Source organism: Pinus tabuliformis, chromosome 2_1, assembly GCF_031772625.1.
Source record: "Pinus tabuliformis cultivar Carrire ecotype Pingquan chromosome 2_1, CPIR1, whole genome shotgun sequence".
NCBI classification, from domain to species: Eukaryota; Viridiplantae; Streptophyta; class Pinopsida; order Pinales; family Pinaceae; genus Pinus; species Pinus tabuliformis.
This window is the reverse complement of record NC_142299.1, coordinates 587962038-588106216: the sequence shown is the minus strand read 5'-3', so window position 1 is coordinate 588106216 and position 144179 is coordinate 587962038.

The following is a 144179-nucleotide window of genomic DNA, read 5'->3' as shown; positions in this document are numbered from 1 at the left end:
TAGTTTATGAGGTCATGAGATAGGATTTTAGTTTATTTTACTCTTAGTTGTTATGAGGTCAAAGTTAAATGGCGGTTAGGGTTGTTATGGTTCAACAGTAATAAACATCAGTTTAGGAATTGATATGTCAATTTAGGAAAGAAAAGACAAAATTATCTAAAAGTAGATCTTGTAATGACAACCGAAACTGTAGTTACCCAACCAATTGTTTCTGTTCAACTGACAAACAATTGTAGTTTCAATTTAACTGTAACCAAAATGTATAAAGGCAACAATGTAAGACAAGAGAAAGGTTCTGAAATTTCATAATAGAGAAATAAAGAAACAGAGCCAAATCTTATTTCCAAAACTATCCATCTGTATTCATTGCCTATCTACTATAATATTATATTTTCTTTTTATTTATCGAATTGTAATGAACAGTGTTGACAAACAGTGAAAGACCATGGTAAGGTCGTATTGTTTTTGTGTTCATCGAATAAACAAACTACAACAATCTCATTTAAATGTACAGCCATAGAGCGAAGGACCAACGAGTTGAAGCACAGTCCGAATAGGGAGTTACATCGAAAGGACCGAGAGCAAATAGAACTGGCAACAGAGTGCCGGAGAAGCAATCCACAGTTAAGGTAATTTCGAACGAGTCCTCATAATTTTTATAAATCAAACAGATATCACAATACCATGTTCTCATTGCTATTGACCGATACATAGATACATTACATTCACTGATAAACAAAAACAAGTGACACGTCCTGAGCGGACAAACCCTGACCTAGGCTTTGGGAACCGAAACAAAAATAATCAGTCAAACGAACGACTAACCAGAACAGGAAATTACAACCAGGCCAAAGCCTCATCTCTGCAAGGGACAATGACTATATACAATAAGCAAAGATGGAAAAACGAAATCTACAGAAAACCCAAAGATCTAACAGTCATTGATGGATTGAAGTGCCAGAGCCTACTGCCAGAGGTTCGCTACCATTGGAAGACCAACTCCGGGGGAACCCGCGTACCCAGGTTGAGCCATTGACCTACACACAGAACAGAGCACCGTTAATACAGTACAAAGCAAAGAACGGAAGCCAAAGCAACCACAAAAATAGGAGGGTATGTTACCTGAGCAAGCCGGTCCCAGGGTTCGAGGAGCAGAGCCATGACCGAATCGACAAAGCTGAGACAGAAGGAGCGTTTCTGGTTAGCATCAATACCATGAGGAGGTTGAATTGAATCAGGGAAGGAGTCAATACCTGTTTCAAAGCTGCAGGAATCTACAAATTTGTTACCTAAATCCAAGGACGATGGAAGTTAAACCATTTTGCACACAGAACAGTGACCAGAGACACCAATAATAATAGCAGAGGCGACCATACAAAAGTAGAGGCAATAGAACAATAGCAAGGAGTGGTTAACAGATGAGACACTAGGTTCTACAACCAGACCAGAGCAGAACAACAGAACGAGACTAAGAAATCTTACCGTGTGAAAAGGAGCCGAGCAAGCACACCACCAGAACCAGAACGGTTTCGAGCCACTGGAGAAAACCACTGACAAAATCAAAACCAAGATTGGGAGACTGTTACTCACCCACAGTCATACCCGGAGAAGAACCAGGGATTTCCATACTCGTCAGAGCAAAAACCACACAACAAACTCTCGCAGCAACTTCACGGGTGAACAGAACAATCTCAAATGACTGGGAAGCCTTGTTTTGGCCAAAGAACCAACGGAGGAACCAGGCCCGATGTGTGTAGGTAAGAACTGAATGCGGCATTAATTGCTCACAGTTGCCACCCGACGTTCACTGACCACCTTTGCATGCGACCGCTGGAAAAATCTAACACGTTTTAAAGTCCGGCAACTGTTGTAAAGCCGAGGACACGTGGAGTTGTGGGCCAATGTGGCTGGGCTACGTCAGAGTGGTATCAGAGCCAAGTTGTTTATGTTAGTAGGAGGAATGGAGAGAGGAAGGTGAGGTCGTGGCAGAGGTGCTTGAAGATTGGCAGAGGAAGGATTGAGAGAGGAGATCAGAATTCTTACTGCCTGTTTGGAGGCAGTAGAGGCAGGTAGACGAAGAGATCCAGAAATAGGCGATGACAGTGAAGAGGAAGTTGAAGTAGCAATAGATGGACCAGAAGGTGAATCTGCAGAAGTGAGATTGTTGAGATCTGTTTTAGTAGCAAGTAGTAAACCTAAGCCAGAACTCCCGACGTATGATGGCAGCCTGTCTATCGAAGTTTTATTAGATTGGATTAGTGAGATGGATAAGTACTTTGAGTGCGAGGAAGTCAGCGAAGACCGCAGAGTTAAATTTGTTGCGACAAAATGGAAAGGACACGCAGCCCTATGGTGGGATAGTCTCCAGAACGAGAGGAAGAGATTGAACAAGGCACCGATTAAAACTTGGGCAAGGATGGTGGCCAAGTTAAAGGGCAGATTTCTGCTGAGGGAGTATCAGATTACATTGCACAGGCAGGCACAAAATCTGAAATAGAAAGGATTAACAGTGAGGGAGTACATGGAGGAGTTCTATCAAGTGAATTTGCAAGCTGGATATACAGAGGATACAGTAGAAAGAACAACTGGGTATGTTAATGGCCTAAGGTTAGATATTTTGGATGAAATCAGTATCTTGTCTCTGAACAACACTAAGGAAGCGTATCAAAGTGTGATGAAGGCTGAGGAGAAAATTACCAGAAGGCAAAATTCCTGGAGAGGATGAGGAGCCAGCAGAGGGAAAGGCCAGTCCTATGGCAGGGGCTGAACTGCTAATGGCAACGAGAAAGGCAGCAGCTCTAAAGCTTCCGGATCAGCAGATAGAGGCGACAGCGCGAGAGGCGGTAGGTCATCCCAGCGAGGCAGGGGAAATGGCCGAGGTAGAGGGGCTGGTTATCAGTGTTATAGGTGTCATAAGTGGGGGCACCGATCGTTTGAATGTCCAGAAGCAGATCCAGCTAGATAGTGGGGTGCATATGTGGCGCAACCAAATGAAGCATCAACACCTCCCCAAGAAGCAAAGAATGCTCCAGAAATAGGGGTAGCTCTGGTGTTGCAGAAGGTGTTGTTAAAACTAGTCAAGGAGGTCACCAAACAAACGTAGCGGAAGGCTTTGTTTAGGACAATTTGTAAGTCACGAGGTAAGTGTTGTAAGTTAATTATTGACAATGATAGTACTGATAGTTTAGTGTCCACGGAGATGGTGGAAAAATTGGAGTTGAAATGCTCGAAGCATCCCAACCCTTACAAAGTTTCATGGCTGCAAAAATGCCATCAGTTGCTGGTAGATGAACAGAGCGAGTTCGAGTTTCAGATAGGCAGAGATAAGGACAATGTTGTTTGTGACATCATGCCGATGGATGTATGTCACATACTGCTTGGCAGGCCTTGGTAGTATGATAGGAAAGTGGTCCATGATGGATTGACGAACTATTATAAATTTGTGAAGGATGGAATCAAGCATACGTTTGTACCCATCAAGGAAGAAGGAACTGTAGAGACCAGTGAACCAAGAACATTGTTGGTCAGCGGCAAACAATTTTTAAAACAGGTTAAGGATAGTGAGATAGGTTATGCAGTTGTAAAGAAAGCAAGGACAATATTGTTGCATACAGAGGTATTAGATTTACCTATGGAGATCCAGCAAATGTTGTAGGAGTTTATGGACATAGTTGTAGATGACTTGCCAGACAAGTTACCCCCCAAACGAAGCATAAGTCATCATATTGACTTCATACCCAGAGCCAGTTGACCAAACAAAGCGGCACACCGAATGAGCCCCAAGGACAATGAAGAAATTAGGAAGCAGGTGCAAGAACTGTTGGACAACGGATTGATAAGGGAAAGCTTAAGCCCTTGTACTGTTCCAACGGTCCTCGCTCCCAGGAAGGGAGGAGAATGGCGGATGTACACCGACTCAAGGGCCATCAATAAAATCACCATCCGGTTCAGGTTTCCACTGCCGCGGATGGACGATATGATGGATTGTTTAAGCATGGCAGCGTATTTCTCTAAGATTGACTTGAAAAGCGGGTACCATAAGATTCGGATACGAGAGGGGGACGAATGGAAGACAACCTTCAAGACGAATGAGGGGCTGTACGAATGGTTGGTCATGCCATTTGGGCTGAGCAATGCGCCCAGTACATTCATGAGGTTAATGAATGAGATGCTGAAGGAGTACATTGGGAAGTTTGTGATTGTATACCTGGACGACATACTTATTTTCAATAGGACAAGGGAAGAACACCTTCAACATGTACGTAAGGTGCTGGAGAAATTACAACAGAATAAATCGCTAATAAACTTGAAGAAATGTACCTTTCTGCAGAAGGAATTGATCTATTTGGGGTTTGTAATAGCAGAGAATGAACTAAATATGGATCCGGAGAAGGTGGTAGCGATAGTGAATTGGCCATCTCTGAAAAATTAATTTGAGGTACGTAGCTTTCACGGATTAGCAAGTTTTTACAGGAAATTCATAAAGAATTTCAAGAAAATTTGTGCACCCATGCTAGACACCATAAAAAAGGCCAGCCAGCTTTTTCGATGGACAGAGGCAGTAGAGAGAAGCTTCCAGTTGTTAAAGAGAAAGATTACTGAGAGGCCGATCCTGAGATTACCAGATTTCAAGAAGTTATTTCAGGTTCGCTGTGATGCCAGCAGGACAGCAATTGGAGCTGTACTCAATCAGGAGGATAAGCCTGTAGCGTTCTTCGGCAAGAAGCTGAACGAGAGTAGATACAAATACTCATCGTATGATAAAGAGTTCTATGCTGTTATACAGGCATTAAAACACTGGAGGCATTATCTATTGGGAAGTGAATTTGTGTTGTTTTCACATAATTCTGCACTACAGTATGTAATGCAGCAGCACAAGCTAAACCACAAACACGCCAAATGGGTGGAGTATTTGCAGAGTTTCAATTTCGTATTAAAGCATATTAGCGGGCAAGCAAATAAGGTAGCGGATGCGTTGAGTAGGAAAGCTCTACTTCTACAAGAAAGCACTGTGCATGTGTTGGGTTTTGAGAAGTTACAAGACTTATACCAGACGGATACCGATTTTAAGGAAGCCTATGAGGTGTGTCAGAACCCTTTAGTGAGAGATAAAAGTCCTTGGTTGGACTACAATCTACAGGAAAAGTTGTTGTTTAAGGGAGGACAGTTGTGCATACCTGACTGCTCGATGAGGGAGAACATTATTCGAGAGAAGCATAGTGGAGGTTTGGCTGGACATTTCGGCATGGATAAGACCCTCGAGCAGCTTAGTCATTTTAACTTTTGGCCCAATATGTGAAGATATGTACAACGGTTTGTGGCCAAATGCAAAGTGTGCCAGTTAGCAAAGGGTCACAGTCAAAACACAGGACTGTATACACCGTTACCTATTCCAGGTAGACCATGGGACTCAGTCAGCTTGGACTTCATCTTAGGTCTATCGAAGACACAACAAGGATACGACTCGGTAATGGTAGTAGTGGACAGATTCACAAAAATGGCACATTTTATTCCTTGCAGAAAAACCAGGGATGCCACCCACGTGGCCTTCTTGCTTTTCAATGAGATTGTCAAGTTACATGGATTGCCTAAATCTATCCTTTCAGACCGGGATGTGAAGTTCACGGGACACTTTTGGCATACCTTATGGAAAAAAATGGACACACAGCTAAGCTACAGTTCTGCATATCACCCGCAAACTGATGGGCAAACAGAGGTTGTAAACAGGAGTCTGGGAAACCTGTTACGAAGCTTGGTTGGGGAGAATTAGCAGATGTGGGATCGAGTGCTAGCACAGGTAGAGTTCGCTTACAACGACTCACCTAACCGCAGCACAGGTTTCAGTCCATTTTAGATCCTGTACGACATGCATCCTCGTGGAGTGCATGAATTGCGGGACCTTGGACTGCAGGAAAGGCGTAGCGCAGATGGAGTAGATTTCGCTAACGCGATCAGAGATTTGCATGAACAGGTGAAAATTAAATTACAAGACAACAGCTTAAAGTACAAACAACAATCAGATTTGAAGAGAAGGGAAGTACAGTTTGACATGGGGGACGAAGTCCTCATGCATTTACGCAAAGAACGCTTCCCTAAAGGTACGTACAATAAATTGAAGTATAAAAATTTAGGGCCTTGCAAAGTGCTTCGGAAGATTTTAGCGAATGCCTACAAGATCCAGTTGCCACCCGAAATATGAATTTCATCTATCTTTAACGTAGCAAACCTGTTTCCTTACACGGCTGACCCAGAGGAAAAGGAGGAATATGGAACCACACGACCTACACGGAGTACCCAAGAGAAAGTAGAAGCTTGGAAGAGACAGGTGCCTTACATTCAACCTCCCGAGATTGAAAGCAATCTCAACACTCAGGTGGTTAAACGAACTCGGTGGAAGGAGTATGTACAGTACCTGGCCAAGTGGAAGAACTGTCCTATTGAGGACAGCTCGTGGCTTGATGCCAGGCAAATTAAACAAACAGGTACTTCAGTCGAGAAGCTTATGGACCGGAGCCATGATTTCATTTTGCCCTGGGAGCCTGATGTAGGAGCATCTAGCTCACCATGACTAGGTGAAGTCTCTGCCAGGTTGGAAGGTTGTTGAGTATCTGGATTGTTTTTTTAATTAGTTTATGAGGTCATGAGATAGGATTTTAGTTTATTTTACTCTTATTTGTTATGAGGTCAAAGTTAAAAATGTCAAAGTTGAATGTCAGTTAGGGTTGTTATGGTTCAACAGTAATAAACATCAGTTTAGGAATTGATCTGTGAATTTAGGAAAGAAAAGACAAAATTATCTAAAAGCAGATCTTGTAATGACAACCGAAACTGTAGTTACCCAACCAATTGTTTCTGTTCAACTGACAAACAATTGCAGTTTCAAATTAACTGTAACCAAAAGGTATAAAAGCAGCAATGTAAGACAAGAGAAAGGTTCTGCAATTTCATAACAGAGAAATAAAGAAACAGAGACAGATCTTATTTCCAAAACTGTCCATCTGTATTCATTGCCTATCTACTGTAATATTATATTTTCTTTTTATTTATCGAATTGTAATGAACAGTGTTGACAAACAGTGAAAGACCACGATAAGGTCGTATTGTTTTTGTGTTCTCGTTGAGTAAACAAACTACAACAAACCCATTTAAATGTACACCCACAGAGCGAAGGACCAACGAGTTGAAGCACAGTCCGAATGGGGAGTTACACCGAAAGGACTGAGAGCAAACAAAACTGGCAACAGAGTGCCAGAGAAGCAAACCACAGTTAAGCTAATTTCGAACGAGTCCTCATTATGTTTATAAATCAAACAGATATCACAAAACGATGTTCTCGTTGTTATTGACCAATACATAGATACATTACATTCACTAGTGAACAAAAACAAGTGCCGTGTCTAGGGTGGACAAACCCTGACCTAGGGTTTGGGAACCGAAACCCAAATAATCAGTCAAACGAACGACTAACCAGAACAGGAAATTACAACCAGGCCGAAGCCTCATCTCCACAAGGGACAATGACTCTATACAAAAAACAAAGACGGCAAAACGAAATCTATAGAAAACCCAAAGATCTAACAGTGCATTGACGGATTGAAGTGCCAGAGCCTACCGGCAGAGGTTCGCTACCATTGGAAGACCAACTCCCGGAGGAACCCACGTACCCTGGTCGAGCCATCGACCTGCACACACAACAGAGCACCGTTAATACAGTACATAGAAAAGAACTGAAGCCAAAGCAACCATAGAAACAGGAGGGTTTCATATATGTTACCTGAGCAAGCCGGTCCTAGGGTTCGAGGAGCGGAGCCGTGACCGAATCGACAAAGCTGAGACAGAAGGAGCGTTTCTGGTTAGCATCAACACCATGAGGAGGTCGAATTGAATCAGGGAAGGAGTCAATACCTATTTCAGAGCCGCAGTAATCTACAAATTTGTTACCTGAATCCAAGGACGACGGAAGTTAAACCATTTTGTGCACAGAACAGTGACCAGAGGCACCAATAATAATAGTAGAAGTGACCATACGAAAGCAAAGGCAATAGAACAATAGCAAGGAGCAGTTAACAGACAAGACGTCAGGTTCTACAACCAAACTAGAGCAAAACAACAGAATGAGACTAAGAAATCTTACTGTGTGAAAAGGAGCCGAGCGAGCACACCACCAGAACCAGAACGGTTTCGAGCCACTCGAGAAAGCCACTGACAAACTCATAACCAGGACTGGGAGACCGGTACTCACCCACAATCATATTCGGAGAAGAACCAAGGATTTCCATACTCGCCAGAGCAAAAACCACACAACAAACTCTCGCAGCAACTTCACAGGCAAACAGAACAATCTCGAATGACCGTGAAGCCAAAGTGTTTTGGCCAAAGAACCAATGGAGGAACCAGGCCCGAGGTGTGTAGGTAAGAATTGAATGCGGCATTAATTGCTCACAGTTGCCAACCCGACGTTCACTGACCACCTTTGCATGCGACCGCCGGAAAAATCTAACACGTTGTAAAGTCCAACAACTGTTGTAAAGCCGAGGACACGTGGAGTTGTGGGCCAGTGTGTCTGGGCTACATCACTAATGCTGTGAATTGCAGTAAAGTTGTTCAATGAAGAAACCAACTATAGTAGCATTGTTCAACAAATTTTTGGTGCAATTGATAATAGAAACAAACAAAGAAATTATGCGCTGCAACTAAATTTAGTTAGCACGTAATAATAAAGACTAAGAAGTATATGAAAACACTTTCATGCAAATATGAATGGAAAGGGTGTTCTTTTGAGGATGTGCAAGTCATTTAAGTTCTCAAATGGGTTTAATAAAGAAAAAAAAAACCACACAAATTAGACACTAAGTTGCGTGGAAATGTGTTGGAATTAATAGCTTATAATATACAAAGAATATGAAGCACAATACGGGGAGAAAGACCCCGTAAGAAATTCCCACGATGGAAAAAATATATTATATTATCTCATTTCCCAATGTTATGTTTGGAGTATAAATGTTGTCGGGTATAGTAATTGGTAACTTTAATGATTTAATTAGTTTAATGAATTTTATAATTAAGTTAAATGTTTATTTTTGACTTTCTTCACTAAATGTATGGTAAGTAGGATTTACTGTAAGATATTCCCTTTTAACGAGTATTTGTGATTTTAATATGCATTATTAAATTTTTTAATTGATTTCTTCTTTATTTTCATCGTTAATTTTTTTTGTTTTCACTAGTCTTGGTGTTTATTTTGTGTATTCTATGAATTTTGTACTCGCTAAATTCTTTATTCATGATCTTTTTCAATTTTCATCATCTTGTACCTACAAAAGAATAATTACACTACCCCTATAACAACATCAATCATTTCGATTATTTTTTATTAACACATAATTATTACACATATCAGTTTTTGCAATAGCTTACGCTTAACTATCACAATCCTTGGGAGGTCGAGTGCTTTCTGCTTACCACAAGCAACACGTTTGTATGGTTTCTACATATGAAAAGAAACAGATCACATTATTTTATTTATGTAGTTTCTTCCTACAACCAGCACTAGTGGTTTCAACCATTAACCTTCAAGTTTTTACAAAGTGGTTTTCAAGGTACCATGAACTTTTCAACATAATATATTTTTGCAACATATATTCTTTTATTTGACTTACAACATCAGTGATTCAATACTTACAATTAGAAACATCCATTTGGGCTAATCTAGCCTTTAAATAGACACTGGCTTAAGACAATTTCCTTGCCATAATCCAAAAAAAAAATATTTAAGTATGACCATCATGCTGCTTAGAGATGTATTTCTATGGATTCACTGCATTTACATCTACAAGATATTATTAATACTTTGTTTCTCCTTTTTCTTCTTTATTCCCTTGCATGTTAACAAAATACCTCGATGTTCACATAATCATTTCTTCTTTGTATCTTCATCATTCATTTTACCATGTCACCACATCAATTTCTCAATTATCTTCTTTCATCGTACCACTCTCTTAACTAGTACATCATTTTCTCTCTTTGTTGCTACATCATTCATTCTCTCATCATATTCTATCTTAATTCTCTTTATTGTTGCATCATTATCTTTCATAATCTTCTTTCATCATTCTCTTTGTTGCTACATTTTTCTTTTTAGAAACAACTTGTTTCATCATGCCATTGTATTTATTGCTACATAATTATCACTATCACCATATTCTTTCATCCTATTGATCTTTTTATGTCATTGTATTTTATGTTGCATATCTTTATCACCATATTCTTTCATTATCATCTTTTAATGTGATCGAGTCCCTTCTTCCTTTTTATACCTATATATTAATTTTGTCTCCTTCCTTAAAATAATTGATAACAGATGACCATATAAAAGGAAATCCATCTACTAAGATATATGAGTTCCAACAATTGTATTCTCCAATTTATTAGCAATCTCTTTTAGCTACATGATTCATCAATGTTTTAAACTCTATCTTCATTATAACTTGGTCCCAACCTTTTCATATTATTTAAACCTTCTAAGAATAATCCATCTCACTTTCCCCCCTTAATCAAAGATTCAATTTCTCAGATTTCACATCAAGCTAGCATACAAGTACCTTACACACTCACATATACCTATAATTGATGTTAATAAAATTTATTTTATTTTTACCTCCAGACATATGCTAATCAAATGTAGTTGTGTTGTTACTTCCCATGTTAGAAAATTTCCTTACAACAACCCATACATTGATTCTAATCCATTGTAGTTGCAGTTTTACTTTTCATGTCTCAATGTTACCACCATTAAGATTCTCCATATTTTACTGTATGTGTTTTTATGTTTACATTTTCAGTGTAAAAAATATCTTTATATCTAAATTTCAGAACCAAAAACACCTATGGGTTTATTCCCTCACAGTTGTCCACTTCCTAGATGAGTTGAAGAGCATTGTTTACACTATTGGTCTGCTTATGCCCTTTACTATGGAAAATTTTCTTAAACATAAATCTCTTCTACATGCTAAGAAAAAGATTATCTACCCTAAGTTCACAAATAAATGTTGTGAAATTTAGCTCACTAACTAATACGGCAGTACCATGTACAAATTTTTCCTTTGTCTGAAATTTGTCATGTAGCAACATGTGATATAGTTTTTTTCACTAATATGACGATAAATTTTAGCTCGTTGGTTTTGATCTCTTCTAATCGAGATAATACATTTATTTAAATGGTATTAGCTCAATGGTAGAGCACCTGCCTTGCAAGCAGGGGGTTGGTGTTTCGATTCGATCGTGCACTAACATGAATTAAACACTGAAGAAATAAAATGATTCACATTGTATATTTTGTTTCTAAGGAGAATTTGTTATTGTCTCTAGCGAGAAAATAACTCATATTAAAGACATAATGTCCCTATAGCAACAATAACTAGGATTTGTCTCTTGAGAGACAAAAACGAATTCTCTCTTAAGAGACAAAAATACTTGTCTTCTATAGTGTCTTTATAGAGACAATCTTTTAAGACAATAATTTTAGACACTCAATTTGTTTATTAAGAGGAAAAAATGAATTGTCTGTTAAGAGACAATAATACTTGTTTTCTATATTGTCTTTATAGAGACAATTTTTTAAGACAATAATTTGAGACACTTACTTAATGACAATATTGAAGATAATTTACAAGTTTTTTTTGTCTCAAATTAAGACAGTTTGTTAAAAAATTGTGTTAAATATTGTCTTAAAACACTCCTCGATGTATTCTCATAATATATAATCTTAGACATATTTAAAGTACTTAAATTGAGCACATTAATTATATATTCAACATATTTTTTATGGCCCCCTATCACTAAAATCCATCTTAATCTCTGATCTATCAAGCAAAAGAAAAGATCAAACCTCACCCAAAGATTTCTCAAGTTTTACATTCAAACAAAAAGATTTGCAACTTCAGACATTTGATCCGCTAGATTTTTTTATAGATAAGACTAAAATAGATCTATACTAATTTATTTTCTTAAAATATTCTCAATATATTAGAGTTAATATAAATATTTATCGATTTAATTACTATATATCTCAATCGATTATTAAACCAGCGATATATTAATGCTACTTGTTGAAGTTGTGGTTTTAACCTCTTTTTCTTTTCTTTTGACAGAATTTAATATCGAACGTTTAAAGGAACAACAAAAGTTTTAGACCTTACAGAATACACTGTTTCTTAGAATCTAGTCTTGCTTCGTGATATTCATAAACAGGTATTCTGGCTCGGAACTGTTTGCAATTCCAGCGATTTCTTACGGTGATCAAAATATATTTGTCAGTCGTACAATTAGTAGAGAATTTGATGATATGAAGCGTGAAATTGAGTAAGAGCGTTTTTTTTAATCATAGTTAACAAATTGTGTTTAATCTGTCCAAAAATAATCAGAAATTGTGTTGCCGGAACCACTCGTAAAACTAGATATATCACACGAGGATCACATTAGAGATGTAACACTGAGATAATGATGCGATGCTCGACTGTTCCTACCAGTTCAGAGTGAATATTGGTATCGTTTAACAAATTCTACAAAATTCCACAAAATTCGAATTCCAACTTGGTACCGAATTCGAGTTCCAACTTGATAACTATCACTTATCATTATCATTCCACTTAGAATAAATATGTGTTATGTTCACGGAATAATACGTTACGGCACGCGGATGCTTTTGGGATGTTCGTGTATAAAGCAAAGACCACTTGCATTCGTGACAATTTTACGACACTGCAATTTTGGGGCTTATCATTCTTATTATGTAGTATGTAACATCGAGTGAAAACGTAAGTAAAATATATGCAATCAGATAAATCAGACTCTTGTGCATTACAAGACTTCAGGGTGACGTGGATTGTGGTGCCGATACTAAAACCAATAATTTTATTGTGGTGTGCGAATCTTTTAAATTCAGAGTGACGTTGATTTTGGTCGAGATGCTAAAACCAATCATTTTAGTGTGGCGGGCGAATTTTTAATCGACGTGGACAATTATCCACTTGGCCTTATATAATATTTGGGGTGATTAATTCTCGCAAATATCAACCTTCTGAGCTTTCTGCACGGGCTGAGCATCTGAACTTGTTAGAATATTAGTCAGTAAGTTGTCTGTTTATATGACGAAGAGTCATTGGTGGTCGACGCGAGTCGTTGAATTTAGGTAAAAAATAATAATACTTATACATAAATTTCATTGTGAGTAATGCAATGGACAAGTTCTCGTGAGAGACACTTCTTTTTCTGTTGTGGTATCAGAGCTCAGAAGAGCTGTGAGGAGGCAGAGCTCAGGTCAGCTGTGAGGAGAGGCGGAGTGGTAAATAGCTATGTTAGGCCCATTGTGGCGATAAGTGTTTGAGTGTTCTCCTATGAGGTGTTGTTAGTAGGGTCTGTGGTGTGAGGAGTTGTGTGAGTTGTTGTGAGGATGCTAAAGGTGAGCCTAGGGGTGTGTGAGCTCAAAGCCAGAGTATGTTAGCTCGGTGGTGTAAATTGGAGCAGCTGCTGCGGTGGAGAGTGCACATCAGTAGAGCGCTATTGGAAGTGCACTGGTTGACCACAATTGGGAGCGCAAAGAAGTATTGGTACGAGCCATATGAGTATCCTGTGATCGATTTCTATTGATAGAGGTGAAATTCTACGCAAACAGTGAAAGGGAAAGCACGCCAAGAAGCGAGAGCGTGAAGATCTGGCGTGATTAGGTTCCATGCATCACTGAAGGAGTTGAGGGTGGTTTCAATTTCGAGATCTGCGGAGTTGAGGGATTGTCGCGTTGTTTGTTTTACTGTGTGGAGTTATGTGTCTTCAACTCTAATTTGGTTTTGCTATGTCGGAGATCTGCTCACTTTCATCAAAAGGCCTGTCTAACCTTCCGCCCAAGCACAAGACCGGTCAGGTGGTGAAGGCCATATAATATTTAAAATAATGTGACTTACATTTATTTTTTTGTTTTTTGAATTATGCTTTTCTAGTGTCAAGTTGTATCCAAGATTCATTTCTGCAGTTTTTATGCAGACTTTATTAATACATGGTGTTGCAAGTCATGCTTCAAAGAAATTTAACTCTTCTTAAAATCATTCTATATACTTGCACATTGGAAATCAATGGTAAGTGTAAATACATTTGCAAAACCACATTGGTTATGTTCCTTCTGCTTTGTAATGAGATATTTCTCTGGCTGCACTTCAAACTCTGTTTCTGCCTCTTTCTCTGTTTTCTCTTCGTGAGATTCCTTCCTTGTTTTTTCCTCTATCTTTGTCTCTGTCTTTATCCCGGTCTCTTCCACTTTTGTACTAACATGTGCTGTTGTAGATAGGTTGTCTTCCACTTGGTTTTCAGATTCAAGTGGGATTATCTCGCCAAATAGCGTCACTTCAATATGATGTTTTTGTTGCATCATCTGCAATCATTCATCATTAAGCAGCAAATCTTCATCAAATTTAAAATCAACAAATTGAATTGCTCGATTCACAAAATTTTCATTAGCAAGCTCTGTTGTTGGATTTACTAAATCTTCATCCACTTGTAGTTGTGCATAAAGCGATTCACAGAACTTTTCATCTCGATGTAGATCTACTACTATAGATCCACCTTCATCTTCAACTTCAATGCTCCCCCCTTACACCAAAACTCCTCTCAAGGGTATCTGTATCCTACTTGGCTATTTTGTATTTGAAATCAGGGAAGAATGTTGTCATCGACATATTCTTTTATGCATTTTAATGCAAAGGCGTCATTTTTAATTTTCCTTCCAAATCTAAAAATATCTCAAACATCTCTAGGTGTCGCTTTGACCTTCTCAGCCTCTTAGATTTTCTTATTTGTTGTAGCTCAACAAACAAGTTGAACTGCAAACATAAGACTTTCTCTATTGTCAATTTAGGGCTCTAAGAATAATGGTTCTAGCTATGGCACATGGTGGCAATATGCAACAATAGTCCCTCAATAGAGATTCACCTTCACCACTCAAAGGGCTCACAAATAAATTTGATCCTACAAATTTGTATTATAACCTAAGGGACACATTTATGCATACTTACCAAACTTATCCATGAATACGAATACGACGCACTAAACCTTTTTTTTACAGGTGCATAATGGCACTTTCGTCCTCTTCACATGTGCGGAATTCACACGTTTTGCTTCGTGAGACTTCTCCTTTACGAGCCCCCAAAAAAAAAATGAAGCGCTGATCTCTCTCTGGAGTTTTATGCAATTTTGTGTTCTTATAGGATGTCAGAGAAAAACGAAGTAACAAAGGATTATTTTTCTCAATATTACAAATGTGTTAAATAAGATTACATTAGAAACATTATTAATAAATGGTTAACTCGACTAAAATAGGCTAACTAAAATTGAACTGGGACACTTGGATGGACAATTTTGGCACTTAGCAGATGGTTGGAATTAGATTCTCCAACAAGGTTTTAATACAGGGGAACTATTTGTCTAGATATGTAGTTTGTTGGTTTTATTCAGCATTGAGCTTTGAGGGTAGTGGGGTGTAGGGCTACTCACATGTGACAAACATGACATTACTTATTATATATTTTATGTTTTGTTGTCGTGTTTTTGAAGTGTTAATTAACTTTAACTAGTTTTACGTGATTTGTAATAAAAATATGATTTTTTGGAGTTTGTGGGATTTTTGGTCAAAATCTAGCCAACAAAATTTGTGGCTAGATCTTGATTTGTGTTGTTTAAACAAGTTTTTTAACTCCCCTTGAGTATTATGATTGCGAAGAGTTCACTTGTAAAACTCGTGATTTCAATGAATCTCTATCAAATTCTAGACAAATTAGATCATAAAATAAACTGGAAAACTTTCCAAAAAAATCACACTTAAAGACTACTCCATTTTGAATATCTAATTGATATAAAGATATGATTTTGGATGAAAATAAAAATACTGTTGTAGGATAAATATGGATACTAAAATATCTTTATATTTATTAATGCCTATTGACAACTACATAATTTATATAGGTGTGATAGTAATAATAATATTAATAAACTTAAAAAATAGATCATTTATTAACCATTTTTTTATATAAATTTAAAATGCATATATTTTAAAGCATATTTTATGTTTTGAATGGTAATGGAGTTTTTTTTTTAGAGAAATTACAAAATATATAATGAATAGATAAATTTAATATAACTAAATTTGAAATAAAAATAATGTAATTATAATTTTAACTTTCAAAATTAATTTAATCAAAATTTTAATATATCACAAAAATAAAAAAAGTATCTACTTAATATTATTTATAATCAAAGTAAATTAAAATAAAAATACTACCCACATCATTGTTATAATATTAATCATTAAAAATAATAGATGTTAAATTAAGATAATTATATTTATTATTAATTTTTATTTGAAGTTAGTCATTTTGTATCCAGTCAAATAAAAATTATCTATACCAAAAACAAATTCTTACTAATTTGTCTAAAGGAAAATAACTAATAACATAACTTCAAATTCTTGAAATGGCACCTCTTCAAATTAGAACATCACGTAAATAAAAACATATAAAACTAGATAGTTGTCCTTCCCTGAGTTATATTGACATGAAAAAACTATATATATCCTAACACCGTGTGTACAGTCCTCGGAGCCATTTTGATTGTTGTTGGCCATTCACTTCGGGAGAAAGCAAATGACATCACTGCCGAGGATACCCAGGAAGTCCGAGATTTTCTTCACTTAGGAAGAGGAAGAGATCACAGTTTGAACATATAAAAACGAGCACTTATAATCCGCGTTATCTAACAAGTTCACACTTCGCCCAAGATTGCTACTTAGATTTTCAAAAATTTGTACGAGATTTTGCTAAAATTTGTATTTAATTTCTGCCAAATTTTTCCAGAAAAAAATACCATGTTTAAAATACCCTCTTATAATCCGCGAGATGTCAAATTGGTTGATTATATTCCATTGCGAGCTGTGTGGCACTCAGATTTGGGGTAGGCACAATTTGTCCATAAAAAGGCTTCATATGAGAAAAAAGGATGTTGAATGTTTTGTATGTTCTAGTGCTTTGGAATCTCAGCTTGCACAGTGGATATTCGAACCTAGCTCTGATACCAGTTGTTAGACCAGAGCATGCATATAACACAGCATATTTATACTCAGAGACTTAGATGGCAATAGCAAAGAATAATTTTAGAGATAGATAAATGGAGAAACAACAAGATTACTTACTCAGAGATTTAGATGGCAATAGCAAAGAATAATTTTAGAGACAGACAAATGGAGAAACAACAAGATTACTCAGTCAGAAACAACGGAATAGATAAAACAATCACCACTTTGCATTACATAACAGGCTTGGGCCTTGGAATAGATAAAACATGGCAATAGCAAAGAATAATTTTAGAGACAGAAAAATGGAGAAACAACAAGATTACTCAGTCAGAAACAGCGGAATAGATAAAACAATCACCACTTTGCATTACATAACAGGCTTGGGCCTTTGAATAGATAAAACAATCACCACTTTGCATTACATAAACAGCGGAATAAATAAAACAATCACCAATTTGCATTACACAACAGGCTTGGGCCTTGGAATAGATAAAACAACCACCACTTTGCATTACATAACAGGCTTGGGCCTTGGAATAGATAAAACAATCACCACTTTGCATTACATAACAGGCTTGGGCCTTGGAATAGATAAAAAAATCACCACTTTGCATTACATAACAGGCTTGGGCCTTGGAATAGATAAAACAATCACCACTTTGTATTACATAACAGGCTTGGGCCTTGGAATAGATAAAACAATCACTGGAGAACAGAAATCACTTTGCATTAACTGCCATTAACGAGGAGCACAACAATCTCCCCCCTCAACGTGAGCCCAGTGTGTTTCGAACTGGAGACCTCTGGTTCTGATACCACTTGCCTTGGAATAGATAAAACAATCACTGGAGAACAGAAATCACTTTGCATTAACTGCCATTAACGAGGAGCACAACAATCTCCCCCCTCAACGTGAGCCGAGTGTGTTTCGAACTGGAGACCTCTGGTTCTGATACCACTTGTTGGAGTCACGATTGCCGTTACACCAAAACCCACAGTTGTTAGTAAATAGACACATCGCTAGATTTAAGTACATGCCACAAAACCCACGGTTGGATCAACACCGCCATTAACAAGGAGCACAACAATTCATATGGAGATCTGGAATGACCTAGAAACCATTAACGGGGAGCACAACAATTCAGATGGAGATGTGGAATGACCTAGAAACCACTAGCCGTGTAAGAGGATCTAGAATCCTGCATGTGATTATAGAAACTAATGGTGGTGTAGAAAGATCTACAATCCTAGAGATCTAGAAAGATCTGATCTAGAATCCTACGTGAATTTGGCTTCACACTTAACATTTGGGAGTTCAAGAGTGGAACTCCGGAATCCAATCCAATTTGCCTCCTACAAATTTACTAGGTTTATGAGACTCTTTTGAACATGTTTCAAAAAGCTAATGAAGACTGTAAGGAGAAGAAGACAGAGACTCGTTAAGAAAGGGACTTAGAGATTTAACTCCTACTTGGCATATGCATATTGAATAAGATTCATCTTCATGACTACTAATTAGTGGATCTAAAAAATTTAATCCAACTAATATATCTCTTATTTTAATATTTGACTAATATATCTTCTATTTTAATATTTGGTTGAGATATTTTCTAAACTAATTAACTATATAATTAATATAAAATTTCTCCATTTTAAATCAATACTTATTGTATTTATATGTTACACAGCATACACCTCAGGCAGATAGCATGTAGATCCTTATTGCCTCCCTCATTTAATTCATGCCGCAAATCGGGCCTCGAAGCATCCATTTACCGCGTGTAACATTTAATTTTCTTCTATGGCCAACAATTCAATCTGTGCATGCAATTTGTTAAGCGATTTTGATAATTAAGAGATGAATTCAACCTGTACAACCTATTTTCCAAATTGGCGGTGAATCATTTCTTACACTAAAGAAGAATTCTGCTTCACCTTCACGGTTCATCATTAACTGATATTGGCGGTGAATCATTTCTTACACTAAAGAAGAATTCTGCTTCACCTTCACGGTTCATCATTAACTGATTTCTTTGTAGTCCTCGAAAATGAACTCTCTCTTTAACTATTTTGAATCCATGGTCTATGAACGTAAAAAAATGAAAAGATTGATAACCTCCGTCAGATTTTTACTTTTAACTCAGTAACGTATTTGGCCTTCATTTTATAAATTATTAATAGCTCTTTTTAGTAGCCGTGTATTATTAGTGCCTCACTGATAGGCCACGATTATAGCAATGAGTTGTTCATTGACCGTGTACCATTCGGCGTAGACATCTTATAATTTCCTTTGTCAAATGTAAAACATAATTTGTCTTACACTAAAATAAATTTTAAAAAATGCAGTTGTTGCTATCTGATGGGCTTTTAACTTCGCAGTGTTATTGAAGGGGTGATCTCTAGTTGTTGTAGATGCTCCCTAATTTGTCTTACAGTAAGATAAATTTAAAAAAATGCAGTTTTATCTATTTGATGGGCTTTTATCTTCGAAGTGTTATTGAAGGGGTGCTCTCTAGTTGTTCTAGATGCTCCCATTCAATGTCTATTCGGATGGAGTTTTTTTTATTAGGAGTTGTTTTTAAGTGTATTTTTTAGGAGTTTTTTTTTTTTGGATTTATGATCAAAATTTATTAGAAAATTTGTAGTGAAATCTTGATTTGTGTTGTTTAATTGGTTATTTGACTACATATATGATTTCAGCACTCTGGAAAATTGAAAAAAGACTAGGCACTTTAATTGTGCAGAGTTCACACATCAAACTTATAATTTCAATAAATCCCTCCAGAAAATAAACCGATATTTTTTAGAAAATAATTATTATAAAAATAATTTACTGGACTTGATATTTAGCTTTGTCGATTTCACTGCCCAATTGAATAAAAATTCACTCTTCATTTAGTACTACGTTCCCATGAATGAGTGAATGGCACTTATGACACACTGTAATTCCCACCATATTCAAGTTCCTACGATGAACAATCCAAATTGAAAGTAAAGTACACTAACAAGTAGCAGGGATGTATAAAGGGATATACGCATAGTAAAAATCCGAATGGGATCTCTAACTCAGCTCTACTCATCTCCCTCATATTGCCGTATATATCAACTCCCGCTATCTCAACTAATTTCTTCATGTGAGTGAGTGATGTTGTCTGGCTGTTATTTTGGTGTTCTGCTTAGAAGTGTTTTGATTCTCCATTGAACGACGATGGGATCTGTGAACATTGAAAGGTTATAGTCAGAGGAAACGGCTTTAATTGGTGCGTGAAGAGACAAACCAGGTGTAAGGAAAATAAGACATGTCCTAATGTTGTGAATCGTCTTTAACTTTATAAGGAGGTAATATACAATATAAATTGCGGTAACGTTCTTCAACGAAGAAACCAACTGTAGTAGCATTGTTCAAGGAAGAAACCATTATATAGAAATAGATAGACAGTTTAAGGACGTCACTGGTAATTAGGTTTGTATTTAAGTTATAATCTTAACATGTTGTTTGTGCAACTGACAATAGAACCCAACAAAGAAATTATGGGCTGCAACTATATTTAGTTAGCATGTGATAATAAAGACTAAGAAGTATATGAAAACTCTTTCATGCAAATATCAATGAAAAGGGTGTTGTGTTCTCGAATGGGTTTCATAAAGAAAACGAAATCCCATGCAAATTAAACACTAAGTTATGTGGAAATGTGTTGGAATTAATAGCTTCTAACATACACAGAAATATGAAGCAAGAATACGGGGAGTAGGAAACTCTTGAGGGAAAAAATATATTATATTATCTCATTTCCCAAGGTTATATTTTGAGTATAAATGGTCTCACGTTAATCGGTGATTTTAATGATTTAATTAGCTTAATGAATTTTATAACTAAATTAAATGTATATTTTTAACTTTATGGTAAGTAGGATTCATTGTAAGATATTCTTCTTAACCAATATTTGTGATTTAAATATGAATTATTCAACTCTTTTTCAATTGGTCTTTTTTCATCTTTATCTTCAATTTTCTTTGTTTTCACTAGTTTTGGTATTTATTTTGGGTATTGTATGATTTTTGGACTTTCTAGATTCTTTATCGATGATTTTCTTCAATTTTTATCATCTTGTACCTACAAAAAAATCAACAATCTCACAACCCCACAACAACATCAATCATCTCAGCTTTTCTTTATTAACATATAATCATTACACGTATCGGTTTTTGTAATATCTTACACTTAACTGTCACAATCCTCGAGAGGTCGAATTCTTTCTACTTACTACAGAGAACACATCACATCAACTGACTTCTATGGCTTCTACATATGAAAAGAAACACATCACATTATGTGATTTATGTAGTTTCTTCCTACAACAAGCACTAGTGGTTTCAACCATGAACCTTCAAGTTTTTACAAAGTGGTTTTCAAGGTACCATGAGCTTTTCAACATAATGGATTTTGGGATAATATATGCTTTTATTGAACTTATAACATCTATGATTCAGGTACCTACAATTACAAACTTCCATTTAGGCCAATCTAGCCTTTAAACATACATTGGCTTATGACAATTTCCTTTTTATAATAATTAAAAAAAAAAAAATTACGACCATCATGGTGCTTAGAGAGGTATTTCTATGGATTCAATGCATTTACATCTATATGATATTATTATTACTTTACTTCTCTTTTTCCTTCTTTATTCCCTTGCATGTTAACAAAATACCTCGATGTTCACATAATCATTTCTTCTTTGTATCTTCATCATTCATTTTACCAAGTCACCACATTGATTTTTCTATTGTATTATTTCATCATACCACTCTCTTAACTACCACATCATTTTCTCTTTTTGTTGCTACATCATTTTTTCTCTCATAATATTCTATCTTAATTCTCTTTATTTTTGCAATGTTTTCTCTCATCATTCTTTTTGCTGCTACAATGTTCCTTTTAGAAACAAGTTTTTTCATCATGCCACTATATTTGTTGCTACATAATTATCACTATCACCATATTCTTTCATGATATTGATCTTTTTATGTCATTCTCTTTTATGTTGCATATCTTTATCACGATCTTCTTTCATTATCAGGTAATAATGTGATGGAGTCTCCTTCTTCCTTTTTATACCTATATATTATTATTTTTCTTCTTCCTTAAAATAATTGGTAATTGATCACCATATAAAAGGAAACCCATCTACTAAGATATATGAGTTCCAACCATTGTATTCACAAATTTATTAGAAATCATTTTCAACTACTTGGTCTCAACCTTTTCATATTATTTAAACCTTCTAAGGATAATCCATCTCACTTTCCCCCCTTAATCAAGGATCCAATTTCTCATATTTCACCTACAAGTACCTGACACCCTCACATATACCCATAATTGATGTTAATCAAATGTATTAGAATTTTACTTCCGGACATATACTAATAAAATGTAGTTGTAGTGTTACTTGCCATGTCAGAAAATTTCCTTACAACAACCCATACATTGATGCTAATCAATTGTAGTTGTATTTTTACTTTTCATGTCTCAAAGTTCCTACGATTAACCTTCTCCATATTTTATTTTATTTGTTTTCATTTTACATTTCCAGTGTAAAATGTCTCTTTATATTTAAATTTCACAACAAAAAATACCTATGGGTTGATTCCCTCACAGTTGTCTACTTCCTAGATGATTTAAAGAGCATTATCTACACTATTGTTCTGCTTATGCCCTTTACTATGGAAAAATTTCTGCCTTGAACATAAATTTCTTCTATATGTTATTAAATAAGATTATCCACCTTGGGTTGACAAATAAATGTTGCGAAGTTTAGCCCAGTAATTGATAGCTGAGTACCATATACAATTTTTTCCTTTGTCTAAAATTTGTCTTGTAGCAACATGTAACATAATTTTTTTCACTAATATGACAATACGTTTTGGCTCATTGGTTTTTATATTTTCTCATAGAGATAATACATCTATTTAAAGCGTACTAGATCAATCGAAGAGCACCTGCGTTGCAAGTAGGAGGTTGGTGGTTTGATTCCATTGTACCCTAACATGAATTAATCTCTAAAGAAATAAAAAAATTTGCATTGTATATTTTGTTTCTAAAGAAAATTTTGGAATTTTTTATTGTCTCTAGAGAGAAAATAACTATGATTAAAGACATAATGTCTCTATAAAAACAATAACTAGGATTTGTCTCTTGAGAGACATAAACAAATTGTCTCTTAAGAGACAATAATACTTGTACTCTATATTGTCTTTATAGAGACAATTTTTTAAGACAATAATTTGAGACACTCAATTTGTTTTTTAAGAGGAAAATTTGAATTGTCTCGTAAGAAGCAAAAATGAATTGTCTCTTAAGAGACAATAATACTGGTCTTCTATATTGTCTTTATAGAGACAATTTTTTAAGACATTAATTTGAGACACTAGCTTAAGGACAATATTTAAGATAATTTACAATTTTATCTTCTTTTTTTTTGTCTCAAATTAAGACAATTTGTTAAAAAACAAATTGTCTTAAAACACCCATATATATTCTCATAATTTATAATCTTAGACATATTTAAAATATTTAAATTGAGCACATTGAATATTCAACATATTTTTTGTGGAAGCTATGATCGAAGTTCATCTTAATCCCAAATCTATGAAGCACAAAAAGGGATCAAATCTCTCGAAACTCAAACATTTCCTCAAATTTTAGATTAAAAAAAAAATTGCAACTCGAAACATTTTATCATTTTTTACTCTTCATAGAGCAGAGCCTTAAATAAATATAGACTGATTTATTTTATTAAAAACTTCTCAATATGTTAGGGTTCAGATAAATAATTAAACTGATTTATTTTCTTAAAGCTTCTCAATATATTAGGGTTAAGATAAATATTTGTCAATTTAATTTCGATATATCTAAATCGATCATTAAACCAACAATATATTAATGCTACTGGTTGAAGTTGTGGTTGTTTTTTTTTTTTTTTTTTTAATATTGGGACAGAATTTAATATCGAAAGTTTAAAGTACAAACACAAGTTTTAGGCCTTACAGACTCAACTGTTTCTTAGAATCCAGTCTTGCTTCGTGATATTCATAAACAAGTATTCTGGCTCGGAACCGTTTATAATTCCAGCGATTTCATACGGCGATGAAAATATATTTGTCACTCGAATAATTCGGAGAGAATTTGATCATATGAAGGGTGAAATTGAGTTCGAGCACCTTTTTTAGTCATAGTCAACAAATTCTGATTAATATGTCCAAAAGAGTTTGAAAAAAGTTTGAAGCAATCGTAAAACTAGACCTGTGATAGAGGGATCACATTAGAGATGTAACATAATATGTAGTATGTACCATCAACTGAAAATGTAAGTAAAATACATGCGTTGTCTTATTTCGAAAATTCAGGGTTACATGGATTTTAGTGTGGCAGGCGAATATTTTAAATTCACGCTGACATTGATTTTTGTTAAAACCAATCATTTTAGTGTGGCCATTATCAGGTGAATTTTGTAATAGACGTGGCCCATTATCACGTGACGTGGACGGGGAAAAGCAAATCGCAGTGAGGTCTCCAGACATGAGTATAATTGGAAAATATATCACAGCTGTGGATTAGACTGATGGGAATATACAAATGTGAGATGAATGACATTTGTTCGGATATTCTTATTTACGTCTTTTAATACAGGCGGAACTATTTGCCTAGATATGTAGTTCATAGGTTGTATTCAGCTCTGAGCTTTGAGGGCAGTGAGGTCTAGGGCTAGTCACATCCCACAAAATTAACTTCAACTTTATTGATACATTTAATGTTTTATGTGTTGTCGTGTTTTTGGAAGTGTTAATTAACTCTAATTAGTTTAACTAGTTTTACATGTGTCACAAAAATGCTATTTTTCGGAATTTGTGGTTGTTGCCAAAATTTTATTTGCATTATTTAAACTGGTTTTTTTTGCTACATATAAAGATTTAACACTTTTAAAAACTTATGGGGCACTTCAATTCTGAAGAGTTCACTTGTAAAACATGTAATTTAGTGAATACCTATCAGTTCCTTGTAAAACTTGTAGTAGCAGTGAATCCCTATCGGATTCTAGACAAATTAGATCAGAAAATAAACCAAAAATGTTTTCAAAAAGTAGCATTTAAAGACCACTTATTCTAATTGATATAAACTTATGACTTTGGATGAGAATAAAACTAGTGTGGAAAGATAGATATAGATACCAAAATATCTTGATAAATAAGTTGATTAAATTTATATTTATATTAATTTTAAATCTTTAAAGAGATTATAATACTTTTAATAAGTTCACGTTTATATTAATTTTAATGTTGATTTTAAGTTTGTTAAGAATTTATAATGTTTAAATTGTTTTAGATGTTGATAATTGAATTCATTATAATTTCAACAAATTAATATTACTTTTAGATTTATTAACATTTTATAACTTTCAATTTTTTTCTTTTTCAATCCTAGATTTAGTATCAAAATATTATATTTTAAAGAGAAACATGTAATGATAGGAGAATATTCATATATTTTTAAATGTATTAGGTTATATGTCAATTTTATATAAATATAAAAAAAATTACAAATATCTTTGATATTAAGTAACACACTATTCAATTGTTTTATCAATATTCTTTTTAATTTTACATATATTATGTATTAAGAGGAAGTCCATGCTATTTGCAAATTTCATGTTAAATATAGAAGGAATTACACAATTTTGTCATATTAGAATGAACACTAATTAATTTTTTTAATCCCCAAGGTACATCTCATTCATTTGGACTATAAATGTATCTTGGGTCAAGAAGAATTGAATTTCTCTAAAGAGATATCTTTTTTAAACATAATTCATCTAGGAAAAGTTGACACATCACAATTGATCTCTCTTTAAGTCCATGATATATGTAGAAATAAAGTAGATTTACAATGGTTGATATATACCATGTCTTAATTCCATGTTGAGTAGCTAATAAATGAGAGAGATAACACACATCATTGAACTATTTTGATCAACAATTTTTTTTTTTTTAACATACAATTATTTCATACACATATTTATGTATGTAAAATTGATATTGAAGTATTTTAATTCTCATTTATATGCAAAAAAAAAAAAAAAAAATTGTTCTTATTAATATTTAAAAAGAATTATAAACTCTATGTTAAATATTAAAGTATTTACATATCACCTTTGTATTATGACTTAAAAAATAATATACATTGTAACACCCCAAAATGCATAAAATTACTGAGGTTACTAAGTTTGTATTTACTATTTGTTACTTTAAGTTTTAGTACACTATGTTGTTAAACAATAAGTGATTGAGGCTGGAAGGCCAATAAATATATATTGTCGTTGCCTAAATTACTGGTAATGATACTTTAACAAAAATAGAAACTCTTTACATCTACTAAAAGAAACTGTTACAAAAGACACTTACCCATCTGCCCTGAAGGGAGATTTAGATGGGGGGAAAAAAATCCAAGGGTAGATCCTTGAGTGGGGTCAAATAAACCAGTGGGAGAATTCTCAAGAACTGTCAGAAAAGAGTACAAGAATTGAGGTAAGACAATGGTCCAGAGGCCCAAGGTACTTGACTGTAGCTGGATATAATTACTGTGAACCAAAGAAAGTGCTCGGGGGAGGGTCTGGACATAATTGCCAGACTCGTGGCTGGGAGGAGAGACATTCCAGAGGGGATTGTTTATTACTTGTTGCTATTACTAAACATATAAGTACCATGAAACATTTTATTAAGAATTAGTGATGGACTATGGAATATTGATTTAAGTGACAAAATAGGAAATCTCATTTTGATGTAATGCTAGAAGAATTTCATGTATGTATAACGATTTAACAAAGAATCTCTTTAAAAGTACGTTAAACACACCAAACGAGGATTATCTATTTTTCTAAGTATACAAAAATAATAGAAAATATCTAATGATAATATGCAAAAAACATAGCTAGTAATTTTAGTATGAAGAATGACCCTACACAGTTCATAAATAAGCCTATGCTCTTAAATATTCAACGTATTTTTTATTCAATAAACAATGGAACCAACTCTGCAAAACCAGACAGGAGTTTTACGAAATCCATTTGAGTATTATGCTTTGCAAATCAAACACATGATGATTAACGCACCATAATCAAGTTATCATTTATAAACTTCAATAATAATAAGAAACTGTTCGGAAATACCGAACAAGAAGAGGTGTATCCTCAGCAATCATCCATGTGAAAAGTTACAAGCCTATGCCAGAGATGGAAGGCATAAAGACTATAAGTCTATCTAGAAGTAACCCAGGTGATTCTTGGTGTAAACCAGCACTAAACCAATTATTCCGGAGGGACCGAGCAAACTATCACCAGTCGATAAATCTTAATACTCTGAATAGTAGAACAGAGGGACTTTGGCCCATTATTAAATTTGAAACAACATAACAAGAATATCATTCAAAACTAAAAATGCACTGCATATATATATGTGTGTGTGTGTTTTTACTGTGGAAACAGCTTACAGTTCCAGAATGACTCTATTGGGTTGATATGAACAAAACCCGCAAAGTTATTTTGAAATGATAACTTAACAAAAAAAGAATAAGACACAAAATAGATATGTCCATAGAAACTGATGGTCGACTCAGGGACTGATATTTTCCCCAATTTCTCACGTCGTGCATAGACGCTGTCATCTCTTGTAAACAACTAACTAATTAAGAAGTAAAGGAAATCTAAGTAATGTTCAGAGCTTGACCCGATGGAGCAATAAACCCTTTATAAACTAAACAGTTGTGAACCAGAGTGCCAACCTGGAAACAACCAAGAAAATCGTAAGCCATTAAACTTCTAAGAGCATGTTCTAAGCTTGTGGAAATGGAGCAAAGAGGGGAAAGTACCTACCAATAACCGCAAACAAGTATGGAGTTAATATAAGGCTATCTGATAGCGAAAATTACCAAAATACGTATACTAGAAAGAGGAATGGGTCATACCTGAAACTAGAGGGTTTCCTCACCAAGAGACCACCTGCAAATATATCAAACCTCCTTAATAAATAGTTCTATGTTCAAAATATTATCAATGACTCAAGAATATTTTTGGGTTTATGAGCTACCTTCCAAACCCTAGAACATAACCTCTCCCATAGCTTTGATATACCCTCAATATACCCTGGACAAAGGCGACATCCTGTCATTCTCATCATTAGATAAATTTCCAATCAAACAGAGAAAAGGGAAACTATCAACCTTGCTCGAAACCACATGACCATTGTTACTTGCCTTCTCCAGACTGAACATCATGACTAGGGCAAGCCGCAGGAGGAGTAGCTGCCAGTCTGAAACCTTCAACAAACCAAACCGTCGTTGCAGAACAGCAAGAAACCTTGGGTTGACGGTAACAATGAACTCACTGAGTGCTAGGGGTGAGAAAGCGTTTAGGGGGTAAAACCCTAGACCCACACCACCGTTGGATCACTGAACAGGAATCGACGGAGATGAAGTAAGACAAATGGCACAAGAGGGTAGAACCAGATGGCATATGGATTCAACACCCTCGGTCGAGATCATGCCATGTGTCCCAGCATACGAGGACCAGCTAACCCAAGGCTAGATAGTAATGGATACAGTACCGGAGGCCATGTGAACATTTAAAGCTAGCCACCATAGGAACATTGTGGACTGTGTAAATATTAAGCACATACGAGTTGTGAATGTGAGTTTTCTAGTGTTACGATGACATTAATCAATATTAATGTTTTACAGAGAGTAATATATATCCATAACCAAGGTTTTTCGGTCAAAAAATAATATTTTTTTATGTATTATGTTATTTTTAAATTTATAAGATATGATTGTTACAAATGGTATCAGAGCTCAGGTTCGTACACTGAGACTCTCTGGGATATATGTATAATTATACCTGAAGCAAATGTGTTGTTTTGTAATATATATATATATATATATATATATATATATATATATATATATATATATATATATATATATACATATATATATATATATACATATATATATATATATATACATATATACATATATCTATATATATATATATATATATATATATATGTATATATATATATATATATATATATATATATATATATATATAACTAAGTAAATGTATGTGTGAACACAGAGACTGTAACAATAAAAGAAAGTTCAGAATGCAGAGGAGCTCTGGACCACCCGAATCACCTGGAACAATGTATGTGAATGCTAATCCGGATATTTGGATACAACTGGGTGAGGAATCCCATCAAGCTAATGCAATGTTACTTGAAATTGTTCAGCAACTGCGTGTTGAAATGACAAATTTAAGAATGGATAATGAATGGCTACCTTTAGAAAATGAGAGAATTCTAAGAAGTCTGTCTAATCGACAAAATGAACAACACCCAGACCCCAGTGTGGAAGACCGGGAGAAGACCCCCATGGCTCAGCATGGAGAAGAAAATGCCGAGTCAGCTGAAAAACATGGGGAAGACGAAGAAGGACGTTCGGAAAATGTCTCTGACCAGCACCTAACCAAAAGACAAAAATCTCAATTAAAAGGATAATTTAAAAAAAATAAACCCTCACTCTTTGAAGGAGAATCTGAAGAGGCAGCGGGGGCCTAGTTAGTCGATATGGGCAAGTATTTTCATATTCATGAGTACACTGATAAATTGAAGGCATGATTGGCAGTTTATCAGATAAGGGGTAAGGCTACCCTATGGTGGGAAGAAATCAAGATTGTAAGAAAAATTAATGAAGAGCAAGTTACATGGAATGAGTTTCAAAAACATTTCAAAGACAACTATCTAACTGAACGCTATTATGACGAAAAAGCAAAGGAATTTCATGAGTTAAGATTGGGAGCCTTAACTATGGATGAATATGTGACACGATTCACTTCCTTGCTGCTCTATGTGCCTTACATGCAAGAGGAAAAGGCAAAAATTTAGTGCTTCATCAGCAACTTACCCAACTTTATCAAGGGAAAACTCGAATTTGACTACCCTAAGACAATGGACGATGCAGTGTGGAAAGCCCACATTTTCTACCAGCAAATGATACAAAAGAATGAAGGACCTAAAGGGGGGTTGAATAGGAAGGGTAGAAGCCTGATTCCAAATAGACACCCAAAATTTTCTAGTAGCAGGAATGTACAACAAGCAACTCTTAGCATGTTTCGAGCCAGGAATCACCCCAAAGTTGCATATTCTAAAAACAAACCGACAGAAGGAGTCACTAGATCTGTTAATGACCAACAGTCAAGACCACTGCTACAATGCTGGGGATGTCGAGAACCCCATTATTAAAAAAAAATTCTTCATAAGGCAAGGACAGAACATCTATCAAATATGCAAGAAGCATGCATGGTTGGGGAAGTGGCAAGGAGCATGCCTAGAATTAATGTTTCTCTGGATGATCATTAGGCAGAATTTTAGCCCACAATGATCCAATGTGAAGGTATGATCGCTAAGCAACCTATCTTTGTTTTATTTGATCCAAGTGCTTGCTTAAGCTATGTTAGTCCTAAGGTGGTAGAAAAGTGTCAACTGTAGAGAAGTAAATTTTCAAAACCATGGCTAGTTCAATTAGCCATTGGGACAAAAACAAGGGTAATCGCAAAAATAGAACGTTGTCCCATAACAATTTCAGGGCAACTTATTTACGTTGATCTTAATATACTTCCTTTGGGTTCTTATGATATTTTAATCGTGATGGACTAGTTGGAAAAATGTTGGTCCCTAGTGAATTGCAAACAAAAAATTGTTAGTTGTATTGCTGAATCAGGCCAATGGAAGGAACTCCAAGGAATTAAAACCAACACCAAGTTACGCCCTATTACTGCTAATCATTTAGGAAAATTTATGAGAAAAGGTTATCAAATATATGCTGTTCAAGTGGGGTTTACAAATGCAAAAATAAAATGACCTCCTTGGAAAACATTCCTATCATTCAGGAATTTGTTCATGTATTTCCGAAACCCATTCCAGGTTTACCACCAAAGCGTGATATTGATTTCACCATCAAGCTAATTCTGGGTGGAGCCCCAATATCCAGGGCCCCTTATCGTATGAGCATACTTGAGTTAACATAACTCAAAATGTAGCTTCCAGAGCTTCTAGACACAAAGTATATCTGCCCTAGTGTGTCCCCTTGGGGAGCTCCCATATTATTTGTACAAAAAAGGACGGGACCCTGAGATTATGCATTGATTATCGTCAATTAAAACAACCTAAAAATTAAGAATAAATATCCTTTACCCCATATTGATGATCTATTTGATTAGGTGCAGGTAGCATAAAGAACATCTAAGAATAGTATTGCAAACGTTACGGGAAAATCAGTTATATCCTAAATTCAGCAAGTGTGACTTTTTCAAAGATCAGATTCAGTACTTGGGTCAGGTTATTTCAGAAGATGGAATAGCGGTGGATTCATAGAAGATCAAAACAATTATGAAATGGATAGCCCCAAAGAATGTTGTTGATATCAGATCATTCTTGGGTTCAGCTAGGTACTACCGTCAATTCATTGAGGGATTTTCAAAAATATCCTTCCTAATGACCTGCTTATAGAAAAGGGGGCACACTTTCCAATGGACTGCCGAGTGTCCGCAAAGTTTTGAAAAACTGAAACACTTGCTTACCACCGCACTGGTGTTAAAAGTGGCAGATCCGAAAAAGTCTTTCGTGGTTTGCACGGATGTAATTAAAGATGGTGTTGGTGGACTGCTGACATAAGAGGGAAAGGTTATTTCTTATTAATCACAAAAGTTTATGGAGTGTGAACAGTGATATTTTGCTTATGACCTTGAATTGACAGCAGTAGTGCATGCACTTAAAATGTGGCGACACTACCTGTTGGGGAAGAAATTTATGCTATTAATAGATCATAACAGTCTTACAAATTTCTTCAACCAGTGTAGCTTAAACACTTGACAGGCTAGATGGACAGCATTTTTAAGTGAATTCGATTTCAACATGAAACATCTTAAAGGGAAGGAAAACCGTGTGGCCAATGCATTGAGCAAAAAAACACATTGTATTTATGAGGTCCAAATGAGCCAAGTGAGGTCAAATATTCCTGAAATCATAAAGGAAGCATCTATCAAAGATCCAGAGTATACTTTCCTTTGGAAACAGACAAAGGAAGCCCTGCTGAAAAAGGAAACATCAGAGTTTGAAATAAATTCCGACAACCTTCTTACTTTTAAGAGCATAATTTATGTCCCTAACCAAAACTCAGTTAAACAATTGATATTTGATGAGTTTCATAGAAAACCATGTGCTAGCCTCTTAGGTTACCAAAAACTATTTTCAGCCATCAAGAAAGGGTATTTTTTGCCCGGGTTAAGGAAGGATGTTACAGAGTACTTGTCCAAATGTTTGGAGTGTTAGCTGGTGAAGGAAAAACATCAGCATCCAGTAGGTTTGTTGCAACCATTTCCCATCCGGGAATGGAAATGGGAGACCATATCCCTAGACTTCATCACCGGCTTACCTCACACTAGGAAGCAGCATGACTCAATTATGGTGGTAGTAGACAAATTGAGTAAAACTGCTCACTTCATACCTATGAAATCCACTTACAAAACTGTGGAAATCACAGACATATTTATGAAGGAAATTTTTCTCTTACAAAAAATACCCAAAGTGGTGATTTCTGATAATGATGTAAATTTTACATCCACCTTCTGGAAAACTCACTTTTCAGGATTGGATACTCAGATCCAATTTAGTACTGCCTATCACCCTCTAATGGATGGCCAAACCGAACGGGTAAATTGAGGGTTGGAGGACATGCTACGAATGTTTGTGATGTAGCAACCACATAAGTGGGAGTATTATCTCCATCTAGTGGAATTTATGTATAATAATTTACATCATGAAACACTGGGCATGATCTCCTTAGAGGTGTTGTATGGAAGAAGGTGCAGGGTGCCCATAGACTGGAATAACCCAGTTAATAACCTAGTATTAGGTCCTGACATGCTAGAAAAAATGGAGGAGACTGTTAATAATGTTCGACAAAATCTAAGGGCAGCCCAAGATAGACAGAAAGTGTATGCAGATAAAAAGAGGACATACAAAGAATTTCAATAGGGGGATCACATATATTTAAGAGTAAAGCCCTAGAAAAGTTCCTTACAGTGGCGAGGTTGTGCTAAGTTAGCACCCCAATACTATGGACATTTTCAAGTCTTGGAACGAATTGGATCGGTGGCCTATAATCTTGCTCTACCAAGCCACATTCGGGTCCACAATGTGTTCCACTTGTCTTTACTAAGAAAATATGTGTATAACCCTCAACATATCATGAACTGGGAAAATATTCAGGTAAACGGTTAAGATGGATATATGACTTTTGGATATATTTTTTTTAAAATAAATGGGGTTCTAACTGTGATTTGTTTTCTCTAGGTCAAACTAGAAGGAAAGTTTCTAGCATAACCTCTTCGTATTCTCGATCAGAGAGAAACCACCTTGCGGAAGTGAGTCATCACCCAGGTAAAAGTGCAGTGGAAGCACTTTGGCCCAAATGAGGCCACCTAGGAAGAAGAGGAATTTATGTGGAAAGCTTATCCAACGTTGTTCTCTTAACATTGAGAGAACACCAGGAATGGTGTTCCACATATGGGGGGGAAGATGTAACACCCCAAAATGCATAAAATTACTGAGGTTACTACATTGATATTTACTATTTGTTACTTTAAGTTTTAGTACACTATGTTGTTAAACAATAAGGGACTGAGGCTGGAAGGCCAAGAAATATATATTGTGGTTACCTAAATTATTGTTAATGATACTTTAGCAAAAATAGAAATTGTTTACATTAATTAAAAGAAACAGTTACAAAAGACAATTACCCATTTGCCCTGAAGGGAGATTTAGATGGGGGCAAAAGAATCCAGGGGGAGATCCTTGAGGTGGGTGAAATAAACCAGTGGGAGAATTCTCAATAACAGTCAGAAAAGAGTACAAGATTTGAGGCAGGATAAGATTCCAAAGGCCCAAGGTACTTGAATGTAGTTGGAAATAATTACTGTGAACTAAAGAAAGTGCTCGGGGAAGGGTATGGACGGAATTTCCAGACTCGTGGCTTGGACGAGAGACTTTCTAGAGGGGATTGTTTATTACTGGTTTCCATTACGAAACAGATAAGTAACATGAAACATTTTATTAAGAATTAGTGTTGAACTATGGAATATTGATTTAAGTGACAAAATAGGAAATCTCATTTCGATGTAATGCTACAAGAATTTCCTGTATGTAGAACGATTGAACAAAGAAACTCTTTAAAAGTACATTAATCATAGCAGACAGGGGTTATCTATTTTTCTCAGTATACAAAAACAATAGAAAATATCTGATGATAATATGCATGTTAGAGTAGGTCTTTACATCCCTCCGTTAGAGATCATTTCTCTTATTGCATTTCATTTTTAGGTGTCTCGCTCGATTCACTCAGTTTCATTATGCTAGGGGCATGCCATAATCTGACGGGAGAGTCTTGTTATTCATTACCCCTCATGCCTTATACCTGCTGGATCAGGTCTTTTAATCAAGCTTTTAAAGTCACTTACAGTCCTATTTTAGTCTTTTGATCAGCAGAGTCATTTCAATCACTAGGTCTACGGTTTCACAAATTCTGTCTTCAAAGTGTCCAATAATGCTAGCAGGCTAGAGGGAGGTTTTATTTCACAAAATTTTATCGTCATATGGATGGATTATGACTTTTCTCCAAAAATCTGTTTTGAATAAAATTCGTCATTTCATTTTGTAATAAATTGCCATGTAATTTTCAAAAAAAAATCAGTTGTTAAAATCTCCAGGCGTAGCCCTGGTCTTCCTTTGTCAAGACATGCCACTATCCCTGCCAAAATAGCCAAAAGATTCATTTTTCAAGTCAGATAATCAAAGAAGAAACATAAGAACAGGGTTTTTATTAAAGTGAAAAAGTGCCAAAAGCTAAAACATTACAAAGATGGGTTTTTGAGAACCAAAAATCAAAGCCATGTCTTTATAAAGATATTTCTCTGTGTATAATGTCATTTGCATCCAAAAAGATCAAGGAAAGTCGAAGTTAGTGGTGAGAAGGTGATTTTCAAAGCCAAGACTGTGTTTATTGGCTGCGCGACGCATTGGGTTAGGTCGCGGCATATTGGGCACAAATTCTCAGTGTAAAATTCCACTGTCGCGACGCATCCAGGAGGTGTGGCGCACTGGGTTTGTGTGCAGCACACAGAGCCTACAGGCGAGTTTTATGCCGCTTCTGCTATCAAAACTCACAAAAACACCATTTTTTTCTGCTCCAAGAAAGTTCAAGCGTGTTTCTATTGAATTTAACTTGTGTTGGGTGTTGTTTGGAGGGAGAATTCAAAGGTTTGAAAGTTTGAAAATATAAACCCTATGTGTATATCAAAAGCTGCTCCTTCGGGGTTTTAAATTTGGCATTTTGAAATTATGATGGTGGTGCCAACTCTCCTTTCCCACCTGTGATCTTTTCCATGCCCTAACCACCCAAACCACTCATATCCCAGCTTCCCATTTTCCCTATTCTACAATCATATCAGTCCCTATCATCATTCTCCCTCTCCTATATCATTTATCACTATATCATTCCCATATCATTCCCCAAATCCCTACATCCCTAAAAGTGACTGTCCCCACACTCCAATTTTCACTTGAAAAAAGTCCATGGTACCCACTGTTCATAGTCCTTTTCTATTTGGCACACATTTGGAAATCAAAACAAGACACCAAACTCTTCATATTTACCTCAGACAACATGGATGAAGAAGGCACTGAGACGACGCAAAAAGGATGATAGGCTCTGAATCTTGGCCGAAGCCTCTTTGGCTGAGCATGACACTCAATGATAAACCTTCAGTCCAAATTTCAAGAAATTTGGAGAAAATTTTGTCAATTTTGAAAATTTTGGTTCAAAACAGGTTTTCCTGCCCAACGCGTAGTGCCACTTGGTGCGTGCTTATAATTGGGAGATCTCCAGGAGGAAAACTTTACATTTTTGGATTTTTCATCAAAAGTTATGTATGCTCATGGATTACCTAAGGATTTCATCAAGTTCTGGGTTGCCTAAAGGGTCAAAAACACCCTAAAAATGACCTTTCTGCCACCTTTTGCACCCACAGGAAGCAGTCTTGGGAGATTGAAGTTTTGGAGGGGCAAATGACATCCAAATTCAGAAATTCCACTTGGGTTGGAAAGTGGACAGGTAGGGCTTTCCAATGAGCTATCTTGGGCTCAATTTTGACTTTGGGAAGTGCCTCAAACTTAGCTCCAAAGTTGTGTTATGCATACAGGTTTTAGGCGCGGCGCATAGAGGATTTTTGCCTATTTTTCACTCAGTAGCTCAGAAACTCGCCCATTTTTTACTAAGTTTTACTTTTTGATGTAAGTATTGATCTATATTGATGTAACTTGATGACTATGATGTAATTTTGGCACATATTTACTTGTTCCAGAATATTCATTCACTAAAAAGTGAAAAATTAATGAATGAATCAGTTTCCTATCATATAGAGGCAAGTTGTTTGATTGCCTAGATTTCAGTGCTTTGTTTAGAATTGGTTGAAACAACTCCTAGAATGATGAGCTCGACCCCTAGAGGCAAGGGAATGGGTTGGGCTAGTCTATATCATGTATTTTCTGAGTCATTTTCAGGGTTGGACACTTGGGATTGCTGGGCACATCATTGTACATTCTATCTCTGCATTTTTGGCTAAGGAAAGACTAGGGTTTTGCAGCACTTGTTGGGATCCATGTGGCTCTGTGTTTTGATGATGTTTTTCTCTATGTACTTGTAAGTTCATTGATTTTTATGTGTATCATTCTCCCTTCTCTTTTCTTCTTAAATTAAACAAATGAGAGATTAAGGTAGAATTCATTGGACTGCTATGCTCTGCCTTAAAATTTTGTTTAATTCTTTATGTTTTCATCTGTCTGAGGAGGACTCTTAAGACCCTCTTACCCTCCTTGGCTCCTCACTGGTCTGATCCATCCATTCATTCAATCCAAAGCATCAAAACTACTGCCTATCTTGCCCCTACCTGAACTCTGCAAAAATCTGGCCTCATCCCCGGACCCAAAATTTGCCTTCCCCTTTTTCTAACAAAAAACCCCCAAAAATCAAATCAATCCTTGGACTTCATACCTAGCATAAGATTAGTTTTTAAATTGGTCATCTCAAGCCCCATCTGATTATCCTTTGCTGAGATTGACCCGGAGAGAGCCCTCTCCTGTCCTCGTAGGGCTAGCTACGAGGCTGAGCGTGGTTTGATGTGGACCTAGAACCTTGCCTTTTCAGCCTGAGGCAAATATAGGCTCTAACAATGCAAAAGACAAAACAAGTAATTTTAGTATGAAGAATGAACTTACGCAGTAGATAAATAAGCCTATGCTCTTAAATATTCAGCATATTTTTCACTCAATAAACAGCAGAACCAACTATGCAAAACCCTACAGGATTTCTACCAAATCCATTTGCGTATTATGCTTTTCAAATCAAACACATGTTGATTAACACACCATAATCTAGTTATACTTTATAAACTTCAATAATAACAAGAAACTGTTCAGAAATACTGAACGAGTGGAGGTGTATCCTCAGCAATCATCCATGCAAAAAGTTATAAGCCTACAGCAGAGATGGATGGCATAAAGACTATAAGTATATCTAGAAGTAGCACAGGTGATTCCTAGTATAAACCAACAGTAAACCAGTCATTCCGAAGGGACCGAGCAAACTATCACCAGTCAATAAATCTTAATACTCTGAATAGTAGAACGGAGGCACTTCGGCCCATTATTAAATTTGAAACAACATAACAACAATATCATTCAAAACTGAAAATGCATTGCATATATGTGTGTGTGTGTGTGTGTGTGTGTGTGTGTGTGTGTGTGTGTGTGTGTGTGTGTGTGTGTGTGTGTTTATTTTGGAAATAGCTTACAATTCCATAATGACGCTATTGATTCGATATGACCAAAACCCGCAAAGTTCTTTTCAACTAATAACTTAACACAAAAAGAATAAGGCACAAAATAGATATGTCCATAAAAAATCATGGTCGACTCAGGGACTGATATTCTCCCCTATTGCTCAAGCCGTGGACAGAGGCTCTCGACTCTCGTAAACAACTAACTAATTAAGAATTAAAGGGAATGTAAGTAATTTTTAGATCTCAGCTCGATGGAGTAGTAAACCCTTTGTAAACTAAACAAATGTGAACTAGAGTGCCAACCTAGAAACGACCAAGAAAATCGTAAGCCATTAAACTTCTAAGAGCATGTTCCAAGCTTGCGCGAACGGAGTAGAGAAGGGAAAGTACCTGCCAATAATCGCAAACAAGTATGGAGTTAATATAAGGCTATCTGATGGAAAAAATTACCAAAATATGTATACTAGAAAGAGAAATGAGTCATACCTAAAACTATAGGGTTTCTTCACCAAGCGACCATCTGCAAATATATCAACCTCCTTAATAAATAGTTCTAAGTTCAAAATATTATCAATGACTCAGGAATATTTTGGGGTTTATGAGCTACCTCACAAAAATTGGAACAAAACCTCTCCCATAGCTTTGAAATACCCTCAATATACGCTAGACAAAGGCAATAGTTTGTCAGTCTTGTCATCAGACAAATTTCCAATCACACACAGAAAAGGGAAACTATCGACCTTGCCTGAAACCACATGACCAACGTTACTTGCCTTCTCTGGACTAAACAACATTACCAGGGCAAGCTCCAGGAGGAGTAGCTTCTAGTCTGAAACCTTCAACAAACCAAACCTCCATTGTAGAACAACAAGAAACCTTGGGTCAACGGTAATAATGAACTCACTCAGTGCTGGGCACGAGAAAGCAGTTAGGGGATAAAACCCTAGAGCCACACCACCGTTAGATCGCCGAACAGGAATCGACGGAGACGAAGTAAGACAAATCACACAGGAGAGTAGAAACAGATGGCATATGCATTCAGCACCCTCGGTCGAGATCACGTCGCGTGTCCCAGCATAGGAGGACCAGCATACCTAAGGCTGGGTAGTAATGGCTACAGCACCGAAGGCCATGTGAACATTTAATGCTAGCCACCATAGAAACATTATGGACTGTGCAAATATTGAGCACATACGAGTTATGAATGCGAGTTGTCCGGTGTTACGAAAACATTAATCAGTATTAATGTTTTACGCAAAGTAATATATATCCATAACCAAAGTTTTCTAGTTAAACATTATTTTTTTCATGTATTATGTTATTTTTAAATTTATAAGATATCACTATTACATACATTTATATTTTATTATTTTTTTCGTTATATATAAAATTTATATAAATTATATTATTTAAGATTCAAATTCAAGTCCCCTATGATCCTTGTTATCATTGTTATACACCATCAAATTAAGTGTTAGATGATTAAAATGGTGCCATCCGTTGATCTCATAACCAAATCCTCCTTACCTGACTTCTTACTCTCGGTTGATCTCATAACCGACTCCTTACCCTCTGTTTACATCATATTCGACTCCTCAATTGCGTCCTAACTACCCTCACTTCATTATTATTGCCCATTCTCCCTTCATTTCTATGTGTTCGAATCGAATTTTAATTGGTTGCAGTTGCTGCATAATTGCCTTACTCACGCCATTCACATACTTCATCGCTATGGCCCATCACAACAACAATGACAACTCGATTGTGTCAATTTAATTTGGTTACATCTTTTAAGGCCTTGAAAATGATTTTTCAATGTTTGTTATTGCTCACCAGATTATCGACAGAGATCCAACTCCAGCTCTCAGTGCATAGCCACACTCTAAAGATTAATGTGGTGATTGAAACTACCACTCTCTGAAGATTAGTGTGGTGATTGAAACTATTGTTGGCAATGTTCAAATTCACCTTTATGTTTTGTTTTTGCTATTACAATTTTCTATAGTTCATGACTTGTTGCAGGTTTTTCCATTCAATATACAGCACAAATGTAGCTTGCAGTATGCCTTTCCATTCAAGGCTTTTGCTCATAGGAGTAACTACATCTGTATCTGCATCCTACCTGTCTTGAATGTTTTGATTGACCCAGTTTCCAAATTCAATATCTCTTGCATTCAGCTATTTCATTTTTAGTTTTATGAGCCCCATTTGGCCCCTGAAGGGCTTATTGAATGAAGATTTTGATCTTGGTCCTGCTCTGTACAAACTGAACCCAAGTGACAAAAACCTTGTGAGCCTTTAGGATATTTTGTATCATCATTTTATAATGACACTTGTTACACATGGGTTGTTTTTTTTCCCATTATAAGCTGAGTTTTTAAGAAAATATTTTGCAGCTATGTTGTAGCGACTGGAATTTGATGCAACTGTGAACTTTTGGTTGTTCTTGTTTGTTCACATTTTTGTTTTTTAATATATGTATGTACTAATTATTCAGGAGGAGCTCAAAAGTTGAGTGTTTTGGGTTTGGAATTGCAGGTAGCACAAGTACTTCTAACATTACCTTACTCGTTCTCTCAGTGGGGAATGGTTTTAGGAGTTCTGTTTCAAGTTTTCTATGGGTTGATGGGAAGTTGGACCGCTTACCTTATTAGTGTTCTCTATATTGAATACTGCACACGAAAAGAGACGGAGAACGTGAGCTTCAAGAATCACGTTATTCACGTGGATAGATAAAGATGTTTATCTGAACTTTATTAATCTTGCTCTACCAAGCCAAATTTGGGTCCACAATGTGTTCCACGTGTCTTTACTAAGAAAATATGTGTATAACCCTCAACATATCATGAACTGGGAAAATATTCAGGTAAACGGTTAAGTTGGATATATGACTTTTGGATATATTGTTTTAAAAATAAATGGGGTTGTGACTGTGATTTGTTTTCTGTAGGTCAAACCAGAAGGAGAGTTTCTAGCACAAACTCTTCGTATTCTCGATCAGAGAAAAACCGCCTTGCGGAAGTGAGTCATCACCCAAGTAAAAGTGCAGTGGAAGCACTTTGGCCCAAATGAGGCCACCTAGGAAGAAGAGGAATTTATGTAGAAATCTTATCCAACGTTGTTCTCTTAACATTGAGAGAACACCAGGAATGGTGTTCCACATATGGGGGGTGAAGATGTAACACCCCAAAATGCATAAAATTACTGAGGTTACTAAGTTGATATTTACTATTTGTTACTTTAAGTTTTAGTACACTATGTTGTTAAACAATAAGTGACTAAGGCTGGAAGGCCAAGAAATATATATTCTGGTTACCCAAATTATTGTTAATGATACTTTAACAAAAATAGAAATTGTTTACATTAATTAAAAGAAACAGTTACAAAAGACAATTACCCATTTGCCCTGAAGGGAGATTTAGATGGGGGCAAAAGAATCCAGGGGGAGATCCTTGAGTTGGGTGAAATAAACCAGTGGGAGAATTCTCAAGAACAGTGAGAAAAGAGTACAGGATTTAAGGCAGGATAAGATTCCAAAGGCCCAAGGTACTTGAATGTAGTTGGAAATAATTACTGTGAACCAAAGAAAGTGCTCGGGGGAGGGTCTGGACATAATTTCTAGACTCGTGGCTTGGAGGAGAGACTTTCCAGAGGGGATTGTTTATTACTAGTTTCTATTATGAAACAAATAAGTAACATGAAACATTTTATTAAGAATTAGTGTTGAACTATGGAATATTGATTTAAATGACAAAATAGGAAATCTCATTTTGATGTAATGCTACAAGTATTTCCTGTATGTAGAACGATTGAACAAAGAAACTCTTTAAAAGTACATTAATCATAGCAGACGGGGGTTATCTATTTTTCTCAGTATAGAAAAACAATAGAAAATATCTGATGATAATATGCAAAAGACACAACAAGTAATTTTAGTATGAAGAATGAACTTACACAGTACATAAATAAGCCTATGCTCTTAAATATTCAGTGTATTTTTCATTCCATAAACAGCGGAAGGAACTATGCAAAACCCTATAGGATTTCTACCAAATCCATTTGCGTATTATGCTTTTCAAATCAAACACATGCTGATTAACACACCATAATCTAGTTATCCTTTATAAACTTCAATAATAACAAGAAACTGTTCAGAAATACCAAACGAGTGGAGGTGTATCCTCAGCAATCATCCATGCAAAAAGTTATAAGCCTACAGCAGAGATGGATGGCATAAAGACTATAAGTATATCTAGAAGTAGCACAGGTGATTCCTAGTATAAACCAATAGTAAACCAATTATTCTGGAGGGACCGAGCAAACTATCACTAGTCGATAAATCTTAATACTTTGAATAGTAGAATAGAGGCACTTCGGCCCATTATTAAATTTGAAACAACATCACAAGAATATCATTCAAAACTGAAAATGCATTGCATATGTGTGTGTGTGTGTGTGTGTGTGTGTGTGTGTGTGTGTGTGTGTCTGTGTGTTTACTATGGAAATAGCTTACAATTGCATAATGATGCTATTGGGTCGATATGACCAAAACCCACAAAGTTCTTTTCAACTAATAACTTAACACAAAAAGAATAAGGCGCGAAATAGATATGTCCATAAAAAATCATGGTCGACTCAGGGACTGATATTTTCCCCAATTTCGCAAGCTGTGGACAGAGGCTCCCGACTCTCGTAAACAACTAACTAATTAAGAAGTAAAGGGAATATAAGTAATGTTTAGATCTCAGCTCGATGGAGTAATAAACCCTTTGTAAACTAAACAATTGTGAACTAGAGTGCCAACCTAGAAACGACCAAGAAAATCGTAAGCCATTAAACTTCTAAGAGCATGTTCCAAGCTTGAGCGAACAGAGTAGAGAAGGGAAAGTACCAGCCAATAACTACAAACAAGTATGGAGTTAATATAAGGCTATCTAATGGAAAAAATTACCAAAATACATATACCAAAAAGAGAAATGGGTCATACCTAAAACTAGAGGGTTTCCTCACCAAGCGACCATCTACAAATATATCAAACCTCCTTAATAAATAGTTCTAACTTCAAAATATTATCAATGACTCAAGAATATTTTGGGGTTTATGAGCTACCTCACAAACACTGGAACAAAACCTCTCCCATAGCTTTGAAATACCCTCGACATACCCTAGACAAAGGTGATAGTTTGTCAATCTTGTCATCAGACGAATTTCCAATCACACACAGAAAAGGGAAGCTATCGACCTTGCTTGAAACCACATGCCCAATGTTACTTGCCTTCTCCGGACTGAACAACATGACCAGGGCAAGCACCAGGAGGAGTTGCTTCTAGTCTGAAACCTTCAACAACCCAAACCTCCATTGTAGAACAACAAGAAACCTTGGGTTGACAGTAACAATGAACTCACTGAGTGCTGGGCACGAGAAAGCAGTTAGGGGGTAAAACCCTAGACCCACACCACCATTGGATCGCCGAACAAGAATCGACGAAGACGAAGTAAGACAAATGACACAGGAGAGTAGAAATAGATGGCATATGCATTCAGCACCCTCGGTCGAGATCACGACGCGTGTCCCAGCATAGGAGGACCAACATACCCAAGGCTGGGTAGTATTGGCTACAACACCGGAGGCCATGTGAACATTTAAGGCTAGCCACCATAGAAACATTATATACTGTGCAAATATTGAGCACATACGAGTTATGAATGCGAGTTGTCCAGTGTTACGACAACATTAATCAATATTAATGTTTTACGCAGAGTAATATATATCCATAACCAAAGTTTTCCAGTTAAATATTTTTTTTTCATGTATTATGTTATTTTTAAATTTATAAGATGTCACTGTTACATACATTTATATTTTATTATTTTTTTCGTTATATATAAAATTTATATAAATTATATTATTTAAGATTCATATTTAAATATTTTGTATACATTACTAAATATAAATATAATAATAATAATAATAATAATAATAATGCCGTAAGGCGTTTCCCTTTGAAATGAACTCCCCTCTGATCCTTGTTGTCATTGTTATACACCATCAAATTAAGTGTTAGATGATTAAAATGTTGCCATCCGTTGATCTCATAACCAACTCCTCCTTACCTGACTCCTTACTCTCGGTTGATCTCATAACCGACTCCTTACCCTCTGTTTATCTCATAATCGACTCCTTTTCAGTTGCGTCCTAACTACCCTCACTTCATTATTATTTCCCATTCTCCCTTCATTTCTGTGTGTTTGAATCGAATTTGAATTGGTTGCAGTCGCTGCATAATTGCCTTGCTCACGCCATTCACATACTCCATCGCTACGACCCATCACAACAACATTGACAACTCGATTGTGTCAATTTAATTTAGTTACATCTTTCAAGGCCTTGAAAATGATTTTTCAATGTTTGTTATTGCTCACCAGATTATCAACAGAGATCCAACTCAGGCTCTCAGTGCAGAACCACACTCTAAAGATTAGTGTGGTGACTGAAACTATTGTTGGCAATGTTTAAATTCACCTAAGTTATGTTTTTTTTTTGCTATTAAAATTTTCTATAGTTCATGACTTTTTCCATTGAATATACATCACAAATGTAGCTTGCAGTATGCCTTTCCATTCAAGGCTTTTGCTCATAGGAGTAACTACATCTGCATTTGCATCTTACCTGTATTGAATGTTTTGATTGACCCAGTTTCCAAATTCAATATCTCTTGCATTCAGCTATTTCATTTTTAGTTTTATGAGCCCCATTTGGCCCCTAAAGGGCTTATTGAATGAAGATTTTGATCTTGGTCTTGCTCTGTACAAACTGAACCCAAGTGACAGAAACCTTGTGAACCTTTAGGATATTCTGTATCTTCATTTTGTAATGACACTTGCTACACCTGGGTTGTTTTTTTTCCCATTGTAAGCTGAGTTTTAAAGAAAATATTTTGCAGCTATGTTGTAGTGATTGGAATTTGATGCAACCGTGAACTCTTGGTTGTTCTTGTTTGTTCACATTTTTGTTTTTTTAATATATGTATGTACTAATTATTCAGGAGGATCTCAAAAGTTGAGTGTTTTGGGTTTGGAATTGCAGGTAGCACAAGTACTTCTAACATTACCTTACTCATTCTCTCAGTTGGGAATGGTGTCAGGAGTCCTGTTTCAAGTTTTCTATGGGTTGATGGGAAGTTGGACTGCTTACCTTATTAGTGTTCTCTATATTGAATACCGCACACGAAAAGAGAAGGAGAACGTGAGCTTCAAGAATCACGTTATTCACGTGGATAGATACAGATGTTTATCTGAACTTTATTAAATGTATAAAAAATATTCATTAAAAAATGCTAAATTTTTACAATTCTTGAGGTTTCTAAACAAAAATATCCTATCCTACAGTGGCCTAATTAGTCTGTCGGCGGTTGTAGAAATCTATCCATTTGAGATTCAGGGGCCTAATTAGAATGTTAGCAATTACAGAACTCTCGGCACAGAGATTTCCTTGTATAATGTATTGTTCTTTTGTTTTGTTTGCAGTGGTTTGAAGTGCTGGAAATTCTCTGAATTTAAGAGGGGAACAATATGAGATTATATAGAATATGTTTTGAGTGTGGGGTTTATTCTCTGACATAGAAGGCAATGACTAGCAATGGAGGATGGAGTTGTCAAGCCTGAGGGAGGCTCACAAAATTCATACTCTGCACATATACCATACCTGAAACTACTTGAAAGCTGATATGCATAAAATTATTTACAGGCAACAAACAAGTTTATTAAGGGAATTGCATTGTAATTGTAATTTATACCTCTATGTGTCTGTCTTAGGGTTATTTTTGTCTACTGTACTGTACTGGGTTGTGGCTTTGGATTCAAAGGAATGGAGACAACAACAATTGTACTCCATTTATCTTGTTGTTAATGGAGACTGACAAACTACTTAAGTTTACTGCCACTGCTATGCAAGCCCTGTTATTCTTATTCACCCTCTGTTGTTCTCCCCAATTATTTTGTATCACCATCATGTACGTTGTTGCCAACTTTTGATTTTCTGGTTATATGAATGATTGATGGAAAAGAGTGTTCAGCTACCAAAATTGTTTACAATGGTTTCTCTTAAAATTTAAATGGTTGATGTTGCCTGTTGTGCAACTGGATTTATTAAGTGCACTCATTGCACTAACAAGTTTGGTGTCACTGCTATGCAGGGCTGCTTATTCTTTCCAGCCTGTTCAATTTTGCTCACAATGAATGGTCTGTATTAAATTTAAATGGTTGTGAAAATTCTCTTTTGATTGTTGGAAATGTCTGGAAAAATATTTAATTGACCAAACTTTATATCTTAGATCTGGATTTATTAAGTGCACTCTGACATATATTTTGAATTTGGATCTTTAAGTTTGAATATGATAAGTAGCGTGCATCTTAGGTTGAAGTGCTAAGCGAATTTATTGATTGGGTTGCATTCGTCCTTGGCAGGATACCTATGTGTACAGTCATTAAAATGTCTGCTCAATATAACCTTTATGAACATGTTAGATCAGCGTAATAATTTCACATGTACAAAAAAAAATATACACCCTGTAAACATATGATGCAACTTTACATTTGATGGTGTAACTTTACATTTCATTTCTAGGTGGTAGTTTGATTAGCAGTCAGTTATTTTTATGGGAAGTATAACATTTGTTTTGTCTACTGTACTGTACTGGGTTGTGGCTTTGGATTCAAAGGAATGGAGACAACAACAATTGTACTCCATTTATCTTGTTGTGAATGGAGATTGACAAACTACTCAAGTTTACTGCCACTGCTATGCAAGCCCTGTTATTCTTATTCACCCTATGTAAGCTGAGTTGTTTAAGCAAATCTCTTGCATCTATGTTGTAGTGACTAGAATTTGATGCAACTGTGAACTCTTGGTTGTTCTTATTTGTTCACATTTTTGTTTTTTTAATATATGCATGTACTAATTATTTAGGAGGAGCTCAAAAGTTGAGTGTTTTTGGTTTGGAATTGCAGGTAGCACAAGCACTTCTAACATTGCCTTACTCATTCTCTCAGTGTGGAATGGTGTCAGGAGTCTTGTTTCAAGTTTTCTATGGGTTGATGGGAAGTTGGACCGCTTACCTTATCAGTGTTCTCTATATTGAATACCGCACACGAAAAGTGAAGGAGAACATGAGCTTCAAGAATCACGTTATTCAAGTGGATAGATACAGATGTTTATCTGAAATTTATTGAATGTATAAAAAATATTCATTAAAAAATGCTAAATTTTTACAATTATTGAGGTTTCTAAACAAAAATATCCTATCCTACAGTGGCCTAATTAGTCTGTTGGCAGTTGCAGAAAACTATTCATTTGAGATTTAGGGGCCTAACTAGAATGTTAGCAATTATAGAACTCTGGGCATAGAGATTTCCTTGTATAATGTATTGTTATTTTGTTGTGTTTGTAGTGGTTTGAAATGCTGGAAATTCTCTGAATTTAAGAGGGGAATAATATGAGATAATACAGAAGATATTTTGAGCGTGGGGTTTATTCTCTGACATAGAAGGCAATGACTAGCAATGGAGGATGGAGTTGTCAAGCTTGAGGGAGGCTCACAAAATTCATACTCTGCACATATACCATACCTAAAATTGCTTGAAAGCTGACATGCATACAATTATTTACTGGAAACAAATGAGTTTATTAAGGGAATTGCATTGTAATTGTAATTTATGCCTCTATGTGTCCGCCTTAGGGTTATTTTTGTCTACTGTACTATACTGGGTTGTGGCTTTGGATTCAAAGGAGTGGAGACAACATCAATTTTACTCCATTTATCTTGTTGTTAATGGAGACTGTTAAACTGCTCAAGTTTACTACCACTACTATGCAAGCCCTGGTATTCTTATTCACCCTGTGTAAGCTGAGTTGTTTAAGCAAATCTTTTGCAGCTATGTTGTAGTGACTGGAATTTGATGCAACTGTGAACTCTTGGTTGTTCTTTCTTGTTCACATTTTTGTTTTTTTAATAGATGTATGTACTAATTATTCAGGAGGAGGTCAAAAGTTGAGTGTTTTGCGTTTGGAATTGCAGGCAGCATAAGTACTTCTAACATTGCCTTACTCATTTTGTCAGTTGGGAATGGTGTCAGGAGTCCTGTTTCAAGTTTTCTATGGGTTGATGGGAACTTGGACTGCTTACCTTATCAATGTTCTCTATATTCAATACCACACACGAAAATAGAAGGAGAACGTGAGCTTCAAGAATCACATTATTTAGGTGGATAGATAAAGGTGCTTATCTGAACTTTATTAAATGTACAAAAAATATTCATTAAAAATGCTAAATTTTTACAATTCTTGAGGTTTCTAAACAAAAATATCCTATCCTACAGTGGCCTAGTTAGTCTTTCGACGGTTGTAGAAATCTATCCATTTGAGATTCAGGGGCCTAATTAAAATGTCATCAATTACAGAACTCTCGGCACAGAGATTTCCCTGTTTTATGTATTGTTCTTTTGTTTTGTTTAGAGTGGTTTGAAGTGCTGGAAATTCTCTGAATTTAAGAGGGGAACAATATGAGATTATATAGAATATGTTTTGAGTGTGGGGTTTATTCTCTGACATAGAAGGCAATGAGTAACAATGGAGGATGGAGTTGTCAAGCCTGAGGGAGGCTCACAAAATTCATACTTTGCACATATACCATACCTGAAACTGCTTGAAAGCTTACATGCATACAATTATTTACAGGCAACAAATGAGTTTATTAAGGGAACTGCATTGTAATTGTAATTTATGCCTCTATGTGTCTATCTTAGGGTTATTTTTGTCTACTGTACTGTACTGGGTTGTGGCTTTGGATTCAAAGGAATGGAGACAGCAACAGTTGTACTCCATTTATCTTGTTAATGGAGACTGACAAACTACCTAAATTTACTGCCACTGCTATGCAAACACTGTTATTCTTATTCACCCTATGTTGTTCTCCCCTATTATTTTGTATCACCATCATGTACGTTGTTCCCAACTTTTGATTTTCTGGTTATATGAATGATTGATGGAAAAGAGTGGTTAGCTACCAAAATTGTTTACAATGCTTTCTCTTAAAATTTAAATGGTTGGTGTTGTCTGTTGTGCAACTGGATTTATTAAGTGCACTCATTGCACTAACAAGTTTGGTGTCACTACTATGCAGGGCTGCTTATTCTTTCCAGCCTGTTCAACATTGCTCACAATGAATGGTATGTATTAAATTTAAATGGTTGTGAAAATTCTCTTTTGATCATGGGAAATGTCTGGAAAAATATTTAATTGACCAAACTTTATATCTTAGATCTGGATTTATTAAGTGCACTCTGACTTATATTTTGAATTTGTATCTTTAAGTTTGAATATGATAAGTAGCGTGCATCTTAGGTTGAAGTGCTAAGCGGATTTATTGATTGGGTTGCATTTGTCCTTGGCAGGATACCTATGTGTACGGTCATTAAAATGTCTACTCGATATAAGCTTTACGAACATGTTAGATCAGCGTAATAATTTCACATGTACAAAAAAAAAATATACACCCTGTAAACATATGATGCAACTTTACATTTGTTGGTGTAACTTTACATTTCATTTCTAGGTGGCAGTTTGATTAGCAGTCAGTTATTTTTATGGGAAGTATAACGTTTTTTTTGTCTATTGTACTGTACTGGGTTGTGGCTTTGGATTCAAAGGAATGGAGACAACAGCAATTGTACTCCATTTATCTTGTTGTGAATGGAGACTGACAAACTACTCAAGTTTACTGCCACTGCTATGCAAGCCCTGTTATTCTTATTCACCCTATGTAAGCTGAGTTGTTTAAGCAAATCTCTAGCATCTATGTTGTAGTGACTAGAATTTGATGCAACTGTGAACCCTTGGTTGTTCTTGTTTGTTCCCATTTTTGTTTTTTTAATATATGTATGTACTAATTATTTAGGAGGAGCTCAAAAGTTGAGTGTTTTGGGTTTGGAATTGCAGGTAGCACAAGCACTTCTAACATTGCCTTACTCATTCTCTTAGTGTGGAATGGTGTCAGGAGTCTTGTTTCAAGTTTTCTATGGGTTGATGGGAAGTTTGACTGCTTACCTTATCAGTGTTCTCTATATTGAATACCGCACACGAAAAGTGAAGGAGAACATGAGCTTCAAGAATCACGTTATTCAAGTGGATAGATACAGATGTTTATCTAAAATTGATTAAATGTATAAAAAATATTCATTAAAAAATGCTAAATTTTTACAATTATTGAGGTTTCTAAACAAAAATATCCTATCCTACAGTGGCCTAATTAGTCTGTTGGCAGTTGCAGAAAGCTATCCATTTGAGATTTAGGGGCCTAACTAGAATGTTAGCAATTACAGAACTCTAGGCGCAGAGATTTCCTTGTATAATGTATTGTTCTTTTGTTTTGTTTGTAGTGGTTTGAAATGCTGGAAATTCTCTGAATTTAAGAGGGGTAATACAAAATATATTTTGAGCATGGGGTTTATTCTCTGACATAGAAGGCAATGACTAGCAATGGAGGATGGTGTTGTCAAGCCTGAGGGAGGCTCACAAAATTCATACTCTGCACATATACCATACTTGAAATTGCTTGAAAGCTGACATGCATACAATTATTTACTGGCAACAAATGAGTTTATTAAGGGAATTGCATTGTAATTGTAATTTATACCTCTATGTGTCTGCCTTAGGGTTATTTTTGTCTACTGTACTAAACTGGGTTGTGGCTTTGGATTCAAAGGAGTGGAGACAACATCAATTGTACTCCATTTATCTTGTTGTTAATGGAGACTGACAAACTACTCAAGTTTACTACCACTGCTATGCAAGCCCTGTTATTCTTATTCACCCTATGTAAGCTGAGTTGTTTAAGCAAATCTTTTGCAGCTATGTTGTAGTGACTGGAATTTGATGCAACTGTGAACTCTTGGTTGTTCTTGTTTGTTCACATTTTTGTTTTTTTAATATATGTATGTACTAATTATTCAGGAGGAGCTCAAAAGTTGAGTGTTTTGGGTTTGGAATTGCAGGTAGCACAAGTACTTCTAACATTGCCTTACTCATTCTCTCAGTTGGGAATGGTGTCAGGAGTCCTGTTTCAAGTTTTCTATGGGTTGATGGGAAGTTGGACTGCTTACCTTATCAATGTTCTCTATATTGAATACCACACACGAAAATAGAAGGAGAACGTGAGCTTCAAGAATCACGTTATTCAGGTGGATAGATAAAGGTGTTTATCTGAACTTTATTAAATGTATAAAAAATATTCATTAAAAATGCTAAATTTTTACAATTCTTGAGGTTTCTAAACAAAAATATCCTATCCTACAGTGGCCTAGTTAGTCTATCGACGGTTGCAGAAATCTATCCATTTGAGATTCAGGGGCCTAATTAGAATGTCAGCAATTACAGAACTCTCGGCACAGAGATTTCCCTGTATAATGTATTGTTCTTTTGTTTTGTTTGGAGTGGTTTGAAGTGTTGGAAATTCTCTGAATTTAAGAGGGGAACAATATGAGAATATATAGAATATGTTTTGAGTGTGGGGTTTATTCTTTGACATAGAAGGCAATGACTAGGAATGGAGGATGGAGTTGTCAAGCCTGAGGGAGGCTCACAAAATTCATACTTTACACATATACCATACCTGAAACTGCTTGAAAGCTGACATGCATACAATTATTTACAGGCAACAAATGAGTTTATTAAGGGAATTGCATTGTAATTGTAATTTATACCTCTATGTGTCTATCTTAGGGTTATTTTTGTCTACTGTACTGTACTGGGTTGTGGCTTTGGTTTCAAAGGAATGGAGACAGCAGCAGTTGTACTCCATTTATCTTGTTGTTAATGGAGACTGACAAACTACTTAAATTTACTGCCACTGCTATGCAAACCCTGTTATTCTTATTCACCCTATGTTGTTCTCCCCAATTATTTTGTATCACCATCATGTACGTTGTTCCCAACTTTTGATTTTCTGGTTATATGAATGATTGATGGAAAAGAGTGGTTAGCTACAAAAATTGTTTACAATGCTTTCTCTTAAAATTTAAATGGTTGATGTTTTCTGTTGTGCAACTGGATTTATTAAGTGCACTCATTGCACTAACAAGTTTGGTGTCACTACTATGCAGGGCTGCTTATTCTTTCCAGCCTGTTCAACTTTGCTCACAATGAATGGTCTGTATTAAATTTAAATGGTTGTGAAAATTCTCTTTTGATCATGGGAAATGTCTGGAAAAATATTTAATTGACCAAAATTTATATCTTAGATCTGGAGTTATTAAGTGCACTCTGACTTATATTTTGAATTTGGATCTTTAAGTTTGAATATGATAAGTAGCGTGCATCTTAGGTTGAAGTGCTAAGCAGATTTATTGATTGGGTTGCATTCGTCCTTGGCAGGATACCTATGTTTACGGCCATTAAAATGTCTGCTCGATATAAGCTTTACAAAGATGTTAGATCAGCGTAATAATTTCACATGTACAAAAAAAAATATACACCCTGTAAACATATGATGCAACTTTACATTTGATGGTGTAACTTTACATTTCATTTCTAGGTGGCAGTTTGATTAGCAGTCAGCTATTTTTATGGAAAGTATAACGTTAGTAAGCTGGTTCACCTAGAGATTATGGTGGTAAGCTGGTTCACCTAGAGATTATGGTGGTAGTGGTAGGAATTGACTTGACCTTGGGTCAGGCTAATAAAACCCTGGTCTAGTTGCATCTTCACATTTATAAGGAGAATCATATTTAGTTGCATCTTCACATTTATAAGGAGAATCATATTTATCCTGAGCTTTTTGAGCTAAGAGGCTCATTCTACAGCCCAGTGAGGGGATGCTGGTTCACCTAGAGATTATGGTGGTAGTGGTAGGAATTGACTTGACCCTCGGTCAGGCTAATAAAACCTTGGTCTAGTTGCATCTTCACATTTATAAGGAGAATCATATTTATCCTAAGCTTTTTGAGCTGAGAGGCTCATTCTACAGCCCAGTGAGGGGATGTATAAGTTTGTCCGTCCATCGAGTTGACACATGCCTCTTTAAAATAAAAACAAATTATGATCTAAATAGAAAAATAATGTCCACTATAATAAATGAATTATGTATATATCATGAAAGAAACAAATTATTGTTAAAATGTTTATTTGGTCTTATATATACTCTATTTAGCATTCAAAAATACAATTTTAACAATGAAAAATTACATGTTGTATTTGGACTTTAAAGAAGTTTTGATCTCCTCTCTGCTCATGTTAGATCTGTATTTAAGATGGATTTATCATGGTGAAGTCCACAATAATTTATTAAGAGACTCTTGAAATTAGTGGGAAACATTTGACTATTGGTCATTCAAATTGTATTTTTGAATGTAAAAATTGATTCAACCCTCTAAAAAATTATTAGCACATTCAGATTATAGAAACCCCGTTGTTGTCTCTGAGTTTTGCATTCTAGTAGATGATGTTCGCTGACATTTTGTAGATGCATGTCCAATAAAGTGAAATAAAATTTTAGTTGAAGCAAAATGTCAAGTAAATTTCATAATGTATGAGCTTATTTGAACTAAAATTGCTTATGTGAGGAGGTCAAGTAAGGCATTTTGATTGGTGACCGAGGAGTTTGGTAGCCCAGGTTTCATGTTCAATTTTTTTGGGGCAAACAATATGAACATATAATGTCTTAACCGTCTTAAAAAAAAAAAATGTGTTAGCTAATATTAATTTATTATTATTATTTTATATTAGTCTTAATATATACATCAAAATTTAGTTAGTTTTATTTCAAATTATAAACTAGCATTGTCATCTAAATTAAATCGTTAATTAGAAACTATAAATTAGTTTGGCACTTAAATATATATAAGCATCAAGTTACAACGATCATCAAAACATGTATTCTCACTTTATTATGGAAATTCGTAATCTATAAATAGGCTATCAACATATAAGCATCAAGTTACAATGATCATCAAAACATGTATTCTCACTTTATTATGGAAATTCTTAATCTATAAATAGGCTTTAAATACATATAAGCATCAAGTTACAATGATCATCAAAACATGTATTCTCACTTTATTATGGAAATTCTTAATCTATAAATAGGCTTTGAATACATATAACCATCAAGTTACAATGATCATCAAAACATGTATTCTCACTTTATTATGGAAATTCTTAATCTATAAATAGGCTTTGATACAATACTATAGGCCAATACAATGACTTATCAATACTGTAACAAAATCCATCATCACATTAAGAATCTCCATGGTAAAATGGTGATGAATTTTCTTGATTAAGAATTTTGTTATTTGTTATATGTGTGTGTATTTCTTTTTATAATTAATAATAATAATTTAAAATAAATTTATAATTGAACTTCTCTTCTGTAACAAAGTCTATCATCACATTAAGAATCTCCATGGTAAAATGGTGATGAATTTTCATGATTAAGAATTTTGTTACTTGTTATGTGTGTGTGTGTGTGTTTCTTTTTATAATTAATAGTAATAATTTATAATAAAGTTATAATTGGACTTCTCTTCTAATCAAACAGAGTCAATTTAATTCATCTTCTAAGCGATAATAAATGTAGTTGTTAATTTTTTAGATTTTATTATGCAGCTTGCTAAATTGCAGATTATTAGTGGATATTTTTGTGACATTTGTATTATATCCTGTATCAACATTTTGTTTGTTCTTCATGATGCAAAAAATCTTGCCAATGCTTTTTGTGACATTTGTATTATATCCTGTATTAGCATTTTGTTCTTCATGAAATCTTGCCAATGCTAAACATACTCATCTTCAACTGAAAAATTAATGAATAATCATATTCAAATGGTCAAACACTTTGAATTGTTGTTCTAGTTAAAGCTCAAACAAAAAATTATGAGAAGTCAAATGAAAGGTTTTGAGTTTCAATCCCATGGCGCTGAGTTGATATTATGTTGCTTGCATTTTTAAAGAAAGAAATTTTAATAATTGTATTTTCCAAAAACCACATAGTAAATAAATATACATAATAGATGAAAATATCCTTTAATTTAATGACTATAGTTTTCAATGATGTTACCCAAAACCACATAGTAAATAAGTATACATAATAGAGGAATATATGTTTTCTTATGAGTATTATGTATTATGAGTATTGATTGGTCTATATTGGTCAATTTTAATGGAATACTCTTCCTAGAACTCACCATATATAGAATACTCACAGGAACTCATGGGATATAGATGCAAGTGTCCAATCTATCTATAAAGAATCATTCATAAAGTTGTGATGCAATTTCAAATGTGGAAATACCACCACCATGTTTTTCACATATTAGAAGATCAAGAGCCAATCTTTGTTACAAGAATTATACTATCTATAATCTTAAGATAATGTAAATAATTTATCTTTATCTTCCACCTTTGCATGGAATTTTCTTTATTAATTCTTATTTTATTTTTTTCACATATTAGAAGATCAAGAGCCAATCTTTGTTACAAGAATTATACTATCTATAATCTTAAGATAATGTAAATAATTTATCTTTATCTTCCACCTTTGCATGGAATTTTCTTTGTTAATTCTTATTTTAAATGATCATTTACATGTGAACATTGTTTCTCAATTTATGCCTTACAGTGTTTCCTTCACAACATTTGGTGCAAATGCTAGTAATAATTACAATCATTATCATTTTTTTATAGATAGAGAGGATTTAAAATTCCAAAGACATTTATAGAACTATGTTCCTCGTGACTGTCAATTTCACGTACTATTAAATAATAGGTATCCAATGGAGAATTTCAATCTCCAAACCAAATAAAAATTACAAAATCAAATCTAAAAGAACAAAAGTTTTAAAATTAAAAATAAAAATAAAAATTAAAAAGATAATAATTATATTGATAGATATAAGTAGATAAACTATATTGATAAATAAAATAGATTAGATAAATTGTGAAGATATGATGTTGATGGTATATGCAAAAATATTTATTGTAGTATATACAAATTAAGGGTTAATATTTAATTCCATGTTAGTTATATTTTTTTATTAATTTATTTTAAATTAATTAATCAAAAAAATGTCGCTTATGTTTTGAATGGTGATGGAGTTTTCTAAGAAAGATTACAAAATATGTAATGAGGAGTTAAATTTAATATGACTAAATGTCAAATAATAATATAATTCTATTACATATCAATTTTTGGGATTCAACTGCCTTTAGTAAGTCATTTCTCATGATTTTTGAATAGTCCACTTAGCACTCATTGCATCGGGTAATGCTCACAGGGGTGAAGAAGTGGGATTGAAACTAGTGAAATAAATCACATAGCATTGTCAATCATCACTTCCAAGGCTTGCACACGGTAACCAAGACTTCCCAGGAGGTCACCCATCCCAGATCGCCTCTGGCTCAAGGGCGCTTAAGTGTGGAGTTTTCCCCGCAATCAAACCCACTTAACTTGCTACCGTCTTTGCAAGTATTGTGCATTCTAATTCTTATTTTCAAAATTAATTTAAAATATAATTTAATTAAAATTTTAATATATCACACAAATAATAAAAAACTTTCTACTTAATATTATTTATAATCAAAGTAAATTATAATCAAAGTAAATTAAAATAAAGATACTAACCACATCATTGTTAAATTAAAATAATTATATTTATTATTATTTTTTTTCCTAAAATTAGTCATTTTGCTTTAAGTCAAATAAGGATTATCTAAACCAAAAATACATGAAATATACAAAGTATAGTGAGAAACCCACCCCTTTAATATGAAGTGGCAGCAGATGATATCAAAACTAGAGAGTAGAACTACCACACGTAAACACCCTTTAGAGAATAATTACATTTTCATATAATTAAAATTAGACTTCATTAATGATGGAAGATATCATGGTTCAAATTAAGTGGAGACACATGGTATGGAGATTTATCGAGCTCACTTATGATTAACAGCAAGGAACTCGTGTATGAGTACAGCAGTACAATCTACTCTCATTTTTGTAACGCGTGGAAAACTATTACACGTTTTTTTTTTAATGTTTCCTTGCAAAACATACTTAAAACACATTCTAAATAGTGGAAATTCACGATTTCATGTACAATTTTAATCATTTGATTCCTTAAAAACAAAATAAAAACGTTTAATTATTGTTAAAATACATTTAAAAAAAATATCAAGCTTCTGAGCGTTGTGCACGGGCTGAGCATCTGAACTCTTAACAAAAATACTCTTTCGGGAAAGGAAAGGTTTCGCGACTTTGGAGATTGATTACCAGCCATAATAAGAGGAACACAAACCAGTAATTTGATTCCGAAAGATTGATCAATATTTTCAATCTCCTTTCGGGCCCCGGGAGAATAATATGTTCCAACACTCACAGTTTCTTCCAAGCCTAGTGGCAATCTCGAGCATAGTGGCCACGATTGTCAGTGCAGTTTTTTGAGACGTGAATTCCAATTATCGAATGGAAAGGTGAGCATTCTAATCCTATCACCGTGTCTACCGTCGTCGGAGCCATTTTGAATGTTGTGGGCCACTCACTTCGGGACAAAGCAAATGACATCACCGCTGACGATACCCAAGAAGTCCGAGATTTTCTTCCCCCTTCTTGAACCGTTTGAACATATAAAAAAGAGCACTTATAATCCGCGTTTTCTAACGAGCTCACAATTTGGCCAGGAGTGTAACTCAGATTTTCAGAAATTTAGGCCAGATTTTATTAAAATTTGTATTTTATTTCTGCCAGATTTTTAAAAATTTTTATTTAATTTTGGAGGGATTTTTTCGAAATTTTATTAAAATTTATATTTAATTTCTGTCATATTTTTTCAAAATTTGTATTGTGTTCCAAAAGAAAAAGTGGCATGTTTAAAATTCTCGCTTATAATCTCAAGATGTCAAATTGGTTGATTATATTCCGCTGTGAGGCACTCAGATTTGGGGTAGGCACATTTTCTCCATAAAAAGGCTTCATCTAAGAGGAGAGGATGTTGAATGTTTTGTATGTCCTGGTGAATTGGAATCTCAGCTATCATTATAAAAGCTTGTTCATCATTTTCGTTTGCCTCCATTTGGCTAACTCCCTCTTGATCATGAATATGCGGTTGATGGCAGAATTTGTCTCTCACTCCAACTCTTCATTAGGAAGATAAGGTTGTGGATAAAAATGGATATGCGCTTGATGGCAGAATTTGTGTTTCACTCCAACTCTTCATCAGGAACATAAGGTTGTGGATAAGAAATGGAGAATCTATTTCCTCTTCCTTTTCACCTTTCTCATTCAAACTAACTTATTTAAATAATATAATTTATTTGTCAGTATTAATTTATTTGTCAGTATTTATATTAAATAATTGTGAAAAAGTAAATATGTATTTCTATAAAGTTTATTTTTAGATAATCTGTACAATAATTTTATAATAACATTAATTAATCAAGATTTCAAAATTAATAAAATTAATTAAATAAAACAACATAAAATTATTTTTGTATTTTTAGTTAATAGTAAAAATAAAAATAAATAAAAAAATTATTACATTAGTAATAATAAAACCTAATTAATATGATAATTGTTAAAAAAACCTAAAAATAAGCGTAGTACACCAACTTAAAACCAATAAACATTAACTTAAAAGTAAATTAGGTTAAGCAATAATTCAAAAGTAAGCAAAACAATTCATAAACTAATATTAAATAGAAATAAGGCTCTACTTAAAATACGTTAATAATAATCCATTAACTTAAACACATAAGAGTTGTAGAATCTACATTTTTTTAATAAACCTACAAATCAAACTTTAAAAAAATTAATAAAAATAATAAAATAAAACCATATAAAACTATTTTCGTATTTTTATTAATATTAAAATTAAAATAAGTAAAAACTTATTACATTAATAATAATAAAACCTAATTAACATAATAATTTTTCAAAAAAAAAATAAAACATAATGCACAAGCTTAAAATCAATAAACATTAACTTAAATTAAAAATTAAGTTAAGCATTAATTGAGGATTAGGAAAAACAATTTATAAACAAAAATAATTATATTTAATCAAAATATAATAAATTAAAAAGAATCTCTTTAATAAAATTAAGAATACATAGAAAATAATACATTCAATAATAAATATAATATAAATTACAAGAATTAATTATAAAAATATTATTAACAAAGTAAAAATAAAAATTAAATTAAATTAAAAAGATTCTATTCATTCAGATCGTTGGCTTACCAACTTGACAACTCACCTATATCATATTTATTGCTAATGATTCACTTCTTTGTAAATCAGTGACAATGAGTCTTGGTCTAGACTCGAATCGTCAACGAATTAAAAATGAAAACTGTGGAATATCCAAATTCAATTTCTCAAAAACCACACCACAGAAATCTACAAAACTTGACAACTCACCTATATCATATTTATTGCTAATGATTCACTTCTTTGTAAATCAGTCATAATGAGTCTTGGTCTAGATTCGAATCATCAACGAATTAAAAATGAAAACTGTGGAATATCCAAATTCAATTTCTCAAAAACCACACCACAGAAATCTACAAACCATTAACATTAATTAAATGTGAAAAAATATACATTGATTATTAGATACAAGCTAATTATTATTTAAAATCTCATCAATTCTGGTAAAGACATGTCCAAAACAGGCTAACATCTTCCATGTGACTTAGAAAGATATAATTATATCTTTTAATATATGATAAAATTTATTTATTGGTATAATTGAATATGCATAATATTATTTTTCTAATTATAAAAATTAGTAATTTGAATTATGAAAATAATGTTATATATTAATTATTCAATTTAATATGATTTTTATTTAAAATAAGTAAATATTTTAAGCTCAAGTTTATTAAATTTTAAGGTTAAAAAACGAAAATGATTAAATAGCTGTCATGGAAATAAATGGTTTGGAATATTAATCATGTAGATTTGCTTGAGCCGATCACATGTGGAGCTGATCAGAGTTTCCCAATGTGGTTCGACCACGTCTAGTATGCAGTCGTCAAGGCATTGTATTTGAGGGTCTCTTCTAGTGCAACTATTGATGCTATGTAGGTTAAGGTGAGCCACTTTGAAGAGAGGTTGGGAACATGAAGTCGTGCACGACGAAGACATTAATACATATGTATTAAGTGTTTGTTTTGTAAGTTATTTTCTGATTATTTTTGGGCTTTTGTTTGGAGTGATTATAATTGCTTATGGAGTCTTGTTGAAAGTTGTGGACCGAGAGTTGGATAGTTGTTTACTAGTGTTTGTTGAACCTTTTTGTTGGCTTATGTGTTGAAGGCTGTGCGAGACGATTTACACCTATGTGTTGGTTGTTCTTAGTTTGTTGATTAAGGTGAAGGTCTTTTTTAGAAGTTTTATTGTGAAATTGTCACCCCCGATGACCGTCAAGGGAAGATGTAGTGCCAAATCCAGGGCATAGCCTCGGCCAATGAGTTCAATTCGTGGGATAAATATTTTCTTGAGCATTTTTTACAATGGTCTTTTTTATGATCTCCTTTCAAAGAGTCCATTCATAAGTATTTTAGGGTCAAGTAATACTTTTGATTCCTATAGTATTTTTGAGACAAAAGAATTATTAAATAAACTGAATGACTTTATTGATGACCGTGAATATCAGGTGTTGTAGTATATTCCACATCATCTTGCAAATGGAAGAGTTTCCAATTGATTATGAGAAAATGTGTAACAATTTGAGTGAGGAATTTCTTGAAGATACAGATGATGACCAAAGCAATGACCAAGACAAGACGGGATTGAAAGCACATCAAATACGAGTATTTGATAAGGACAGAAGCGTGTGTTCAAGGAAACTAACAATTCTTATCGAAATCAGTCCATTGAACAAGACTTAAGAACATTCAATGATGGAAGTAAATGTGCTGAAATTTTTTAAATGAATTGGTATCATCCTATTTGAAACAAGGATCCATATCAAATATTCAAGACTTGAAATAAGAAGAAAAAGAAATAAGTTTGGAGCAACAAGTTCAAAAAAAGGTTTTGTCAATATACTGTAGATAAGAAAGTCAAAACAAAATATTTGAGTCATGTTTGTAAGACTAGCTGAGACTTAGACCAACAGGCAAGTTAACAAATAAGTCATGATTAAAGGTAGGTGTCAAAATAAAAATCACAATAGAATTCATAGAATTCAATATTCTATGTAGTACAAGTTCTAGATTGTCAGTAATTAATAATCAGCTTGACACGGTGATTTCAAGTGAATTCATTGTAGATTCTACAACAGATTTTCTATATAAATTGTCTTTTGTTGAATGAAGTCGTCTAAGGAATTTATATTGAGTCTTTATTTTCGATAAAGAGTAGAAGCTCTAATATGAAAACGACTTCCAACTGAAAATATTCACACAACTCTATCCTCAACACAGTCATAGGGTGTTACACAACATACAACTCACCAATGTAGCATGTAGATCCTTATTGCCTCGATAATTCAATTCATGCTGCAAATCGTCCCTCAAAGCACCGATTTAGAGGGTGTAACATTTAATTTTCTTCTATGGCCAAAAATTCAACTTGTGCATGCAATTAGTTAAGTAAATTTCACAACTAAGAGATGAATTCAACCTGTACATGCTATTTTCCAAATTGGCAGTGAACCATTTCTTAAACTAAAGAAGAATTCTACTTAGCCTTCATTGTTCATCATTAATCGGTTGCTTTATAGTCCTCGAAAATGAACTCGCTCTTTAACTATTTTAATTCCATGATCTGTGCTTTTAAAAAAATGAAATGACTGATAAGCTCTGTCATAGTTTTTACTTTTAACTCAGTGACATATTTGGCCTTCATTTTATAAATTATTAATTTCTCTTTTAGGAGCCATGTATTATTAGTGCCTCACTAGTAGGCCACGATTATAGCAATGAGTTGTTCATTGATCGTGTTCCATTCGACTTAAAAATTTTATAATTTCCTTTGTAAGTGTAAAAAATAATTTGATTTACACTGCAATAAATTTAAAAAAAAAAATGTATTTTTTGCTATTTGATTGGCTTTTAACTTCGAACTTTTATTGTGGGGGCGATCTCTTTCTCTTTCTATTGTAGATGATTCAATCCAATGTCTATATATTGGATGGAGTTTTTTTTATTAGAATTTGTTTTTATGTGTGATTTTCTAGAGTTTTTTTGTTGATTTTTGGCTAGAATTCGTTGGAAAATTTTGTGGTGAAATCTTGATTTGTGTTGTTTAAACTAGTGTGTTTTACTACATATATGAATTCAACAACTTCAAACATTCTTGGGGAACTTAGATTGTGTAGAGTTCACCCATAAGAATTGTAATTTCAATGAATCCCTATCAGATTATACACAAATTAGATTGGAAAACAAACTAAATTTTTTTTTAGATAATTGCACTTAAGACCTCCCGCTTCTTATTATAGAGGTACTTTACTACAGTTGATCTATTTGGATTTGTCGATTTTATTGGCTAATTGAATTGAAATTCACTCTTAATTTATTACTATGTTCCGATGAATGAGTGAATAGCAATTATGACACACTGTAATTCCCACCAAATTCATGATACTACGATGAACAACCCAACTTGAAAGTAAAGTACCACTAAGAAGTTAGTTGGGAGGGATGTATGAAGGGATATACAAATAGTAAAAATTTGAATGGGATCTCTAACTCAGCGCTATTCATATCCCTCATATAGTTGTATATACGAACTCCTGCTATCTCAAATAATTTATTCATGTGAGTGACTGAAGTTGTGTCGTTTTTAATTTGATATTCTTCTTAGAAGCATTTTTATTCTGTGTTGAGCAATGCGACATGTGAAGAATGGGACCTGTGAACATTGAAAGATCATGGTCATAGGAAAACAAATTAATTGGTGCATGAAGAGACAGACCAGGAGTAAGGAAAAGAAGACATGTTCTAATGTTGCGAATAGTCTTTAGCTTTATCACGAGGTAATATACAATATAAATTGTAGTAACTTTGTTCAACGAAGAAACCAACTGTAGTAGCACCATTCAAGGAAGAAACCATTATATATAGATAAACAATTTAAGGACATCACTAGTAGTTAATTTTGTATTTAATTTATAATCTGTTGTAGTGGCTACAACATTATCCAAAATTTTTCCTTCGCTTTGTTTTGGAGCCTGCCTCCTTGAAATCATCGTAGCTACCCTGCACTGATTAGGTACTTATGCTTATTTGAGATGATTTTTCATTTCATTGCTTATGTGCAACTCATTTATTCCATCGGTCAAACACAAGCACACCTAACATTTGGTTCACACCCAGTCAAACTAACTGTTGGGCAAAACTGTGCAAATCTGGAGAGCAACTTGTCTTTCTCTCCAGAAATGCACAAAGAAGCCCAGTAGTTTCCCTACACTCAGAAATTGCATAGAGAAGGCTAGGGAGCCTAGCTCTGGAAATTGTGTAGAGTAGACCAACTGACACTGCTCTATAAATCTGGGTAGTTCGAGCCAGTTGTACTGCCTCCAGGAATTGCGTAGAAACAGACCTGGTTGCACTCTATTCTAGAAATGTACAAAGAAGCTAGGCCATCTACATTGTTATCTAGAATTACACAGAACTAGCCAACTACACTGCCTCCCGAAAATGTGAAGTGTGGCTCAGCATCACTTTGGAAAATTTTGTAGGGTTGTTCAGTTAGCCAAGGCCGCTCATTCCAGAAACAACGTAGAAGATCTCCCTCACTAATTGTCTATCACATGTGCTGGCAGGTTGTCTAGTTCCCTCCAGAACGCATAATCCTTCTTTGAATGTCGGGAATCTTTTCTTGAAATGAAAAAAAAAAAAAATGAAAAAACATCCCTAGATTTTATGGATCTATTTTTAGCAGCATGAGTTACATGGAAAAAAAAAATTTACAAACTTTCCGCCAAGTGTCGGTTTTTCCCAGATTTGTGGCATGCGACTCATAAACCTTAATTCCGTCAAATCTATTTAATCGACAACTCTGAGCTCATTCTTCACATTGGATCTTGGATCTTTAGAATTCTTGGGATATCTATGAACCTTCGACACGGTCGGCGCAACTTTTCTAGGTAAGTTTTGCTTTTCATGCCTTTTGCCACTTTTTTTTGTCACTTTTTAGTTTTTGGCTTATATGAGTGTTGTTTCCTTGATTTTACTGAACGACCTCTAGTGTTTCAATGTATTTTAGCCTGTAGAAGTGTTGTTTAAAGTTTTACATTACCTTTCCTTAGTGTCACATGCATAACATTGTTTCTGCACTCAAAGTCGTCGTTTCGATGACTTACTTCTTGAGCTTCTTGGTTTTGTCGATTGCTTGATTTTTTCACTCACATGAATTGAATGCATGTTTATTTCACTTAGATCAACACCATTTTTTCATAGGCATTCAGTCCTTAGTGATTTTCAGTCACGCGTCGGCCGGTCTGAGCTACCTTGACCCAGACCTTGCCTTGCCCGGCTTGCACTGGCCATTTCAGGGATGGAAGGCTCTACTTTTATCCCAGGAATTGTGCTTAGCATACCTCCCACTGGCTTCCCAAGGTGTGCTTTGCGATGTTTTAGGAGACAATGCACAGTTGTCCCCTAAGATTTTGCAGAGCATTTTTCCTAGGAAGTAATCACTCTGACTGAAAATGCGCATTACACGATTCTAGTCCTCAACAGGCCAAGATAAGTTGTACTCAACATAGTTTCAATAGTTAGTAATCTCACTGGTAGTCTGGATTATGCTCTGCATAGTTTTAGCTATCAGTCTCTTAGCCTCTCTAAGACAAAACTGCACAATTTTCCTAAGTAGTCAACTAGGTGTGTCGCATGTTAGTCCTCACGTTGCTTTTGTTTTTCAACTGATTTTTTCTTGCCATGAGTGTTTCTCTGTCTCCAGGTATCATAGTTTTTCATTAGTCTCTCAAAATTACAAGTACAATGGCTTCCAGGAAACTAGGATCAAAAGACATAGTTGAGAGCAGTACAGAGGATGTGGTTGAACAGAGGTCAATGAGCTTGTCCGTGTATACAAAAACACACTTGTTCATCGAGAAGGATGTCAAGGTAACATGGAAAGACATCAACACCATTGTTTTAGGTATCTTTGAGGAGAATCTGGAGGATAGAAATGTCTATGTGAACATCCATAAGTACGGGCTATATAAGGTTGCATGGAGGTTTTCAGTGTTCCCTTACGCATATGTGATCCACTATATTATCTCACATACTGATCCAGAGACAATGGAAATGAGCAGTCTTAGTGGAATAAGGCTTCCTTCCATCAGGACTGAGGATTATCAGGAGTACTCCCAAGTTGACTAACATATCGACTAAAAGTTCCCAACCTTTTTCTTTATTCAAAATAAGGGCGTTTTAGTTCTCCCTGAACATACCAAGAGATATATCATTTTCCATTCCCAGTGAGCAGGATGGATGCACCGTTTTACACTCCCAAAGGCATCACTAACACAAGAGATACTTTGAAGTGTTGAATAAAGGAGCCAACAAAGTTTAGGATGGCGCCCAAACAGATAGACAAGACGAAGACACTCAGGAAGGAATACTAGTTCTTGGTCATCTTTGCATGTTGCTTGTATGGCCAAGGGAGTACAAAGACCTTCCCACAGACTTGGGTTGCTATGTTGGATCAACTAGAAAATGAAGGAAAACCATTCAACTGGTCTGACACGTTGGCTCTCCAGTTGAAGCTACATTTGTCCAATGCTCGAAGTCCACCCAAGGATCAAGAAGCAAAGTTCTTCATGTTTGCATACTTGCTTAATGCAATCTGTGCCCGTTAACAGTTCCCTCACATGGGTTGGGCATCGACATCTTCATAAAGTTTTGTGAACATATATTGCAATTTTCTCCTAAATTGCTACTACCAAGGAGTCATGGCTACAATATGTGACCAGTTCATCGCTCCTTTTTACACGATGGTTTTTTAATAATATCCACCCTGCATGCCCCAGGAAGCAATGGAGGCATTGGTAAAAATTACAGATTGGTATGCCTCACCCGAGGGAACCTTCATTAGAATGTACAATGTGGAGAAATCTTTTCTTGTGTTGCCAAGGTTCACCACAGATAAGTTGGTACGTAGGAGGTTATATACGACATCTCAGTAGAGTTGTCAGCTGGATTCCACAGAATGAAGAAGGCACCATGGCCGACGCCTCCTGTCTGAATTGGGTTGTACGTGATTGGGAGTTTGAAAGAAGAAGATGCCACAGTGGAAGACTTTAAGAAGTTTAAGCTCGACACTAGGAGTTTCAACCCGTACGACTCACATGGTTTATGCAGGGACCACCGTGCGAGAGTGTACTACTATTGGAACCACAGGGCATGTCATTGGCTAGAGGAAGACCCATGAAGATATTGTTACAACTCCTCTAGGCTCAATGAATTGGTCAACATTGCAGTGGAGTGGCTTGCAACACTCAACGAAGCAACACTACAGGGAGTGGAAACAATAATAGCAGTAAGCAGCAAACATGTGAAAGACAAAGTAAAGAGGAAAATTGTTGAAGGCACATAGATGGGGCAAAGCTACAAGTTTAAGGAATACCTGCTTGTGTAAAAGGTAGCTTTGGAGATAAACGCGAAGAGGTGACATCGCGACAGGAGGATTCCGCAAAGAAAGAGAGAAAATAAAAGGCTAGAAGATACGGAGAGGATGTTGCAGGAAGTCCAACAGAAGCTCGCGGAAGAACAAGAGTTGTGTAGAAGAGAGAAGGAAGTGCAACATGAGCATGAACATGAACAGGAACAGGAACCAGAACAAGAGGAAGTGCAAGGTGTGCAAACAGCACAAATTGTACCAATAGAGGTTGAATACTCTGAACCAACAGTAGGTGAGGAACAAGGTGAGTAGTCATAGGAACATGAACTTGATCTACAGGATGAACAGATAATAGAAGATGGATATGGAGGTGGAGCAGTTGTTACAGGATCAGGATACCTACCTCATGCCAACAACAGTCGAGGTCACTCCACAGGCTTCACCAGCTCCCACAACAGAGCAAGTCCCGAGTGAACAATGGGATACCATCCTCCTTGGGGACCATCTAAGAACATAGATGTACAACACAACCTTTGATGCATCACATCAAAGATTTGTACAAGTACCTAGAGCGCACACCCCAGATGAGCATACATCACTTCCGCACTTGGAAGAGTGGGTGATTATGTCAGATGTACGTAGACATCTAGCTGCCTTGATCAATTCTACAAAGGCTTATGCCGAAGCCACTAGATCAAGTGTTAGGTAATTGATAGTAGAAAAGGAGTGCATGGCTAAGGAATTTCAAGTGGCCAAGGAGAGACAGGAACAATCAACATGATCCGCTAGAGAAGAGATGAAGATTCCCATACTTATTGAAGTATAAGCTCTTGACACTGAATGATAGGTTCGACACTGAGCACCAAGATAGCGTGAATGCTTGTAGACATACATGCCATAGTTGATCATATACATACATGGATGATGAGGTACAAGGGAGACTCACTTCACTTCAACAAGGTGATGAAGCCATATATGGAGTTGGACAAAGCACATATCCGAATTTAGATCTAGAACTATGAGGAACTCTCATAACTGATCACTCATATCGAGGCTTCATATGCACGGTTGTACAAGAGTTTGGATGTGGTGGTGAGTATGTATGGCACCCCGTTGATTGGTATGCTCACTAAGGCCAAATAGGAGAACCAAGTCAGACTGGAGCTCAACGCGTACTTTGATCAGTTGATGCCCATGGCTACCAGCACAGATAACATGCAGATGTACATTGCCAGTCTAACCATGCTCAAGACTAAGCTACGCATGTTACAGGATGAGTTGGACCAAGGTTCCAAAACAGTATACCCAAAAGAAATGGAGGCAACAGTTCATTTCCAAAAGGACTTCATCAAAGAGTACACGGACACCATTGCACACTATCAAGCATGATATCAGTTCATAATCAAGGATCATGGAGATAAGGTTGATGAGCTGGTCTTCCCATAGTTTTCTGAGTCTTAGTGTTTTCTTGTCTGGCTGACTCAAGCCAATTTCGCCCCACATGGGTATATGTGGAAATTTTACCATTATTGTAAACATGATGTAAAATGAAATTCCAAGTGTCATTAGTGGAATAAAAACAATCATATGTAATTTAAAGAGTCATGAGGGTAGTCCAAGAGTGGAAAAGGGGAATATCAAGGGTCACCCCACCCTTTGTTATAAATAGAACCTCAAAACTCATAGAACAAGGCCTTTGGGAGCTAAGATTTTGCTAGGCTTTTCTTAGAGAGGGCTTGGAGAGTATTGTGATGAGCCTTGGCTTCCCCATAGTGTAGAGTGAGTACATCTTTTTGGAGGAGTAGGTGGTTTTGACTATAATGTTCCACTATTGGGGCTAGTGGATGTCATGTTTGTATATATGGATGGAAATTTCACTTTATATAATATAACAAAGCCAACACATTTCATGCATATGTTATTATTGCAGTTCAATTATTCTAGTTACTTTAGCAACATATGTAGTTTTACTTACCCATTGATGTATGGACAATTCCTTATGTGATTGTATGAATCTTATTGAAGCATGTTGTTCATTTAATGCATCACATTGGATTGTCAACTATTATTCTTTCCAGTTTGTGATGTCATTCAGCTCGTGTGTTCCTTTTAGGCTACGTACTATTACAGGCTTCTAAGGGGCACATTTCTTTCCCTCCCTTGTGTGCTAGAACCTCCACATGCATCTCTCATAACTCACTGCAAGGCCGCACACTTGTTTGTGACAAGGATATCTTGCTTATCTCCACGCACTATCGCAGTTAAGAGATAACTTCACTACCCAATGCTGGGACTCCTACTCCAAACAGTTTGATGTCTACTTGGGATTTCTTATCAAGGAGATCCCCTGACATGTTGGTGGGTCCAGTACCATCAACATATTCTTAACATTTTGGCTACATTATTGTTCAACAAGTTGTTGGTGCTAATGATAATAGAAACCAACTAAGAAATTATGGGTTGCAACTAAATTTAATTGGCATGTAATAATAAAGACTAAGAAGCATATGAAAACTCTTTCATGTGAATATCAATGAAAAGGGTTTTCTTGGGAGGATGTGCAAGTCATTCAAGTTCTCGAATGGTTTTAATAAAAAAAAAAATCCTATTCAAATTAAACACTAAGTTATGTGGAAATGTATTGGAATTAATAGCTTATAATATACAAATAATATGAAGCAAGAACACGGGGAGTAATAAACTCCTAACAGAAAAATATATTATATTATCTCATTGAGTTTAAATTGTCTCATGTATAGTAATTAGTGAATTTAATGATTTAATTAGTTTAATGAATTTTATAACTAAACCAAATGTTTATTTTTAACTTTCCTCATTTAATATATGCCAAGTAGGATTCATCGTCAGATACTGGAAAGTAGGATTTACTTTAAGATACTTCCCCTTAATGAGTATTTGTGTTTTCAATATGCATTATTAGCCTCTTTTTGAACTGGTCTCTTCTTCTTCTTCTTCTTCTTCAATTCTCTTTGTTTTCACTGGTCTTGGTGTTTATCTTGGGTATTCTATGATCTTTGGACTTTCTAGATTCTTTATCCATGTTCTTCTTCAATTTTTATCATCTTGTACCTACAAAAAAATAAACAATTTCACTACCCATACAACAATATCAATCATCTCGTTTTTTTTATTAACACAGAATTATTACACCTATCAGTTTTTGCAATAGCTTACACTTAACTGTGACAATCCTTGAGAGGTCGAGTACTTTCTTCTTAACATACAGAACACATCAAATCAAGTGACTTCTATGGTTTGTACATATGAAAAGAAACACATCACATTATGTGTTTTATGTTGTTTCTTTCAACAACAAGCACTAGTGGTTTCAACCATGAGCCTTCAATTTTTATACAAAGTGATTTCCAAGGTACCATGAACTTTTGACCATAATATATTTCGGGAGCATATATGCTTTTATTGGACTTACAATATCATTGATTCAGGTACTTACAATTACAAACTTGCATTTAGGCCAATCTAGCCTTTAAACATACATTGGGTTAAGACAGTTTCCATTCCATAATCCAAAAAAAATAATATTAAGTATGACCATCATGCTTCTTAGAGATTTATTTCTATGGATTCATTACATTTACATCTACATGATATTATTATTACCTTTCTTCTCTTTCTTCTTCTTTATTCCCTTGCAGGTTAACAAAATACATGCATGTTCACGTAATCATTTTTTCTTTGTATCTTAACCATTCATTTTACCATGCCACCACATCATTTTCTCTATTGTCTTCTTTCACTGTACCACTCTCGTAACTGCTACATCATTTTCTCTCTTTGTTGCTACATCATTCCTTCTCTCATCATTTTCTATCTTAATTCTCTTTAGTGTTGCATCGTTCTCTTTCATCACCTTCTTTCATCATTCTCTTTGCTGCTACATTTTTCTTTTGGAAAAAAATTTCTTTGATCATGCCTTTTTCTTTGTGGCTACATAATTATGACTATCACCATATTTTTCATCTAATTGATATTTTTAAGTCATTCTCTTTTCTGTTGCATATCTTTATCATCATTTCTTTCATTATCATCTTTTAATGTGATGGAGTCTCCTTCTTCATTTTTATACCTATATATTAATATCTTCTTCTTCATTAAAATAATTGATAACTAATGACCATATAAAAGGAAATCGATCTTATAGGATATATGAGTTCCAATCATTGTATTCACTAATTTATTAGAAATCCTTTTCAACTACATGATGTAGAATTTCTTGCAAATTCTCTACAAATCTACCTCTGAGATCTATGTAGAAAATTTGGCTGTAGATTAACTTGATAATGCAATATACCAAAGAAAAATACTATAATCTACTTCTACTATCAAACTTGCAGAAGCTTAAAGATCAAGCTGAATCAGAGCTGAACACATATAACCATAAGAAGAAGAATCAATGTACATGAAACACAGAAAATACTGAGGGCAAAGCCTTAGCTAAAAACCCCACTATCTGTATTATCATAAAAGGTTCAAATACATCAAGATCACATAAAGCTTTAGCTCCCACAGCTAACCAGCTCTCAGTACAATCCTCTTGGATGCTCACAGGCAAACAAGGCTTCTCACAAACCTTGTCCTCTGCCCTCCAAGCCTCCTATTTCCTTGTGTTGTTTCTCCTGGGTGATCCTACTATTACCAAGTGTAACACTGATCACTCACACTGATCTCACACCCTGTAAAACTCCGCAATCCTTAAGGAACCTTGTTCATTCTACATGGATGAGTTTTCTTTATAGGAAAATAGATCCAACTGATAGTACAATGTCCCTATCTTTAATTTCAACTAGGTCTTTGTCTGAATTGACATGCATGAGTTATTTATGAGAGAATCCTCAGTTATCTAGAGTACACTAGCTGCATGCATGCATGCATTAACTGAATGAACTCACAATTAGTTCCTCAAACTGTTTGGAACTAATTTAACTAGACATAAATTAGTTAACTGAGCTAACTAATTACAACTCAAATACAACTCATCCTTATCTCCTTAATTAAGGGATAATTTCCTTAATTTAAGGGATAACTATTGCATGACTTCACAAAGACTTCTAGCTTGAATTTCTCCAACTAATTAACTTAAGATAAATTAATTAATTATTTTTCAAGCAGCTGGTGAGACTAAATTCAAATTTTAATACTCAATTTTAATTCAAGGAAAAATCAAAATTAGAATATATTCAATGATATTTTTAGCATTTCTATTTTTAACATTTCTTGTTGCTATTTTCAACACTCCCTCTCAACAAGAAAGGAATTCAACTTGATCCCGATTCTGAACCTTTGGAATGTTCTGCATGCAACACTTCTCTCTAGTGTTCTTACTCCAGCAACTCTAGAAACAAAAAATAGATAACCTGAATCAGTATGATGCATCTGCCATCAAAGTCTCTGACTGCTATTGCCTCTGTCAACTGAAAACTCCACGCTTCTGCTGACTCTGCCTTTCTGCACTGCTATCAATCCTTCACTACTTCAGCCTTCTTGGGACTATCACTTCACATCGCCCCACCTCACACCTGGAGGTATGGCTGCATGTGATCACTTTGCTGACTTCTCAAATTGTGTCTCCTCCATAATTGTCTGAGACTTCTTCTGGGACTGCATGTTAAGAGGTAATTTACTTTCCCTCTCAAGCACCAAGTCTCTAACATTTTCCTTGCTCCTCAATGCTTTGCATTCATCTTGAACCTCAAGAGCATACAGGTTTTGTACTCGTGAACTAATTTGTTTCACCTGTCCCGTGGTGATGTGTCTAAGGAAAACCTTTCCCTTACTGAAGACAACATCGTAGCCTTTGTCCTCCAACTTTGCGATCGATACGAAATTCTTCTTCAGTCTAGGAACATACTTCACATCTGTCAAGGTGATAAGAGATCCATGCTCCCTCTCAAAAGAAACCATGCCCACTCCTGAAACACTATACCTTTCATCGTCACCCATCTCTATGAGTATATTGAGGTCTTTCTTGTCCAAGATACTAAATAAACTTTTATCGCCGGTCATTTGGAATGAGGCTCCACTGTTAAGAAACCAACCACAACCCATCATTGAAGACACCATGCATGCGATGAGGGTGAAGTCCATCTCTAACTGAAAGGCCAATGCCTCACCTTCAGATCCTTCTGAGGATCCATTCTTGGACTTCTTCGATGGGAAATTAGTAGCGTAATAACCCATCTCATGACAATTAAAGCATCTCACTTTATATTTGTCACCCTTCTTTCCTCCATGAGAATAATTCGATTTGGGATGAGAATCCTTCTCCTTCCCTTTCCTTGCCTTACTCGCTAAGGCCAGATTTTCTTCATCATCCTTGGATGAAGAACCATCTCGTGTGCTCCTCCTGATCTCCTCCTACATGAGATTCGACCACATTTGTTCCCAATTTGGCGGGTTCTCATTCCATTTACAGAGTTCTGGTAGCTATGCCAGATCTTTGGAAGACCAAGGAGAGCAAGGCCCACCATATCATCATCGACAGTAGTTATTCCCACACTTCCAAGCTCATCTTTATAGGTGGAGAGCTTGTTCAGATATGTGGAAATAGTATCACCATTCTCCATCTTGATTCTTCGAAGCTTGTCCCTGAGCGCCAATTTCCTTTGGTCACTACTATTCTAATATAGGTCCTTCAATGTCTTCCACATTGAAAACGAAGTCTCCTTCCCATGGAGACTCGAGACAATATGATCTCAAACTCCCTCAAGGATGATCCGTCTCGCCCTCACCACACACTTCTTCCATTCAACCAACTCTTGTGCATTAGTTGAACCTGGCTTTGGGATTTCTTAATCAATGAAATCCTTCAACCCATTGTCTTCTAATACAACTTCCATGCGATCTTTCCATGCTATGTAATTCGAGCTGCCATCTAAGGCATACTCGAGTCTCAAGCCATAGAACGCCATTGACCAACCTGAAGTATGAGATGAATTTGATTTGTACCTTCAACCCCGAACTTCAAACATCAAATTTCCCTTCTCAATATACTGTTCATAGCTCTAATCACCTTTGCTCTAATACCACATAGAATTTCTTGCAAATTCTCTACAAATCTACCTCTGAGATCTATGTAGAAAATCTGAATGTAGATTAACTCGATAATGTAATATACCAAAGCAAAATACTATAATCTACTTCTACTATCAAACTTGTGGAAGCTTAAAGATTGAGATGAGTCAGAGTTGAACACATATAACCATAAGAAGAAGAATCAATGCACATGAAACATAGAAAATACTCAGGGGAAAGCCTGAGCTAAAAACCCCACTATCTGTATTATCATACAAGGTGGAAATAAATCAAGATTACACAAAGCTTTAGCTCCCACAACTAACCAGCTCTCAATAAAATCCTCCTGGATGCTCACTGATCCAGGTGGATATTGGTGGCCACCCACCAGGTCCACTTGGACGCCCACCATTGTTTCTTCTAGCTTTTTAGTTTCCTTAATTGTAGCATAGTTTACATTTTTTAGCAGTTTTCCAGGTCCTGAACTTCCGGAGTCGTTTTGAGGCCCCAAAAGAAGTTTTTTGGGAAAACTGGGAGCAACATGAGTTCTTGGACTGATGTTCCTCTTCCCTAAGTTGTAGCTCTCAGATAGATATTTCTAACAAGATATTGTGTGTGTCAAACGGAAATCGTATGCCAAACTTAGGACCCCGAGAAGTTGATGCACCAATTTACCCAAACAGGGCCCACAGTTTGGCGTTTCGTCTTCTAGGGTTAGGTTTTTGGATTTTTAGGGTCTTCCATTGTTTCTCAAGAATAAATAGGCTTAGAGCCTCATTGTAACACAATTCAGAGGCATGTAGCCACCACATCTGTTCTAAGAGATAAGCTACCATCGCCCTAGCTGGTTTATTTCCATTTCTGTTTGTAAGCATATTTCAGTGTTTTACATTAATGAAATGAAGTATTATTTCCACTGCATCTTTGTGTTTATGGTTATCTCTATAATTTGTTGCGTTCCTATTTAAATCTGGATTAGTGGTATCACAACGGTCTGCTTTTTCTCTATTTTTTCTTTGCATGTCCCCAACGAGGTCAGGATATAAGGAGTTAGGGCTTGAACTGGTTGAACCTTTGCCAGACCGGCCTCACAAATCGTAACAACCTCCCATGGTGGATGAAAAGAAAGATGAGGGGGCAGGATATCCTATCAAAATCTTGCTCGAAAAAGCCCTTGAGTGACAATGGAATTTGATGATGGATAGCTTTGCCCAGATCCTTCAGCAGCTACCTAGGGGCAATGCATCGGCTTCCAACAACTACTCTGGAAATGCCACAGGGTCTAAGGAACAAGTTAATTTTGAAATCCCCATATTCGAGGTTTATATAGATGTAGATGTCATCGATAAATGGTTATATTTGGTAGAGGGTTATTTTTCTATTCATGATTTTTCCAGTCGGGAAAATATCATTTTCACTCTTCTTAAAGCAGCCCCCCATGTCAAGGATTGGTGGGAAATCTACTGAGATCAGAAGGATGAAAGTACAAGCTCTCTATTTTCAGCCACACCCACTTGGAATTCATTCCAGGATGCCATCAAGGAGCAGTACTACCCCGTCAGAAGCTATGACAACCAATACATAAGGTGGACCACGCTGCGGCAGGGAAGGGACCAAGATGTGCCAGAGTTTACCAATATTTTCCATACCCTTCGCACAAAGTTGGGTATGAAGGATTCAGAGCAGCATTTGGTACTCAAATACGACGACTGCCTGCACAAGTACATCCAGGAAGAAATAAAATTCTTGAACATCACCTCGCTCAGCACAACATATCGATATGCCATCAAGGTCGAGCAAAATTTTAAATAGAAGAAGCGAGAATTTGGATCTGCGAATCCGAAGCAAGAGAAAGATGTCCCCAAACTGCAGAACAAAGGTCAAATCCAACCTGGGGTGGCCTAGGACAACCCACCAAAGCTGCAAGCAAAGAACATCTCCGTGAAGCCAAAAAAGGACACAAGAAAGTGGTGTGAGTTCCATAAGATCTCCACTCACAACACAACTGAGTGTCGGGCCAAACAGTCAATGGTGGCTGAGCTAAAGGTTTCAAAATCAGATGCATTTTCCGACTCTAAGTCACCGAAAAGGGGAATGACAAAGGGAAGTAGATTATCGATGTGGAGCCCAACGCCACCGTTTCCACCACGAATATCTAGAAGGAGAACCTGAAGATCCAGAGGAGGAGGAGCATCTCTTCCACTCCTAGATGTGGGTAAAGGGCTCCCCGCTACAGTTCATTGTCAACAGTGGGAGCCAAAAGAACCTCATTTCATCAGAGGTCATGAAGCGACTGGGCTTACTGACCACAACACATCCACAACCGTACACCATAAGGTGGCTTCACCAAGGATGGGATCTTCACGTGAACCAGCAGTGTCACCTTCCATACAACATCAACCCTTTCACGGATGAGGTATTGTGTGACATTGCTCGCCTTGAATTTTGTGATATATTATTAGGACAACCATACCTGTAGAAGTGACATGATGTGTATGAATCAAAGCCCTGTGCTATTATTGTTATTTTGGGAAATAAGTTGTACAGGATACCAGAGTTAGCATTGCCTACCGCCATCTCTTTGGTTACTGCAAAACAATGCAGTAAGCTAATTTCCAAATCCGGGAAATTTGTTTTCCTGATGATACGCCCTCAAGGAAAGAAGAAGACGGTGGCCACGACCTCCAGATAGGGCCCCTCCACATGACAACTACAGATGGACAAGGTCGTGGAGTACGAGGACATCTTCACCTCCCCTGTAGGGGTTCCTCTACACTGTCAGGTCAAGCACTCCATCGATCTGACCCCAGGTGCATTGCTACCCAATGGGCCAATCTATCAATGCTCCATTCTAGAGAACGATGAAATAAAGAGGCAGATTCAAGAGATGTTGTAGAAAGGTCACATACATCCGAGTTCATTGCCCTGTGAGAGCCCGATCATGTTGGTACAGAAGAAGGATGGGACTTGGAGACTCTGTATTAACTATCAGCCTCTGAACAAGATCATTGTTCATAATAGGTACCCGATCCCACGGATTGATGACCTCCTGGACCAATTGAAGGGGGGAAAATATTTCAGCAAGATCAATTCGAAGTTAGGATATCACCAGGTACCAATCGAATCCTTCGATGTGTGGAAGAATGCCTTCAAAGCCAAGGAGGGCCTTTTTGAATGGTTGGTTATGCCTTTTGGATTGACAAATTCTCCTACAACCTTCACGAGGCTAATGGATGTCATCTTCTGGCCATTCACCAACTCATTTGTAGTGGTATACTTGGATGACATCCTAGTCTTCAGCAAGAGTTGGGAAGAGCACCTCCACCACATCCGACAAGTTCTCCAAACACTGTAGCCACACAAGTTATGTGCCAATTTGGAGAAATGCACTTTTGGCATGACCCAAGTTTAGTATTTGGGATATATTATTGATGAACAAGGGGTGCATGTGGATCGAGCCAAGGTCCAAGTCATTCGGGATTGGCCATCTCCAACCACTTTGACAAAGCTTCGCAGCTTTCTAGGTCTTGCCAACTTCTACCGCAGGTTCGTGTTGAGATTTCCTCATATCACTTGGCCCTTGAGTCAAGTCACCAAGGGAGGAGTGAAAGCAAAATTCTTTTGGTCAGAATTTCAACAAAAGGTATTCACAGAGTTTAAATATCGCCTCTTCTCACAGTAGTGCTCGCATTACCAGACTTGCAACAACCATTTGTGGTCGAGATAGATGCCTCTGACTATGCTATTGAGGCAGTCCTTACTCAACACGGGCATCCAGTGGCATATCACAGTGAGATACTTTCAGACACAGTCCAGAAGTATCTCACTTATGACAAAGAGATGTATTCCATTGTTCAGGCCTGCCGACAATGGAAGCATTACATTTTGGGGAAGGAAACGGTCATCCACACAAACCACCACCCCCTGCAATTCATACGGACCCAAGGGAAATTGCAGAATCATCACCATTAGAAATGGTCCACTTACCTGCAACAGTTTCATTTGAATATCAAGTATAAGAAGGGTAGCACCAATAATGTTGTAGATTGCCTTAGTCAACCACCGATGATGGCATTAATCACCACGCTCAACTCTTGTTGGCACGAGACTTCTAATTGGTCACTTCTCTACAAAAGCAACCCATAATTCGGCCACACATACCAGACACTCTTGGAGGGTCAGGAGGTTCCATATTTTCACCTCCACGATGCCTTATTATGCCACCTGGGTCATCTTTGTGTTCCTTCAAGCGAGCGTGACAAGATGATTTTGGAAGAATGCTACAGTCGGGTTGCTGGGCATTTTGGGGTCGAGAAAATGGTGGCAGTACTATAGAAGTATTTCTATTGGCCGAATCTTCGACAAGATGTCGGGAAGTACATTAGATCATGCACTGCCTACGCCATTGTCAAATCGAACATCAAGAAGCAAGGCCTCTATACCCCAGTGCCTACTGTGAGTCGACCTTGGGAATCCATCTCCGTGGATTACATGTTAGGCCTTCCTTCCACTAAGCATGGAAACGACTGTGTTTTTCTGGTCGTCAACAGGTTCTTGAAGATGGACATTATGGCGGCCTGTAAGAAGAATATCATAGCAGAAGCCACTACTAAACTCTTCTTTGAATGAGTATGGGTACACTTTGGGATCCCACAGTCTATCATGTCATATCGGGATAGCAGGTTCCTCAGTACATTTTGATCCAGTCTTTGGTCGATGCTGGACACCGAACTCACTAAGTCCACAATATTCCATCCTCAAACTAATGGTCAGACAGAGGTTGTCAATAGTATGATTGTACACATTCTGCGCATGTACAACTCAAAGCATCCACACACATGGGATGAGAGCCTCCCCTATGTTCAGCACAGCTATAACTGGGCTCTCCACAGCTTGAATCGCCATAGCCCTTTTCAAGTGTGTTTGGGATTCCAGCCACTATGTCCCATTGATGTGGCCATGCCATTTGCAGCTACTCACATAGATTCAGCTCATGTCCAGACAAAAACAAATAAGCCAAATAGCTTCATTGAGCACATCCAACATATTTTCCACTAGATCCATGACATTCTGGAGAAATCAAATGCCAAGTATAAGCAGCAACATGATCAAGATCATGTGCCACACAAGTTTCAGGTGGGCGAAAAAGTCTGGTTTCATTTGCAAAAGGAACGCCTTACCGGAGCCTATCAGAAACTTAGACCACTCCGATATGGTACTTACACCATTACCAAGGTTGTGGGAGACAACGCATTTGAGCTCAGCATTCCCCTATTCCCTGGCCTGCACCCAGTGTTCAATGTGGACCGCCTTCAGCCATACTTTCCACCATTACTAGACACATCTAACATTGTAGAATAGCTCACACCCACAGAGTTAAATCCAAATTGCATGGAACAAGCTGCAACTAATCGAATCATGGACACACAGATCAAGCACACTCGTCAGTAGCATATCCAACTGTATCGAGTTTTCAAAGTAGGCCAACTCCTTCACCAGCGAAGGTGGCTCACCAAGGACCAAGTTCAGCAGAAGTTTCCTCATCTCATGGAGGAACTCAACGCAATGGGGACCATTGCTTCCTATGGGGGGAGGAATGATCCAGGTGGATATTGGTGGCCACCCGCCAAGTCCACTTGGAACCCCACCATTGTTTCCTTCAACTTTTCAGTTTCCTTAATTGTAGCACAGTTTACTATTTTTAGGAGTTATTCGGGTCCTGAACTTCTGGAGACGTTTTGAGGCCCTAAATGACGGTTTTTAGGAAATCTGGGAGCAACATGGGCCCATGGACTAACGTTGCTCTTCCCAAAGCTTTAGTTCTTGGATAGATCTTTCTAACGAGATATTGTCCGCGTCAAACGGAGATCGCCTGCCAAAGTTACGACCCCGGGAAGCTGATGCACCAATTTACCCAAACGGGGCCCATAGTTTGGCGTTTCATAATCTAGGGTTAGGGTTTTGGATGTTTAGGGTCTTCCATTGTTCCCAAAAAATAAATAGGCCTTTGAGCCTCATTGTAACACAATTCAGAGGCATGTAACCGCCACATCTCTTCTCAGAGATAAGCTACAATCGCCCTCACTGGTTTATTTCCATTTCTGTTTGTAAGCATATTTCGGTATTTTACATTAATGAAATGAAGTATTATTTCCACTACGTCTTTGTGTTTATGGTTATCTCTGTAATTTGTTCTGTTCATGTTTAAATCCAAATCACTCACGGGCAAACAAGGCTTCTCACAAACCTTCTCCTCTGCCCTCCAAGCCTCCTATTTCCTTGCACTGTTTCTCCTGGGTGATCCTACTGTTACCAAGTGTAACACTAATCTCGCACCCTGTAAAACTGAGCAATCCTCAAGGTACCTTGTTCCTTCTACATGGATGAGTTTCCTTTATAGCGAAATTCCTCCAACTAATAGTACAATGTCCCTGTCTTTAATCTCCATTGGGTCTTTGTCTGAATTTACGTGCATGAGTTATCTATGAGAGAATCCTCAGTTATCTGGAGTACACTAGTTGCATGCATCTATGCATTAACTAACTGAACTCACAATTAGTTCCTCAAACTGTTTGGAACTAATTTAACTGGACATGACTCAGTTAACTGAACTAACTAATTACAACTCAAATACAACTCATCCTTATCTCCTTAATTAAGGGATAATTTCCTTAATTTAAGGGATAATTGTTGCATGACTTCACAAAGGCTTCTAGCTTGGATTTCTCCAACTAATTAACTCAAGATGAATTAATTAATTATTTTTCAAGCAGCTTATGAGACTAAATTCGAATTTTAATTTTCAATTTTAATTCAAGGACAAATCAAAATTGGAATATACTGAATGCTATTTTTAGCATTTCTATTTTTAGTATTTCTTGTTGCTATTTTCAACACATGATTCATCAACTTGTTAAACTCTATCTTCATTATAACTTGGTCCCAACCTTTTCGTATTATTTAATGATTCTAAGGATAATCCACCAGACTTTTCCCCCTTAATCAAGGATTCAATTTCTCAGATTTGACATCAAGCTAGCATACAAGTACTTGATACCCTCACATATACCCATATTTGATGTTAATCAAATGTAGTTGCAATTTTACTTTGAGGCATATGCTAATCAAATGTAATAATAGTTTTATTGCCCATGTCTGAAAATTTCCCTAAAACAACCCATACATTGATGCTAATCAATTGTAGTTGTCGTTTTACTTCTCATGTCTCAAGGTTTCTATCATTAAGCTTCTCCATATTTTACTATATGTGTTTCCATATTTACATTTTCAGTGTAAAAAGTACTTTATATCTTTATTTCACAACAAAAATTACCTATGGGTTGATTCCCTCACACTTTTCTACTTCCTATATGATTTGAAGAGCGTTGTCTGCACTATTGTTTTGCTTATGCCCTTTATTATGGAAATTTTTTTGCCTTGAACATAAATTTCTTCTACATGCTATGACATAAGATTATCTACCATGAGTTGTCAAATAAATGTTTTGAAACTTAGCACACTAACTACCTAAGAGTGATTACCATGTACAATGTTTTCTTTTGTCTGAAATTTATCATGTAGTAACATGTAACATAATTTTTTTTAGTAATATGAAAATACATTTTTTCTCATTGGTCTTTATCTTTTCTAGTTCAAATAATACATTTATTTAAATGGTACTAGCTCAATTGAAGAGTACTTTCCTTGCAAGCAAGAGGTTGGTGGTTTGATTCCATCATGCCCTAACATGAATTAATCACGGAAGAAACAAAAAGATTTGCATTTTATATTTTGTTTCTAAAGAGAATTTTTTAGAGAGACAATAAGTGGGATTAAAGACAAATGTCTCTGTAGAGACAATAACTAGGATTTGTCTCCTCAGAGACAAAAATGAATTATCTCGTAAGATACAATAATACATGTCTACTATATTGTCTTTATAGAGACAATTTTTTAAGACAATAATTTGAGACACTCGATTTGTCTCTTAAGAGGCATAATTGAATTTCCTCTTAAGAGACAATAATACTTGTCTTCTATATTGTGTTTATAAAGACAAGTTCTTAAGACAATAATTTGAGACACTCCCTTAAAAACAATTTACAAGTTCTTTTGTCTCAAGTTAAAACAGTTTGCTAAAAAATTGTCTTAAAACACCGTTCTATATGCTATGTAGTAGTGATGTATTCTCATAATACATAATCTTAGAGATATTTGAAATATTTAAATTCAGCACATTAATTATAAATTCAACATATTTTTTGTGGGTGTCTATGACTGAAATCCATTTTAATCCAGGATCTATCAAGTAAATTTGCAATTCTAAACGTTTGATCACTCTCAGCTCTTAATAGATCTGGGGTAAAAATAAATCTGGACTGGTTTATTTTCTAAAAATATTTTAACATATTACTGTTAAATATTTATCGAATAATTACGATATATCTAAATCGATTATTAAACCAACAATATATTAATGCTACTTGTCGAAGTTGTGGTTTTAGTTTTTTATTTTTCTATACAGAATTTAGCATCGAAAGTTTAAAGGGCAAACAAAAGTTTTAGGCATTACAGAATCCACTGTTTCTTTGAATCGAGTCTTGCTTCGTGATAATCATAAACAAGTATTCTTGCTCGGAACTGTTTGCAATTCCAGCGATTCCATACGGTGATGAAATCTATTTCATTCGTATGATTCGGAGAGAATTTGATGATAGGGAGGGTGGAGAGAATTTGATGATATGGAGGGTGAAATTGAGTACCAATGCTTTTTTAAATCATAGTTAACAAATTCTGCTTAATCTGTCCAAAAAAGTCTGAAAATTTGACACAAGGATCACATTAGAGATGTAACATTGAGATAATGATGCGGTGGTCGACTGCTCATACCAGTTCAGAGTGAATATTGGAGTGCGCAGCTAAGCGAACCTGTTTTGCGCGGAGCCCTACACCTCATTATTTAACAAATTCCACAAAATTCGAATTCCAACTTGATACCTATGATTCGAAGAGGTGTTCTGTCAGTTATCATTAGCATTCCACTTGGAATAAATATGCGTTATGTTCCCGGAATAATATGTTTCGGGATGTTCGTCTATAAAGCAAAGATTGCTTGCATTCGTGGCAATTTTAGGTCCAGCGGCCACAATTGCCACGTAAGTAGTATGTACCATCAAGATAAATCATATGTTCATTTCTCAGCCACTAAAATAATAGTCAGACTTTTATGCATTACAAGCTTTCAAGAGTATACTATGCGTTGTCCTATTTCTAAAAAATTCAGGGTGACATGGATTCTGGTGCAGATGCTAAAACAATTCATTTTAGTGTGGCAGGCGAATATTTTAATTGACGTGGACCATTATGCAAATCCTTGGCGAAAAGCAAATCGCAGATAAAGATAGCGAGGTACCAGACATAATTGGAAAATATATTACAGCTGTGGATTAGACTGATGGGAATATACAAATCTGAGACGAATGGCATTTGTTATGTAGTTCATACAGGCAGAACCATTTGCGTAGATATGTAGTTGATAGGTTGTATTCAGCTCTGAGCATTGAGGGCAGTGAGGTCTAGGGCTACTGACGGATTTAATGTTTTATGCGTCGGTCGTGTTTTTGGAAGTGTTAATTAACTTTAACTAGTCTTTAGATGTGTAAGAAGAGTGTGGGAAGAGTGGTTTTTTTGGAGTTTGTGATGGATTTTTGGTATTTGGTGAACCATTTTTATTGCTAAATCTTGATTTGTGTTGTTTAAATTGCAAAATTATCGCTAAATCTTGATTTGTGTTGTTTAAACTAGTTTTTTGATTACATATAAGGATTCAACACTTCAAAAAACTCATAGGGTACTTCAATTGTGAAGATTCACCTGTGAAACTTGTAATTTCAGTGAATCCCTCTCGGATTCTAGACAAAGTAGATCAGACAATAAACCATGAAACTTTGCAAAAATTTTCACTTGAAAACCATTCCATTTAGATATCCAATTGATATAAATTTATGATTTTGGATGAGAATAAAAGTAATGTGGTAAGATAGATATCGATACCAAAATATCTTGATAAATAAGTTGATTAAATTTAAATTTATATTAATTTTAAATCTATAAAGAAATTATAATATTTTTAGTAAGTTTATATTTATATTAATTTTAAAGTTGTTAAGAATTTATAATGTTTAAATTATTTTAGGGGTTGATAATTGAATTCATTATCATTTCAATAAATTAATATTAATTTTGGATATATTAACATTTTATCATTTTCAATTTTTTATATTAATTTTAAAGTGGTTAAGCATTTATAACATTTTAATTTTTTTAGGTGTTATAATTGAATTCGTTATCATTTCAATAAATTAATATTAGTTTTAGATTTATTAACATTATATATATAATGAATATAGTTAAAATTATTACATTTTAAAAAATTAGATTCATACTTATTTATAATTAATTTAGAATTAGTAAAATATAAATTATTTGAATTGTATTTAATGTATATATATACTTTAAAAAGACAAAATAAAATATAAAAAAGACTAAAAGTTAAATATAGTTAAAAATAGTACTACAAAAAATAATATTATAGATTTAATATCAAAATATTATATTTCAAGGAGAAACATTTAATAATAGGAGAATATTTATATACTTTTCAAAGTATTAGGTTATATGTCAATTTTATATAAATATAAAACGAATTACAAATATCTCTCATGTAACACTATTAAATTGTTTTACCAATATTCATTTTAATTTTACATATATTATGTATTAAGAGGGAGTCTATGCAATTTCTGAATTTCATATACACTTCTTCACATTCTTCGCATATATTCTTGGGTGAAAGAGTCTTGAGGCTCGGTGAAAGAGTTAAACATGTATTTTATATATACACTTCTTGGCATTCTTCGCATATATTCTTTGGTGAAAGAGTTCTTAGGCTCGGTAAAAGAGTTACAAATACTTTATATATACACCTCCTCGCATTCTTCACATATATTCTTTGGTGAAAGGGTTTTGAGGCTCAGTGAAAGAGTTAAACACATACTTTATATATACGCTTCCTCGCATTCTTCGCATATATTCTTCGATAAAAGAGTTCTGAGGCTCGATGAAAGAGTTAAACACGTACTTTATATATACACTTCCTTGCATTCTTCGCATATATTCTTCGGTGAAAGAGTTCTGAGGCTCGGTGAAAGAGTTAAACACATACTTTATATATACACTTCCTCGCATTCTTTGCATATATTCTTTGGTGAAAGAGTTCTGAGGCTCAGTGAAAGAGTTAAACACATACATTATATATACACTTCCTCGCATTCTTCACATATATTCTTTGGTGAAAGAGTTCTGAGGCATGGTGAAAGAGTTAAACACGTACATTATATATACACTTCCTCGCATTCTTCGCATATATTCTTCGGTAAAAGAGTTCTGAGGCTCGATGAAAGAGTTAAACGCGTACTTTATATATACACTTCCTCTACGGTATGAGACCATAAGACTTGCATCTTCGGTGATCAGTTCTGAGGCTCACTATATGACCAAGGCAGAGGCTCGTATATATTCTTCGGCATTTAAACCCTGTTCTGAGGCCCGCATCTCCAGTCTGTGGGTTGCGGAGGGCACGAGTGATCTGCAGTCAGGTTTACTAATATCAGGTGCACACATTCCTTATCTTTTTCTTTTTCTAATACATATTTGCTCATATAATTTCAAGTATGAATATTTCATCACAGTTACCAAAGATTACCAAGGGCAGACCTAGCACAATTACTCTACAAGGCCTTTATGAGTATATAGAGTCTTTATATAAACATAAAGAAGAAAGAGAAGCCAAGCTACAAAAAGAGTTAAAGCCATGCTAGAAAATAAATTTTCATCTCTTGAAGACATGCTCCAAAAACAAATAGAAAATAAAATAGAACAACTGGAGAATAAAATGAAGGCAATAGAGACTAGATTGTAGGTTATAGAAAAACAAAAGCAAGATACTAACCAACCATCCCAGCAAGGAGATGTTGATACTTTAGAGAGTCTTAAAATGAAAGACATGATTAAAGAACTAGAAGAAAAAGTTAATAGCCACCTCACCCTAAATAATGTGGTAGATAAGTTAGATATCAAACCAATTAAAGATGAAATTAAAAAATTAATAGAATTAGACCACGAACATAACAAAAGGCCCTTGAACCTTATAATCTTTGGTTTAAAAGAGGAAGTAGATGAGGATACTTTAGCCTTAGCCCAAACAGAATTACATAATAGATTACAAATTGAAACATTGTGTCTCACAGAAGCAACAAGGTTGGGGAAATTAACCGAGAATAAAGGAAGACTAATCCGCATAAAGGTGAACTCCATTGATCATAAGTATGACATACTTAGTAAAACCTCAAGTCTAAAAGGAACAGGAATATTCATAAATGAAGATCTCATTCCAGAAGATCAAGCAGAATTAAGAAAGGAGGTTCAAAAGGTAAAAGAAGCTAGAAAGGAAGGAAAATGGGCAATAATCAGAAATAGAAAAGCCTTTTTTCGAGATAGAAACCAAAAATATAGTAATCAATAGCAATTAAACATGCTCCAGATCCTTTCTTGGATCTGTTGGGGCTTCCCATGGAACAAAGGCCCCAAGCTAAGAAATGATGTTGATATTATTTTGCTTGTTGAAACTTGGGAGCATGAGAAATCTAAGGTCCCTAACATAGATGGCTTTACACTATGGTCTACCTGGAAAAACCAATCCTCCTATAGAGGCATTAGGGGAATAGCTTGTTACATTAAGAAGAACATCTCCCCCCATGCTAGAATTTATAAAAGCGACCCTCACAACCAATATAGTTTGATAGAGATCAGTGACATTAATAATAAAAAGTCCTACATAGCAATATGTTACTTTCCCCCCATCAATTCTAACTTCTATAAGAAGAAGAATCTACATAAAACTAACCCTTACAATGGTTTAGAGAATGATATTTCTAGCCTAAGGAATAACGGTAATATCCTTTTAACAGGTGACTTTAATGCTCTAACTTCAAACAACCAAGCTATTATTCTAAGCAATCATTCCAACCATAATCCTCTTTGGTTGGACGAAGACCCTACTCTGGCTAGTAGGTACGAAAGGAGCTTTGAATACCTTAGGGAAAATTTGTTTGGGTTAGAGCTAGTCAAGCTCTGTAGTGCTCAGGATCTCATAATTTGCAATGGTCTAAAGAAGTGGCCCAATTCCAACAAGATGACCTACATCCATGGACTGTGTAGCAGCGTGGTAGACTACGATATTTCTGATCTCCCATTATACAACGAAATAATAAATTTTGACATCTTAAATGACCACGAACCTAACTCTGATAATAGGCCTTTACTTATAACTCTCAATTTTTTCATGCATAGAGTTCCCACAGAAAATAATACTTACAACCAAAAAGAACTTAATATTTTATAGAAATAAAAATGATCTCTTTCTAAATGAGTTAAAAACTAATTTTCTTCCTTTATCTAGTATAGACAACATAGAAGACCTCTATCATAATTTTACTACAACCCTCTCATATTCTATTGACAAGTTCTCAATTGAAGTTTCAAATAATAAAAGAAATAGCAAAACCAATCCATGGTAAGACAAAGATTGTAAAAGTGCGAGGAGAGCAATTAAGGAAGTTGTTGATGAATCTCTTAAAATGGACAAGATAAAAATATAAAAAGCCCTAACTAAAAGGAAAAATAGGCAGTACATTCATCAAATATAGGAGAATGTCTTACACCTCACTAAGGTAGCTCCTAAGAAATTTTGGAGGTAGATTCTGACTAGGAAGACTAAAGATAATAATAAAATTTCTCTTCATGATTGGAATTCCTATCTTAAAAAGCTTTATGAATCTCCAAATGTCATGGATAATTTGGAAACCCTGCTCACAACGAAAGAAGTTTTCTCTTTAGAAGACATTAAGTTTGGGGCTAATCACCTTGCTAATGGGAAAGCTAAGGACATTGAAGGTTACCGGGTGGAAATCTTAAAAATTGGAGGTCATGTCCTCATTCCCCACATCCACAAGCTTTTCAGTCAAGTAGTCAAGCAAGAGATCCCTAAACCTTGGACTGAGAGCCTCATTATCTCTATTTTTAAAAGTGGGGATACAAATAACCCTTCTAATTATCAGACAATTATGATCAGCCCTCTCTTTGCCAAGTTATATGGTAGTATTTTGGAAAAGAAGTTAAGCATATGGCTTGAAAGTGAAGGTAAGCAGGCTAAAGGCCAAGCAAGTTTCAGAAGGCATCACTCAACAACAGAACACCTTGTTATGCTTAGGATCATTGTGGAGGAATGTCATAATGATAAATCCAATTTATTTTGTTGGTTTGTGGACTTTAGAAAGGCTTTCGATACAGTTCCTAGATACAACCTTTGGAATAGATTAAAAGAGCTAAAGGCTCCTCTTGAGTTGAGAGTTGCTGGTATAAGGTTATACGAGAATGTAATTGCCAAGCTAGAGAGAAACGAGGGGTGGTCAAAAGATATTAAGTGTAACATTAGAGTTAAACAAGGTTGCCCCCTCTCCCCTACCCTATTTGGCATTTACATCAATAAACTCGAAGGCTATTTAGAGGAAGCAGGATGTGATGGCACGATCTTAGTTGGGATAGTCATCATCCTTCTTCTCTATGCTGACGATATTGTTGTTTTCGCAAGGTGCCCATCTGATCTTGATAAGCAACTTAGGCTTCTTAAGGATTTCTGCTCTACCATGGGTATGACTGTTAACACTGACAAAACAAAAGTTATGATTATCAAATCCAAGAAGGACACTTACGCTAATTTTATGTATGACAATAATAACTTGGAGGAATTGTATTCTTACTAGTACCTAGGAATTGATATTCATCACAAGCTCAACTGGAACCATAGCATTGAGAAAAGGATTAATGGGGGGTGGAAAGCTTATTTTGGTCTTGAAAATAATTGTAAAACAGCAAACCTCGTAATGTGGGATAAAAAGAAGTTCATCTTTAAAACTTTAGTCACTCCTGTTATCTTATATGGCTATGAGGTTTGGGGTTGCAACATCTCTAGAGAATCGTGGAGAAAGATTGAGCAAATCTAGAAGTGTTTTATAACTTATAACCTAAAAATTAAAAGTAATACACCCTATCCTATTCTCCTTATAGAAGCAGGTCTTTCCCCTATTGAGAGCCTAGCTATGATTAGGTTTCTGTTGTACAAGCACAAACTCAATAACATAGACAATCATAGACTTCCTAAGCTAGCTTTAAATTCCAACCAAAACCACCTAAGGCTTAATCAGGGGTGGCATAAAGACAAAAGGGCATGGTTAAACTATTGGGAGATCAACGAGAATGATGCATTGCAAAATATTAATAACATTAAAGATATTGTTACTTCTAAGTTCAAAGAAAAAATGTGGTGTGAGAAAGATTTAGTAGCTAAAAGAAAATTAAGTTAATATAAGAAGGTCATCAACCCCACCTTTGAAGATCAAAAGTATCTCTCTATTTTAACTAGCTCAAAGAAGAAAATTAATATAGCAAAGATTAGAACGATTTGTCATGAGCTCCATAGTGAAATAGGTTGTTGGGCAGTTCCTAAAACACCATGGATGGAAAGAATTTGCCATATATGCAAGAATAGGAACATCGAGGATGAAAACCACTTCCTCTTAGAGTGCCCCATGTACATCCACATTAGATCTCAATTTCACAATTTTTTTTACAATACTGACCTTCCTAGCCTTTTACAATGTCAAAATTATAGTGAGCTCGAGGGGCTTCTGTCCAAGTTTTTTGAACACAGGAATAAAATCTTAAATCAAAATAAATAATTTGTAGGTCCGATAGACCGATGTTTGGTCTCAGTAGACGTTAACCACCATCATCATCATCATCATCATCATCATCATCATCATCATCATCATCATCATCATCATCATCATCATCATCATCATCATCATCATCATCATCATCATCATCATCATCATCATCATCATCATCATCATCATCATCATCATCATCATCATCATCATCATCATCATCATCAAATATTGAATGAATTACACATTTTTGTCATATTATAATTAACACAACTAAATTTTTTTAATCACCAATATACATCTAATTCATTTTGACTATAAATGTATATTGAATTAAGAAAGATTGAATCTCTTTAAGAGAAATCTTTTTTCAACCTAATTTATTTAAGAAAAATTTTCAAATCCCTCTCTGTGTCCATACTATATGTAAAACTAAAATAGATATATATTGGTTGATATATGCCTTGTCTTATTAATATTGATAGTATTTAATAAAACATGTAAACTTTATTTGGTTAAATATTAAAGTATTTACGCATCACCTTTATATTATATCATAAAAAATAATATATATTTATATTTTATTTTTTAGTTATATATAAAATTTATATAAATTAATTTATTAAATATTCATTTTTAAAAATTTTATTTATAAAACCGATTAAATATTTTATATACACCGCTAAATAAGTTATTGAAAAACAATTAAAAAATTATCGTCATTATCATTTTTTAATAGAGATAGAGGATATTAAATTCGAAAGACAATTACACAACTATGATTCCTCGTGACTCTTAATTTCACGTACTTTTAAATCACAACATCAAATAGAAAATTTCAATCTCCAAACTTAATAAAAATTACAAAATCAAATGTAAAAAACTAATTTATTTTTGTTAAAGTTAAAAATAAAAATAAAAATTAAAAGGTAATAATTATATTGATAGATATAAGTAGATTAAGTATATTGATAAACAAAATAGGTTAGATATATTGTACAGGTATAACTTATATAGTATATGTTGAAATATTCATTGTAGTATACAAATTAAGAGTTAATATTTAATTTCAAGTTATATTTTTTAATTAATCTATCTTTAATTAATTAATCAAAAGACATATCTTATCAACAAGTGTCATATTGGTATGTGGTATTAATAAGGCATAATATTGGATCATGATATTGTAACAAAAGCTATTTATAAGTTAAGAACTCTTATATGTAAATATCTATAGTTAAGAATAATATTTAACTTATATGTTAATTATTTTTACAATTGATAATAATAATAATTTAAAATAAAATTGTAATTTTTAAATATGGGGAATGTGATATGTATTTTGAGGAAAGTATTTTGATGCTTATTGATGTCTATTGGCAGCCATATAATTTATATAGTTGTGCTACTAATAATAATATTAATAAAGTTAAAAATATATATAATTTATTAACCATTTTTTAAAATATAAATTTAATGTTTATATTTTTTTAAATATATTTTATGTGTTGAATAGTAATGGAGTATTTTGTGAGAGATTAAAAAATAAGTAATGAGTAGTTAAATTTAATGATGAATGTCAAATAAAAATAATTATTATTATCATCACATTGGTGTACGAGCCCCCCTTGTTTGTGGGACAAGGGACCCACCTCTGGGCACTAATTTGATTACTAAGTCTGTGAAGGCATACATAGTCTACCCCCTCTTCATTTGAATGTGTGAACTCTTAGGAGGAAACACATACTCATAACCATGAGGCCCATTAGACCCACTTAATTTAATCAAAATTTTGATATATCACAAAAATACAAAAATTATCTACTTAACATTGTTTATAATCAAAGTAAATTAAATAAAGATACTAGCTACATCATTGTTAAAATATTTATCGTTAAGAGTAATAGATGTTAAATTAGCATAATTATGTTTATTATTATTATTTTCTGAAGTTAGTCATTTTGTGTTAAGTCAATGAGGATTACCTAGACCAAAATTTTTCTCCGAGTAGTCTATCCGAAGGGAAACCAAACTAGGAACATAAGTTCAAAGTATTAAAGTCACGAAGACCTCATCTAGATAAAGTATATTGTAAATAGAAACTTATAAAAATAGGGTAGCTATCCTACCTTGACATATATTGACATGAGAAAATAAAAAAGACTAGCAATAGTACAAACAAAAAGCTAGCGAAAACTAGTGATTCATAACCATTGTGTAAGATCTCTGAGGATAAAGAGATGTGTGCTCATCTCCCAGATATTGGCTTCTCTACCAAGAATGGTCAACTGGCTCCCAATTTTTTCCTTTAGTTCTGTGAATCTCATATAATTTTCTTTGTAAGTCATCTTCTACCCCCTTATGTACTCTGCAATATTCAAATGTTGTTTAACCTTGTGCCGACCATAATTGAATGAAGTGACAAAGTGCATGCAATGTGCAACGTATAGTTAGAAACGCACCCCTTTCATGTGAGCTGGCAGCATATCAAAACTAGAGAGCATAATTCCCACACTTAAACACCCTCCTAGAAAATAATTACATTTTAATATAACTAAAATTAGACTTCATTAACGATGGAAGATATCATGGTTAAAATTAAGTAGAGGAACATGGTAAGGAGATATATCAAGCTCACTTATCATTAACAACAAGGAACTCGTAATAACAAGGAACTCATAAATGACTGCAACAGTACAATCTGCTCTCTTTTTTGTAATGTGTTTTTTTTATGTTTGTTGCAAAAACACATTTGAAAACACATTCTAAATAGTGGAAGGTTACAGTTTCATGTAAAGTTTTATTCATTTTATTCATTTGAAACAAAATAAAATTGTTTGATGGTTAGACAATCATTGTTAAAATACATCAAAAAAAATAAATATCCACACATCAAAATGTTCGTCACCAAATTCCAAAAAAATGTAAAAACATCTAATAATTAGCTGCTCGGTTTTGTAATCTGCACAACTAGGCGATGTTTTCACTTAACTAGCAATATACATTTATTCCATTGCCACTTGGACTTTAAATAGTATTTGGGGCAACTAATTCTCGTGAATATCAAAATCTTGGTGTTCTCAACCCTTTAGCAACCGGAGATTTAAGAGTTTCTAATGGAAACCATCTCAAAGAAGAGAAAGCGCACCTACTAAATGATTTCTTGAATAATGGGTACAATAGACATGAGTGTAATAAGGCTTTCCTCAAAGCTGAAAAAGGTCCTATGGCTAAGATAGAACCCAAGGATCGATTTTCAGGTGTTCATCTCCCTTTTATCCAAGGGACCAGTGACAAGATTGCGAGGATCCTAAGGAGGCATAAGGATCCTTCAACCCTTAGGCCTATGAATACCATCTGGAGCTCCCAAAGATCTACAAAAGACCCAATGGGCCCTGAAAATATGAAAGATGTTTACATTATCCCTTGCTCTTGTGGGATGCCCTACATAGGTGAGACCGGTCGTTCAATTAATCGAAGGATCGGGAGCACGCTGCTAACATCAGGCATGGCATGACCCACTCCTCTACTTGGCAAAACATGTAGAAAAAAGCAAGAATTACGTCTATATTCAGGAGGCCCAAGTCATTGCCAGGATTAGTCATTTCCATCACTGAAAATTTGGGGGGGTCTTAGAAATCGAAAAAAGGCCCACTAATTTGAAGAAAGAGAATGGTTGGAATATTAGCAAAACTTGGGTCCCTGTTGTGTCCTCCTCAAGGTTTTTAAGTTTATTTTTGACTCTTGCAATTAGTGTTTTTTCTTGTTTTCCAAGCGGTGTTGTTAATAATTAGGTTTTATCTTTTGGATCTTTTTTAGCTCTTGTAATTATCTTTATCATCTTGTTCTTAGATCCTCTAAGTATTTATTTTATTTTATGTTAGACTTTGGTTATTTTTTCTTGGCTCCTTGATTTATTTGTATGGCCTTAGCCCCTTATTTTATGGTTGACCCTGATTCATTAGTCTCTCTTACTTTGATTATTTTTGTTTGAATTTTATTTATTAATTTTTCTAATTTCCTCATTAAATTGTTTTCATTAATAATTTCTTGCCTCTATTTTTATTAATATGATATTGACTCCTCCTTCCTTCAGCTTTGATTTTGATTATTCTTTTTATTCTATATATATTTCGAAACTTAATCTATTTCTTGATCTTATTTAATATAGTTGGATCCTAGTAATTAATGTTATTAATTAAATAATAATTTTTTTTAAGTTAGCACTTTATTATGGTTGGTATTTTTTGACCTAGCGAGGTTTGATTTTGTATGTTTGATTCTTTTTATTCTTTGAATATTTAGATCTTTAAACCATTTTTTGATTTAATTATTATAATTAATTCCTATTAATTAATATTATAAATTAAATATTATTATTCATAAACTAGTCGTTTTATCAAATAAAAGTCTCTCTACATTGATATCTATTCAAACTAGAATCACTCGAAATCACTCGAAACCACACTGGAAACTCATGGACAAAAATTCTCCTATTTAATATCTACCGGAAAATTTTGTTTTTAATTAAAAAAAATACTGAATTCAGAAACCAGAATACTCTTTATGTAAAAGAGCGGCATATTAAGAGGAACAAAAAGCAGTAATTTGATTCCAAAAGATTGATCAATATTTTGAATAATATATTCCAACCGTCACAGTTTCTTCCAAGCATAGCGGCAATCTCGAGCATAGTGGCCACGATTATCAGTGCAGTTTTTCGAGATGTGAATGCCGATTATCGAATGGAAGGGTGAGCAAAGATAATTACAATCAGATAAAGGAAAGGTGGTTTTCTCGGCCAATGAGAAAAATCATCGGACAGACTGTTGTACGTTACCAGCTTTTGGAATATAACACCCTCCGTCTGATTTCGAAAATTCCAAACGCAAGTTTATTGAAGACGCCACGACATCGTATGTACAGTCGTCAGAGCCATTTTGATTTTGATTGTTGTGCGCCATTCACTTCGGGACAAAGCAAATGACATCTTAATTTAAAGATACAAGTCAATTAATATCTAAACATGTCCAAAATATGGGTTAACATCTTCCATGTAGATTAGAGAGATTAATTTACAACTTTTAATAGTAAAGACTATATGCAATTATAATATATATATATATATATATATATATATATATATATATATATATATATATATATATATCATAATTGATTATACATAATATTAATTTTCTAATTATAAAATTTAATTATTCAAATTATGAAGATAAGGTTATATATTAATTATTCAAATTAGTATAAATTTAAATATATACTAGTTTAAGTTTATTAAATTTTAATCTTAAAAAATGAAAATGATTAAATAATTGTCATGGAAATATATGTTAATAATTTGAACCTAAATTCTCATTATAAATAGTATTATATTTAGAAAAAGTAACCTAACTAATAATTAAACTTTTCCTTATATTTTACAATGTAAACTTGAATATTCATTAGTAAATTTGCTTTATGGTAGTTTCTATGAAGATGTCGAAATTCTAATGTTTTATCGAAACTTTTTGACAAAAACTCTCATTTACGAAGCCAAAAAAATATTTGATTTAGCTAAACAATAATGTTTTCAATCTCTTTTTCTAAATGAGAGTAATCAACATGAGCGATTTTTTATTTTTATTTTTTTACGGGCGAGGTAGTAGTGAACAGAAGACGGAAGTCGCGTAGGGTTTCTGAGAGTTTCAGACACTGACCCTAATGGAGGGTCGCAGAGGAGGGAGCTCCACTCCCTCCTACAAAGATGTCGCTGCGAGCAGAGGCAAGTCACATCTGGATAATTTCAGAGGATTTGAGAAGGAAGAAAACATAAATAATGAAAATGAGACAGATGGGGCCAAGTCCAAGGAAAATAACAGCACAAAGGACAAGGAGGAAGAAGACAAAAACCAGGGAACAAGGGAAAAAAAACAAAAGGGACCTTGTAGACTTAAAACGAAAATCACTCCTAGAGTAGTGTTAAATAATCCTGCACTGCATGAGCACAGGGAACATATGGAGACTTACGCCATAATATGTAAATTCATGGGATTATGGCCCACTAAAAAGGTTTTACAGACATGGATTAAGTATCATTAGAAACCCAAAGGTAGCATCGATCTTCTTCTAAGGTCAAAGGGATTCTTCACCGTGGTGTTTACAAATATTGAAGACAAAGATAGAATATTCGAAGGAGGACCCTACTTTTTTGCAGGTACCAGAGCGCTAAATTGGTTGACTCAGAAAAGAAAGGAGGTACCAGAGAGGAGGGGACGCACAGGTAGCCTCTAAGTTAGATAGGTTTTTTATATCAGAGGAGCTTATGCTTATAGATAACGGAATAACAACAAGAATTCTTCCCTTTGGAGGCTCAGATCACTGGCTGATTCAATTGGAAATCAAGGGTTTGGATTCTCCCAGGAATGGACCCTTCAGATTCGATAATATCTGGCTCTCACACCCAGATTTCATTAGTAACATCAAAAAATGGTGGTATGAAGATTTGCAATTCTAGGGATCAAAAATGTACCTCCTTCATAAAAGACTAAAGCACATTAAGTTTAGAGTTAAAGAATGGAATAAGAAGAATTTCGGTAACATTTTTTGTGGACAAAAATTCAGTGGAAATCAAAATTCAGGAACTCAACCAGGCACTAATGAAAGAGGGCTTTGACAAAGACAAATGTGAGTAGGCTAATAAACTTCATCTTGAATGGGAGAACCTATGCAAACAAGAGAAAATATTTTGGTGGCAAAAGTCTAGAGTTCAATGGCTCAAAGAAGGAGAGCGTAATACAAGATTTTTCCATAGATCCACTATGGCTAATAGAGCATTCAATAGAATCTTGATGATAAAGGATGAGAATGGGGAGTTTCAAAACACACATAAGGACATTGAAGCGGTGCTTGTTCAACATTTCTGAAACATCACCCAAGAAAATAATCCAGACAGGGAACAATCCATAAAGGAAATTACAAGGCATATCCCTAAGCTGGTGTCCAAAGAGGACAATAATAACCCAAATAGACCAGTAACTAAAGAGGAGGTTAGTGAGGTCCTCAAAGACATGCAGAATTGCAAAGCACCAGGCCAGGATGGTTTTAATGTGGATTTCTTCAAAGCTTGTTGGGATATAGTTAAACAGGATATTTTGAATGTTGTCGAGGATTCCAGGGGTAGTAAAACTATCCTAAAAGCCCTCAACACCTCCTTCATCTCACTGATTCCCAAACAGGACTCAACTCAAACGGAAGATAAGTACAGACCCATAGCTTTATGTAATGTGGTATACAAGATAATATCCAAGGTAGTGGCTAATAGACTCAAACCTCTCCTTCCTTTATTAGTATCTGAGGAACAATCAGGTTATGTGGAGGGCAGACAAATTTTAAACAACATTATTCAAGCCCATGAGGTGGTTCACTCACTTACTAGCAAAAAGCAGGCGAGAATGATCATGCAATTGGATATTGCCAAAGCTTATGACAAGGTCAATTGGATTTACATCAAGAAGGTGCTTACTGCCTTTGGGTTCGATCACAATTGGGTCAGATGGGTAATGGCTCTGGTGACTACTTCCAGCTTTTCAATTTTAGTTAACGGCTCTCCCTCAGAGATCTTCATTTCTTCTAGAGGCCTCAGGTAGGGAGACCTGCTCTCTCCCTTTCTCTTTATCCTCATGATGGAAGGACTTGGTCGGTATATTAAGCATGCCAAAGCCATGGGAAAAATCAAGGGTCTTCAACTAACTGAAAATGGTCAGGGACAGACACACCAACAATTGGTAGATCATACCATGATGCGAGGAATTCCTTCAGTCAAAGAAGTTTCAGCCTACAATCAAATCCTTAATGCATTGCCATGGCCACAGGCATGGAAGTCAATCTTTCTAAATAAAAAATTTTCTTCTTTAACACAAACATTGCTATTTAGAGAAATATCTCAAGAATCCTTGGCTTCCAAAGGGATTCCCTCCCCTCAAAGTATTTGGGAGTTCCTCTCATGACCAAACCAATGCTCAAAAGTATATAGGAACTGGTGCTAAATAAGTTGTAGGACAAAGTCAAAAAATGGACCATCAGAGCCTTGAACCTGGCTGGTAGGTTGGTATTGACAAAGGCTATTCTGTAATCTATCCCAGTTTTCATGTTATCAGCCCTCCCAGCTCCCAAAGGTGTATTAGAGCAATTCAGGAATATTCAAAGAGATTTCCTGTGGGGTAAGGAGGAAACAAGGAAGAAATGGGCCCTGGTTTCCTGGGAAAAAATCTACAAACCTAAGAGACATGGGGGTCTAGGCTTAGATGACCAGGAGATTCTGAGTAAAGTGCTAGGAGCCAAGCTTTGGTGGAGATGGGTTCAAGAGCCAAAAGCCCATTGGGAAAGGATCTGGAAAGAAAAATATGCCAGCTCTTGGCACACTAAAGATCTCATAAGAATGTCTGGAAACATAAAGGGCTCACACATCTGGAACAGAGCCTGGGATAATAGAAGCATAGTGCAAAAAAACAGTTTCTGGGAAATCAGAGCAGGAGATCTAGCACTCTTTTGGGAGGACAAATGGCAACAAGAACCAACGCTGTTAACAAAGGATTTTTTAAGCCTCAAGCAGGAAACAGATTCCCAAGGGTTAAACAAAGTAAAGGATTTCTGGGATCTTTCTCAAAACCCAGGAAAATGGAGAAGCTAGAGAAACATTGATTGCAGAGATGACAGCCCCATAAAAATAAAAGCAGAGGCACTGAGAAACTTACTAAAACAAAGGATGATCATGGTTACAGAGGGGCAGGATCAATTGAGATGGGGAAACAAAAATAAAGGCAACTTTAATCAAAAGGAAGCAAAAGGTATTCTCCTTGGGCTTGATTCCAATGTTCTAGACAAGACCTGGTAGCACCTCTAGAAAAACCAAGGTTGGATGAATATCAAGCTTTTCATGTGGTTGGTACATCATAAGAAAATCTTGAAATGGGACAATATTACAAAAAGGGGTGTTTTGGGACCTTCCAGATGCCAACTTTGTGAAAAGTAGGAGGAAACTATGGAGCACATTCTCAACAGCTGCTCTTACACCACCTGGCTATGGGATTCTTTCTCCAACATTTTCCAACAGACAGATAGGGACAAAGGAAGTATCTTAAATACCCTAAAAAAGTGGAGAAGGATATTTTCGGAGAATGAATTCCTTAATTTGGCCTGGGCCTTCATGCCATGCTTCATTATCTGGAATGTGTGGAAAGAAAGGAATAAAAGAATATTTAAAAATGAAAAGTCCAACCCTCAGTGGCTACATGATTTGATCTTGAAACAGATCAGGGAGACAGTTAGCACCACAGTTCGCAATATCCCAAAGAATCCTCCCTCATAGACTGAGCTGAGAACTCTCAGGCTTCTGGGAATGCAAGAGATTATTCCCCAAGGACTAAAAAGAAAGGATATAGCTACGGATAAAGAGAAGGATTTCCAGCAACCTCCACCAAAATGCTATCTCAAATTCAACATTGATGGTGCCTCAAAAGGCAACCCGGGAATAGCTGGTTTTGGAGGAGTTTTAAGAGATGAAGAGGGTTGTATTATCTTAATCTTCCATGGCCATTTAGGTAGAACCACCAACAATATGGCAGAATTAATGGCTCTGGAGCAATGTCTAGAGATTCTGATTCAGAACCATAGCTCAAATATCATTATAGAAGTGGATTTAGAAATAACCATTAACTCTGTAAAAAGAATCAGCTGTGGGACTAGACCGAAGAAAGTATCAAATCACTAGAGACTAATTTAGGTTTACCAAAGAATTCAAGTACACCTCCAGGGATTTCGAACTGTTAGTTTCAACCATGTTCGTCGAAATGCTAATAAGCTAGCAGACATTCTGGCTAACCAAGGTGTGAATAATGTTGAATGCGGGATGGTGAAAAAGTGGCAGGAGATGCCCCAGAACCATTTAAAGGCTCTCTGCGATGAACAAGCTGCAGAGGACAGAGAAGTTGTTCAATATCGAGGAAGGGAGACAAGCACGAATTGATTTTTCCTAGCTAGAGCTTCCACTGCCTCTCAGAATTTACTTGGTTGGAGGGCAAGCAAAGATTGGTCACTTTTCTCCCCAGAGTAAGCTTACAGGAGTCCCCTGGTTTTCGGACGGCAACATGTTGAGTCATTTCACATATCAGCGTAGTCTCGGATTCAGGGTCCGTAGAAAGATTAGGCTGGGTGGGAGATCAGTTTTTCTAGCTACCAGAATTTACACCCTTGCCGTTTTCAGGTTGGAAAACCTCGCCCCAGATGGTTTCCCGCTGATCGCTCATCGCTTGAGTGGTTAGTGGTTTTTCTTTTTCGGAAGCGATTCCATAGAGCATGCAACACGTGGTAGGGGAAGTTTTAAATACCACCCTCCATCGCTCACTATCGTCTGATCATGTTGGATGGTGCGATATGGATCCTGGCCATTGGATCCAGCCACCCAGATCGATGGTTTGGATGGTTCGGGTTGTTTTGTGGGGCCAGATGGGTTGGCCCACTCTTTGGCGCGGTTTGTGTGATCGGGGGTGACCGTTGTAGACTGTTGTGAATGTTTCCCGTGGGTTGGGTGTGGTCTGGTGTTGGGCGGGGGGTTTTTGCTTTTGCTTTTGGATAGGGAATCTCTTTCTGGAGTTCTTGTAAATGGACTGATTTTTGTACATTATGTAACTTTCTTTTGAATTAATGAAATAGAAGGATTGGCTCTTGCTTAAGAAAAAAAAAGAGAGTAATCGACATGAGAATCTATGTCCGGCAATAGACAAGCAATTGGAAATCACTAATCTCAAGTAGATTAACTACACTATTTTATTTTGGACTCACGACTAAGCAGTTAAAAACCAGACACCCTACATGCAACATCAATTGAACAAGTCTCACAAAATGTGTATGCCTCATAGTTATCACAGGGCATTTTTATGTAGATTGTTAATTCCTGGAATATTCCTAGATTTGATGGACGTGGATGAGGTCAAATAATTGACCTCACCCATGTCCTTAGTATCCTAGAATATTCCAATAATCTATAATATACCTATGATACCATGTTTGAAATGAGTGATCCTAACACACATTTCCACCTTGCTAAATAGAAATTTCCATGTGACTCTTTGTTTGGTAGTTTCATAGGAGTGTCAACATGACATTATTCAATAGTCGTTGTCGTACAAGTTCTAGATTGTCAATAATTAATAATCAGGTTGAGTTGGTGATCGTTAGTGAACTCACAGTAGATTCTAAAGTAGATTTCCTGTATAAATTGCCATATGTTGAATGCAATCATCAAGGCTTTTGGGTTGAGTCTTCATTTTTTATAAGGGGAGATTAGAGGGTTGTAGACTGCGAGGAGGATAAGATACTGTGAGTAGAAGATTAAGATCTATAGTCGCTGTGACTTGTAGGAGAAACTTCCAATATTCCCCTTGTTCACTTCCCTCTAGAATTGTTAAGTCAAGATCTAAAGTGTTCCAAATCTAAAATCCAGTTTAGGAGGAATGTGTTGTGAGACCTGAAGATGTAGTTGTGAATGTCAGGAGAGCTTTGAGCATGCTAAGGAGTTGTTGAGTAAAAGTTGCAGAAGTGTTGAGTGCCCAACTGAACATTGGAGGAGTTGTTGTAAAGATATTTTTTTTCTAAAGATTTTGCAATACAAAGCCCTCCTGCCTTGCTGTATTGAAATCCTTTGAATGAATGTGAGTTTATGTTGTGTGGATGTGTTGGAAAGTGTAGGTACCTAGAGTTTTGAGTGGGACCATGAAGCCTGACTTTTCAAGATATCTCCCTTGCAAGTAACCTTTATTGCTCATGTAGATGTGAGTGAGCCCGATGCATATGGAGTTGGTGAGAGTTTACCAATGCATTTTCACTGCAACTAGCATGTAGTTGTCCAGGAATTGTATTTGAGGGATGCTTCTCGTGCAAATATTGATCGTGTGTAGGTAGAGGTGAACTACTTTAAAGAGAGGATGGGATGATAAAGCAATGTGCTAGGAAGGAATTAATACATATGTATTAAGTGTTTTTTTTGTAAGTTATTTTTTGATTATTTTTAGACTTGTGTTTGGAGTGATTATAATTGCTTATGCAGTGTTGTTAAAGGTTGTGGAACAGGATTTGAATAGCTTTTTACTAGTGCTTGTTGAACACTCTTTGTTGGCTTATGTGTTGAAGCATGTTCCAGACAATTTAGACCTATGTGTTTGGTGTTCTCTATTTGCTGATTAAAGTGAAGGCATTTTTCAAGGTTTTATTGTCAAATTATCACCTCTAGTGACTGCCAAGGGAATTTGCAGTGCCAACTCTAGGGAACAACCTCGAGCAATGAGTTCAATTAGTGGGATCAACATTTTCTTGAGCATTTTTTACAGTGGTCTTGTTGATGATCTTTTTTCAAAGAATCCATTTAGAAGTATTTTTGGGTCAGTTAATATTTTTTATTTAGGTAGTATTTTTGAATCAAAAGAATTATTTGATAAACATAATGATTTTATTGATGACCATGAATATCAGGAGATCCAGTATATTCCACATGATCTTGCAATTGAAGAGTTGCCAGTTGATTATGATAAAATATGTAACCAATTGAGTGAGGAATTTGTCGGAGATCCATATGATGACTAAAGTGATGACCAAGACAAGATGGGATTGAGAGCGCAAAAAAAACAGGAATGACACAAGAGTGTGTTCAAGGGAACTAAAATTCTTATCCAAAGTAGTCCATTGAACAAGACTTAAGAACATTTGATTATGGAAGTAAATTTTTTGAAAAGGTTGAAATCAATTGGTATCATCCTATTTGTAACAAGGTGTAATATTAAATGTTAATTATTTAGAATAAGAAGAAGAATGTAACACCCTCCTCCCACATCTACCCAAGAAGTTGGCCAGCTGGGGTAAACATGCAACAAGATGCCACTATGATATGATTTGACCTCCGAAGTCATGATAAGGAAGTGGAACTAATAGAACCACACCATATAGACATCCCTCAAGTGCTTCAGGACCCCTAAGAGCTAATCCACCACTCTGGGTGCCTAATCCGTGAGCTAACCTAGCATTTAAATGAATTAAACCCAAAGTCACTCCCATGACAAGGCATGCATGCGATTGTAACCCTATAGTTTCTCTCACATGCTTTCCTTCCAGCAGCTAGAGACCCAGTTTGTCAGTGCTATGTCAGTGACTCTGGGATTTGAGCCACTTTTTCAGGCCTAGAACCCAAGTCACTGCCCAAAATTGAACCATCTCTTCAAGTCAGTGAAATAACATGGAAATTGTAGTGTTAAAACAAATACTTGTTTTAGACCTTGAATGGACCCCTACTAGCCATAATAGACATTTCGTCAAACATATCACGAATATGCAACATACATGTGTAAATAACAAATTTGAGCATAGGTGTCTCATACTTATCTGAGATCCACCATGAAGCATTGTTTCGTTATCACTTTAACTTCCATTGCATCCATTTGGTCATACAGATTGATCATTCAATTACAAGTCAAAACATGATGAAATCCATACATGGCTACTGTCATAAAACATATAAATATCCAACATAATAGAGACATAAATACCAATAAAATCATATCCATATAGAACACATATAATCCATCATAATTCTCATAGAGATATATGGATAAATAATCTTTCATTAATGATGAAAAATCCAAACCCGGGACGGGACATCTAAATTCCACCCGAGCATAGAATGGTTGAGCCAAATCTCTCTTCAGCCATTCACCCCTTTGCCATATTCCAAGCATGAATGTGGGATCTCTTAGAACACATCGATCAAATATCATTTACGGCTTCCAGAGGCCATCCACCTCAACCCATTAAATAGTGATTCCACCTCACAGCCAGACATCACAAAACCAAAATCAAATTGGTCTCTATCCTAGCCTTCGAGGGCTCCAGAGTGTTTGTTCCAACTAGACTTCCAGGACTAGTAACTCAACCCATAGCTTTTACCGAGCTCCAGCGCATTTGTCCAACCAAGGCTCTAGGACTAGTAACTCAACTCACTAAGGGCTCTAGAGGTTTTCCAACCAAGGATTTAGGACTAGTAACTCAACCCAAGTTATTCCAAGGCTCCAGAGCATTTTTCCAATCAAGGCTTCAAGACTAGTAACTCAACCCAAGCTAAGCAGACATGAGAATCAACCAAAAAACACAACAATGAAAATAAACCGACAATCGCCATGGCTATCTAGGAAATGGAAAGGATAGGCAAATGCACTATCAATCCAGACAATCCTCCATGCTAGTGACAAATCATAACCAAGAAACCACATGCATGTGCCATGCATGCCAAAACTAGTGAAGGAAACATACATGCAACACGGTACCCACAAGCAAATTTGATGTAGTTGTTGATCCCGATACCTTCTTGCACTATCCTACTATTCCTTTGCCTGCCTGCTCCAAGAATATATGTATTCCACACCCTCCAAGAGTTCTATAAGAAAAATCTAAGTCTCCAAGAGTATGAGAGAGAGAGAGAGAGAATAATAAGAGAGCTCCAAAACTGAGCTGGCTAAGTCTTGCCCACTCATTCATAGAAGCCTTTTTAATAATGAGGCCTCTATTTTCCTCATTTTCCATTATTTCCCTTTATTTTACTCCTCACATGCAACCTGTGACCTTTCACCTTCCTTTTCTCCTAATTTCCATTATTTTCATAAATAAAATGCCAATAAATGCATTTTGTCTTTCCAAAGCCTTAATAATTGCCTTTGCCAATTCCCTTAGCCATAATAAACCGAATCAACACCCAATAGGATGGTTCTCCCACCATTTAGCTTGGAATACGTGTCTCATCACCGTGGCCTTATATATTTTTACATGGATTTTAAACCAAGGTTGTTACAAAACCCTCCCCCCGGGGAACACCATCCTCGGTGTTCAATGACATCTATAACCAACAAGACCTCAAGAAACAAAACATACTACCCATGGAGCTTTATAACATAGCTCATTATAGTATTTACAATGACCACTACTGAAACCTGATAAAAATATCGTTTATGGAGCTTTATAACACAACTCATTACGGTATTTACAATAACCACATATACACATACACATTCTCTTCAGCTAGTAAATAACCATACTGTCTATGGATATTTATAAATCTAGCTCGATATAGTATTTATAATAATATATGCATATACACATTTTCTCAACCAACAAATAAAAAGCTATAATGCTTGCATCCAAAACAAGGGAATCCAGAGGCTCACACTTCCACCCTCAAGTAATCCCAGGATTCACCTCCTTCCCAGCAAGCCTAGATCCACTGCCCCAGTCATACTACATTCAATGTCCAATGCTATAATCCTGTGCCACTTGTCCTCTCAATGAACAGTGACCGACTCATTGTTCCAAGGTGCACTACAAATGTGCATCTGATTCCATCTGGTAATGCTAATGACCAAAACAAATCCATCTCCAACCTTCCCTTCTCTGGTACATAGTACCTCAGGGACTCTAGTTACCCCTTCCATGTAGTCACTCACCTTCCAAGTTCTGTTGACACCCCCATCTCGGTTGGTCCATCCATTGGCAAGGCTTCCTTGCATCGGAAGATACGAAATGAAGACATGTACCTTCCTCAAACCATCATACCAGTCTTGCCATGCTCATGCAAATCAATGGACGTTATTGGGTACTAGTGTCCCACAATGGCCCTACTCCAGAAATTCTTTATCAGCATACTACTGCATCTTCTAATTCCTTTTGTTGATGTTGACAGTTCTTGCAGTCGATATCAACCATTCAACCCTGCATGTTCATGCATTCATGTTCCAAGAAAATAACTTCCATTAGGTTCAGAATAAATTGAAATAACTTAAAATCATCCCTCATTAGTAGTTCGTCAACAAGGTATACTTGAAATCTTGTCTTCTTCCTGCAACAACAAGTCAAACTAACATATTTGACCAAATCATGATGTATAAACATATCACATTAGGTTAACTCAAACACGACCATCATAGATCAACATCATAAATAACATGTAACCATCATAAACTAGAATCATAATTCACATGTAATCATCATATACCAAAATCATAAATCAAATGCATAATAAAACTGAAATAATATATTGATATTTATCATTTAATCAATCCTTGCTTTTGCCTTTGTTCTTATTTCATACGCATGCCGAATCGATTGCCACACCTGAAAAACACCCAATGCCTTCTCTTCAACCAAGTGCCTATACACATAGTGTGCATCACACACATACGACCACACATGACATACAACTCCATGCAACACATGCACCTACACCTGCCATACAACACATACACCTACACCCAGTGTATACAATACAATACATTTGCCTACATCCAATGCATAGCATAATACATACACTTACACCTAGCGTATAACACAACACAATACATCTACACCTGATGTCCAACACCACACAATGCATATACCTAGTACCACCTACCCTCAACACAACTTGCATGACATGGACACAATACCACACGTGTACCAATACCATATGTATAACATGTACACAGTACCACCTGTAAACTATACCACTTGCACAATGTGTGCACAAAATCATATGTACACGGCGCCACCTACACAATGTGTACATAACGCCACTTGTACACTACACCACTTGTACCGCATGTGCATTACATCACTTGTACAATGTGTACACAATACCACATGTACATAGTACCACATGCACAACATGGATGTGGCACCAAATGTACACAACGCCACAAGCACGCCATGTACACAACACCACCTTCACAGGTCACTTGTACAACATATATACATCACCACATGCACACAACACTACTTGTACAATCATGCACACCACACCATATGTACATAGCACTATATGTATAACATGCACACAAAACCACATGTACATAGCACCATCTATACCTGACATTGAATATGCAATATTCATACAACATTATTTGTACTAACACCTTGTACATAATATTGCATAAATAACATGTACACACATTGCATATGTATAATTTTACATGTGCATAAGCATCATAGATGCAACATGTATGACATATGCACAACAATAATACCACACTAAATTTATGACTAGAATTTATTGGGAAAATTTGTAGTGAAATCTTGATTTGTGTTGTCTAAATTGGTTATTTGATTACATATATGAATTCAGCCCCCTTGAAAATTGAAAAACGGCTAGGCACTTCAATTGTGCAGAGTTCACCCATCAAACTTATAATTTCAATGAATCCCTCCCAAATTATAGACAAATTAAATGGGAAAATAAACCAATTTTTTTTTCAGAAAGTAATTATTATAAAAATAATTTATAATGGACTTGATATTTGGCTTTGGCTTTGTGGATTTCATTGCCGTATTGAATTCAACTTCACTCTTCATTTTGTACTACGTTCCCATGAATGAGGAATAGCACTTATGACACACTGTAATTCCTATCATATTCAAGTTCCTACTATGAACAATCCAAATTGAAAGTAAAGTACAATAACAAGTTCGCTTGGAGGGATGTATGAACGGATATACAAATAGTAAAAAGCCGAATGAGATCTCTAACTCAGCTCTACTCATGTCTCATATTGCCGTATATATCAACTACCGCTATCTCAACAAATTTATTCATGCGAGTGAGTGATGTTGTGTGGCTGTTATTTTGGTGTTCTGCTTAGAAGTGTTCTTATTCTCCGTTGAACGATGGGATCTGTGAACATTGAAAGATCATAGTCAGAGGAAACGCCTTTAATTCGTGCGTGAAGAGACAGACGAGGAATAAGGAAAATAAGACATGTTCTAATGTTGTGAATCGTCTTTAACTTTATAAGGAGGTAATATACAAATATAAATTGCGGTAAAGTTGTTCAACGAAGAAACCAACTTTAGTAGCATTGTTCAAGGAAGAAACCATTATATAGAAATAGACAGTTTAAGGACGTTCAGGACGTCACTGGTAACTAGGTTTTTATTTAAGTTATAATCTTAACATGCTGGCTACATTTTTGTTCAACAAATTGTTGGTGCAAATGACGATAGAAACCAACAAAGAAATTATGGGCTGCAACTAAATTTAGTTAGCATGTGATAATAAAGACTAAGAAGTATATGAAAACTCTTTCATGCAAATACCATTAATAGCTTATAATATACAAATAAATATGAAGCAAGAACACGGGGAGTAAGAAACTCTTGAGGGAAAAAATATATTATATTATCTCATTTTCCCAATGTTATATTTTGAGTACAAATGGTCTCATGTATATTGGTGAATTAATGATTTAATTAGTTTAATGAATTTTATAAGTACATTTCGTCACTTAATGTATGGCAAGTAGTATTTATTGTAAGATACTCCCTTTTAACAATTATTTGTGATATCAATATGCATTATTCAATTCTTTTTGAATTGGTCTTTTCTTCATCTTCATCTGCATTTTCAATTATCTTTGTTTTCACTGGTTTTGTTATTTATTTTGGGTACTCTATGATTTTTGGACATTCTAGATTATTTATCCATGATCTTATTCAATTTCCATTATCTTGTACCTACAAAAAAATAAACAATTTCGCTACCCCACAACAACATCAATCATCTCAGTATTTTTTACTAACACATAATCATTACACCTATCGGTTTTTGCCATAGCTTACACTTAACTGTCATAATCCTCGAGAGGTTGAATGCTTTCCGCTTACCACAAAGAACACATCACATCAAGTGACTTCTATGGTTTGTACATATGAAAAGAAACATATCACATTGTGTGATGCATGTAGTTTCTTCCTACAACAAGCACTAGTTGTTTCAACATGAACCTTCAAGTTTTTACAAAGTAGTTTTCATGGTACCATGAGTTTTTCAACAAAATAGATTTTGGGAGAATATATGATTTTATTGGACTTATAACATTTGTGATTCAGGGACTTACAATTACAAACTTCCATTTAGCCCAATCTATCCTTTAAACAAACATTGGTTTAAGACAATTTCCTTTCCATAATCTAAACAAAAATATTTTAGTACGACCATCATGTTGCGTAGAGATGTATTTCTATGGATTCAATGCATTTACATCTATATCATATTATTATTGCTTTACTTCTCTTTTTCCTTCTTTATTCCCTTGCATGTTAACAAAATACCTGCATGTTCACATTATCATTTCTTCTTTGTATCTTCATCATTCATTTTACCGTGTCACCACATCAATTTGTCTATTGCCTTCCTTCATCATACCACTCTCTTAACTAGCACATCATTTGCTATCTTTGTTGCTACATCATTCTTTCTCTCATCATATTCTATCTTGATATTCTTTATTGTTGCATCGTTTTCTTTCATCATTCTCTTTGTTGCTACATTGTTCTTTTTAGAAACAACTTCTTTCATTATACCACAGTATTTGTTTCTACATAATTAACACTATCACCATATTCTTTCATTTTATTGACCTTTTTATGTCATTCTCTTTTCTGTTGCATATCTTTATCACCATCTTCTTTCATTATCATGTAATAATGTGGTGGAGTCTCCTTCTTCCTTTTTATACTTATATATTATTTTTTTCTTCTTCCTTAAAGTAATTGATAATTGATCACCATATAAAAGGAAATCCATCTACTAAGATATATGAGTTCCAACCACTATATTCACAAATTTATTAGAAATCCTTTTCAACTACTTGGTCCCAACCATTTCTTATTGTTTAAACCTTCTAAGGATATTCCATCTCACTTCCGCACCTTAATCAAGGGTTCAATTTCTCAAATTTCACATCAAGCTAGCATACAAGTACCTGACATCCTCACATATACCCACAATTGATGTTAATCAAATGTATTGCATTTTTACTTCCAGACATATGCTATTCAAATGTAGTTGTAGTGTTACCTCCCATGTCAAAAAAATTCCTTACAACAACCCATACATTGATGCTAATCAATTGCTGTTGTAGTTTTACTTTTCATGTCTCAAAGTTTCTACAATTAACCTTCTCCATATTTTATTATATGTGTTTTGAGTTTACAATTTTGGTGTAAATAGTCTCTTTATATCTAAATTTTACAAAAAAAAATACATATGGGTTGATTCCCTCACAGTTGTCTACTTTCTAGATGATTTGAAGAGAATTATCTTCACTATTGCTCTGCTTATGCCCTTTACTATGGAAAAATTTCTGCCTTGAACATAAATTTCTTCTACATGTTATAAAATAATACTATCTACCCTAGGTTGACAAATAAATGTTGTGAAATTTAGCCCACTAAGTGATAGGTTAGTACCATGTACAATGTTTTCCTTTGTCTGAAATTTGTGAGGTAGCAACATGTAACATAATTTTTTTCACTAATATGACAATACATTTTGGCTCGTTGGTTTTTATATTTTTCTTCGAGATAATACATTTATTTAAATCGTACTAGCTCAATGGAAGAGCACCTGACTTGTGAGCAGGAGGTTGGTGGTTCGATTCCATCATGCCCTAACATGAATTAATCACTAAAGAAATAAAAAGATTCACTTTGTATATTTTGTTTCTAAAGGAAATTTTGGAATTTTTTATTGTCTCTAGAGAGACAATAACTGGGATTAAAGACATAATGCCTTTATAGAGACAATAACTAGGATTTGATTCTCAGTAGCTAGGATTTGTCTCTTGATAGACCAAAGAGAATTGTCTCTTAAGAGACAATAATACTTTTCTTCTATATTGTCTTTATAGAGACAATTTTTTAAGACAATAATTTGAGACACTCGCTTAAAGACAATATTTAAATAATTCATAGGTTTTTTGTCTCAAATTAAGACAATTTGTTAAAAAATTGTCTTAAACATTTTCTTAAAACACCCCTAGATGTATTCTCATAATTTATAATCTTAGACATATTTAATATGCAGTTGTGAGCTATGAGGGTAGTGAGGTGTAGGGCTCTCACGTGCAAGAAACATGGCATCACTTATGATGTATTTTGTGTTTTATACGTTGTCGTGTTTTGGAAGCGTTAATTAACTTTAACTAGTTTTACATGATTTGTAATAAAAATGCAATTTTTTAGAGTTTGTCGTGGATTTTTGGTCCAAATTTGGCCAATAGAATTTGTGGCCAGATTTTGATTTGTGTTGTTTAAATTGGTTTTTTGACTACATATATGGATTCAAGACCCTCAAAAATCACCTTGTGCACTTTGATTGTGAAGAGTTCAACTGTAAGACTCATGATTTCAATGAATCTCTATCAAATTCTGGACAAATTAGATCATAAAATAAACTGGAAAACTTTCCAAAAAATCACACTTAAAGACTACTCCATTTAGAATATCTACTTTATATATAGCTATGATTTTGGATGAGAATAAAACTATTGTTGTAGGATAAATATGGATACCAAAATATTTGATAAATAAGTTGATTAAATTTATATTTATGTTAGTTTTAAATCTATAAAAAGATTATAATATTTTAGTAAGTTCACATTTATATTAATTTTAAAGTCGTTAATAATTTATAATGTTTAAATTGTTGTAGTTGTTGATAATTAAATTCGTTATCATTTCAACCAATTAATATTAATTTCAGATTTATTTACATTTTATAACTTTCAATTTTTATTGGATTTAATTAAAATTATTACATTTTAAAAAATTAAATTCATATTTATTCATAATTAATTTAGAATTAATAAAATATAAATTATTTGAATTATATCTATATATATATATATATATATATATAAAAAGAGACTAAAAGTTAAACATACTTAAAATTAGTACCACAAAAATAACATTATAGATTTAATATGATAATATTATATTTCAAGGAGAAACATTTAATTATAGGAGAATATTTATATACTTTTCAATGTATTAGGTTATATGTCAATTTTATATAAATACCAAAAGAATTACAAATATATCTCATATTAAGTAACACATTTAAATTTCTTTATCAATGTTCATTTTCATTTTGCATATATTATGTATTAAGAGGAAGTCTATGCAATTTGTAAATTTCATGTTAAATATTGAATGAATTACACATTTTTGTCATATTAGAATGAATAATATTGAAATTTTTTAATCACCAATATACATCTAATTCATTTTGACTATAAATGTATCTTGAGTTAAAAAAGATTAAATCTTCCTAAAAGAAATCCTTTCAACATAATTCATTTAATCTCTGTAAGAGAAATCTTTTTTCAACATAATTCATTTAGGAAAAGTTTTCTCTTTGAGTCCATGATATATGTAGACCTAAAATAAATTTACATTAATTGATATATTCCATGTCCTAATTCCATAATTCTATGTTGAGTAGCTAATAAATGAGAAATATCACATATCATTGAACTATTTTGATCAACAAATTCTTTTGTTTTATATACAATTATTTTATATACATAAATATATGTATATAAAATTGATATTGAAATATTTTAATTATGATTTATATGAAAATCATTTTTATTCTTATTAATATTTTAAAAACAATTAAATGTAAATTTTATATTAAATATTAAAATATTTACACATCACTTTGATATTTTGATATTATAGCGTAAAAAGTAATATACATTTATATTCTTTTCCCTTACATAAAAAATTTATATAAATTATTTTATTTAAAATTCATATTTAAATATTTTATCCTTAAACTACATTCAATATTTTATATACATTACCCAATAAATTATTGAAAAACAATAAAAAAACAAATATAGTGAGGGTCACTTTTTAATAAATATAGAAGATTTAAAATTCCAGAGACAAATACAAAACTACGATTCCTCGTGAATCTTAATTTCACGTATTTTTAAATCACAGGTATCAAACAGAGAATTTCAATCTCGAAACCTAATAAAAATTAAAAAATCAAATGTAATTTTTTTATTTTTTTTAAAAATTAAAAATAAAAATAAAACTTTAAAAGATAATCATTATATTGATATATATTAGTAAGTTAGGTATATTGATAAATAAAATATGTAAGTGAATTTTGGAAATATAATTTTTATGGTATATGTTGAAATATTTATGGTAGTATATACAAATTAAAAGTTAGTATTTAATTTTAAGTTAGTTACATTATTTTAATTAATTAAAGAAAATGTCATATCAACACGTGTCATATTGGTATGTGATGTTCATAAGGCATGGATCGTGATATTGTAACATAAACTATTTCAAGTTAAAAAATTTCATACATGAATCTTTTTATAATTAATAATAATAATAAGTTAAAATAAAATTATAATTTATGTAATTTTTAAATATGGAGAATCACTTTTATTTTGAGGAAAGTATTTTGATGTTTGTTAATGTCTATTGACAACTATATAATTTATATAGGTGTGTTTGTAATAATATTAATAAAATAAAGAAATAGATAATTTATTAACCATTTTTTTTTTTTATATAAATTTAAGGTTCATATTTTTTAAAACATATGGTACATTTTGAATGGTAATGGAGTTTTACGGGAGAAATTACAAAATATGTAATGAGTAGTTAAATTTAATATGACTAAATGTCAAATAAAAATAATATAATTTTAATTTTAACTTTTAAAATTAATTTAAAATTTTATCTAATCAAAATATTAATATATCACAAAAAAAAAAAAAAAAAAAAAAAAATTATCTACTTAATATTATTTATATCAAAGTATATTAAAATAAAAATACTAGCCACATCATTGTTATAATATTAATTATTTATTTTTATTATTTATTTATTTTATTTATTTTTATTTATTTATTTTTTCTTTTTGAAGTTAATCATTTTATATTAATTCAAATGAGGATTATCTATACCAAAAAAAAAAAATCTCACTAGTCTGTCTAAGAGAAACCAAATTAATAACATACCTCATCTAATTAGAACATCTTATAAATAAAAACATATAAAACTAAGATAGTTATGATACCTTGACTTATATTCACATCAGAAAATAATATATATCCTAACACCGTGTACAATCGCCGGAGCCATTTTGATTGTTGTGGGCCATTCACTTCGGGACAAAGCAAATGACATCACCGCTGACAATACCCAGGAAGTCCGAGATTTTCTTCACTTACGAAGAGGAAGAGATCACAGTTTGAACATAGAAGAAAGAAAGAAAGAAATTATTTTAATGTCCACAAGGCTAAAGATAGCCTATGGACAAATTTCTTCTTCATCTACTTGATGTATTCAACCCTTTTTCTGTGAAGCTTCAAAATAAATACTCCCAGCTTCACGACAAACCCCTCGCTAAATAGATTATCCCAAGAGCTAGATGCCAACATATCTGCATAACCTTCCCTGTTGTCTTTGAAGGCCTCACATTATAAAATGAAATGTTTTCCTGTTTCCACTTTTCCGGAAGGACAAGAAGTGCATACTGTTTCCTCCCACACTTCCTTTAGCCTCTTCCAGCGCCCTGTTTCACAACGGAGTTGATGAGAATTAGTCCTTAACTGAGCAATAAGAATTTTGGCTCTCCAAGAGATATTGGCCTCTATGTATGCTTTTGGTTGATGACTATGAGTGGGATTAAACACTTCAATATAGTAATTTTTCTTTCTTCCTAGCTCCTTATTCCAAGTACATTTGTGGAACTTTTCCATAACAAAAGATTTTATCTCTTTGTTGTTTATGGGACATGCATTCAAGCAAACGCCCCATTTACTAAACCATTTGTTATTTTGCTGCATCCAAGTATTTTTTTCTCTTACACAATCTATCATTAAATACAACCTTAGTCCATCTACCCTCTTCCATTTGCTCAATTTTTTTTAAATACCTTATGACTTGCACCATAGCAATTGCTTCAATAGGAGAAGTCCCTCTTTCACTTAACAAAATATCATAAGGAACTGCACTTTTAATCTTAAATTTGTTTGTAATCAAATGCTTCTGAATTTTCTCATTTTTTCTCCACTACATGTCGGATGTACTGCTAGCCCATAGTTCACAACCATAGAGAATCACCAGAATCACTAGAAGCCCAAAAAGAGTTTGAGTGGTTTTCTGTCCCATAACTCTGCCTCTCTACACCTATTTTGAAAAACATTAAATGTTTTCCAACCTCCCAAAGTTCTTTTCTTTCTACAACCATTCTAGCTTAAATTTTTGTTGAAATCAATTCCGAGGTATTTGTAATCCACAACTTCTTCCAGAATTTTGCCTTCAAAGTAGAACTTATGTTGGTTATCTTTTCTTTTTTCTTAGAGAAGAACACTACTTTCATTTTGCTGATATTGATTTGCATTTCCACACTTCTACAAAAATGCTCAAGGGATAGTAAGTGCTCTTGCAAACCAAGAGCCGATTTAGCAATTAGAATAAGGTCATTTGCATAAGAAAGAACCCTTATAACAAACTTTCCCAAATAGATACCATCACCCCCTTGTGAATTTAACAACTCCTCAAGCTTGTTGATATATAAACCAAAAAGGGTAGGAGACAGTGGTCAACCTTGCTTGACCCTGATATCGGTTCTAAAAGTTTTAGAAATGCTCAGTGAAGTTCTGATTTTTACTTTCACCACTTCATACAGCCTATGCACAGCCGCTCTCAAATGTTTAGGAACCCTAAGTTCCTCCATTCTGTGCCAAATTTTATCCCTAGGAACCGAGTCAAATGCTTTTCTGAAATCAACAAAGCAACAAAATACTTCTTCCTTTTCATCCCAAATGTTTTCAATGATGTGCCTTAAAGTTATACAATGATCAACTATGGAATGTTTAGGTCTAAAACCTGCTTGCCCTTTAGCATACTTATCTCTTTCTTCTGCCCACTTGCTAATTTTTTTTCTAGCATGCTTCCAAATAGCTTTGCAAATAAAGGGTTTATCATGATGGTCCTATAATTGGAGGGATTATTGATGTCACCGGTCATGAAAGGGGTTATTGCCAGACTAGTTGTCCAATCTGTGGGGAGCCCTTGTTGTATGATGTTGTTGAAGATTTTTGTAATGTGAGGTGCAAGAATCTTTGAGCCCCACTTTAGATATTCTGTTGGGAGTTCAACTAAGTCTTTTGCTTTTCTAACACCCAACTTCCTGATACCCATATCTACCTCCTGTACCATGAAGAGTTCAGTATCATTGTTGACTAAGGGGGGAGGGTCAACCTTGGGAACCTGCTCATAGAGTTGTCTTGCATAGTCAAACCATTTAGAAGCTGTAATATTATTTCCAATTTGTATCTTTTTCAGTTGGAGCTCCTTCCAAAATAATTTGGGATTATTTTTCCCAAGGAAGATTAGTTCTTCCCTCCTTGAAACCATGAAATCAACCTTTTTCTTGCTTAATAACTGCTTGTAATATTTAAGCTTTACGTTATCCTTGTTTGACTCTTTCCACATTCTCCTTGCCTTTTTGCATTCCTCGTCAAATCAAGCATTAATCGGAAAGCAATTTGTTTTAGACTTCTTAATTTTTTCTCTTTTGCACTTTGCAAGTGCGCATTGAATTAAATGTGTTAATTCATGACTATGAAGGCTGTGAATTGTAATTTTCTCCTTCTTGGAGAGCCTCTCTAGTGTCAATTTGAAGGTATGACAATTTTCTGAGGTCAAAAAAATCCTTCCTTGTGGGAGATTTTGTTGGACATGCTGAATTTTTGGCTCTAATTATTTCTTTCCAATCCAAGAGAAACATAAATCAATTGGCTTATGATCTGATTTCAAATCCCCCAGCTGATCTCCAATCAAAACTTCTTCCATTTTCTCACACAAACCATGCGATAAAATTACATAATCTACCACACTTGCTCCATTATAAGTATTGCAAGTGAAATTACTAGACTTTGCGCATCTAGTCAAGCCATTGAAAATGACTAAATCAAAGGCCCCACATAGAGTAAGCAATTGTTCACCAAAGAGATTGCAGTCCTTTTCCTATGAAATTCTTTCCCACTGATGATTACTTTCTTCTGTAAGCCAAATAGGGTAACAATCATCTTTACAACAAAGAATGCTAGCTTTCTCACTTGCAGTCCTAGCATTGAAATCACCCACTATAAGGATTTCACCTAGTTGTGTATATGTTGCAATATCCACTTTTAAGGCTGCAAATGGATCTTTGTGGTCAAGCCCTCTACCTTTGTAGATTTTTGAAATCCGCAGCACAAAATAACGTGTTGCAATTCTGATGTGCTTTCCATTTTCTGATATTTTAAACCAAATGAATTGCTTATTTGTGTCTTCTTTCTCTAACTGAATGAGATGACCTTCTTTCTCCCTTACTAAAACCATGATACTGTCGTGCCCTTTGCCATTCCCTGTTGCCTTGTTCCACACTACCATCTTCGAGTATCCTTCAAACAAAGGTGACTTGCACCCTTCATGCTCATGTGTTTCTATGAGGCAAATTATGTCTCTATCTTTCGCAATAGGCCCTAACCCAGGTCCTTGTCTCCATGGGTAACGTCTGCAGTTTCAACAAAACAATCTTAAGTAAACATGGGTATGAATTGATTGCTATTTATTTTGACATGCAAGACTCACATTTGAGTCTTTGTCCCTATTTTCCCATACTGACCTTGCTTTCTGATTTCCTATTGAAGAGTTTCTTGCTTCTTTACCATCTCGCTGCTCTGTTTTCGAAGGAGGTCCAAATCGCAATATTACATCATTGCCTTTATAAATCCATGCTCTCTTTCCTTCATCTCTTGCTGTCCTAACTTTTAAAATTTCCTCCCTTCTTTCCTCTTGTTGTTTTACAGTTAAATCTTCTTCTAGGAAAAAACGAGAACCCCTTAAGAGATGTTTCTTGCTTAGAAAGTTATATTTATCATGCAAGCTAGGCATAATGAATTTTATGGGCTTGGACCTCTCCCCATTAAACTTACCCACCCTCCATGCTTGGCATATTTGTCCTTGCCATAGCAATTTGTCCTTCAAGAAGTCTCTTGCAAGGTCAAGAGTACATTAATTTTTCCCATAGTCTTTCACCCCTTAAATAATTATGTTTGCTACCCTATTTTGTCTTTCCTTGCCTTCACTATCTTGCATGTTGTCAACCTGAATATTTGTTTCTCCTTCCTTATTAGCAAAATTGCTAATAACATGAGCCCAAGTTTTGGAAACTTTGGTGGAATCTCCTTTCGTTTCTTCTCTTGCATTCTCTTCATGGTTGTTTATTTGGGCAATCATTTTCCCTTTATCCTGGGATGATTTCACATTCACCACCTTTGTACTTTCTACTACAGATTTCTTTATGTTTTGCACATCCGCTTTCATGCATTGCCATTTTGTCTTCCCTATCATAAGAGCTTCATGTAGCAATGCGACTTGTTCTTATAAAACTTTATTGCTTTCTGCTAAAGTTTTGTTCTTAGTTGTTATTATATGAATTTTATGAACTCTTTCCTTCCCTTTAGCTTCTAAAACCTCCAACCTTTTTTTTGCATTTAACAATTCTTTCACATAAAGACCAGATGACCAGGTGAGAGGTGTGGATGTGAGACTATATAAGGCAAAATCATCAATGAATTTTCTTTTGGACTTCTTGTTGCCACATGCTTGTAGAGGAGACTTGTTTGAGTGTTTTTTGCGAAGGGCTTGAGTACTTTTCTTCTTAAACTGTTTCTTCCTTGTTTGTTCCCATTTTAGGCAGGCTATTCTTCATTTTAAAATGCCCCGATATTGTTTGGCATTGACCCAAACCGACTTCCTATCTTTAGCGGATGAGGCAATTTTTACTTTTCCCGAATCACTTGTCTCCACATGTTCTGAAATTTCTTGTTCCTTTGTCATGTTTGAATGCATTCGTTGCTTTTTTCTCGCTACTCGATACTTCTGCTACAAAAAATCTCCCTGCTCTCACACTGATCACTGCTCTCACTGTTGCCCGCACTATTCATATTGCTTTGCTTTGCTCATACTGTTGACCACACTCCTCACACTACTAACCACATTGCTTTGCTCATTAATGTCGTGAAAATTTCAACTGCATTTTTCCGCTTCTGTGCCAGCTTCTCTTTGTTGGCATTATGTTCTCTGGTATGGCTATATGTTACAGATGTTGTACTTGATGGCAACTCCCATGACAAGGCTCTCAATTTATTGAAAAATTAAGAAGGACGCAGGAAATCAGTTCAGAAGGTGCGTACCCACAGGTACACCATGCAGGAGCCGCATCCAGAGACGCAGGACAGTCGTTCAGGAGGTGCGTCCACCCAGTGCACACTTTTCAAGGTCACGTGGGGGTTTCTTGTGTTTTACTCTTGGTATCTAGCCGACGGTATTGTGTTATTATGGTGTCGGCTCGTGGTATTGTTCCATGTTTTGAGGAGGAGCTTGCCTATATAAAGCAAAGGAGATCATTTGGTTTGGCATGTCTTTTGGTTGAATATCTTATGAGGCTAGATCTGGTCTAGATCTAAAAAGGCGAATCTTCTGAAAGACTGAGATCTCTTTGGCGCATGATCAGATCTGTAGATCTGACTGTTTGGGTTACTCTTAAAGTATTGAAATCATTCATACCCGAAGGTACGCAGGTTCAGTGAAAGGCAAGTGCGCCGGGACGCAGTGCAGTAAGAAGAGACCTGCGTGGGGATGCAGGGCAGAGCAAGATTCAGGTGCGTTCGGGACGCAGTACAGTAACAGGCGCACTGCGTGGGGACGCGAAGCATAACAAGAATCAGGTGCGTTTCTGAGCAAAAAGACGCGGCGCGATAGTATTTCTGGGTGCGTCCTTGCAGCAAAAGAACGCGGCGCGACAGTGTTTCTGGGTGCATCCTTGCAGCAACAGGACGCAGTGCAGTTGAAGGAACAGTGCGCGGGCACGCAGTGCAGCAGAAGGATCTCTACGTGTGGACGCAGGGGAGAAGAAGGTTAGCTGTGTCTGGTCGTAGGCCACAGAAGGGAAAACTGCGTCTCTGTCTTAAGATGTTCTGTTGATTGAATTTCTCTGTTGATAAGGTGTTCTGGGTTAGTTCTGTTATTACTGATTTGATAACGGTAGTGGACTGTAACGGTTATGTACTTGATGATCATTTGATGCTTTATGAAAAGAAGTAGGGGGTTGTAGCTCCCTTCCAGGAGAAGACTGGAAAACGAGAGAGAGAGTTGTAGCTCTTTGCAGGTTGCAGCCTGCGTACTGGTAAAGGACTGCACCAGTACAAAATCATTGTAAAAGGAGTTTCTAATTTGAAAGAAGATAGAGACATATTGCAGCAGGTGGTTTTCACCCACATTGGGTTTCCACCTTACATCTTGTGTTCTTTGGTGTGACTATCTTTTTTCTTTGTTCATGCTCATTATTTTATGGTACTGACATGCAAAAATAATTCAAAGATCAAATAAGGAAGATTTATTAAATTGCTAGATAATACTGATTCACCCCCCCTCTCAGTATTATTTCCAACAATTGGTATCAGAGCCAGGTTCTTCAGAGAAGCTTGATCGCTTGAAGGTAGATCGTTCATCATGAGCAACTACGAGAGAGAAGCATCAATCAGGCCACCGGTTTTTGATGGGACAAACTTCAATTATTGGAAGGTAAGAGTTACTGCATATCTTCAATCTCTTGGTACAGAAGTTTGGGACATTGTAGAAACAGGCTACGCTTTTCCTTCAGCTACTCCTACAGATCCAGCAGAGAAAAAGAAGTATGAAACAAATGCAAAAGCAGTCAGTACTCTGTTAGGATGTATATCCCAAACGGAATTCATGAAGGTAATGCATTACAAATCCGCAAAAGAGATATGGGACAAAATTGTCACAAGCTATGAAGGAGATGAACAGGTAAAGCGTGCTAAACTTCAAACTCTCAGGATTCATTATGAGACTCTCAAGATGTATAATGATGAAAGTGTGGCTAACTATTTTCTTCGGGTAGATGAGATTGTTAATTGTATGAAAAATTTGGGTGAAGAAATAAGAGAGGCTATAGTGGTTGAAAAGGTTCTAAGATCATTGTCCCCCAAGTTTGAATCTAAAGTATCTGCTATAGAAGAAAAGGAAAATCTACGAATTCTCACTATGTCTCAGCTACATGGAATTCTAACTGCTTATGAAATGAGAAAGGGAGGTCCATCAGACAGAAGAGAAGCTGCTTTCAAGGCATCAGGTAAAGAAGATTATTATGGAGCAAGCCACGTCCCAGAAGAAGAGGAAGAAGAATCAAATTTTGTCAGAAATCTTCAAAGAGGTTCTGGAAGGTTCAGAGGTAAGTTACCTTTTAAATGCTTTGCTTGTGGAAGAGTAGGTCATTATGCTGCAAAATGTCCTTATAAGGATAAAGGAAAGGAACCTGCTAGATGGAACAAGAAACAAAGTGCAAATAAGAAAAGCTACTACACCCATGAAGATAGTGATGATCTATCAAACAGTGATGAAGATGAACAAGGTAATGAATATAAGTTGTTAATGGCATTTGAAGATGATGATTATATGGATGCTGTAGATGTGGATAACCTTTATGATGAAATTACTAGACTCAAGAGATGTATAGAAGAAAAGAACATGATCATTGATACTCTACAATTTCAAATTGATGAAAAGGAAAAACATCTTGAAAAATTAGAAGGTGAAATTGTTGGTCTTAGAAAAGAGATTGAGAAAACAAAAGCTATTAATCTCAAGTTTGTCAAAGGATCTGAAACTTTGGATGAGATTATCAATGTGCAGCGATCTCCTCTAAACAAGACAGGTCTGGGCTATAATGGAGAAACTTCTCAAGCATCCACCTCAAAAAGTTATCTTGATGCAGCAAGAAGAAATGAGCAAAAGCAAAATGAAGATCATCAGGTAAAGCAGGGACGAATTACAAACAGAAACTATCAAGGGCAATCCATCTTGAGGGAGAACAAAAGCTACAACCAGCCACAGGTAAAATCTTCTCAATTTGGTTCAAGAATGGATGACAATAGAAGTTACAATCATTTGGCCGGTAGATTTGATAACCGCAGAAGTTTCTTCAATGGACAATGCTTTTCTTGCCATAACTTTGGTCACAAAGCAGCTCAATGTGTTGCATATAAAACAATCATGACTAGGGAAGCTTAAAAACAAAGAAGTATGACAGGGATTACAAAAAGGACCTATAACAACTTTTCGGTTCTTGAAAATGAAGTTGAATGTTCTATTTGCAATAACTTTGGTCATGAAGACTCTGAATGCAGGAGCAGGTTCCAGCAGAAAAAGGAACAAGCCTCAAGCACCAAAACATGGAGAATAAAGGAACCTCAAACAGAAAGATGTGGGATAGCATTTTATGCAGAGGGACAGGAAAATCTATGGTACATTGACAGTGGATGTTCGAAGCATATGACAGGTGATAAAGAAAAACTTGAATCTTATTCTGCTCTAGAAAAGGGAAAGAAAGTCTCTTTTGGAAATGATACTCCTGCAACTATAAAAGGAAAAGGCATTGCTCAGTTAAAAGAAAAGGTCAAGGCTGGAAATGTTTTGTATGTTGATGGATTGAAGCATAATCTTCTAAGTGTCAGCCAGATGTGTGATCAAAGAACCGAGGTTATATTCAGATCGAATGGATGTCTTGTTCGTGATCTTGATACAGGTAAAACAGTGCTCAAAGGCAAAAGAACTCCAAATAATCTGTACATATTTGAAGAAGGACAACAACAATGCTATCTGAGCAAGGATGAAGAGCACTGGTTATGGCATCGAAGGTTGGGACATCTAAGCTTCTCACAAATAAGGAAAGCATGCAAATATCAGGCAGTTCGCGATCTTCCAGATATCAAAATTCCTGACAACACCATATGCAAATCATGTCAGTTTGGAAAACAAACCAGAACTAACTTTCCAGAGAAAGAAGGATCAGCTAGCATGCCTCTTGAGCTAGTACATACAGATACATGTGGTCCATTCAGGAAAAGAACACCTAGAGGAGAGGAATACTTGATATTATTTATTGACGATTTCTCCAGGTTTGTCTGGTTAGGACTTATGAAGCACAAAGATGAAGCATTCGAAAAATTCAAATCCTTCAAAGCCTTGGTTGAAAATGAATCAGGTCACAAAATTAAGTGCCTCAGATCCGACAGAGGTGGGGAATTTACTTCAAATGAATTTTTCGATTTCTGTGATGAACATGGGATAAGGAGAGAATTCTCTACAGCTAGAACTCCTCAGCAAAATGGAGTTGTTGAAAGAATGAACAGAACAATCCAACAAATGGCTCGTGCTATGCTTGATGAATCAAGAACTCCCACAACTTTCTGGGGTGAAGCTGCACATGCTGCGGTTGTTATTCTCAACAAAACAAATGTCCGGGTGAACAGCACTCAAACTCCTCATGAGCTTTGGAGTGGCAGGACTCCTTCGGTAAAGCACTTCAAAATCTTTGGGAGCAAATGCTATATCAAGAATACTGATGAGCAGCTTGGCAAACTTGAACCTAGGGTAGATGAAGGCATTCTTCTTGGTTACTCTCCATATAACAAAGCATACAAGTGCTACAATAAAAGACTTGGCAGAATTGTTGACAACATTGATGTAGTGGTTGATGAGAAGGGATACGTTCCTAGGCAAGTCCATCATGAAGACATCGAAGAAGATGAAGGCTACCCTCAAAGACAGAATGATGAAGAAGAAGAACCTCAAGAAGAACCTCAAGAAGAGCCAGAGGAGCAAATAAGAATAGAAGAAAAGACTCCATCCAGATATGTTCAGAAGAATCATCCAGAATCTCAGATTGTGGGGCAGAAAGAAGGAGGTGTACAAACAAGAAGAACAGTTGCAGAAGCCTCAAGATATTTGGCATTACTCTCCTCTACTGAACCACAAAATGTGAAAGAAGCATGCAAAGATGAATGTTGGGTGAAAGCAATGGATGAAGAACTTGAGCAAATCGAAAAGAACAACACTTGGGAGCTGGTTCCTAGACCAAAGGATAAGAATGTTATCGGAACAAAATGGGTCTTCAAAAATAAATTGAATGAAAATGGAGAAGTAATTAGAAACAAAGCCAGACTTGTTTGTAAAGGGTATGCGCAGCAAGAAGGAATAGACTTTGAAGAAACCTTTGCTCCTGTTGCAAGACTTGAGGCCATCTGAATGTTCCTTGCTCTCTCAAGTTTTCAAAACTTCAAAGTATTTCAAATGGACGTGAAATCAGCCTTTCTGAATGGAGACTTGGAAGAAGAAGTGTACATTGAACAGCCAGATGGGTTCATTCTTGGAAATGATCCAAATCTTGTATGCAGATTGAAAAAGGCTCTCTATGGTCTCAAACAAGCTCCAAGGGCTTGGTACTACCGTTTGGACAAATATCTTCATCAACAAGGTTTTTCAAAAGGTTCAGCAGATAGCAATCTTCATATAAAAGCTGAAAATGACAAATTGCTAATACTTGTTGTGTATGTAGATGACATTATTTTTGGCAGCAATGAAGAAGCTATGAGTCAAAGCTTTGCCTCGGTCATGCAGAAAGAATTTGAAATGTCCTTGCTAGGAGAACTGACATATTTCCTTGGTTTGCAAATCCAACAAAAAGAAGGAGGAATCTTTTTATCTCAAACCAAGTATCTCAAATAGATTTTGAAGAAATATGGCATGGAAGATGCAAAACCAGTATGTACACCCATGGTCACAGGATGTAGTCTCAGTGCAAATGATGAATCTGCAGCAGTACATCAACCAACCTACAGATCTATGATTGGAAGTTTATTATATTTGACAGGTACCCGACCGGACATCATGCATGCAGTTGGAATAGTTGGAAGATTTCAGGCAAATCCGAAGGAGACTCATCTTCAGGCAGTGAAGAGAATTTTCAAATATCTTCAAGGGACTCAAAATTATGGCTTATGGTATCCTAGAGATACGGATCTTACACTTCATGCTTATACAGATGCAGATTGGGCCGGAAGCGTGGATGACAGGAAAAGCACAAGTGGTGGTGCGTTCTTTATGAGTTCCAGACTGGTATCTTGGTTCAGCAAGAAACAGAGTTCGATTGCCTTGTCTACAGCTGAAGCAGAATATGTTGCTGCTGCATCTTGTTGCACTCAACTTCTTTGGATGATGCAGACTTTGCAGGATTTTCAAATCACTTGTACACCACCTATCCCCATCTTATGTGATAACACAAGTGCAATCAACATCTCAAAGAATCCGGTTATGCATTCAAAAACCAAGCACATACCAATCAAGTATCATTTTCTCTGGGAACAAGTGCTTGAACAGAAGGTCAAGTTGGAGTATGTTCCTTCTAAGGAACAAGTTGCTGATATTCTCACCAAACCATTGCCCAGGGACACTTTTGAATACCTCAGGAAAAAGCTGGGGGTTGTTGATGCATCATCTTATTGTTGAATCTTTTCTGATTGATGGTACAGGTTCAGGGGGAGCATATAATGCATTGTTGGCATTATGGAGGATGGTCAGAAGGAGATCTTGGAAATAGCTGCAATATGTCTCTATCTCTTTCATGGTGGATTATGGGTTCTTTTTCAGGGGGAGCATGATCTTAGGGGGAGCATACCCCTTTGCCCTTGATGTCAAAGGGGGAGAATGAAGCTGAAGATTGTAAGGTTGCCATCAAGTCCAAAGGGGGAGATTGTTGGCATTATGTTCTCTGGTATGGCTATATGTTACAGATGTTGTACTTGATGGCAACTCCCATGACAAGGCTCTCAATTTATTGAAAAATTAAGAAGGACGCAGGAAATCAGTTCAGAAGGTGCGTACCCACAGGTACACCATGCAGGAGCCGCGTCCAGAGACGCAAGACAGTCTTTCAGGAGGTGCGTCCACCCAGTGCACACTTTTCAAGGTCAGGTGGGGGTTTCTTGTGTTTTACTCTTGGTATCTAGCCGACGGTATTGTGTTATTATGGTGTCGGCTCGTGGTATTGTTCCATTTTTTGAGGAGGAGCTTGCCTATATAAAGCAAAGGAGATCATTTGGTTTGGCATGTCTTTTGGTTGAATATCTTATGAGGCTAGATCTGGTCTAGATCTAAAAAGGCGAATCTTCTGAAAGACTGAGATCTCTTTGGCGCATGATCAGATCTGTAGATCTGACTGTTTGGGTTACTCTTAAAGTCTTGAAATCATTCATACCCGAAGGTACTCAGGTTCAGTGAAAGGCAAGTGCGCCGGGACGCAGTGCAGTAAGAAGAGACCTGCGTGGGGACGCAGGGCAGAGCAAGATTCAGGTGCGTTCGGGACACAGTACAGTAACAGGCGCACTGCATGGGGACGCGAAGCATAATAAGGATCAGGTGCGTCTCTGAGCAAAAAGACGCGGCGCGATAGTATTTCTGGGTGCGTCCCTGCAGCAAAAGAACGCGGCGCGACAGTGTTTCTGGGTGTGTCCCTGCAGCAACAGGACGCAGTGCAGTTGAAGGAACAGTGCGCGGGCACGCAGTGCAGCAGAAGGATCTCTGCGTGTGGACGCAGGGGAGAAGAAGGTTAGCTGCGTCTGGTCGCAGGCCATAGAAGGGAAAACTGCGTCTCTGTCTTAAGATGTTCTGTTGATTGAATTTCTCTGTTGATAAGGTGTTCTGGGTTAGTTCTGTTATTACTGATCTGATAACGGTAGTGGACTGTAACTGTTATGTACTTGATGATCATTTGATGCTTTATGAAAAGAAGTAGGGGGTTGTAGCTCCCTTCCAGGAGAAGACTGGAAAACGAGAGAGAGAGTTGTAGCTCTCTACAGGTTGCAGTCTGCGTACTGGTAAAGGACTGCACCAGTACAAAATCATTGTAAAAGGAGTTTCTAATTTGAAAGAAGATAGAGACATATTGCAGCAGGTGGTTTTCACCCACATTGGGTTTCCACCTTACATCTTGTGTTCTTTGGTGTGACTATCTGTTTTCTTTGTTCATGCTCATTATTTTATGGTACTGACATGCAAAAATAATTCAAAGATCAAATAAGGAAGATTTATTAAATTGTTAGATAATATTGATTCACCCCCCCTCTCAGTATTATTTCCAACACTCTTTTCGATACTAAACCCGGAATTCACAAATGTCGTGAAAATGAGTGAAGAAACCTTTAATCCCCTCACCAAAAAAGAAAAAAGAAAATGCCCCCTCGGCAAAAGCTCTACTGTGCCCAAATTTACAGTTTTCTTGACACGCACGTAAGGGCTAAGCGAAGGAGCGTTCAAAGCTCAATTCGACAGAAATAATGCCCATTGTTGCAGACAAAATATGTTTCACACCAAACGCTAGTGGGTTGCAAATGCGCAACACTGCAAATAGTGTGATCAAATTCACCGACCGAACTCACGTTCTTGTAGTGCATGTCTCCGTGTTTTTTAGTTAAAAATAATCAATATTATTTTGTATTAATGGAGAAATGGTTACATAGTTGTAATGTATCTCCTTAGTTTAGGATTTGTTCCTAGAGTTTAGGAGGTTGTTTACAACTGCCTGATTTTCAGTGATGTATTTAATATTGTAATATTCATTTTGATGTAAAGTAGAGTGAACGAAGAGAGGGTCTCTTCTTTGTTTGAGTGTAGTCTCCAGGTGTAGTACTCACCTGTGAGCTGCAACTCCTTCAGTTAATTCAAAGTCTAATTTTTATCTTGGTATCAGAGCTTAGGGTAGAGGTAGCCTTAATTTTTTTTTCTTAGGGATGCATCATTAAATTACATATCTGTAGTGGTAGGAGAGAATGTAAGTGTATCTGTACAATCAGGTGGAACTACAGTAACACTTGGAGCGAAGGGTCTCAGATGACTGATCATCTTTGATCCGAAGAAAGGGTTGGAGCACAATTTTTTCTCAGAAGAAGCAGCAGTTGGCGCGGATTTTTTGTAGACAGTCGCACCAATAAAGAATAGAACAAGCAGTTGGCCCGGTTTTTTAAGGAGCAGTCACGCCATTGGCGTGGATTTGATGGGGATAAGCGCGCCAGCGCGCCAGAAAGGTACATTGGCGGGGATTTTTAGCTGATAATCATGCCAGAAAACTTGACTCGCGCGGATTTTTCCCTGGCGCAGATTTTTCGCTGTGAAGGAGCACCTTTGACTAGAAAGAAGCGCCAACTTCTTTCTCTTTGAGAAATCTGCAATCTTTTGCAGATCGGTCTTGCCCAGTGGTGGCACGTGGAGATTTTTGCTCGGTGGCAGCAGATTTGATTTGCCCGGTGGTGGCAAATTGAGGTTCCGTGATCCGCTCGGGGGTAGCAGATCGGACCTACCTGGTGGTGGCGAATTAGAGCTCTGAGATCTGTTCAGTGGCAGCAGATCGGATTTGCCCGCTGGTGGCGCAGTGCAGCTCCTCGATCTGTTTGGTGGAAGCAGATTGTCTTTGCCTAGTGGTGGCGTGTTGGAGTTGGTTGTTGATCTGTTCGGTGGTAGCAGATCAATTTTGCCCGGTGGTGGCACAGTGAAGTCCCTGATCTGTTTGGTAGCAGATCGGACTTGCCTGGTGGTGGCACAGTAAAGTCCCTGATCTCTTCGGGGGTAGCAGATCGGACTTTCCCGGTGGTGGCCGATTGGAGTGTTCAGATGGGTAGAAATGAACAACAGTTTAGAATCATATCTCCACGAGTCTGGCAAACTCGATGGAATGAATTTCTCCAACTGGAAATTTAAAATGCAAACTTTGCTGGAGAGTGCGAATGCATGGTCGATCGTCTTGGGAAATGAGCAGAGATCTGGAACAGCGACCCAAGAACAAGATTGGGATAAAAGAGAAACAAAAGCGAAAGTCATACTGAAGATGTCTGTTAAAGACAATATTATCCCCCATATCAGAGAGTGCAAGTCGGCCGCGGATATATGGACAACGATCAAGAACTTGTACGAGACTCAGAATACAAATCGTGTTCTGGCACTCAAGGGAAAACTGTTTGCATTAAAGATGGAAGAGAATGAGTCCGTTGCTGGATTCATGGCCAGAGTTAAGGACCTGAGTGACAAATTGGGAGCTATTGGAGAGAAGGTGTCTGACTCAGATCTGGTCACACTCACATTGAACAGAATGACTGATGAATACCAGACGTTCATCACAGGACTGTCAGCAAGGGAGAAAGCCCCTTCATTTGATGAGCTGACAGCGATTCTGCTCCAGGAGGAGGAGTGACGACAGAATCTAAAAACTCAGAGCAATGACCTTGCTCTGATGGCGAAAAGGCGACAGTACAGAGGGAAGCAACACCAGCACCAACATCAACACCAACAACCACAGCAGCAGCAACAGAAAGGAGCCAACACATTTCAAAAGAGATCATTTAGAGGTATGATTGATAATTATGTTAAGAAATGTTTTTACTATGGAAAACCTGGTCATCAGATTAAAGAATGCTATAAGAGGCAGGCAGATGAGAAAAGAAACAAACAGAGGAAACACCAGGGCTGTTTTGCTGGAGAAGAGGAGGACCACATCCATGATCTTCAACTATTCATAGTCGATTGTGCTATTTCAGCATCAAAGGGAGATGAGGATGACATATGGTATGTCGACTCTGGCGCATCGTCACATATGACCAGTAAGAAGGACTGTTTTGAATTTCTTGAAGAAACTGCATGTCGATCAAAAATTTATCTAAGAGATGACAGTGGGTATGAGATCAAAGGATATGGTGATATTCCTGTGAAGCTACCTAGTGGTGACATTAAACATCTTAAAAATGTATTATATGTTCCAGGAATTAAGAAAAATTTGATCTCTGTCTCAATGATTACAGACCAGGACATGCAAGTGCAATTCTTTAAGAATAATTGTGTCATTAAGGATAGCCAGATGGTAACAGTTGCAACAGGAGTGCGCGTGGGGAACTTGTACAGATTGGATGCAAAGAGTATGCCACGACAAGTAATGGTTGCAGCTAGATCAACAGTTGAAAATCTCTGGCATCAGAGATTCGGCCATCTCAATTTGCAAGACATCATCTTACTTCAGAAGAAAGGTATGGTCAATGGACTCCCTGTTTTTCAGAATGTCAAGCTGGAATGTGATGGATGCGCATTAGGGAAAATGCATAGAGAAGAGTTCCCTTTGCATGTCAACAGAAAGGAAAGAGACATTCTAGAACTAGTGCATACAGATATTTGTGGACCAATGCAAACTAGGTATTTAGGAGGAGCATATTACTTTCTGTTGTTTACAGATGAGTGCACTAGGTTCTCATGGGTGTACTTTCTATGTAAAAAGAGTCAAGCCTTTCGGTACTTTAAAGAGTTTAAATCTATGATAGAGAACCAAACAGGAAAAAGGATAAAGATTCTTCGCTCGGACCAAGGGAGAGAATACAGGTTAGGAGAGTTCATGAACTTCTGCAAGCAGGATGGGATTATGCAGCAATTCATAGTGCCACACACTCCACAGCAGAATGGAGTAGCAGAACGGAAGAACAGAACCCTTATGGAGTGCGCCAGAAGTATGCTTCAAGGTAAGGGTCTATCAAATGGTCTTTGGGCAGAAGCTATTAACACTGCTGTTTATTTAAAGAATAGGAGTCCTACTAAATGTCTAGGCTTCAAAACCCCCTTTGAAGCATTGTTTGGACTCAAACCAGTAGTTAGTCATTTAAGAATATTTGGATCAAAAGCTTATGCTCATATACCGAAAGCAGATAGGAAGAAGTTAGACCCCAAAGCCCTGAAATGTATATTTGTTGGATATGGCACTGAGTATAAGGCATACAAGTTATATAATCCTGTGACTCATAAAGTTTTTGCAAGCAGAGATGTTATTTTTCATGAACAGGCTGAAGATGGAAAGGAAGATTCTAACAGTGATAGCCACATTCCACTGTTAATAGAAGTAAACAGTGAAGAAGATGAAGAGCAGGAGCAGCAGCAGAAACAGGAAGAAGAAGCAGCAGATAGTATAATAAGTGATGATGCAAGCCCGGAAAGCGCTAAAACAGATAGAGTTGAGGTAAGTCCTCTACCTAGGAGATCAGGTAGGAAGACTAGACTACCTGCTAGATTGAAAGACTATGCTTTAATGTCCAAAATTTTAAACATTGTAGAACCTGCAAACTATGAAGAAGCAAGTAAATCAGATGCATGGAGGGCTGCAATGCATGAGGAAATTGAATCAATATATAGAAACCATACTTGGGATTTAGTTGAGTTGCCTGAAGGAAAAACCCCTATAGGATGTAAGTGGTTGTATAAACCAAAGATAAATGCAGATGGGAGTGTAGAAAAATTCAAAGCTAGACTGGTAGCAAAGGGTTACTCACAACAAGAAGGAATAGATTTCGATGACACCTTTGCCCCTGTAGCTAAACTAAATACAATTAGAATGCTAATTTCTTTAGCAACAAAACATAAATGGAAACTACACCAGCTAGATGTTAAGTCTGCATTTCTGAATGGTGAATTAAAGGAAGAAATCTATTTAGTACAACCTCTTGGTTTTGTGAAAAAGGGGCAGGAGCATTTAGTGTGCAAATTGCATAAGGCACTTTATGGTTTGAAACAAGCACCCAGGTCATGGTATGAGAAAATTGATTCATTTTTTATACAACATGGCTTTCAAAGGAGCCTCAACGATCCAAACATGTATACCAAGTTAAATAAACAGAGGAAGATTATTTTGATTTCTTTGTATGTGGATGACATGATCATAACAGGAAATGTAAATAATTTGATCAAAGAAATCAAGCAGCAAATGTCACAAGTATTTGAAATGAAAGACCTTGGAGATCTTCATTATTGCCTTGGTTTGGAGGTATGGAAAGAATCTGGTCAAACTTTTCTTACTCAAGGGAAGTATGCCATAACCCTATTGGAAAGATTCAGAATGGAGCAGTGTAAAACAACAGCAACACCATTGTAGCAGAATTTAAAGTTAAGCAGTGACGATGGCACAAAACAAGTGGATGCCACTTTGTACAGACAGCTAGTGGGAAGTTTGATATATCTCATGACAACTAGACCTGATCTGGCATATTCTGTTAGTGTGCTGAGCCAGTTCATGTCCAAACCACTTGAAAATCACTGGATTGCAGCAAAATGTGTGTTGAGGTACCTTAGTGGTACTTGTAATTATGGTATTTTATACACTGACATTTCTGATGTTACTTTAGCAGGTTATTCAGATTCTGATTGGGCAGGTAACCTGGATGATCGAAGATCCATCACAGGTTACGCATTTAGTATTGGATCTGGGGTTATTTCGTGGAGTAGCAGAAAACAAAGTACTGTAGCACTATCATCATGTGAAGCTGAGTACCAAGCATTGTGTGCAGCCACATGCGAAGCTATCTGGTTGAGGAGATTGCTCAGTGATGCAGGTGAAGGACAGAAAGAAGCAACCAGCATCAAAACTGACAACCAGAGCACAATAAAGCTTGCATACAATCCAGTTTTCCATAAAAATACTAAACATATTGACACTCAGTTTCATTTTGTTCGAGAAAAGATACAGTCCAAAGAAATATGTGTAGAGTATTGTAACACTTGTGATAATTTAGCTGATATTTTTACTAAGCCTCTAGGGCGAGTAAAGTTTGAATTATTTAGAGGGATGTTAGGAGTGCAGAATAACCCTTTCTCCATTAAGGGGGGGAGTGAAAAATAATCAATATTATTTTGTATTAATGGAGGAATGGTTACATAGTTGTAACGTATCTCCTTAGTTTAGGAGGTTGTTTACAACTGCCTGATTTTCAGTGATGTATTTAATATTGTAATATTCATTTTGATGTAAAGTAGAGTGAACGGAGAGAGAGTCTCTTCTTTGTTTGAGTGCAGTCTCCAGGTGCAGTACTCACTTGTGAGCTGCAACTCCTTCAGTTAATTCAAAGTCTAATTTTTATATTTTTTTTCTTTCCTCGAGATCACCACCAGTGTCTTCGACCTTCAAAAACCTGCCTCCTCGATATAAAAACGAGGACTTATAATCCGCATTATCTAACAAGTTCACAATTTGCCCAAGCTTGCAACTTAAATTTTCAAAAATTTGTACGAGATTTTGTTAAAATTTGTTTTTAATTTCTGCCAATTTTTTCCAAAAAAAGATACCATGTTTAAAATACCCTCTTATAATCCGCGAGATGTCAAATTGGTTGATTATATTCCATTGCGAGTTGTGAGGCACTTAGATTTGGGGTAGGCACAATTTGTCCATATAAAGGCTTCATCTGAGAGGAAAGCATGTTGAATGTTATGTATGTTCTGGTGCTTTGGAATCTGAGCGAACATTATAAAAGCTTCTTTATCATTTTTGTTTCCTTCATGTGGCTAAGTATCTCTTCATCATGAATATGCGGTGATGGCAGAACTTGTGTCGGACTCCAACTCTTCATCAGGAACATAAGGTTCTCGATAAAAATGAAGAATCTATTTACTTTTCCTTTCCACCTTTCTCATTCAAACTAACTTATTTATTTATTTAAATAATATAATTTATTTGTTGTTAAAGTAGTTATATTAAGTAATTGTGAAAAAGTAACATAATGCAATTTGTTTTTGATAAATTGTATAGTAATTTTATAATAACATTTCACTAAATAACATTAGTGAAATGTAAAAAAGTACACATTGATTTAAAAATGCAAGTTAATTAATATTTAAAATTTCATCCATAAAACAGGTTCAAAATATGCTAACATCTTCTATGTGGATTGGAGAGATTAATTTACTCACTTTTAATTATAGAGACTAAATTTCCTTAGACCCTTTAATGTACGATATAATTTATTTATTGGTATAATTGAGTATGCATAATATTATTTTTCTAACTATAAAAATTCGTAATTTAAATTATGAAGATAATGTTATGCACTAATCATTCAACTTAATATAACTTTCACTTAAAATAAATATATACTTTAAGCTTACGTTTATTAAAATTTAAGGTTAAAAAACTGAAAATATTAAAAGAGTTGTCATCGAAACATAGGTTTAACCATTTGAAATTATGTTTTATTATAAATATTATCATAATTAGAAAAAGTGAATTAATGAATAATTTATTTATTTATTTTCTTGATGTTTCTATTTTAAGATTTTATAATGTAAAATTCAATATTTTTTTTAGTAAATGTGCTTTATGATCGTTTTTATGCATATGTCGAGATTCCAACGTTTTATCAAAGACTTTTAACAAAAACTCTCATTTATTAGTAAATTTAGTTTACGCTTTGCTTTAAGATCGTTTCTATGAAGATGTCGCCATTCCAACGTTTTATCAAAGGCTTTTGACAAAAACACTCATTTATTCCTAAATTTGCTTTAGGATCGTTTCTATGAAGATGTCGGGATTCCAACGTTTTATCAAAGGCTTTTGACAAAAACTCTCATTTAAGGAGCTAAAAAAATATTTGATTTAGCTAAACAACAATGTTTTCAATCTTTTCTTCCAAATCAGAGCAATCGACATGAGTATCTTTGCCGGCCAACAAACTGGCAATCGCTAATCTCAAGTAGATCAACTACATTGTTTTTTATTTAACTCGGGAGGAAGTAGTTAAAAACTAGGCACCTTACATACACCAACAGTTGCACAAGTCTCTCGCAAAAATGTGTACGTCTTATAGTTATCACGGGGATGTTTACGTATTTTGCTAATTCATAAAATATTCCTCGATTTAATCGTACGGGGATGTTTACGTATTTTTCTAATTCATAAAATATTCCTCGATTTAATGGAGATGATGAGGTCAAATAATTGACCTCACCTATATTTTTAGGATTTCAGAATATTCCAAAAATCTACAATATACCTATTATACTTTATTTGTAACGAGAGTTCTTAACCTACATTTCCAATTGCTAAATAGACATTTCCATGTGACTCTTTGTTCATCAGTTTCATAAGACTGTTAGATTAATACTCACGACACTATTCAATAGTCAGTGCAGTACAAATTCTAGATTGTCAATAATTAATAGTCATCTTGAGTCTGTGAACTCAATGTAGATTCGACGACGAATTTTTTTGTATAAATTGTCTTATGTTGAATGCAACCGTCAAGGATTTTGTGTTGAGTCTTCATTTCTGATATTGTATCAGAGTCGATGGAGATCAGAGGGTCGAAGACCGTGAGGAGGATAAGATTTTTTTTTGTGTAGGAGGATAAGATTTGTAGTCGTTATGAGTTGTAAGAGTAGCTTCCAATCTCCTTGTTGTTCGCTTCCCTCTAGAATTGTTAAGTTAAGATCAAAAGTGTTCCACATCTCAAAGGCAACGTAGGAGGACTATGTTGTGAGAACTGAAGTCACATTTGTGAAAGCCAGAAGAGCTGCAAACGTGTTGAGGAGTTGTTGAGTGAAAGATGCAAAAGTACTGAGTTCCCAGTTGAACATTGGAGGAGCCGCTGTAAAGATTTCCTTGCTGTAAAAATTTTGCATTGTAGAACCCTTCGGCCTTGCCGTATTGAAATCCTTTGAATGAACATGAGTATGCATTGTGTGGATGTGTTCAAAAGTGTAGATGCCGAGAGTTTTGCGTGGGACGGTGAAGCCTAAATTTTCAAGATAGCTTCCTTATGAGAAACCGCTATTGATCGTGCAGATGTGAGTGAGCCCAATGCATGTGGATCTTGTTAGAGTTTCCCAGTGGGGTTTGACTGTGTCTAGCATGTAATTGTCCAGGTATTGTATTTGAGGGCCTCTTCTGGTGCAACTATTGATCCTCTATAGGTAAAGGTGAGCCACTTCGAAGAGGTTGGGATCATAAAGTAGCGCGCTAGGAAGGTGTTAATAGACCTCTGAGTTCGGTATTCTCTCTTTGTTGATTCAAGTGAAGGCGTACTTTAAAAGTTCTATTATGAAATTGTCACCCCCCCGTGACTGCCCAGGGAAGTTGCGGTGCCATGTCCAGGCCGCAACCTTGGTCAATGAGTTTAATGAGTGGGATAAATATTTTCTGAAGCATTTTTTACAGTGATATTTTTTATAATCCTTTTTCAAAGAGTCAAGTATTTTTGGGTCGGGTAATATTTTTTATTCAGGTAGCATTTTTAAGTGAGAACAACTATTCGATAAATAAAATGATTTGATGATATATATTCCACATGATCCTGCAATTGGTAATTATAAGAAAATGTGTAACCAATTGAATGAGGAATTTGTTAATATTTTTTATTCAGTAGCATTTTTAAGTGAGAACTATTCGATAAATAAAATGATTTGATGATATATATTTATTAGATGATATATATTCCACATGATCCTGCAATTGGTAATTATAAGAAAATGTGTAACCAATTGAATGAGGAATTTGTTAATATTTTTTATTCAGTAGCATTTTTAAGTGAGAACTATTCGATAAATAAAATGATTTGATGATATATATTGCACATGATCCTGCGGTAATTATAAGAAAATGTGTAATCAATTGAATGAGGAATTTGTTGCAGATCTAGATGATGGCCAAAGCCATGACCAAGACAATACAAGATTGAGAGCGCAACAAATACATCAAGGACAAAAGGGTGTGTTCAAGGGAACAAACCATTCTTATCAAAAGCAGTCGATTGAATAAGACTTCAAATATTTTGATGATGGAAGTAAATTTTCTGAAAAGGTTGAAATGAATTGGTATCATGTTATTTGTAACAAGGAGAAATACCAAGTGTTCATAGTGTTCATGATATCTAGTAAAATGAAGAACAAGAATGAAGTTTGGAGCAACAAGTTCAAGAAATTTTTTTGTCAATACACTTTAATAAACAAAGTCAAAATGAAATATTTGAATCATGTTTGTAAGCTTCGCTGAGACTTAGACCAAAAAACAAGTTAACATGTAGGTCGTGATTAAGGGGATGTGTTAGAATAATAATCACAACAATATTCAGTAGTCGATGTAGTACAAGTTCTAGATTGTCAATAATTAACAGTGAGGTTGAGTGTAAACTCATTGTAAATTTTATGACAGATTTTATATATAAATTGTCGTATGTTGAATGCAATCATCAAATATTTTTTTGTTGAATCTTCATTTCTTTTGAGTGGAAGCTCTAATCTGTAAACAATTTCCAACAACAGACATTCACACAACCCTATCCTTTTCAACACACAGTTATAGGGTTTTACACATGGAGATTTAAGTCCTACTTGTCTTATGCATATAGAATGACTTTCATCATCATAAATGTAATTTTTATGTGACTGTTAATTAGTTGGATATGAGAGAGTTAGTCCAACTAATATAACTCCTACATTAATGTTTGGTTGTGATATTTTATCAACTAGTTGATTGTATGGTTAAGATAAAATTTCTATCTTGAACGAATACTTGTATTTATATTTGATGTTTAATAAACTACTATGTAATTTTAGTGTGAAAACTAATTTCTCAATTTAGTATCAATTTAGTATCAGAACCTATCTAGACTAACTCCCTTTTGTGAGGGTCAAGGGGCATAGAGAGAGTGTAATTTGTTGCTGCGTAGTAGCATGTTAGTTTATATATGGAAGTGTGAATTGTTTGTTAGTGAAACCTATAGATACGAGAGGGTTTTTGGCCGGCTTGTGGATACTATCGATAGTGCGTTTTCAATAGGCGAATGTCATTGATGTGGGGTCTGTTTGAGTCGAGATTCAAGCATCCTATCGATTTAAGGTTCTTTCCGTTGAAGAGCTATAGATCTGCGTCAACCAGTGGATGAGAGTCCCATCACGTAAGATCTATTGTGATTGATCTAGTCAATTGTCGGGATCAGGATCAGTTCGTCGGATGGTTCAGACAGACTTGGCCTCACATACAAAGCCTCGCAGCCAAATTGCTGCAGGGTGTTGGTGATACATGATTGTAAGCCTCTTGGAATTCGATATGGGAAACACTGTGGTGAGTTATGAGGCTTCCATATCACTATAGAGTGCAGTCAAAGCGTTGAAATATCTTTGTACCTTCTGGTAGCAGGACTGCCAAAAGTATTCAGTTGTAGCAGAAGGATGTCAAACGACATAGTTGATGGGATCTATGTAAGGAAGATAGTATCACCTATTGAGACTGCCCCATTGCCATTGGAGGTCGCATTTAGTTGGAATTGTGAGAAATATAAGGATCTCACTGTCGTCCCCATTGTCATGATTTCTACGAGCAGTGCTGATATTCAATGTTTCAGATCCAACAATTATTAATAGAGTAGTTTTGATTGGAAGTTGTCGACTGGCCCAATAGAAGAAAATATGATTAATTTAGAGTAAAGACCTTTGCACAAAAGTAAAAACAGTGTTTTGATTGGCATCAATTCTTCCCTGAGCTAGCTGTGATGTACTTATCTTTCCTACTCACCATGGTTTTGTGTGATATTGTAATTCTGGATGACCACTACAGCGTTGCCAAAGATGAGGGTGGAAGCCAGTTCATACCACAAGCCCATGACCGGGCCATTGATATGCGGTCGACTATATTAATCGTTAACAACAAGTCTGTTCTACGCTTAGTAAACAGGGTGCTGAGTTTTGGCTTATTCAGAGCTTACGCTTGTCTAGAAAAAGCTTTGAAGTGTCAATCTATGACAAAAATAGTTTATATTGTCATATTAATCAAAAGGAGATCTATGGAATGGTGTGGTTATAATTGTTTGAATTAGTGCAATTAATATGTAATAGTCTTTAAAATTAAGTTATGATGAACTTTATAATAAAATAAAAAGGTCATGATTTAATAACTGATTCTAGATACATTTTTATATCGACAATTTTTTTATACAACTAGCGAGTACAATGGTTCGGTCTGAAGCTCTTATTTAAAATATAGAGTGTTAAAATATAGAGTGGCTTAAAACTCAATAGGGGTGGTTGTCGAGTTAGTTTCACACTTGCGGATCTAATGAATGATCCCTAATTTGTTGAAGACGTGAGAGTGGTCTTTTGATGACTTTGTTGGGTAATTGGATTTGGGAGATCTGCCATTTGGGAGGTTGAGAGTGGAACTCGGGAATCCTATTTACGGACTACAACTTTACCAGAGTTACGAGACAATTTGATGGAATTCGCTCTATGCCTTTTTTAACATGTTTAAAAAAAATAATGAAAACATTACCGAGAAAAAGATCTAAACAAACACTCGTTAAGGTAAAAACTTAGAAATTTAAATCCTACTTATCTTATGCATACTCATTTTATAAATTATAAATTATTCTTTTAGGAACCGTGTATTATTAGTGCCTCACTGATATGCCACGATTATAGCAATGAGCTGTTCATTGACCGCGTACCATTCAGCTTAGACATCTTATAATTTCGTTTGTCAAATTTGTAAAACATAATTTTTCTTACACTAAAATAAATTTTAAAAATGCAGTTTTTGCTATTTGATGGGATTTTAACTTTGAAGTGTTATTGCAGGGGTGATCTCTAGGTTTTCTAGATGCTTCTATTCAATGTTTATTAGTTTGAAGTTTTTTTAATAGGAGTTGTTTTTAAGTGTAATTTTTTTTGAGTTTTTTTTGGATTTATGACCAGAAATTATTGGAAAAAATTGTAGTGAAATTTTGATTTGTGTTGTTTAAATTGGTTATTTGACTACATCTATGAATTCAGCACTTTGGAAAATTGAAAAACCATTGGGCACTTTAATTGTGCAGAGTTCGCCCATCAAAATTATAATTTCAATAAATCTGTCCCAATTTCTAAACAAATTAAATCCAAAAATAAACCAATTTTTTTTTCAGAAAATAATTATTATAAAAATAATTTACTAAGCTTGACATTTAACTTTGTCGATTTCATTGCCCAATTGAATTCAAAGTCACTCTTCATTTAGTACTCCCTTCCCATGAGTGAGTGAATAGCAATTATGACACACTCTAATTCCCTCCATATTCAAGTTCCCACTATGAACAATCCAAATTGAAATTAAAGAACACTAACAAGTTCGCTAGGAGGGATGTATGAAGGGATATACAAGTAGTAAAAACCCGAAAGGGATCTCTAACTCAGCTCTACTCATCTCTTTCATATTGCCGCATATATCAACTCCCACTATCTAAACTAATTTATTCATGTGAATGAATAATGTTGTATCGCTGTTTTGGTGTTCTGTTTAGAAGTGTTTTTATTCTCCGTTGAACGCTAGGATCTTTGAACATTGAAAGATCATGGTCAGAGGAGACGGCTTTAATTGGTGCGTGAAGAGACAAACCAGCAGTAAGGAAAATAAGACATGTTCTAATGTTGTGAATCGTTTTTAACTTTATAAGGAGGTAACATATGTTGAAATGTTAACTTCCCCTGCCGCGTTATTGTTTCCACAAAACCGCCAGATTTCCCCGCACCGCTTTTCACGAGTTGGTGGCTTTTCTCAAACGGCAGCGATCATATTTACCATCTGACGCGTGTCCACAGCAGATTTCCAAAACAGCTTTTTCCCAAGAGCATAAAGGTCGGTAAGTAGAGCCGTGCAATATTGTCTGTCAGCGGTTGGATTAAATCAATGGTTGTGTACCATATGGACTTGACGTGAAGTAAAAGTTTCATTTTGACCGCCAGTTTTTCCTCGGTAATGTAATTAATGAAATTTACGATAATTGGTAGAACATAGGTAAAGTTTTTAATTTTAATGTTTTTTTAACTCACGGCAGTATGGCACAAGAAAATGTATTTGTCATGTTTTTTGTTGTTCATTTTTTTGCATATGTAATGTAAGGGAAGTACGCAGCAGAGTTTTGTTTTGTAATGAAATGTAATACGGAGCAGCGCGTATGTGTGAAGTGAAAAAGAAAAATTACACACACAGCGGTGTTAATTTTTCAAGTTGAGACATAGTATTTTTTTTTTGAGAGACAGTGAAGGTTTTTTTTTGGAACTGCATCAAAAGCAGTCTCTGGTTGTAATCCCTTTGTTAGAGGAAGAATTTTGTAATAGCTATTTTTTTAATGAATACAAGTCCTTTTATGTTTGTTCTGAAACTCTGTCTTCAACAAAACAATTTTAGCTTCCCTGTGCTAAAAAACAAAGCATTATCCTGTTTTCAATCATTTTTGTTTGGAATTATCAGAAATTCCCAACATGATATCAGAGCTTGTCCAGGTTCTTTGAAGGTGTCAAAGAAGCAGAAGGAATGATTTCTTGCTGCAGCAGCTTCTCTAGCAAATTGAAGACTCAGTCAAGAAAAAATCCAAGGTATTTCTCAAGCTAGTTTTTGTGTTACTGTTGAGGACAATCAGTTATTTTAAATACACAGTCAAGTATTTTGAAGCATAGTTAAGAGAGCAAGAATGGCTGGAGCCAGCACTAGCATGGGTATTTGTAATACTTAGCTCCCACAATTTAATGGGAAAAACTATGACTATTGGGCAATAACCATGAAAGCTTTGTTTGCTTCCCAAGACTTATGGGAATTTGTTGAGGATGGTTTTGAAGAACCAACAAATGAAAATGAGTTTAACAATTTAACTCAGGCAGAGAAAGATCTGTTGAAGAGCAATAAGAAGAAGGATTCTAAAGCCCTCTACTTTTTGTATCAAGCAGTGCATGAGAGTGTGTTTCCAAGGATAGAAGCAACTAAGAGATCCAAAGAAGCATGGAAAACTCTCAAGACAACCTATCAAGGCATAGAGAAAGTGAAGACAACAAAACTACGGTTGCTAAGGAGAGACTTTGAGAATCTTTGCATGAAGGAGTCAGATAATATTGACTCATTCTTCACACATGTGATTGGTCTGGTCACACAGATAATGTCTCATGGAGAGATTCTTGAAGAAAGAAGGATTGTAGAGAAACTATTGAAGATCCTACCCTCAAGGTTCGATGTGATTGTCACCACCATAGAAGAAACAAAGGATCTCACAAACTTCTCAGTTGATGAATTACATGCATCACCGATAACACATGAGCAAAGATTGAGTAGAAATGAAAACTCATCTCTAGAGCATGCCTTTAAGACCCAGATGTTCTTTGGAAGAGGAAGAGGTCAAGGTAGAGGAAACAAAAGAGGAAGAGGTAGAAGCCAAAACAGAAGTGGAAGAAACAGTCTAGCAAATGCTCAAGGAAGAGGCAGCAATCCAAATCAGAACCAAGGCCAAGGCAGCAGCCAACAAATTGGACAACATCATGCTCAAGGACAAAGGTATGATAAATTCAATGTCCAATGTCACTATTGTAAAAAATATGGGCATTATGCAAATGAATGTAGGAAGAAGCAACATGATATGAGTAATAGAACTAGTGCAAATTTCACTAGAGAAAATATCCGCCAAAATAATTTGTTTTTAGCCTATAATATTGTTGAAGAAAAGAATGAAGATGTACGGTTCCTAGACTCTGGTTGCAGCAACCATATGACAAGAAACATAGCCCTGTTTTCTATGTTAGATCAAAGTGTGAAGTCACAAGTCACACTAGGGACTAATAATAAAGTTTCTGTTATGGGAAAAGGAGAAGTAAATGTCTTAACAAAGAAAGGTGAAAAGAAAACCACAGCAGATGTTTATTATGTTCCTAGAATGAAATGTAACCTCTTAAGTATTGGATAGCTTGTTCAAAAGGGGTACAATGTTTTCTTTGTGAATGATGTATGCACCATCTGGATAAAAAACCCAGCAAACAATGCATTGCTGATGTGAAGATGACAAGGAACAGGATGTTTTCTCTCAGGATGAAAGCAGATTTAAAAAATAAAGAAGAAATTGCAGTGGTGACTCAAGAGGCTTTCCAAAGCGAACCAAAGGATGAAAATTGGTTGTAGCACTTGAGATTTGGACATCTCAACTTTGGAGGTCTTAACTTGTTGAATAGAAAAGAAATGGTAAGAGGATTACCATTGATGCAGAAGCCAGACAGCGTTTGTGAAGGTTGTATCTTGGGGAAACAAACAGAGAAAGTTTTCCATCTGGGAAAAGCATAAGGGCAAAAGCACCCTTAGAGATTGTCCACTCAGATTTATGTGGACCGATGCAAACTCCATAACTTGCAGGCATCCACTACATACTAACATTTATTAATGCTTTTACTAGAAAAACTTGGGTTTACTTTCTAAAAAACAAAAGTGAAGTGTTTGAAAGATTTTGCAATTTCAAAGCACTTGTAGAAAACCAAAGTGGGCTGCATATCAAAGTTCTAAGAACTAATAGAGGAGGTGAGTATATATCCAAGGAATTTCTACATTTTTGTAGAGAAAATGGAATCCATAAGCAGTTTACCACTAGGTACATTCCGCAGCAAAATGGAATTGCCGAAATGAAGAACAGGACACTCATGGATATCGCGAGGAGTATGTTAAAGGCAAAGCATTTGCCAAATGATTATTAGGCTAAAGTTGTACATTGTGCAACGTACATTTTAAATAGATACCCTACAAAAGCAGTAATGAACAGAATGCCGGAAGAAGCATGGAGTGGGACAAAGCAAGGAGTCACCTACATGAAAGTTTTTGGATGTGTGGCTTATGCACACATTCCAGATCAACTAAGGAAGAAGTTGGACAACAAAAGGGAGAAATGTATTTTCATTGGATACAATGAGGTATCCAAAGCCTACTGGTTGTATAACCCATCCACCAAGAAGCTTATTGTGAGTAGAGATGTTTAGTTCATTGAGGAGGAAGTTTGGGATAGAAGCATAGAGAAAACAGTGAATGTTAAAAACTCTTTGTCACATGATGAAAATGATGAGGAGATAGCTGAAATACATCCCCAAATAGCAACACCAACACAAGGACAGCAAGGGACACCCTTGAGGAGAAATGAAAGTGCTTCTCCAAGCACACCACAAGGAGGAAATTCAAGTGCTTCTTCAAGCACTTGTACACCAAATGAAAGAGGTAAGAAATTCAGAAATTTAAGTGACATTTATGAACAAGAGGCAGCAAATGAAGGTATGAACTCTTTGTTTGCTTTATATTGTTATGTTAATGACTCTGTTCATTTCGAAGAAGCAATTAAGGATAGGAAATGGATAGAAGCTATGGATGAGGAGATCAATGCCATAGAAAGAAACAAGACATGAGATTTAGTTGGACTACCAAAAGGAAAATAAGTCATTGGAGTTAAATGGGTCTACAAGACCAAGAGTAATGCTGAAGGCAAAATAGAAAGACACAAGGCAAGATTGGTTGTCAAAGGATATAAGCAGCAGTATAGGAGAGACTATGAGGAAACTTTTCCACCGGTTGCCAGAATGGAAACTGTGAGAGCAGTGTTGTCCATAGCAGCACAAAACAAGTGGAAAGTTTACCAAATGGACGTGAAGTTAACATTCCTAAATGGAGTATTAATGGAAGAGGTTTACATTGAACAACCTCTAGGCTATGAAAAGAAAGGCCAAGAGCACAAAGTGTGCAGATTGAAGAAAACTCTTTATGGGCTAAAGCAAGCACCAAGAGCGTGGTATAGTAGGATAAATTCTTATCTACTAGAAAATGAATTTGAAAAATGTGAGGGAGAACCCACTCTCTACATCAAAGAAAAGGATGGTAAAGTACTAATTGTTGTGTTATATGTTGATGATGTTATTTTCACAGGTAATGATGATTATCTTACTGAAAATTTCAAAACAGTCATGAAAGAAGAATTTGAAATGACTGACATGGGTTTGCTGAGATACTTCTTAGGAATAGAAGTAGAACAAAATGGAAATGGCATTTTTATCTCACAAGCAAAATATGTTAATGAAGTGTTGGAAAGATGTACTATGTAGGAGAGCAAAGTAGCAATCACTCCCACAATGATAGGAT